The 144,179-nt window shown below is 38.0% G+C and overlaps 1 protein-coding gene across 2 annotated transcripts; it reads left to right on the forward strand.

The window, feature by feature from the left end:
- The first annotated feature begins 19,177 nt into the window (after nt 1-19,177).
- Nucleotides 19,178-90,474, forward strand: CCDC50 (coiled-coil domain containing 50). Of its 2 annotated transcripts, XM_044252003.1 has the most exons (12): nt 19,178-19,535; nt 47,259-47,321; nt 48,853-48,979; nt 53,818-53,908; nt 62,438-62,555; nt 66,843-67,370; nt 74,264-74,379; nt 74,804-74,848; nt 74,945-75,049; nt 76,870-76,949; nt 82,374-82,480; nt 84,081-90,474. In XM_044252003.1, the coding sequence occupies exons 1-12, from the start codon at nt 19,487-19,489 to the stop codon at nt 84,098-84,100; spliced, it is 1,449 nt and encodes a 482-aa protein (XP_044107938.1). In that variant the 5' UTR covers nt 19,178-19,486; the 3' UTR covers nt 84,101-90,474. The 2 variants fall into 2 exon arrangements, with proteins under 2 accessions (XP_044107938.1, XP_044107939.1); XM_044252004.1 differs by lacking the exon at nt 66,843-67,370.
- The last annotated feature ends 53,705 nt before the right edge of the window (nt 90,475-144,179 follow it).

The following is a 144,179-nucleotide window of genomic DNA, read 5'->3' on the forward strand; positions in this document are numbered from 1 at the left end:
TATGTTGCATGTGGTAGGGAGCTGGCACTACAGTATGGGCCCAACTGTGGAACCCCCTCTTGCACAGGACTATACTAGAAATGTGCAGCCTCAAAGTCACTTCATGAAAGGGTCTCCTAGTATTACCAGTGCCCTTAAATGTTACCTCTAAAATTCAGAACTAAAATCCACATACACAATATCCTTCTTTCTTGCATAGAATTTGCAAAGGGCAACATCATAATTATTACTTTAAAACAGAGTTTCTCAATCTTGGTATCATTGAGATTTGCGGTTAGATCATTTTTTAGTGAGAGGGGTTTTCCTGCACATTGTAGGACATTTGGTAGTTTCTCCGGCTTCTACCCGTTTTTGTTGTTACCCTGACTTCAACCCCCGGTTTACTGTCCACTCGATGCTATACCCTCTCACTGATTTTTGAACACCAAAATGTCTCCAGACATTGCCTAATGTCTTCTGAAGGGAAAATCATCCCCAGTTACTAACCATTGCTTTTAGGCATGACTAAGTTTGCCCCAGATCACTAGACCCTAAGAACATTACCCCTTAAATTTTAGTGGGTTTTATTTCCACTTTCTGACACACGTCTTACAAGAGTACTAAGGATATTTGTCACCTCTTGCTTATGCAACCAATCAGAATGATACCGTCTACAGAATTGACCAGCAGGATATTGTGCAGAATGTGAGAATGATCATCATGGTGAGGATACCTGAGGATTGAGGTACATCCTGGGGATGATATTGCAAAAATAGGACAGTGACATAGCCATGAAAAGGCAAGCTGTATTCGATCCTCCATGCTAAAGGGATCACTTATTTGATAATAGCATACCAAATGTCAGAGGTTGGTGAATGTGCTTCAATAAAGATAATGCATCTGCTATTGGGAGTCAATTCTCAGTGGGCACCCCACATTTTGCATATCCCGTGAGCAGAGGTACTGACTTTCTTTGTTCTAGACTATTTTTTTTAAAGAATGTTTTATAACAAACGGCTTTGAAGGATAGGAACAGCATATCCCTTCAGAACAAATGGTAGGTTTATTTACATTCTAATATAAGAAAAATAATATCTCCCATCAAGGCAAAGGATAAGCAGGCTTACTTCCCATTACAAAAGATTCAGGATCCCAAAGATTGAGATTCCTCTCTTATAAAGTGCCCCACTGAGTGTGAAGAAACACCTGGCCCTCTTTGCATCACCTTGTGTGGGTTGGGCCTGATGTTCTGCCTATTGCTATTTCTGTGAGTAATAAACTTCATTTGTCTCCAACCCAGGAATCTCAAGTTTTCTGCCAGTATCCATGAAGCTGTGGCTAGCTAACTTCTTAGCTTGCCAGTGGAGTCAAATCTCAGAGCTTTCCCAGTTCTTTTTTTTTTTTTTTTTTTTTAAAAGATTTTATTTATTTATTTGACAGACAGAGATCATAAGTAGGCAGAGAGGCAGGCAGAGAGAGAGAGGGAAGCAGGCTCCCCACTGAGCAGAGAGCCCGATGTGGGACTCGATCCCAGGACCCTGAGATCACGACCCGAGCCGAAGGCAGCGGCCCAACCCACTGAGCCACCCAGGCGCTCCAGAGCTTTCCCAGTTCTTGACATCCAGCAAGACAGCAGTGATCAGAGTTATATTTTGGCTAAGGCTATAGCAGTCTCCATCATCCAGTATGATCCAAGTGGTTTTTCAGAGACCAGAGATGAAATGATGAAGAACATTCTGGTATTTCACTTTCCTGCACTGGGCCCACTGAGAGACAGACTTGGATCAAAACTATACTTAACAACTGTCCTCTATAAAATCCTTCTTTTGAGACACCTGGGTGGCTCAGTTGGTTAAGTGTCTGCCTTTGGCTTCGGCCATGATCCTGGGGCCCTGGGATCAGGCTCATTGCTCAGAGGGGAGTCTGATTCTCCCTCTCCCTCTCCCTCCCAGCTTATGCTTGCTCTCTCTCTCTCTATCTCCCTCTTGCTCTTGCTCACTAGCTCTGAAATAAATAAATAAAATCTTAAAAAACAATCCCTCTCCCATCATGGTCTAATATGGCATTTCAGGTTCCCTATGAGTCAGTTCAAATTGCATATAAGTCTTTAAAAAATCATGTAGGACAAGCTATCTTGTCCAATAGCTGCAAGTCCCTAAGGAAAAGGTCAGAAGACATTTACTATACAGGCCCTCAGGTCTCCAGCCTCTCTTTCAATCAGTTGGACCTAGCTCTGTGATTAGACTTAGATATAGAAAGTGAAAGACTGTGACTTTCCAATGTGGCATTCAATGTCAGACATTCCCCACCTACCTTCCTTCCTTCTTTTCTTCCTTTTTTCTTCCTCCCTCCCTCTCTCTTTCTTTCTTTCTTCCTTCCTTCTCTCTCTCTCTCTCTTTCTCCTATATGTATGTTTGTATGTGTGTGTGTGTGTATATATATATACATATATATATATGTATATATATATAAAACAAATGTGATCTTTGTTACCCTTCAGGAAAACAATAATCTATTATCTATTAGCCATCAGCATAGTTCTCTGGCAGTTAAACTCCTCTCACCACCAATCCAGAATTTCTAAATATTAACTTTGTACTTGGCCATTCCAGAATCCCATTTTCTTCATGTGTATTTAATTAGCCCAGTTTCATAGCATCTTCTCCCACTGATGAAGGAAGTGACCCCTGAGCTTTTTAAAGATGTCAATGCCTTTCTCACCTGTGCATTCATTATTGCCTCGGTAAAGGTAGTATTCTTCCAGCCTTAGGCAGTAATTCTCAGGTGTTGTCTTTCCAACCTCTCTACTTCCCTGAGATTTCTGACAAATTCCTCAATAACAAAGCATGGACACTTGGGCATCTTGACTTCATTTACCGAAGGCAGTTAACATTATCAGGTTTTAAGAAACAACACCCGCAAATTCCTAGGCTCATACTTCCCTACTCAGGTTGAACTAAAATCTGATTATTGGTATCACCCCTGAAGACCATGAGGAATGGTAACAGTGAATCCTGAGGATGCCAGTAGTAATATGGTAAGTCACTATTTTGAGTAGTTATTGCATGGTCTTTTTTTTTTTTTCCAATTTATTTATTTTCAGAAAAACAGTATTCATTATTTTTTCACCACACCCAGTGCTCCATGCAAGCCGTGCCCTCTATAATACCCACCACCTGGTACCCCAACCTCCCACCTCCCCTCCACTTCAAACCCCTCAGATTGTTTTTCAGAGTCCATAGTCTCTCATGATTCACCTCCCCTTCCAATTTACCCCAACTACCTTCTCCTCTCTAACACCCCTTGTCCTCCATGATATTTGTTATGCTCCACAAATAAGTGAAACCATATGATAATTGACTCTCTCTGCTTGACTTATTTCACTCAGCATAATCTCTTCCAGTCCCATCCATGTTGCTACAAAAGTTGGGTATTCATCCTTTCTGATGGAGGCATAATACTCCATAGTGTATATGGACCACATCTTCCTTATCCATTCGTTGAAGGGCATCTTGGTTCTTTCCATAGTTTGATGACCATGGCCATTGCTGCTATAAACATTGGGGTATACAGATGGCCCTTCTTTTCACGACATCTGTATCTTTGGGGTAAATACCCAGGAGTGCAATTGCAGGGTCATAGGGAAGCTCTATTTTTAATTTCTTGAGGAATCTCCACACTGTTCTCCAAAGAGGCTGCACCAACTTGCATTCCCACCAACAGTGTAAGAGGGTTCCCCTTTCTCCACATCCTCTCCAACACATGTTGTTTCCTGTTTTGTTAATTTTGGCCATTCTAACTGGTGTAAGGTGATATCTCAATGTGGTTTTAATTTGAATCTCCCTGAGGGCTAAGGATGATGAACAAGTTATGCTCTTTTCCTCCGGCAAGTAGGAAGGGCTGATTCTGCTGGCCCTGAAAGATCAGAGAATTTAGGAGGCTCACATTCCTAAATATCCTCATTTCTGACTTTAGAGACCCCAATTTCTTTCATTTGTCTTAAGAGACCCATCAAGTCTGCACTTCCTTCTTTTTTGTAGCTCTTGCAACTTTGTAATTACAAATGGCTCTATCCTAATCAAGCATAATAGCCACTTGATCTCTCTCTCTCTCTCTTTTTTTTTAAGATTTATTTATTTATTTTAGAGAGACAGCAAGCTCAAGTGGAGGAGTGGGGCAAATGGGCCAATGGAGAGGGAGAGAGAGAATCCCAAGCAGGCTCCATGCCCAGGAAGGAGCCTAATGTGGGGCTGGACCTTATGGCCCCAAGATCATGACCTGAACTGAAATCAAAAGGCAGCCACTCAACCAACTGAGCCTCCCAGGTGTCCCACCACTTGACCTCATATGCCCTTCCTTATTTTTCACTTCATCCAACTTAACTAATGGTGAAAACTTGGATAGTTGTAATTCCATCCCAGGCCAGGAAGTTTTGCTGTTCCATTTAACAATAGCAATGGAGTGAGTTGCTTTGCTCCAGAACATGACCTCATCTTGAGGATGGGCTTTTGAGGGCCATTTTTTCTATCAGTTATGTTTGCCTCAAGCCATCAGAAAACAGAACGTTTGACAAAACTTATTATATGTTAACCCTTTTGATGAGGTAGGAGGACAGCAGGAGTATAGAGTAAAGGAAAACGAAGCAGAACTACAGTAAAACAAATACAAAGTGGTGTTTTCTTTGCAGCTCACATTTTAACGGAAAGTGAAGGGTCATAATTTACACATGTATTTAACATTAAAAACTTAGTATTCTAAAAGTGTTGGAAGACTTCATACTCACAGTACTAATGTATGAGTTCCAGTTCTAGTTGTTGAAAAGCTGGAACCATTTTGTCATTTTTATGAAAAAAATCAATTAAATGCATACATTTGCTTCTTTCCGGATTATCTATTTCACTGAAGTATTTCCTTATGTCAATACTACATTGGCTTGATTATTGTAGTTTTATAGTTAGATTTCAAAACAAATAGGATAAGTTCACCAATGTTGATCAGCTTCAAAACTGTTAGACTAGGGCACCTGGGTGTCTCAGTGGGTTAAAGCCTCTGCTTTCAGCTTGGGTCATTGTCCCGGGGTCCTGGGATCAAGCCCCGCATCGGGCTCTCTGCTCGGCGGGGAGCCTGCTTCCCTCTCTCTATGCCTGCCTCTCTGCCTGCTTGTGATCTCTGTCAAATAAATAAAATCTTTAAAAAAAACTGTTAAACTATTCTAACCATTGCATTTCTATATTAGATTTAGAAACAGATTGTTAATTTTTACAAAAAAAATCTGTTGGAATTTTAGACAGAATTGAATTATGTCAATACATTGATTTTGAGACAACTGGCCTCTTAAAATATTAATTCTTCCAACTCATGAACACAGGATGATTCTCTACTCTAGATCATCTTTAATTTCTATGAGACAATAGTTCATAGTATTCAGACTGGAAGTCTTGCATATATTTGTTAAAGTTATTTCTAAGATTTTAGTATCTTGATGCTATAGTAAATAGATTTTTTAAATGTGTATTTCCTAACCATTATTAGTACATAGAAATACAATTGATTTTTATATATCAAACTTTTACTCTGTCCCTTTGCTAAACTTATTAGTTCAAGCAGTTCCTTTGCACATTTCTTAGAGTTTTCTATTTAAACAATCATATAATACACAAAATTACTTCTTTCCCAATGTAAGTGTAGTTTACTTTCTTTCCTTCTTATTGTACTGTGGAATATTGCACAGTAGGATCTTGAATAAAGTAAAGAGACCTCCTATCCTATTATTGTTCCCAATCGTGGAAGTAAACAGTGCAATAATTCACCAGCTTGTGTGTTCTTCATACATCTTGTGATATTGAGGAAGCTTCCTTCTATTTCTGGTCTTCTGAGAGTTTTTTTTAAAGATTTTTTTTTTTAATTTAACATAGAGAGAAAAAGAGAAAGAGAGAGAGAGAGAGCACAAGCGGGGTAACAGCAGGCAGAGCAGGTAGAGGGAGAAGCAGGCTTCCTGCCCAGTGAGGAGTCCGATGCAGGACTCAGTCGTAGGACCCCAGGATCATGACCAAAGCTGAAGGCAGCCGCTCAACAGACTGAGCCACCCAGGCATCCCAAGAGGTTTTTTGTTGTTGTTGTTTTAGTTTTTTTAATAAATTTAAAAACTTTTAATAAATTTTTATTTTTTTAATAAATTATTTTTAAAATAAATTTAATGCATTTTACCAAAATTGTTTTTGATAATATCTATTTAGGTGATTAAGATGTTGAATCCCATTGGCAGATTCTTGAATCAGTTTTGCATTCATATTCCTGGGAGTAACTTCAGTTGGTGCTCATGTGTTATTCCTTTTGTATACTTCTATAATTGATTTACTAATATTTTGTGGAGAATTTTTGCATCTATCTTCATAAGGGATATTGGTCTATATTGTTCTTTTCATATCTCTGTTAATTTTTGTATTGGGTGCTATGTTGGACACATAAATAAATTGGTTCATGTCTCTCAATTTATCTGGGTCTTTAATATCTCAATAGCACAGCATTTTAATTTCATTTATCCACCCATGACTTTGCATTTCTGTGGTCATAATTTTACCTTTACATACTTTACAAACACTAACTTACAATTTTATTGATTTACCTTTCTGCTTTAAAAAATAAATGATCTTGGGCACCTGGGTGGCTCAGTGGGTTAAGCCGCTGCCTTTGGCTCAGGTCAGGTCAGGGTCCTGGGATCGAATCCAGCATCAGGCTCTCTGCTTGGCAGGGAGCCTACTTCCCTCTCTTTTTCTGCCTGCCTCTCTGTCTACTTGTTATCTCTCTCTGTCAAATAAATAAATAAAATCTTTAAAAATAATAATAATAAAAAATAAATGATCTTTTAGGAAAATAAAGTGAAAAGATATAAAAAAACAGATTTTTGAAAACTTATCCTCGTATTTAGACTTTTCTTTCTTTAGATCTGAAATTCTATTTGCTATCCTTTCTTTCAGTCTCTTGAACTTCTTTTTGTAATGCTTATAGTTTAGGTATGGTGGTTACCACTTTTCTGAGTTTTCATTTATTAGAAAATAACTTTATTTTATTTTTTTATTTTTGAAGGACTTTTTTGTTACATATTGAATACAGATTTGATAGGCATTTTTTATTGTTGTCACTTTAAAGCTGTAATTTTATTACTTTCTGACCTGTATTGTTTCTGATTAGAAGACAGTCATCATTTATATGTGTTTTCTTATATATCCCATTTTTCTTGGATGCTTTGAAGATTATCTTTTCACCTGAGGTTGTCAGCCCTTTGACTAGAATGGCCTAGTTGTTTTTCTTTGTATTTCTCCTTTTTCAGATTTCCTGAGCTGGTTGGATCCATAGGTTGATGTTTTCAGATAAAATCTGGGAAACCATCAACTATTATTTGCATAATTATTTCTGCCTCATTCTCTCTCCTCTCCTGGATCTCTAAGTACATGTATTATAAACAGAATGATATTATATCAAAGGTACCTGAGGCTTCTCTTCAAAAGATCAATTTTCTGTTTTTTCAGGTTAAATAATTTCTATTAATCTGTTCAAGTTCACAGTCTTTATTGTACCATCTCCATTCTACTATCAAGCCCATTCAGTGATTTTTTTTCTTTACTTCAGATATTATATTTTTTTGCTTTCAGAAATTCCATTTATGTTCAGATTTCATCAGAGAATTTTCTAGGTCTGTTCACTGATTTTTGTATAGTTTCTATTGTCCACTGAAATTCCCCAGCTATTCATTCCTTACGAACATATATTTTGCTTTAAGTCCTTGAAAATACGTATAATAATTGATAACAAAAGCTTGTTTTGTGTCCTTGCCTTCTAATTCCAACATCTAGGTCGTCTTGGTGTCTGTGATCTTTGGTGCCTTTTTGTCTTAATTATTCACCACATTTCCTGAACTCCTTTGCAAGTCTAGTAATTTTTGGTAGATGATTTTTTTTTCTGAACATTTTGAAGATGCATTTTTAATCTAATTTGGAATAGATTGCATTTTTGTTTCTGTTTTTTTTTTTAAATAAATCTATTGTTGACTTTTGTCCTGGCAGATCATTATTTACTAGAAGCTCCCTTTCCTTCTGTGAAGGCTCGGTTATAGACTTTATTTGATTAGCTAAAGAGTAACCTTTGCAAGTAAGCTATCCATATAACTTATGATCTCTTTGGTAACTTCTCTGAATACTGGATGTATTAATGAGTTCTCTCCATTCTGAGTGGGTCTTTAATCTGACATTTCTATCATCTAGTGACCTCTTGAATTACCATCCCATTCTCTATTCCAAGGATACTGCTCTCTGTTAGGCCTCACAGAGTTTCGTTTTGCATATATATAAGCTTTGTCAAGTACTTAAGAAATCCTATATGCAGCAAACTCTTCAGTACCCTACCTCACATGTTCCAATTGTGTCAGCAGCTCTGCACCCAATTCTGTGCCTCCCCAGAGAAGCTCTGCTTGGATTATACCCCCCTTAATTAATTAATTACTTAATTAACTTATTTATTTATTTTTATATAGAAAGAGTATGCACATGAATGGGGGCAGGGAGCCAGAGAGAGAGGGAGAGAGAATTTCAAGCAGGTTCCATGCCCAGCATAGAGACCCATGTGTGGCTCTGTCCCACAACACTGAGATCATGGCCTGAGCAGAAATCAAGAGTTGGATACTTAACCAACTGAGCCACCCAGGAGCCTACACCCTCTCTATAAAACATTAGAAAATTGTACCAAGCTATAGAACTGTCAAGAGTCTGGGAGGCTCTTTCCATGTATCTTTCTTTCCTCAAGAATCATACAACATATTGCTCAGTACTTGAAAACAGTTACAATGTGTTTTCTCTAGCTGTATAGTTGCTCATGGAGGGAGGATGTGTTTAGAACTATTTACTCTATTTTAACCATAAATGCAAGCCTAAATATGCTTTCAAATTTTGAGTTATGGAATGCATATTTCCTATGTGAAGAAAAAAATGGAAAATAATATAGTCACCAATGTGCCACACCCAGATTCAAGGTCAACATTTTTCCAGATTTGTCTCAAATATGTGTCCCTTTCCCAAAGAATTGAATCTCCACAGATACAGTTAAAGTGTCCTCTTTTGGTTATCTGTGGATACATGATATACCACTCTATAGCTTATAGCTTTAAACAATAACATTCATTTGTTTGTTTAACATTCTACAAACTGAGCAAGATCAGTGAGGACATGGTCCAACATGCTTCTACCTAGAATGTCTCAACTGGGTTTTGAAGAGAATGCTTGGCAATCATCTTGGCGTTAGTTGTCAATTGAGCGCTCCACTAGAGATGTTGGCTGGGCTTCTTTCGTCCCTTTCACCTAGCCTCTCCATGTAACTTGTTGAGTTTCTCATAACATAGAGATATTAGGACAGTCAGATTTCTTACAAGTCCACTGACCTCTTTCAGAGCATGAAAGCAGAAGTTGCCTAGTCTTCTTAGTGCCAGGACTTACAAGTCTCAAATGCCACTTCTGTTGCATTTCATTGATCAGTGTCATCACAGGTCCAGCCCAGATTCAACAGGAGGAGAATTCAACTCCACACTTTGATGGAGGCTACAAAGCTGTTTTGAAGGAGGGCATATGTGATAGGAAATGATGCTGTGGTCACTCTTGCAGATACAACTTTTGGCATATTTACCTCACATCTCCTACTTCTTTCCCTCAGACATAGGCACTGTAACTGATATGTCTTCTTCTTATTTATATTTTTATACTGTTAGTATAACTCTAACACTGATTCCCTTTTACACATCAAGCACTGTCCACATAGAGCCAAACAAAACACTGAGGAAATTTCACAAATGTGTGATAGAACAGGGATTTCCTTGATGTCTTTAGCCAAAAATCTGCTAAGGCCATCACATTGCTGATGACTTAAGTTTCACAGATTCATCCTTTTTCTTTCCTCTCAACTTGAACTTATAACCCTGCCCTTCTAGTTACAAATATGATGGGGAAAATCACATGTAGAAAAAGTTTCCTAAATTATAGGTCTCCTACAGAAAAAGAGACAGTGTGGTTCATCCTTTCAAGGTAGATTCCAGTCTCTTCCAGTTTGAAGCTCTGCTCTTAATTAAGACCTTTCTCCATACATTATTGTAACTCCAGCACACTAAGCCCTGAGGTTAGGCACATTTTACCATACCTCATACTACTGAAATTTGCTTTCTCGGTGTTAGTTCATGTCTCTCCTTATGTTATGCTCCTTGCGCTAATCAGTACTTGTGCCGGTATGCTTAACATCCCTGTATGTGAAAGTGGTTGACGTTCTACCCTAGGCCCTGCCAAGTCTTTTGGATGAGTATCTCCTTCCTCACTGTTTCTTGCCTGTACTCTGGTGGCAGCCATGGAAACACCTCCTAAATGACAATGGTGTCATAATTGTTTTCCACATTAGAAATGTATTTATCTGCAATAAATGAAAGGACTTTAAACAAAAAATGGGCTTCAGGATACAATGGTATATAAGCTAAGGATTTCTCCTGCAAAGTAGATTTCTGTCTTTTAAACCCAGTTGTTTCTCTAAAAAATTTTAGTTACGTCTACTGTCTATTAAGAACTTGTTTTTTCCTTAAAACTCATTTCCAAAAAACACATTTTTCTTTCTTTCTTTTTTTATATATTTTTTAAAGATTTTTATTTATTTATTTATTTGACAGACAGAGATCACAAGTAGGCAGAGAGGCAGGCAGAGAGAGACAGAGAAGCAGGCTCCCTGCTGAGCAGAGAGCCCGATGTGGGACTCGATCCCAGGACCCTGGGATCATGACCTGAACCAAAGGCAGAGGCTTTAACCCACTGAGCCACCCAGGCGTCCCCAAAAAAACATTTTTCTTAAAAAACTTACAACTTACTTTTTAGGGGCGCCTGGGTGGCTCAGTTGATTAAACATCTGCCTTCAGCTCCGGTCATGATCTCGGGGTCCTGGGATCAAGCCCCCTGTCGGATTCCCTCCCACCCTCCTCTTGTATGTGTGTGCATGCTCTATGTCTCTCTCTCTCTCTCTCTCTCTCTCTCTCCAATAAACAAAATCTTTTCTTAAACTTACTTTTTAAAAGATATTGTTTGATTAGCATAGTCAGGATGTGCTTTAATAATCCTTTACTAAATGCTTTATCTGTTTATTCAACACATATGTTACAAGCAGATACTGTGTGCCAACGCTATTCTGAGGCTATAGTAGTGATTCATATAGACAAAGTTCCACTTTGATAGATTGGATGGACACAACAGATATTTAAACATACAAGATCTGCAGAGATAACTGATTTGGAGAGAAAAGAGAGTGGGTAAGATATGGAATGACAGAGATTAAGTTATTATTTTAGATAAAGTCCGGGAGGTCTCTCTGAGAAAATGGCATTTGAGCAGCTACCTGAATAAAAATGGAGAAGCACATCCTGTAGTTTTTTGGCAGGGGGTGGGGCAAGGGTAAGGAGCTTATCAACCAGGAGATCAAAGAAGAACTGAAACAATTCATGGAAACCAATGAGAATGAAGACACTTCGGTCCAAAACCTATGGGATACAGCAAAGGCGGTCCTAAGGGGAAAATATATAGCCATCCAAGCCTTGCTCAAAAAAATTGAAAAATCCAGAACACACCAGCTGTCTCTACACCTTAAAGAACTGGAGGATCAACAACAAATCAAACCAACTCCACACATAAGAAGGGAAATCATCAAGATTAGAGCTGAGATCAATGAGGGAGAAACCAGAGATACAGTAGAACGTATCAATGAAACTAGAAGCTGGTTTTTTGAAAGAATCAATAAGATCGATAAGCCACTGGCTACACTAATCCAAAAGAAAAGAGAGAAATCCCAAATTCATAAAATTATGAATGAAAGGGGAGAGATCACAACTAACACCAAGGAGGTAGAAACAATCATCAGAAGTTACTACGAACAGTTATATGCCAATAAGCTTAGCAACCTAGATGAAATGGATGCATTCCTGGAAAAATATAAACTACCAAAATTGAACCAGGAAGAAATCGACAACCTGAATAGACCTAATAACGAGATTGAAGCAGTGATCAAAAATCTCCCAAAAAACAAGAGCCCAGGACCTGACGGATTCCCTGGGGAATTCTACCAAACCTTCCAAGAAGAAATAACACCTATTCTCCTGAAGCTGTTTCAAAAAATTGAAGCAGAAGGAAAACTTCCAGACTCTTTCTATGAAGCCAGCATTACCCTGATCCCCAAACCAGGCAAGGACCATACCAAAAAGGAGAATTTCAGACCAATATCACTGATGAATATGGATGCTAAGATTCTCAACAAGATCCTAGCCAACAGGATCCAACAACACATTAAAAAGATTATCCACCATGATCAGGTGGGATTCATCCCTGGGCTACAAGGATGGTTCAACATTCGTAAATCAATCAATGTGATACAACAAATTAATATGAGAAGAGAGAAGAACCACATGGTCCTCTCAATTGATGCAGAAAAAGCATTTGACAAAATCCAACATCCGTTCCTGATTAAAACGCTTCAAAGTATAGGGATAGAGGGAACATTCCTGAACCTCATCAAATCTATCTATGAAAGACCCACAGCAAATATCATCCTCAATGGGAAAAAGCTTGCAGCCTTCCCGTTGAGATCAGGAACAAGACAAGGATGCCCACTTTCACCACTCTTGTTCAACATAGTATTAGAAGTCCTAGCAACAGCAATCAGACAACAGAGAGAAATAAAAGGTATCCAAATTGGTAATGAAGAAGTCAAACTCTCTCTCTTCGCAGATGACATGATTCTTTATATGGAAAACCCAAAAGACTCCACCCCCAAACTACTAGAACTCATACAACAATTCAGCAGCGTGGCAGGATACAAAGTCAATGTGCAGAAATCAGTGGCTTTCTTATACACTAACAAGGAAAATACAGAAAGGGAAATTAGAGAATCGATTCCATTTACTATAGCACCAAGAACCATAAGATACCTGGGAATAAACCTAACTAAAGAGGTAAAGGATCTATACTTGAGGAACTATAGAACACTCATGAAAGAAATTGAAGAAGACACAAAAAGATGGAAGACCATTCCATGCTCTTGGATCGGAAGAATAAACATTGTTAAAATGTCTATACTGCCTAGAGCAATCTATACTTTTAATGCCATCCCGATCAAAATTCCACCGGCATTCTTCAAAGAGCTGGAGCAAATAATCCAAAAATTTGTATGGAATCAGAAGAGACCCCGAATCGCTAAGGAAACGTTGAAAAACAAAAATAAAGCTGGCGGCATCACCTTACCTGATTTCAAGCTTTATTACAAAGCTGTGATCACCAAGACAGCATGGTACTGGCATAAAAACAGACACATAGACCAGTGGAACAGAGTAGAGAGCCCTGATATGGACCCTCAACTCTATGGTCAATTAATCTTCGACAAAACAGGAAAAAATATACAGTGGAAAAAAGACAGTCTCTTCAATAAATGGTGCTGGGAAAGCTGGACAGCTATATGTAGAAGAATGAAACTCGACCATTCTCTTACACCGTACACAAAGATCAACTCAAAATGGATAAAAGACCTCAACGTGAGACAGGAATCTATCAGAATCTTAGAGGAGAACATAGGCAGTAATCTCTTCGATATCAGCCACAGCAACTTCTTTCAAGATACGTCTCCAAAGGCAAAGGAAACAAAAGCGAAAATAGACTTCTGGGACTTCATCAAAATCAAAAGCTTCTGCACAGCAAAGGAAACAGTCAAAAAAACAAAGAGGCAACCCACGGAATGGGAGAAGATATTTGCAAATGACAGTACAGACAAAAGGTTGATATCCAGGATCTATAATGAACTCCTCAAACTCAACCCACACGAAACAGACAAACACATCAAAAAATGGGCAGAAGATATGAACAGACACTTCTCCAATCAAGAAATACAAATGGCTATCAAACACATGAAAAAATGCTCATCATCATTAGCCCTCAGGGAGATTCAAATTAAAACCACATTGAGATATCACCTTACACCAGTTAGAATGGCCAAAATTAACAAAACAGGAAACAACATGTGTTGGAGAGGATGTGGAGAAAGGGGAACCCTCTTACACTGTTGGTGGGAATGCAAGTTGGTGCAGCCTCTTTGGAGAACAGTGTGGAGATTCCTCAAGAAATTAAAAATAGAGCTTCCCTATGACCCTGCAATTGCACTCCTGGGTATTTACCCCAAAGATACAGATGTCGTGAAAAGAAGGGCCATCTGTACCCCAATGTTTATAGCAGCAATGGCCATAGTCGCCAAACTATGGAAAGAACCAAGATGCCCTTCAACGGATGAATGGATAAGGAAGATGTGGTCCATATACACTATGGAGTATTATGCCTCCATCAGAAAGGACGAATATCCAACTTTTGTAGCAACATGGACGGGACTGGAAGAGATTATGCTGAGTGAAATCAGTCAAGCAGAGAGAGTCAATTATCATATGGTTTCACTCATTTGTGGAGCATAACCAATAGCATGGAGGACAAGGGGCGTTAGAGAGTAGTAGGGAATTTGGGTAAATTGGAAGGGGAGGTGAACCATGAGAGACTATGGACTCTGAAAAACAGTCTGAGGGGTTTGAAGTGGCGGGGGGGTGGGAGGTTGGGGTACCAGGTGGTGGGTATTATAGAGGGCACAGCTTGCATGGAGCACTGGGTGTGGTGAAAAAATAATGAATACTGTTTTTCTGAAAATAAATAAATTGGGGAAAAAAAAAAAAAAATCCCTGCCCTTATGGAGTTCACCATATGGTACCACTTGGCTGTAATGTTCTAGTTTTCCAATTTGACTTCTTGTGGCTAAGCTCTCCCTATTCCAATCCACGTGTTCCTTATTCCCAAATTAACCCTCTTCATGTAGAAAATGTATTATATCAATTTCCTTTACAATAATCTATTCAATTACCTTATAAATAAGGTATTTTATTACCTTCTAAATAAATCTTTATTTCTACCTGTGGCTTTTGAGTTGCAATTTAGCCCTGAATTGCATGTTTGAGATATGCTTAAAATTAGGGATTTGTACCTCCTCTGGGAAGCCCATCTTTTGCTACTTTTTACTGTAAAATTGACAATTCAGGACATTAAAATACATAAACTCTTTATAGGAATTCAATATACATTCATTTCATTTCATTTATTTTATCTAATTTTTTATTAACATGTATTATTAGTTTCAGGGGTACAGATCTGTGATTCATCGGTCTTATACAATCCACAGCGCTCACCCTAGCACATAGCCTCACCAGTGTCCATCACGCAGCTACTCCATCCCTCCCATACACCTCCATTCCAAATTCCTCAGTCTGTTTCCTGAGATTGAGTCTCTTATGGTTTGTCTCCCTCTCTGATTTTGTATAGTTTCTTTCCTCTCTTCCTCTATGATCCTCTGCCTTGCTTCTCAAATTCCATGTATCAGTGAGATCATATGATAATTGTCTTTTTCTCTGATTGGCTTATTTTGCTTAGCATAATACCCTCTAGTTCTATCCACATCATTGCAAATGGCAAGATTTCATTTTCTAATGGCTGCATAATATTCCATTGTATATATATACTACATCTTTTTAATCCATTCATCTGTCGATAGACATCTAGTCTCTTTCCATAGTTTGGTTATTGTGGACATTGCTTCTATAAACATTTGGGTGCATGTGCCCCTTCGAATTGCTTACATTTGCATCTTTGGGGTAAATATCCAGTATTGTGTTTGCTGGGCTGTAGGGTAGCTCCATTTTCAACTTTTTGAGGAACCTCCATACTGTTTCCAGAGTGGCTGCACCAGCTTGCATTCCCACCAACAGTGTAGGAGGGTTCCCCCTTCTCTGTATTCTTGCTAACATCTGTCGTTTTCTGACTTGTTAAGTTTAGCCATTCTGACTGGTGATAGGTGGTATCTCACTGTGGTTTTCATTTGTATTTCCCTGATGCCAAGTGTTGTTGAGCACTTTTTCATGTGTCTGTTGGCCATTTGGATGTCTTCTTTACACAAATATCTGTTCATGGCTTCTGCCCATTTCCTGATTGGATTATTTGTTCTTTGGGTGTTGAGTTTGATAAGTTCTTTATAGATTTTGGATACTAGCCCTTTATCTGATATGTCATTTGCAAATATCTTCTCCCATTCTGTCCATTGTCTTTTGGTTTTACTGTTTCCTTTGCTGTACAAAAGCTTTTATCTTGAAGAAGTCCCAATAGTTCATTTTTGCCCTTGTTTCCCTTGCCTTTGGCAATGTGTCTAGGAAGAATTTGCCGCAGCTGAAGTCTAAGGGGTGTTCTCCTCTAGGATTTTTGATGGATTCCTGTCTCACATTTAGGTCTTTCATCCATTTTGAGTCTATTTTTGCGTGTGGTATAAAGAAATGGTCCAGTCTCATTCTTCTGTACATGGTTGTCCAATTTTCCCAACACCATTAGTTGAAGCTATCACAAAGCTATAATCATCAAGACAGTATGGTACTGGCACAAATACAGACACATAGATCAATGGAACAGAATAGAGAACCCAGAAATGGACCCTCTCTCAACTCTATGGTGAACTAATCTTCAACAAAGCAGGAAAGAACGTCTAATGGAAAAAAAACAGTCCATTCATTTCCTTTTAAATCATCAGAAGATATTTAGTCATTTCACTCCTGTGCTAGAAGGTGCTGACCCCATAACGTGAGCTCTAATTGCTCAGGTTGAGGGTAGATACAGAGTGAGGGTGGAGGTGGGGAAGGATAGCCTGACTTTTGGGGGGATTTTAGGGTCATTTGGTCCAGCAACAGAAAGGGGCTTCTGGTCACTTTTCATTACTTTTCCTGCCGAAGGCAGCTGATTCCTGAAACATAAACATGACTTCGTATATATTTGTTTTTCTCTAGAACAGATACGTGGATGTTTTTGAGGAAAACAAATCAGTGACCCTTGGCCATATCTTATTTATCCTATTAGTCAGAATCTAGGCAGAAAACCAGGCACATTCAAAATGGTTTAATTGAAAAGAATATAATGAAGGACTATTACAGAGGTGTGGGTGTGGTTCAAGGAACTAATAATAGTAGTAAGCCTTTACAACCCTAGGCCTGAAGGGGCACTGGAAGAAAATGGTATTATTAGAGACCCATGAGAGCTGTAGCCATGGAAAAGAGGCTTTGGTAGAGGCGGTATAATCTGAAGGCCAGGGTATGGCCCAAACTTTGGCCTAGTTCAAGCGGGAGAGGAGTGTAATTCATAGGCTGGTATTTCTTTCCTCCCTTCTTTTGATCTTATGACAGTGCTTCCCATTGGTCCAACTCAACAGGAAGCACAAGGCAAGGAGGTCCTGGTGATGTACTCATAAATGTCAGCTCCTAGGGCAGAGCATGGCAAGAGAAGTGGAGAGAATGGATTTGTAGAGGGAAACCAAAAATATCTATTACAAACATTCTCTATGATCATAAATTTAGAAAAAGTCAGTAGAAGGCAAGGAACTTAAAAATCACCATAAAACTACCTTTCTAATATTATCACCTTCCTATTCCAACATTCAACTTATTGAGTGTTCTTTCCGCTTAGTACTACTGGTTAGCAAACTTTTTTGGAAAGGGTCTAATAGTAAATATTTTAGATTTTGAAACATAAGAGGCAAAACTGAATGTGTTACACTATATTGACATAACCACTTAAAATGTAATCATTTAAGCATATAAAATGCAGTCATTAAAATCCAGTGGGCTTGGGGCTCCTGGGTGGCTCAGTCAGTTGAGGGGCAGGATTCTTGATTTTGGCTCAGATCATGATATCAGGGTGGAGGGATCCAATCCCACTTCAGGATCCATGCTGGGAACCTGCTTGGGATTCCCTCTGCCTCTCCCCACTTCTCTCCTCTCCCTCTCTTAAAAAAGAAAAAAAAAAAAAAAAATCCCGTGGCCATAGTTGTTCACCCTTTGGCCTAGAAAGTCCTAGAAATTCTTCTCCTAAATTTTTGTTAGCCTACATTTTGTTACCCTATTTTTTTAAATGTCCTGTCCATATAAAACCTCTTCCATGTGGCCTGTCAGACTGAGACTCTTTGAGTTATGAATGGAGGAAAATCCATTTTTACACGCTTGAGAGAGTAAAATTACCAGCTTAAATTTGAGAGGATGTTGGCGGTAGATCCCAGAATCCAGGAGCGGTAGGCATCTCAGCTATTCCAGGGACCTGGTTTGCTCTCTTATCAGAACATGCCCTCTTTATCTCTCTTTCTCTTATCTTTGCTCCCTCTGCAGTTTGGTTTCATTGTTTACTAGTGAGCACAAATCCTCCCCATAGAAAACAGAAAGTACCTGTCCCTCTTTAGGCAAGAATCCCAGGGAAGTATACTGCTTGACCTGTATTGGTCACACACCCAGCCTTAGAGGAACAGGTGTGGGTGGTGGTAGGCGTGGTGGCTATAGCGAGGTTCTACGATTGCACACTTAGGAGAGGAGCCCACTGCTGAGGACGGAGTCCCGAAGAGAGGGAGAATTCTGTTGCCAGAAGATGCAGACAGGATATCTATTTTTGGGAGAAGAAAATGTCACAATTATAGTCCAATATGTGATAATGTCTGGAACGTCTGAAACACCCCCAGTACCTAACATCGCATTTGGTAGACAGTCATGCGTTTTTTGATGAATGAATGACTCAGTTCCTCCAGCTGGTTGTGAACGCTCTCTTCTCTAAACTGGCCCAGATATCAGCTGTTGTCTAGTTCTGTAGGTTGTATTAGAGGTTTTCCGAGTCCATATATAATCTTTCCACTAATCTCGGGAGGCAAAGAACGCCCGAGAGAGCCAGGCAGCAGGGAATCTCAGCCCGGAACCAGGGCACAGAATGCTGTAGACTCTGGTGACAATACGGGTCATGTTCTGGGTAACCCATGTGGCCCTTTTGTTGAGGCCTTCAGGACACAAAGGCCCCGCCGACAGACGCGACCCTCCGAGGATAGGGAGGCAGGGCCCGGGGGCGGGGGCACAGGGAGGCCTCAGCCTCGGGGGCGTCGCGCGGCACAAAGGAGACAGCAGGGAGGCGGCCGCGGGCGCCGATCTTCGCTCGCCAGCCACTCGCAGTTGCGGTTACAGACCTGCAGCTCCCCTCCCCCTCCCCACCCAGGCCCGCCCGCCTGCCCGCCTGCCCGCCCGCCTTTCTGTCTCCTCTCTCCCTCCGTACTGGACGGCCCGGGTCCATTTCCGGGCTCCGGAGATTTGGTACCGATCGGGGCCGGGGGCGCGGGAGCAGGTGGCTGCGGCGGGGTGGCTGGGCTGCCAGCCTGGGGCGCCGGGCCGGGTCTCCGGTCGCCTTTGTCGCCAGCCCTTCCGCGGAGGCCGCTCCTCCCCCCGGTCGGCGCGCTGCCGGCCGGACTTTGCGCCGCGTCGGGCGCTGCTGCTGCGCGCGGGGCCGCGCTTGTGGCCAGCGGCGGCAAGGTAGCGGGCGGGGAAGAGGGCGGCGAGGGCCGGCCGGGACCCCGGCCCAACATGGCTGAAGTCACCATCGACCAGTCCAAGCTGCCGGGAGTCAAGGAAGGTAGGGGCCGGGGCGCGAGGCGCGCGGGGCCCCTCCCCTCTCCCAGCCTGGCTCTCTCCGGGCGGGGACGTCGTCCTTTTGGCCCCCGAGGCCCTCGCGCGGGCGCCTCCGGTGCCCTGGCCCTGGCGCCTTGGTCGGGGACAGAATTGACTTGAGGCTCTACTGTGGTACCTTGGGCGAGTCACTACTTAATGAGCCCGATTTCTTCCCCCGAGGAAGTGGGGGGAGAGAGGACAGCACCACCCTCAGCAAGTGGTTGTACAGAATGTTTTACCGAAGAGCAAAGCGTTGGTGAACGCTCGAGAGCTGGGTAAATCTAACTTATTTGTGTCCTTAAAAATCAAGGCCCAGCCTAGCTGGCTTGAAGGCTAGAAAGTGGGGAGGGGTTGACATTCAGTTCCTTGTGGAGTCTTTGTTTTGAAACTTGACTCCCTCCTTCTCTCCACTTTTCCTAGCCCAGCGGCTGGCTGGCTGACTTTCCCACCTCCCTCAAGGTTTAAAAGTTTAGTTTTGGCACTGCCCAGTGCGGGCAGGCTGATGGGAAGTTACTATAAGCGTTTTTTCTTAGGAAAAGCAGGGGCAAGGGGGAACAGGGGACTGACTGGTGACCTTGATTTTTAAGGGCTCTTTATTCTGATGTCCTGGGAAATTATGGTTGATTAGTACTGGTCTGATTTAACCACTGGCAAGTAGCCTTTTGACTTTCCTCCTCTGCTCTTGATTGTCTGCTCCAGGATCTAGCATTTTTTGTTGAAATTGTGGGTGCTGGATCACCTTAACCTTTAGTTATCTTTGGCTCTTCTTTGGCCCCGGAAGTGTGGAAATCACAGAGTGCTATCCAGGCTTGCAAAGGTTGTCTTTGTTGTGAATGTCAATTGTTTCAGCTGAACAGTGTGGCCTGGGGTGTCCTGGAAATGTGGAATTGAAAATAAGAATTTTTGCTTTCTTGGAACTGCATGTTTCAGTGACAGCTTGATTTGACTCTGATGGTCTTGTGGGTGTTCAGGCCCACCCCAAAATACCAAGTAGGCTTCACTGCTTTCTTTCCCAGAGTTCAGAACACTAGGAGATAGAGTCACTGGTTTTACGTAGAATTTTTAATGGGGCCAGGCTTGCCCTATTGTTCCTGAAGGGTCTGAGAGTTTAGGCCTGAGATCTTTCAACCTTTCAATTTCCAGCAGGGCTTTGGTGGCTATTCAGGTATTCTCATGTAGATGTAGTTTTCAGAGCAGTGTCAAGTCTGTTGCTTGAGTGGGAGGAAAGGCAGATTAGATTCTGAAAGTACTAGTCTCTGAGATTGGTGGTATTTAGCCTTTTGGGTTGGAGTTTTATGGACAGATATCAGTGTGTTGGCTATCTCTAAAGAAAAAGTGACCCTATGTAATGTGTTGTGCTTTTTTGGGGGTGGATGAGGGGTAGAGTGAACACAGGAATTCAAACACAACCTTAACAGGTTAAGTATTAATCATGTAGTGCTGTGATTTTACCCAGCCCCCTGTACCTGTTTGTGACCTGGAACAAACTTGAAACTCACTTTTTGAATATGCATTTGTATGACTGTTAGGTCTTCTGGTTTCTAACCAAAACATGAATGATGAATGATTTATTCTAGTACTTTCTTTCTCAAGGGATTCTAAAAAACACTTTCCATCTAAAAATGCAAGATGTTTCTATTCCTAAACTCTGGAATTTTAGCACATTCAAATTGGCTTTCACTTTGCATAATGTGGTGTTTGACGATCCAGTTTGCATGATAGGGTAAAGTGGGAAGGAAATTTGGTGTGGCTCTTTCATTAAGTTAGAATTAAATACTGATTGATTTCGAAGGTGGTCAGAAATTGTAGAGATCATTGTCTTTGTAAGCATCTGACTTTTCTGGTTCTAGGATCCTCAAAGGAAATACTGTATTAGGCTAGGAACCTCCTAATGGGTATAGTTTTTGACCTGGGACGCATTCAAGTCTAATAAAGGGTATCTTTCTGTAATGTAACTCTTAATTATGGCCCAGTAATTACCTAACAATGTCTTTGAACCCTAATTTAAAGAGAATAAAGCTGGTGCCCATGTTTCGGTAAAATACACACATTGAGACTGTTCTCAATACTGAAACTCCAACTCAGTTTGTAAAGGAAGTTTAGTGGTAAATTGCTTAATATCCTGGCATAGATTTTTAAGCTGTTTTTAAAGTCCGTCTCCTCCACTTCTCTTTTCAGTCTAAACTTTGGTAGATTCATATACAATTACGATTTGGGGTCATAGGGTGGATTCCAATAGAGATTAAGAATAATGCAATGGATGTCTGTGGCTTCACACTGCCTTTTCTTTGGAAGGGGTTGGGGAGCCCTGTGACCTTTGTTGTGAACATCTCAACAGAGGTCATGGGTAACAGCTGACATCAGGGAATATTTTAAAATTTTCTGTTCTATGTTAAAATCCAGTGCTTGCTTACTTACTTTTAAGGTGGTTGAAGATTTCATCATTTGGACAGACCTTTAAAAAAAAAAGAAAATTACAGTAGTATTTTTACCTTAGGAAATCTCTTAAAGTAGGAGACAAAGGGACACATTTGAATTCATACGTAGATGAAAGGAATTAAGTCTAGCTAAATGTCAACACACATCATTATTTCTGGTTTAAAAGCCTATTTGGAACACACATACTTTTTGTAATGCAATTACTGTTGCCAATGTTTAGGAATAGTCCTTTATTTCTCCTGAAACATTTGAGCTTCTACCCAACAAGATTTGAAATAATTCCAGCCATTGTTTTCTTAAATCAGTAGATGTATAATTCAAATGCATCATGCAATTTGCAAATGTTAGACAAAGGTATAGTCAGGTTCCAACAGTATTCTCCAAGTTTCTTAGTTTAGATTGGAACTGGGAGTATTTTTTTCTAAAAAATGAATGCTTGTCTTCAGTTGACAGACTTAGGTTTTTGGTCAGTTTTGGCTTCTTTCCCGAATTTTCTTTCTGACACAATAGTCCAGACCCCTTACTTTCCTATTTGCCCCCTCCACTTAAATTCCCATATCGCTACTTAATTGGAGTGGCTCACTTATCATCATAATCTTGTTCCTTCTGTCTAACAGAGTTTTAACTCTTAAAATGTTGCTCTAAAAACTAATATTAGCCTGTCCATCAAAGCCATTTCTAGACTCTTAAACTTTTACCAACTCCTTTGTAATTATATAGGCATTTGAGTTTTTCCATTTATAGCCATTTAGCACAATACATCAGTTGCTACTGCCAGGCTTCTTATTTCTTCTCTTAGAGTAGTAAGAAATGCATTATGTATTATGTGTTTGTACTACTCTTCAGATGGAAAGTTCCACCATCTCCAGAGTTCGTTAACTCTGTGTGTGTGCGTGTGTGTCTGAAATCAATATACCTAGTGACTTATTTCTTGAAGTAAAAGCAGCTAGCTATTCTGAAAGAAAATCTTTTTCTTTTGTGAAAGATAAAGTTTAATACATTTTCAGAAATATGTCTTGGAAGCACTGATTCATTTTAGGTTCAGAACACCCTAGTGGTATAATGAGGTAAATTAAATTAATGGCACACATCCAGAATTTTAAGGGGAAAGATACAAAATTAGGGCTGGTGCAGTAAATTAAGCAAGTTTTCCCAGAGATCTAAAGCGTATCACGTGCATGCTAGGCATGTAATGTGAAGGAAGTATCCGTCAGACATACAGAATCTGGCTCCAGGGCAAACTCATTTTCTCTCTTCTTCAGAATTATACAGCAGGTTTTTGTTGTTGTTGTTGTTGCTGTTTTTTAAGGAGACAATGGCTGGATCTACCTGAGTTGGGAGATCTGTATCTTATTTATCTTTTTTACCCTCATCTGGCTTCAGGTCTTTCACATAGCCAGAAAATATTCAGCAAATATTTGCATATGTGAATGAATGAATGAATGAATGTATTATTAAATGTTCCCTGTTGGTTCAGGAATCATACCTCTGGTGTAGTATATTATTATTATATATTAAAAATAATATCTTCTATTCCTTTTCAGAGTCTAGGCTCTTAAAGAGCAGGGATAATGCCTTTTATCCATAGGGATTACAGATCACAGTGCCAGAATTAAATTTATTAAAGAAATACTTTTTTTTTGTATAAAAACTTCTAATCTTTTTTCCCTAATGTTTATTTTCTCATAGGTGAATCTTAAAAATAGATTTTATCCTATGTAGATAGGTATAACAAAAAGTGAAAAGAAAAAGAAAAAAGAATTCCATGCTTTTCTTCTGTCCTTGGAGGTAGTCATTTTTAAGAATAAAATTTTAGTGAAAACACCTAACAAATGCTCTTTTGTGGTTTTGATTTTTCTTTGAGTAATAGGTTTAAAGCACTTATCTCACAATTTGGAAGTTGGAAAGAATCTTAGATACATATTTTTTTAAAAAGTGTTTATCTACTGTGTGCCACCTGTTATGCAAGGGTAGTTTCACAATAAAGCATGCCCTGTGGCGCATGGACATGATCTTCATTCACTGTAGTGGAGAGGCAGTTGTGTAGAGTTCAAGGAGTTGCTGTAAAGAACCCTCTAAATTTATACTGCACCCCAAGTGCCTCTAACATAAAGGAAAAAGGAAAACTCTTCCAGTTTGTTGCTATGTGCAAGGATGCAATGCTTTCTTGTTTGAATTAATTTTTAAAAATGGATATAACTATCATTTGTAAATTATGATTTTTTAATAAACTATTTTTAAGTCATTGAATTTTTTTAAACTAATAGATACCTAAAGAACAACTTCTTCCATGTGTCAAACTGTAAAATTAATTGATATTTAATCAAAGGATCTCAGAGTAGAAAGCATTAAAAACCACTGATCCCAACCAACCTCCTTATTTTCCAGAGGAAAGTCTTAGGGATAGAACGGGGAAGTGAGTGTACTGAACTGCTGAGGTTAAGTAGCTAGGAATTAGCACACTGGGGCTAGAATTAGAAACATTTAAAGCTGCAAATATTCTCTCCTATCTTACCTTCTCCCTCCTCCCCACTTTTCTCTCTTTTCTCCTACCTTTTCCCTTCCTTTTTCTTTCTTTTCCTCCTTCCCCTTGTCATCTCTTTCTTTTAAATTACTCTATAGATACATCAGATTAATTTTTAATGTTTTTCATTAATACTATCTTATGTTTAGAACACTTGAATGAAAATAATGAGAACAATTTCAGTGCTATTTTGGCATTACTTTAGGGATAATTTTTGATATGAATGAGATAATATAGGCTTTATTTTTTAATTAAAACCTTTTTTTAGGTTTTATTTTTGATTCATCAAATGAATTATTGAGTGAAGTGTGGGAAGTCGCACTCTTTCCTCAATGCTGTATTTAAAAAACAAACAAACAAACTGCATATGTTCTCTGCTGTATTCTACCTGATGGGGCTAAACTTTAAAGGCTTGGACACTTTGAACATGTAGGGAAATAAACTCAAAGAAAGCTATAGGCCATGGTTTTTCCACAGTCCTTGCCAGGGATATAGGAGTTTTTATTGCAATAAATGAATTTGCCTTAGTGATAAAAAGCTATGTGATATTCTGCTAATAAAGAAAACATTTATAGATACCACAAAACTTTAGGGAACTCTGCTTGAAATCCTAGTTTTCTAAGTACAACAAGCATATTTTTAAAATGAATCACTCTGAGTCATGGGGGAAAAACAAACCTATCCTAGCTGTATTTGCAGTTTCAGAAGTAGCTATGGAAGGTCTGTTGAATTAATATTTTTAACTGATGACCCACTTAAAGGTGACCTGTGCTTCAAAAGGTAAAATTAGGATACCCTAGATCTTGAATAAGACCTACAAAGGATAATTGGCTTATATATGCAGAAAGATCTTGGGGGTTATTTAGACCATTTATCCCCAGATGTTTGAATTTAGAAACCAGTGCAAAAGAGTTCCCAGATATTACCATTAGAAGTCATGACAAATGTGCACATACATACACACACCCATTTCTTTTTACAGCATTTCATTTACAAAAAATCCTCCACATACATTAAAGTATGTATGTATGCATATGATAGTTGGTAACCATATACACTAACATTAAAACAGAAAAGTTTCTCATAAACCAGAACAAGGTGTAATCAGTTTTGTTTATATATCAGTATTTTTTTCCTTTTTAGTCAGATTTACTGAGGTATAATTTATTTACAGTAAAAACTCATCCTTAATTTACAGTTCTGAATTTTAACAAATGCATAGTCTTGTAATTATTGGGACAGTCAAGAGCAGTACAGTTACATAACCCCCAAACTTCTCTACCCTTTGTCCCTGTCTCCCATTAGCCATTGATTTGTTTTCTGCCACTATAATTTTTTCCTTTGCAAAAATGTCATATCATTTGGCTCATACAGTAAGTACTTTTTTGAGTTTAGCTTCTTTCAGTTAGCATAATGTATCTGATAGTATGTTGTATGTATTAGTAATTCTGGTTGTTCTCATTGTTGAGTTCCAGTGTTTGGCTCTACCACAGTTAGCTTATCCATTCACTTGTTGAAGAACATTTGGGTTGTTTTCACTTTTGGTGGTTATAAAGTCCCTGTAAACATTTGCATAGAGAGGTTTTTTTGGTGAAAGAAAATTTTCATTTCTTTTGGGTAAGCACTTATGGTGGATTGCTGGGTCATATGGTGATTGTACAGCTTTATAAGAAACTGCCAGACTGTTTTTCGAAGTGACTGTACCATTTTGCATTCCCACCATCCCACTAGCTCTACTTGCTCTGCATCCTTGTCCACAGTTTACATTTTGCATTGTCAAGGGTTTTTTGTTGTTGTTTTTGTTTTTTACTTTTAGCTATTTTAATAGGTATATAATAATACATGTGGCTTTAGTTTGCATTTCTCTAATAACTAATGATGTTAAGCCTCTTATCTTATGCTTATTTGCCAGTCTTACATATTTGTTGAAGTGTGTGTTCTAAGCTTTTGGCCCCTCTTAAAAAAATTATGCTGTTTTCTTTTTATTGAGTTTTGAGGGTTCTTTATACATTGTAGAGTCAGGTCTTATATCAGATACATATTTTGCAAATGTCAATGGTTTTAAAACTTTGGTGCAACATTAGACTGTTCATGATGGGAGCTTCACTATAAACACATTGCTGGCCGTACTAGATACCAGCTAAATCTCTTGGATGTGGTCCCAGGAGTCTGTAGTTTTTATACCCAGATTATACATTTGGATTTTCCCAGTGGACATTTGCAGTATACTGACGAGAATACCGTGGTCACCCTAGTGCAGGAATCCTTTGTACTCTATAATTTCTCAAGTTTTTGTAGTGGCAACTCATTTCTCTGTCAGTGTTCAAGAATATTGAGCAGACTTCTTTTTTTTATCCCCCTCTCTAGTAATTGGAATTTGTTCCTCTAGGGTAGGGGTCTGTAAACTATGGACCATGGACAAATGCAGCCTACCCACTTCTTTGTTTTCACACAGCAGGTGAGCTGAGAATGGGTTTTATATTTTTTAATGATTGAAAAAAAAGAGAAAGATTGATGACGTATGAAAATGCTTTGAAATTCATATTTCAGTTTCTATAAGTAAAGTTTTATTGGAACAAAACCATGTTCATTGTTTACATATTGCCTGTGTCTGCTTTCACGCTATGAAGGCTGAGATGAGTAATTGCGGCAGGGACCATATGACCAGCAAAGCTTAAACTTTTTATTATCTGGTACTTTATAGGAACAAATAGTAGGTTTTGGGGGACCATTTTTGATGAAACTTTAAAAAACATCCTTATTTAACTTTTTTTTTTTTTTTGATATTCATTTGTCACTATGAGCATCCATTACAACTTTTCTTTAATATGTCGGTGTCGTTGACTATTGCTGACTGTATTCCTATAGTGTGTTTTAGATTGATAGTGACTTTTAAAAATATAGAAAAATCCGGGTTTTTGTTTTTTTTTTTGGAAGAATAGAGTTACACTCCATATATATTTCTAGGTACTTCAAAATTGATTCTCTAGATAGAAGCCATGTGTAAAGAGTATTTCGTATGTCAGCTCTGAGTAAAGGTCTGTGGGCTTTCATGAATGAATTGGATGAGTAAACAGATTCAGTTTTTTAAATAATTTGATTTTTAGCTTACTGCTTATCACTGGCTCTCTTCAAAATGTGTTACTGACATTTGCATGAAGGAAGTGTTACTTAGTCTTCTTAGAAACGTCTATCAGAAGTACCTAGGTTGACCATTAGGCTTCGAAAGTTTAGTGTGTGATGAGTGTTTCCAGTCTCAACACCGCTCCTCAGTGACCAAATATCAGGGGAGTCTCCACTGGACTTTTTTGGCTTTTATTTTTCTAATGAGTCATAAAAGCTGAGTCACTTAATCCATTAACTTTACTCCGGAATTTTTAACTGCAAATAGAAAAAGTGTGAGTGGCTTATAAGGGTATCTTTTCTTCTTCACTGTTCCTCAATCAACAACATATTTTTTCCTGTTTTTTTTTTTTAATTGACTGTATAGAGGAGTCCGTAGTTTATTGCATTAATTATGTTAATATTTTAGGAGCACTTTCCTATCAAATGCTTTAAAATATTGTTTTTTTTTTTCCTTTAATATTATGAGGGTCTGTAAAATATAGAATGTTAGGGTTTGGCAAATACTTTCAAAAAGTCTTTATTGTCTAGATGGGAAACCTGAAGTAGAGAAAGAGAAAGACTTGATTAAGATTGTTATCGCCACATCTGTACTACTTGAGCTTGCTCTAACATCTGGGCCAACAGCTATTTGGAAAGAACTGCCCATTCTCAATATCTGTATTTACAGATCACTTTCTGGCTTTGCCTACAAAAGGTCCCTTATCTTATCCCTGATGGCTGGATTTTAACTGGATTTGTCTGCTTCTCTTGTTTTCCTAGGTTTCCATGGTCAGACCTTATTTCAAATAGGGCTTTAGTGGACCCACAAAGCATTTCTTCGTATCTTTTTATAGTTATCTCATTAGAGCTTCACAGAGCCGATCTTCTAAAGGTCATCTTGGCTATGTGTGTATGTTGGAGAGGAGAGATTGGAGGTTTAGAAATGATTAGGGAGTTATGGATAGACCCCAGTTTACTGTGCTTTTAACATCCCTGAAGTCCAGGAACTTTGTGTCAGTGATTCTCAAGCTTCCCATACTAGGAAAACTACTAGGCTTAAGACAGGGTCGCCACAGAATTTATAGGCCAAACCCAGACACTTTGTGAGTAAAAAGGAGGATTCTAATAACTTCATCAGAGTAGATGGATACTGGTAATCACGCAGCTAAGGAGACATTGCTGAAATACCATGGGCAGTTGGATGTGACTACTGAGTGAAGGCCTTACTACAAAGCCTCTTCTGGATATGTGAAGTTTTCATTGGCACTTAAAACCTGGAGGGTAGGGGCGCCTGGGTGGCTCAGTTGGCTCAGGTCATGATCCTGGACTTCCTGGATCGGGTCCCCGCATCGGGCTCCCAGCTCCTTGGGGAGTCTGCTTCTCCCTCTGACCATCTCCTCTCTCATGTTCTCTCTCACTCTCTCTCCAATAAATAAATAAAATCTTTAAAAAAAAACAAAACAAAACAAAAAAAAAACAAACCTGGAGGATACCTGTCTACCACAGATTGTCTCCAGATTCTAAATTTGTTTTCTGTTTCATAATTGATTACTGTGTAAAACATGAAAACTTGCTCTCTAGATTGTAGAACAGAAATCACTAGGGTGTTGTTCAGCTATTCATATTTGGGTTAATCAACATTTTTTTTTAAGTTTACTTTCTCTTCCCTATTTTTTAAAAATATTTTATTTATTTATGTGACAGAGATCACAAGTAGGCAGAGAGGCAGGCAGAGAGAGAGGAGGAAGCAGGCTCCATGCTGAGCAGAGAGCCCAATGTGGGGCTTGATCCCAGGACCCTGGGACCATGACCTGAGCTGAAGGCAGAGGCTTTAACCAACTGAGCCACCCCAACTTTCTCTTCCCTATTTATGGGTTCTCTCCCTATGTTCCCCACAAAATGTGGGGAACAGATGTTGAAAAGATTTATGCCAATTGAAGGGAGGTAAGAAATGCAGATGTTTCTAATCCCTGTTTACTTGGCAATATGTGATATGCCTCTCATTTTCTTTTTCATTTTAAATATAGAAGGAGGCTACATTTTTACTCTATACACCTCTGCCAAGCATCTTTTTAGTAATTGAGCTCCTCCTATACTTATTTTGCAGTATTTGCTCTAGTTTACTGAAACATTAAATAATTCTTCCTCATTGAAATCAGACTTACAGGGGCGCCTGGGTGGCTCAGTGGGTTAAGCCGCTGCCTTCGGCTCAGGTCATGATCTCGGGGTCCTGGGATCGAGTCCCGCATCGGGCTCTCTGCTCAGCAGGGAGCCTGCTTCCTCCTCCTTCTCTCTCTACCCGCCTCTCTGCCTACTTGTAATCTCTCTCTGTCAAATAAATAAATAAAATCTTTAAAAAAAAAAAAAAAAGAAATCAGACTTACAGTATAAAATTTAACTTCAGCAGATTGACTTCTTTCTAAAAGGAAATACCCTCAACCTAGACTTGTAAGACCTGGTTTCACATCTCCTTTTTACCACCTATTAGGTTTAAGAACGCAGAGATAATACTCCGTATCTCTAAGCTTTGGTTTTATTATCAGCTTATTGGAGATAATATATACTGTGCCTAATACATGGGCTTGTGATGACAGTTAACTGAAGAAATGGATATGAAAACTTTCTGTAAAATGTAGTGGTATGCAACCAAGCTTGACATTACTATTCAAGTCGCCTTGTAATACTTTGACTTTTTCACTTCTTCCAGACTATTGTTCCTGTGAGCGCTGTTGCCCTGCCTGGAGTTTCCTTCTACACTATCCAAATCTGCCTATTTCAGCACCCCACCAGGCCTTACTCAAGTGCTCATTTTCTGTTAAGTCTGTCCTGCTTCTTTTTGTAATTTCTTCAAGCCTCTTTGAACTACTTATTTCTGTAAGCAACGTGTATCATTCTCTGTATTAATTTACTCCCTTTCTCTTAACATGAGACTGGTTGCTGACGAATTTCAATTTCTTTTTTGGATCCTTACATATAAGAGATACTTCAGAAAACTTAATCAGACTGTCTGACACTTGTGCTCAGTGGGCAGACTGACCTGAGCTAACAAAACTAATGTCACTAGATTAAGACCTATTATCATTTGCGTGAATTCACTGGGGTAGGAATAGAGGACAAGGAACAAGTCGCTTTTACTTTTTATTGTCTTTTTTTCCATTTTTCAAATTTCCATAAGATGTTGATTGGTATCAAAGTTAAATCAAGGCCTAAACACATAGTAATTTCCTATGCAGACAGTGAGCTTACTTGTTTATGGATTGACTTTAGTTATGTAAGATAATGCTGATATTTGCATATATTCCAGGAATGTTATATAGTATCATTTTGTCACTGTTACTAGAGTGTCCAGTTAAATAGATGATGTTAGGTTCCATTCAGAATTTTTGTTTGCTATTTTCTCTCAGATTTATTTTGACATAAAGGGAGCAAGGTTCTTATAAATCTTTAACTAAACAGATAAGCATAATATGTATTCTTAAAGTTTTTGAATATAAGGGGAGCTAACTGAAGAATCTGAAAGTTTTGGGCTGGAGACTAAAGAGATGGATGTACAGATTGCAAACTCGGAGTGGTTTATGATCAAAAGAAGGTGGGAAGGCACGAGCAAGAAAGAGCTCAAAGAGTTTTTGCTTTGTCATGGATATGTCCAATTGTGCTTAATTTGGAATGGTTGTCTAACTTAAGGTACACTGTTTAGCCTCTTTCAACTTCATATGATATATTAGGAGGTAACACTGCTTTCAAAACAGGCAGTGCTGTAAAAAACACATTTATGCTTATAGGCAGCTATTATTTCAATTAAAAAAAACAAACAAAATAATTTTGACTCCTTAAAAAAACCATGAAGCAAGTAAATCCTGTAGAGCAGAAAGGATTTGGAGAAGCTGTCTTTCTGTTCACAAATGCAGGCAGCCCCTGATTTTCTTTCACTTCCTCTGCAGGGGAATGACATGATAACCAAGTACACTGTAGAATGTACTGAAACTAGTTTCAATAGCATTGCAGAGAGAAATCCAAGACATTTTAAGAACACATTCCACTTGAACTTGAAACATTTGGTGATCTTTCAGAAGCATGATGAATATGGAGGGTGCTCACTTTCCCTGGCTGTACTGTGATCATCTGGCCCCCATAAACCTTTTAGTTAATGGCACAGTTCACATTCATATTCGTTGGACAATAAATGACTGATAACATGGTCTAATTTTACGCTGATACTGAACATTTTGTGAGAATTGCTAGTTGAAATAGGAAAAGAGTACCTTTTTTTTTTTATTTAAATAAGGCACCAGGTTAAATGAAAGGTTGTTTTAAGATTTATTGGTCATTGAAGCTTCTATATGGAGGAATAAAAGCAGATGTTTGCCATTTTGTATTGCGGAAATAGTTGAACCATCAGCAACAATGAAGAAAGCAGTATTTGGTGCAGGAGAAAGCACAGCAGTTATTCTGTAGGGTAGTCTTTTTACAGGCTGTGATGATCACATTTTAGATGATACGCTTGTGTCCAAGAGACAAGTGTATATAACTTACTCTGAATCAAGTACATTTCATGCGAGCCTGTGTCTAAGTTGGATGAATCCTCTTTTTTAAAAGATATTTATGTGAGAGAGAGGGAATGTGTGCCAGTGCGAGAGAGAGTTGGTGGAGGGAAGGGCAGAGGGAAGAAGCAGGTTCTCCCTGCTTCACTGAGCAGGGAGTCGGACATGGGGCCTGATCCCAGGACCCTAGGATCATGACCTGAGCTGAAGGCAGAGGCTTAACAGACTGAGCCATCAGGAGCTCCAAAGTTGGATAAATTCTTAATTTGGACTGTTTCCTTATAGCTAAGGACATTGAGGTTCTGATTTGGAAAGTGACTTGTCAGAGGTCACTTGGTGAGCTATTGATGGAAGCAGAACTAAAATTCTGTCAGGTGTCTAGGATTAAAAACTGGGCTCTTTGTATTGGTGTGTTTCTTATATGGTACAGTAAAGACATACTTCTATACATTGGGCAAGAAATATCCATATTTTTTACGGTAAAGATGTCAAAATGGCATGTGGATTTGGCAGAAAGTCTTCATAGAGCAACTTAAAGAATAGAAGTTAAGAAAATCCATCTAGTTTTAGGCATGCACTGTTTTTAATTTGTATGTTAGTGTGTTTATATTTTGACCAACTATACCTCTACTTAACAGTCTACCCTCCTGTCATTCTTGATGTTGATTAAACTCTTAATTACATGACTTTCTTATATAATTCTACTTTGCTTTCTAACTCTGGACATTCAATTGAAAAAAAAAGTTTGAAGTGATGGAGACTTTTAAACATTTTATACATACTGATTTTCCTTTGACTCAGGCCCACAATATGTGTAGGAAACATCCTCCTTCAGTTGGACATAGTTTAGAAAGAGCTATAGAAATGTACTAAGTTGTTGATTATAGTTCAGTTCTTTGCCAGGAAACATTTCTACACATCATAAGGTGAAGCAATGATTGCATATTCTATAATGGATTGTATGCTAGACAAGTGACTAGATCTGTGTTAATCAGTGACTTAGTTAAGGGACCTGATTGGAAGAAAAATACTTAATGGAAAATAACTATGGGACATAAGAATTCCTTAATTCTGATGCTGCCAATAATAATAGGTTCCATGTATTGAGTTTCCTTTTATTGAGTGACAGGTGTGGTGTATTCCTTGGCCCCTCATGTATCTAATTTAGTTCGCAAGACATTTATTCTCATTTTACAAAGAAGGAACCTTAGGCTCAAAGAGATTAAATAACTTGCCCAGAGTTTTATAGCCATTTAAGTAAGCCATATTTGAATCCTGATCTCTAGCTCCAAAGTTGAGTTTTTTTTTCCCCCCTCTGAAATACTCTTCACACAGTAGGAAAAGTCCAAAATGGAATAATGTTGCCACTTTATATATTCTTTATTTTTGTGTTAAGGAAGAAATCTCAGCTTTCTGCTTATTGGAATTTACCTTTATGCTTCAGGTTTTGCTTTCTTCCCATAGTAGTGGCTGTGTTTCCAGCTTTTTTTAGTGAACTTTCAAAAGTTCACATCTAACTTTTTTTTTTTAAGATTTTATTTATTTATTTGACAGAGAGAAATCACAAGTAGATGGAGAGGCAGGCAGAGAGAGAGAGAGAGAGGGAAGCAGGCTCCCTGCCGAGCAGAGAGCCCGATGCGGGACTCGATCCCAGGACCCTGAGATCATGACCTGAGCCGAAGGCAGCGGCTTAACCCACTGAGCCACCCAGGCGCCCCTCACATCTAACTTTTAAATACCACTAAAGTGAATACAGGTTTTTCTCAATATAATGATAATAATAATAATAAAATGATGATAATGGTGGGGGCTCCTAGGTGGTACTGTTGGTTAAGTGTCCGACTCTTGGTTTTGGCTCAGGTTGCGATCTCAGGGTCTTGAGATCAAGCCCTACACCAGGCTCTGTGCTCGGGCAGTCTGCTTGAGATTCTCTCGCCTTCTCCCTCTGCCACTCGTGCCAAAGTGGTTGACAGAATTACTTTTTAAACTCTTGGCACAACTCCCTGTTATCAGGATAGGGATTTTCTAGGAGTGCTTTGAAACATAGCCTAACTTCTTTCAGTTTACTCTTGGGTTGCTTCCTTCTGTATAGACAGTATTTCTAGGAAATCTGATTTAAATGTAAGCCTACTTGTATTATTATTAGGAAGATAAATCTCTTGATCTTCTGGGGAGGCATTCCCCTAAATACTAAAAAGGTACCCATGATCTCAAGATAACTTGTAGAAAAACACATGTCTGGTTAGTAAAGGCGACCAATATTGAGCATATGGCAGCATATCAGAGTAAAATTCCAAAAATCTCAAGATTTACCTCTTTGTTTTTTGTTCATATTTTTGGATTTATATGGTCTAAGATTACTGGAATCGTGTGTAGAGTTCTGACAAATGGTTACCAGAGTGGAACTGTAAGTAGTACAGTTTGCTTTAAGGGAACAAGATTTAGGAGAATCTTTTCACCATGCCTGCTTACCCCATGGCTGTTAATTGAAACAGAATTTTGTAGGGGGGGATTTTGAGTATTACTCTTGATTTTGTTTTAAATTTTATTTTTTTAGCGAGATGGAGTGAGAAGGGTAGAGGGAGAAGGAGAGAATCTGAAGCAGACTCCATGCTGAGCAGAGCCCTCTCGGGGCTTGATCTCATGATCTGAAATCAGGAGTCGGAGGGTTAACCAACTGAGTCACCAAGGCGCCCCTTACTCTTCATTTTTTGAAATTGAAATGTGTTTGCTAATCCTAATAGGAAAGAAAGTGCCAGCTAAAGTATCTCCTTGCAGAAGAGAAGTTGAAAGTGGAAATATCTGACTCAGGGTAAATAGAATTTGCAGTAGCTAGTACTTAAGGAAACTCTCTTGTCATATGAAGCCAATAAACCAAAATGGTTTTCTTTCCTTGGTGTAAACTTGTACTTAAGTTGGTTTGGATATGATCTTTTGGGTTTTTAATGGGCATGACTGGGTTTATCCTACTAGGGTTTAAGGAGATGGGTGGCTTTTCTTTCTAGGCTAAGGCAAACAGAGAAACCAAAACCATTTGAGGGCTGCCAAACCATTTGAGGGCTTGTTTAAGTGCCAGGAAGAGTGCCATTCAAGTAGTGGAACAACAGAAGGTTGAAGTTTCTTTAGGGATACATGCAATCAAAATAAAAGCAATAAATTCTTACAATCTGGATATTCTTAGTGGAAAATTGCTTTGAAAAATTCTGTCTGCTGCTAGCTAATCTAAGAGTATTTAAGTATTTTGGGTATTGTGAGGACTCCTTGTGGTTATCAAAGGTCTGTTGTTTTCTACATAGAAATTCTGACTAATAACTTGTGAATACTTTTTTTTTAATGTATAAATTTCCTGTAGTACTGAAGTACTTATAGTGGTTGTTGTCACTCCCATATTTCAGGTAGGCAAATGGAAGTTATATTAATTTGTTCAAGATTATTCATCTAGTGAGTGTTAGCGCCAAGACTGTAATCAGAGTGAGAGTACTTAGTTATACTGTACTGCATTTTTATGACGTGAGTATTCACTGAATGCAAGTCCTCTATGTAGTATATTGCAGAAAACACTTCATTTTCTAAATACAATTTTTTTAAAGATTTTATTTATTTGGGGGTTTGCTGGGGAAGAGCAGAGTGGGAGGGAGAGGGGCAAGCTGACTCTGTTGAACAGAGAGCCCGATGCACTGCTGAATCCAGGACACTGAGATCATGACCTGAGCCAAAACCAAGACTCCAAAGCTTAGTGGACTGAGCCACCCAGGTACCCTTTTAAGTGTAATTTGGTAGTCATCTTTTTATGTTCAATTAGGAAACTTTAAATCCATTTAAAAAATAAACTGAATCATTTTAAAGCAGGAATTATTTCTTTTAAATATTTAGCTGCTGTGTAAATTCATGTATTTCTGAATTTTTCTGAAGTGGAATGTCCACTTAAAATCTGAGGGGTTTGAAGTGGCGGGGGGGTGGGAGGTTGGGGTACCAGGTGGTGGGTATTATAGAAGGCACAGCTTGCATGGAGCACTGGGTGTGGTGAAAAAATAATGAATACTGTTTTTCTGAAAATAAATAAATTGGAAAAAAATGTAATTGTTCTTTAAGGAGTGCACTAAAGACAGTAAACTTAGGAGAATCTTCACCACCTTTCATCAGTTTAATTTTACAAGTTCATTTGAAAGTCACAAATGTACATTTGCTTATCAGAATGTGAAGTTCTTCAGTGTTTGGTAAGTATATATTAGTGATCTGGTGGGTTTATTCAGTAGCAGGTTTATTTCCCAGAATTGAATTCCTTTAAATGTATTATCCTTTCTGAGTGGAGATTTGCTTACTTTGTTTCTATGACATATTGTCTACAGAGTAGTTGTTTGATAAATGTAGAACAACTTTTGATTTTTTTCACTTTGCTGAAGTTAGCAAAACCACTGTTACTTCATAGTTGACGAAAAAGAGAAATACTGTACAAGGATTTTGAAGATAAATCAGTGGCTAACACAAAACCAATAATATATTCAAAATCCTTGGTTGCCCATACTGATAAAGTAAGCTCCATCTGTTGTTTTAAATATAAGTGCCTATGCACGTGTGTGTACATATACCATGAATGATTAAAATGGCCTTGAATGCTACTGAATGATCCGGTTGTCTAAGTTAGCAATAACTTATCTATCACACTGTGATTATTGTTTAGTGCTGTCCAATAGACTTTCTGTGATGGTGGAAATGTTCTATATTCCACATTGTCCAAAGTGGTAGGCACAAGCCCCATATAGTTATTTAGCTCTGAAAATGCGGCTGGCGAGACTAAGGAACTAAATTTTTTAAATTTAATTTTAGTTAATTTGAAAAAATAGCTACATATGAGTAGTGGCTACCATATACAGTGTAGGGAAAAGATTGTAACCCTAGTGGGTAGAATAATGATGGATCAGTAGAACATACAGATTTGGTCTAGTTTGAGGAAATACTTTCTAACATGGATTCCAACATTGGATGATGTAGATGTATAACATATGGGGTTTTGAAGAGAACCTGACTTATGATCACTTGGTGGGAATGCAAAGACAGAACCCAAACACCAGTTTGTTGGGAAGGCAGACCAAGTGACCTCTGGGTTGAGCTCATTTTGAGATTATGGGATGCTTCTTAAGAAGAAAGGAAGCTCAGTTTCAGTGATTTGCATTAGTATTTAGATCTTCTTTTTCTGAAAATAGACAAGGTCTGAGTTGTAACTTTTCTTGAGTAGCTTCTTTTGTTACTTCCAACACAAAAGTTTGACTTCAGAGTACCAATCCATAAAGCTGATGCCTGCAAACATAGGAAACTTGTGAGGTTGCCTGTTTGTGGATATTTTTATCCTTTACGATAACTCGAGTCAGATATTCCTTATGGGAAGTCTTACCTGACAGTTCTATAAGGATGGGTAAATATTGCTCTGTTTCTACCCTGCTACCTTCCCTCCTCCCACTTTCTCACTATTCCTCTCATTCTCAGTCTTTTGCTCTGTCAGATGGAAATTTCTGACTCAGCCATTTTCACTTTTCCAATAAGTTACCCAGTTACTCTGTGGTCTCTGATAATGATGTAGATGGTTTGTGATATTAAAGTAGTACTTCTCGTTTGAGGACTTCTATTATCTCAGCGTTTTCAAAACCCACTTGCCTGCAATCTAGTGTGTCTGTGGTTAACTATAATATAACTGCTTGCCAAACAAGTGGTTTGGATTACTAGGGTTTTCATTTAACTTTGAATTTGGGGGATTAGGAAAAAGAAAAAAAAAAAGTCAGGAACCGATTTTAATAAGTTGCATCAGAGTGAAATGTTGGGATTAAACAAGTTGTTTTGCTTTTTAAAATGTCTCTTTACTATGCTCAGTCCTGTGCTTTTGTTGAAGATGGGTGTGTGTGTGTTTGTAGGCACATGTTTAAAAACTCATGCTTGAATTATTGATGATGTCCATTATATAATTTAGTGCTTCCTATTTAAGTTCTAGCATTACAACACTTTAGTTTCATGTTTGCTGCCAGGAAAACTTTTCTATTTGGTGAAGAACTCGTGTTCTTTCTTTTTTAGACGATGAAAACTGAGCAACTTTCATAGTTCTCTGCTTGCTTTGGTTCTCAGGAAGAACAGATACAAATTGGGGGTCTATGTAGAGTTTATATTTGCTAACATACATTTTTCCTTAATAGTAACAAAAAAAAATTTGATTCTATAACCATAAGGAAACAGTATAATTAAACTGAATCAAGAAAACATTGCTAGTGCGGCTCATTTTTTTCCTAGTAAATATTTGTTTCAATGTTTAGAGCTGAAAGCTAGATTAAAAACATATATTTTATTATAAAATACTTTTAAAAGGATTATAAATAATAAGACTTCCCTTCATGGTAGGTAAATTGGAGAATATAGAAATGCTTAAAAAATAAAATGAATGATATTGTAATTCTGTAGTACATAATCAGTACTGGGATTTTGATGTTTACCCTTCCTAATATTTTATGAAGTTGAAAAGACAGGTATGTCACCTATAGTCAGAAAGGCTCACAGGATTAGCCCATATAATGGAGAGTATCTTTACTTGTGCCTAGTTCCTATGATAAGCTGCATGAGTAGTCATCTGTCTATAGGGTGTGTAAAACAACAATTTTCAAAGTGCCATTGTTTATACAAATCACACCCATCTACCCAAAGCTGGAAATAGGATCAGTGGATAAACTCTATAGATTGGCAGGCTTTATCCATCTGAAGACTATTTTACTTATAGTTATTTACAGGGGGACTGCATTGAAAGGGAATGGGGGACTTTGTTGAATGGAAGTGGGCTGAAATATTTAAGAGGATGGTTATTTGGGCAGGATAAGGCTGGACTCAACAACTGCTAAAGCCCTTTCTGATAATCAGTTTCTATAATTTTAAGAAAGTGATGAATCAGCACATTTTTTGAATGGTGTTTGAAGTTTAGAAATATTTGAAGAAGTTGGGGAACCTGGCCTGTCATCCAGGACCTTTATTATATTTAGAGATATTCATATGAAATTAAGATTCTTGATACTGTAAGACAGTTTGATGCTGTCACCGAAGCGGTGGCTTTAGCAGACAAGGTATTTGGTAGAACTTTGCAAAAGATCTTGAGTTACTCTATTCTGGTTCTTGTAGAGGTTTTTATGGGAAGGGTGGCTCTCTTTCTTTCAGTAATGTTTGTGGCAGGATAATTCACCTGAAAGACGTTTTCCTTTTACAAAGATCCCTCATGTTTCCTCCCCATCTTCTTCTTCTTCTTTTTTTTTTTTTTTGCTTCTTCCGATGTTGATATGTTTTTCATTTATCTTAATTTACTAACATTTTCTAATTTTCAGGACTGTTTGGCAGTCTGCTACTATAGAGGATTTCTGAAGACATGAGGAAGTTTTTCTCAAATACTTGACTCAGGACACTAGCTCTAAGATCAGAATCAACACCTTAGTACAGATTGCATTCTCTGCTTCAAAATGCCGTGTACATCCTATGCATTCTACTGGGTTATTTAGCCTAACACATATCCTGTATGGACACATTTTTCATAGTCTGGGGGTCTAGTCTTAGAAATAACACTTATTTGTGTGATCCTTGGCATTGTTATTCCAGCTCTCATCATTTCTCCATTAATTGAATTATGTGTTTAATTGTGGTCTAAAGGGACCAACAGTTGACCGTTTGTCTGAGTGTACTACCTACTTAGATAGTGTAGGATTTCTAGATATTCTAGGTTTCTACCAGCTTCTGTCCATTATAATGCATACAATGTATCTGAAATTTGGGTGATGGAAGCAGAAACCCTTTACTGTTATTTCACTTTATTTTTAAGATTTATTTATTTATTTTAGAGAGTAAGCAAGAGAAGGGCAGGGGGAGAGGAGCAGACTCCCCGCTGAGTGGGGAGACCGGCACAGGCCCGATCTCAGAATCTCTGAGATCATGACATGAGCCGAAATCAAGAGTCCGACACTTTACTGACTGAACCATCATGCACCCCCCTCCGCCTTTACTGTCATTTTAAGTAATGTGGGTAGACATGCTCCTACTCAGCCTTTTTTCAGGTGAGCTGGAAGGTGAGGATGGCTCACACCTGCAAAAAATACAGTATTTTATTGTACATCATTATTTATATTAGTCATCATTTTTCTTCGAGCCCTCATTTCCACAGGTATTTATTTGAAAATAATCATCTCAGGCATCGTGATAAATGTTGGAGAGAAAATGATTCATAATATTTTTCCTGCCTTGCAGGATCTTGAGTGTATACTGGGGAAACAGATGGGTAAGATAATTATGATAAGTGCCATAGTACTGTATTTACTGTATGCTGTGAAATCACTGCAGGGGAGGGGAGAAGCCTAGGTGGATCTACTGGGTGTGTGAGAGTCAGTTGTGATGGTTTTGGTTTTATTCTGTATGATTGGATAAATAGAGAAATGACTTTTGAATGAGGGTTTTGAAAGTTGATTATGAATTTTTTAGACAGTGGAGAGGTGCCTCAGGCAGACACACACACAATCTGTGTTACGACTAAGCTTCCCTTCAGACTTGCAAAACTTTCCCATTCTCGGTGTTCCATACCCACACCAACCAACGAAAACATAAACCCAAACTAATAACCATAAAAATCCCCAAACAGTTGAAAGGTTGGTTAATAGTACTTGATTCTATCATTTGTACAAAATGTGGATAAAAGTCTTTGTCTTTCATAAAGCAATTACAGAAATCTATGTGCACTCTGCAGGTTAGTAAGAGGGGCAGTTATAAGGATATATATTACAGAAAAGTGTACCTGACTTAGTTATATCATGGGTCTCCTCTCAGAAAGATCCTCTGTCTTCCAGACAGATGGAATTACCATAGTATATGGGATAGGACAGGAGATTTGGAGACTTGGTAGGAAAAGTAGTTCTGCCATAGGCTACTTTGACTAGGAACAAAGTAAATGAGGACAGAACACCAGTGTCATTTACCAGTTTTTCAGTAGCCAAAATTAGGTGCCACTTACCTCCTTCTGTTATATCCTACTTAGATTTTGTTAATTTCAATAGGTTGGACATCTAGGGACACTAAAAATCAGAAAGAACAAAGGTTTCAGTTACCCTCTATTCGCTAGTAAATTAATTGCTTAAACATCACCGAGATTTTATTCTCATTGTTTCAACCTTCTGCCTGAAATGGAAGTTTCAGTTGTCAGAGTGGTCAGTGACTCAAAGCTATGTTTGTTATTTTGGGACTCATTATTGGGGCAGATGGTTAAAAAAGTGTCCAGTCCACAGCTGGGCATCCCTAAGAAGCTTCCAGGCTGACGGTGGTGGTGCTGGGGGTAGGGGTTCATTTTGGTGTTGGTATTAGTGGTGGTGATATTGGTATACTCTTAGTTCCTATGTATGTAAATTTTGTTGGGGGTGAAAATGTTGAGGACTTGTCATTATGATGATAACTGTTCACAGTTTTTCCCGAATCCCATTTCTTTCTTGCTCAGGCAATTTTATTAGAACTTTAAATAAAGAAAAGAGACTCTTCTTTAATACATTAGGAAGACTTTTTTTTTTTTTTTTTTTAGGGCAACAAACAAAGGCATAAGGGTTTACATATGTTATTTCTTCATTCAAATTGCCTTCAGCATCTCATGGACACATTAGGCTGAAATTCATTAATACTGTCTTTGCAAAGGGAGAGAAACTCACTAATGTTGGATGGAAGCTGGAGGAGATGGGGGGAGATGGTTAGATCCCAAAGAGAGATTTTCCTCAGAATTTCTCACCATACTCACAGCTGAGGGATTTTCTTGTCGATCACCCATGAAACACTGAATGAAAAGAACTTGTACTGCCCTTGTTTTTCAGAAGTGAACACAAACGGATTGCTAGAGACTTATTTTGGGGAGATAGTGAGACACAGTTAAGTGATGTCCCATTTTTATTGCTCTATTTTGGGACTGAGAATCAACCTTCTGAGCACATGTACCAGCCTTACCTAAATTATTTTGTATCTGCAATTTCAGAGAACCGAATGCAGATTTGTCTTATTTACTATTTAATAATATCACTTTTTTCTGACATAATGAAATATAGACTCATTATTTCTCCATAGGAGTTCTTTGAGCAGAAATATTTGGGGTCAGAGGAACTTGGTCTGGTTTCCAGTTCTTTTGTTTATTTGTTGGGCTATCTGAGTCAAGTTGCTTTATTTCTCTGAGCCTTAAGTTTCCTCATAAATGAAATGAGAACACTGATAAAGCCTTTACCTTCAAGTGGTTAGGAGGAATAAATGTGAAAGTACATTGTCATGAACAGAGTGCTCCATCAGCATCAACTGTGGCTGCTTGTTGTTACCAAACTTTTCAAGACAAAATGTGTGTCTGGGATATCGTCATTCATAGAAGCTGTTTTCATGTGTACAGAACAAAGGAAAGCAAGTATCCTCCCTGCTCTCAGTGTAATGAGTATGTATTCCATCTGTTGCTAATAGCATTTACGCAAAAATAACTCACAAGCTGTACCAGAATATAAAAGGCAATCCAGACACAGTTGAAAGAAGTAGTTTCTAGTGAATGTATTATTAACCCAGGCATTCCTGTGTGGGTGGGAGCTTGTAAAGATTGACTCACTGGAATTGTATTTTCAGAAAGTTTTGGGATGTGGGTAAAAGGACAGAAGGGAAATGACTTCTTCACTCTTTCTCTGGTTTGTAAGAGTTAATTGGCCTCTTCACTGAGAAGAGGCAACCTTTTGCTTTTTGAATTTTAATCTTCCTTTGAAATATGTTTTATATTTTAGCTACTTTAAGGTACCTTGATACTTCTGCCTGAGTCACTGTCATTCCTTATACTTACCTCCTATTCATAATAAGCATAACTCCTCCATATTTATGGCCTCAAAGAATATTCAATAGTTCTTTATAACATTTATTAAATTATATTATGTTTATGTACCTTTTTGTCATCTCCACCTTCTTGATAGCTTGAAGATGATTTATTTATCCTAAAAGAGAACTCAGCAAATGTTTGTTGAATGAGTATGTTTACCTGATACATGCTATGTCATTTATTTATTTAGGGAGATTCATGAATGAATGAAAATCCCTTCAAGGAAAATGGATGAGGGGGAGTGTGTGTGTGTGTGTGTGAGTGTGTGTGTGTGTGTGTGTGTGTAATTATATATGTAAAAATCTCACATATTTCTGAGATTTGCTTGGCTTAATGTAAACTAATTCGTTGTATACTTACATGTATGTATCTGGATTAAAAGAATCACTAAGGCTATTTTTTTAATGGGAATGGGAAAGATTTCTAGTTTTTATTTGAAAATTTGGAATTTGAAAATTTTACAAGTCTCTGTGATGCTCTCACAACAAGCTGTTGTGTTTTTTTACTTTGTTGACCAGTGTTTCTTCATATTTTTTTCCTGTTAATATCTCTTGAAGTGTTACTGCATGCTACATCCAGTGCTAATTTTGTGGAAGGTGCAAAGATTAGTTCCACAAGGTCCCTCCCCTGAAGAGTTTGCAGCTGGTCAGGGAGGCAGCTGTGTATTTGAGTTGACGGATAAATGTGTTTCTTTCTGTTGGTCCACTTCAGAAGCAAGGAGGCAGAGTTACATGGTTATTAGTTTTCAAACGAGACTTAGTTACCATGCCCTAATTGTGGGGAAAATGTTTGGGGTTAGAGGGAAGAGGCCGGAGGACCATTGAAGTATGAGTAGGAGTGAAGGGGAGTGATGGTGTTGCTTTACTGGCAAGATCAGCGTGAAATTTGGATGAGTGAAAGTGAACATAGGAGGGAGGAAGTTTGAGAAATGGAAGGGTAAGAGTTCAGGGCCCAGTCGTACATCTTAAATATGCCTGCAGGGGGAAGGTAGTGTGGAGAATTTATGCTGTTTAGCCTCAGTACATTTATACTATTTACTTCAAAGTAGATTAAGGAAGGAGCAAAGATCTAGGCTCTGAACTTGTCCTGGCTGTGAAATTTTTCTGTAATTGCCCATCTGATTACTGATTTACAAAGGTGGCTGGATGTGTGGTTGTTTTCCAGCTTGTAGTAGAATTATGGTGCAGAGAATACAGAGGCACATCTTGGAAGGAAGCAGAGTGGATGCAGAAGAAACTGTACTGAATACACAATACTTGGTATAAATGAGATTGTATATTTGGAAGTTTTAGCAAACTCTGAAGTGCTAAGTCATTGTATTGACAGGACAATTCTGTGTATGTGTGTGTGCACTTCCTTGTAGTCTTTGAAGATCTAGATTCTCTTCTAACTCAAGCCATAACCCATATATACTGTAAGAAGATTTAGGATCAAATCATAATGACTGAATAGACTTTGTACTTTTTGTTTAAATATCAAGAAATCATTGAGAAGAGTCATTGTTACAGAAACCAGTAATTCATGAACCCCTTGTACCTGTTATGTCAGTGTGTCTCCATGTTTATGATTTAGCAGTATATGCTGTTGATGGAATTAAAGATACAGATTTTTTTTAAAGTTTGTATTTAATTATAGAATTTAAAATGTAATACATAAAAAATTACAAAAAGCAAAAGAAATACAGAAACCAACAACCTATTGGTCAAATTGAATGGATGTTAATATTTGCCTTATTTGCTTTAGTCTTCTCTGTTTTGTTCATAAAGCAATAGAACTCCATCTGATATAGCAGAGACACTTCTGCCTTTGCCTCTCTCTGTAGGTGACCATGATTCTAAATTTAGTATGTGGAAAATGTATATTTTTATTACAGGTGTTTATATCCATAAACATTATGTTTATACTGTTGCACTGACTAAAAGAAAAAATACGAAATTACTTCAGTTCTTCACGTGGTTATCCCCATGGAAAACTGTAATAATTTTATAATTTTTAAATTTTATTTATCATGACATTAAAAATATATAAAATATATTGTTTGATATAACTTTCTGCCCTGATCACATAAATTAAAGTGGCTTTTAAGTTTTGTTGACTGTAACCTACAGAATGACACATGTTTTACATTATGACTTAATGCATATCATGTCTATATAATGTATCTATGTGTGTGTATGTGTGTATTATGTGTGTAAAACTGAAAAAGTTTCTCTATACCATAGTTTCCCTTACTCTGTATGCTATATTCTCTATTTTCTAGCGTATTCATTTTTAAATGCTTGTTTTAGACTTAGTAAATTGTTTTATGACCTAATAATAAGTTGCCATTTTTGATATGAAAGATAATAAACTTAATAATTAATCTAATCTTAATCTAAAATTAATTCTGATTCTATATACTAAAATTAATTTAGTATATAGACATAAACTTTCATAGTATAATAAAAGCACTTCAGATAATAAGGCAGCATATTAAAATAGCATTCTTTTGCACAGGATTTGATTACATTCATTTGGCTGATTCTGAATATTTGTTTTCTGTGAACTAAATCATGCATGTTTTGGGCAGTTAATCAATTAATATTAATTAGCTAAGCATTTTAGGGAATGCGTGTTAGTCAGTGTTGAATATCTTCTTTGGTCTGTTCCAGCCTCCCAGTTTGTCTGAAGTCCAGGAGGGCTGTCATAGTGTCAGGAAAGGAAAGAGCTCTTGCTGGCACAGTCACTGACTTCTCGCCTATCACCAACAAATTGCATATAGCCTTAATAAGTCCTTTGTTCCCTCTGACCCTCATTTTCCTCACCTATTAATTGAAAGGGTTAGCTAGCTCATTTTGAAAGCACTTTCATTCTGTGAAACACAGACTAGGATCTGGGCCACAGTTAGAATTTGCTGAGACTATATCTGATGTAAAAGAACAGGACTTTCTACTGGAAATTAATAGTTTGGCAGTTGAGTTTGAACAAGGGGTAAGCAGCTCATATGTAGCTTAAATGGTTCTTAGATAGAAATGATTTGTAAAACCATTTTGGAGTAACCTTAATGTCCAGGATCTACCTCCTTTTTTATTGCATTATTTCTCAGGGACAGAGCTACATGAATGTGTATGTCAGCATATGTAAGTGCTAAGAATGGCAAAGACGTATTACTTTATTTTTTGTCCTCATAGGCAAATCCAAAGCTTCAGAAAGAAATCTATACTTCTGGTATTCCTCTGGTAGTTTTCTGAGTCCTACATATTGTAGTAGTTTATGGCTTTGAGGAATTTTCCTTTTTCATGTGAGTTGTGTGTTTGGAATAGAGTAAGAAGGTATCACCTAAACTACTGCCCTTCAGACAGACAAATAAAAAGCACATTTCATGATAAGAGTCCTTCATAAGTATTGTTTTATGTATATGCTTATGTTAGGAAACAGGAGTTTGAATTGCAGTTTGGGGTGGAATGGACCTTGGAGACAGACCATCTCTTCCCGTTTGCTTCTAAAAAGATAGGCCAGTGAGTGCTCCCGCCTGGATCTCCAAATCAAGACAACATTAGGGGTAGATTTCTGTATCCCCTAAAGTTCCCATTTTCTTTTGGTGTACAGATCCATTCTAGGAAGCTCTACATTTACAGAGATCTAGGGAGCCAGTTCTAACTCATGTCTGAGGGTGTGGACCCATTAAAGAATGTGATTATCCTTGACTTAGAGATCTGTTCCTACCTGAGGGACTAATACAGGTATGTTTTTTCCTTTGGGAACCAGGATGTCAGTCTTTGGGAGAGAATCCCCTCAACCCCAGATGACTATTGCAAAGGCTAGATTGCTCTTAACTTCTCTGACCATGCGAGAACTCAGTTTTCTCTCAGCTGCAGTATGCAGAACGTTCTTGACTCTTGTATTGTGGTAACAGTTCTTGCCCTCTCTTAATAGATGTGGATTTAAGAATATCTGGACCTCTGGGTTCTGATTCTGTGTTAGTATAGTTAGGCCAGGGACCAGAGCTAACCATTATTTTGTGACACCCTGTGCTTGACACTGAACAGGTATTATGTGGATTTTTGATACTAACTAGTCACTCTTTTGCATTGCATGATATAAACTTGATCATCCTAAAATATTTGAATTAATTTTTGAAGTAAACACGGTTCTTTTTTTAAGATATATTAAAATATTACCAACGTGTCTTGTTTGCTTTTCTTCCTTCATCCTCTGCAGTGTGCCGAGACTTTGCTGTCTTAGAGGACCACACCCTGGCCCACAGCCTGCAGGAACAAGAAAGTGAGTAATGGCCTCATTCTGTTCTTCTGTCTGCTTTTTTAGTGGTAGCTTGAGGCAGGTTTCTTAGGGTGAGGCAGGAGAGAACAGAGTCACCAGGCCGCACTGCCCTTCCATCCTGAGGAATTTATCTAGGCAAATGTCACTGGGTGGAGAGTGAAGTTCTGGGTATTTTGAAGCGTAACATCTACCAGGTAGGAGAAGACTGTTGGTTATGTGGGAGTAGAGGGACTTGAACCTTTTCTTTTACCCTAATGTTACTGGAGAGAGACACTATCTGGCATCTGTTCCTTCCCCTAGAATAGGGACCTAAGCATCTTTCCAGGCACTGGCGGTATCTAGATTGTAGATTTTTCTTAATATTTATGTAGTGGAGAGAGTCAATTATCCTGTGGTTTCACTTACTTGTGGAACATAGGGAATTACACAGAGGAAATTAGGAGAAGGAGAGGAGAAGTGAGTTGGGGGAAATTGGAGGGGGAGACAAACCATGAGAGACTGTGGACTCTGAGAAACAGACTGAGGGTTTTGGAGGGGAGGGGAGTGGGGGGTTATGTGAGCCTGGTGGTGGGTATTAAAGAGGTCATGTATTGGGGGGGGCACCTGGGTGGCTCAGTGGGTTAAGCCTCTGCCTTCGGCTCAGGTCATGATCCCAGGGTCCTGGGATCGAGCCTGGCATCGGGCTCTCTGCTGAGCACGGAGCCTGCTTCCCCCACTCTCTCTGCCTCCCTCTCTACCTACTTGTGATCTCTGTCAAATAAACAAATATAATCTCGAAAAAAAAAAAAAAAAAAAAGGAGGGCATGTATTGCATGGAGCATTGGGTGAGGTGCGTAAACAATGGATTTTGGAACACACACAAAAAATAAAATTAAATTAAAAAAATTATGTATGTATAGAAGCTAGATCTAAGTTATGTGTGTTATACAACAGTATGTAATTTGAGAAACATTTACATGTCAATATAAAAATTAAGTATTGAAAAATGTAGTTTATAAAGAGAGTATCAACTGGTGGAGCAGAAGGAGCCTTGGCCTTAGAGTATGTGTGGAAGTCCTGGTACTACGACTGTTTTCACCATTTGACCAAAGGCAAATTACTTAACCTTTGTGGTCCTCACTTTATACTTAATGGAAAGATGAGAAGAGGAATTCTTCTTTCCCTGTTATAGCATTATTGAGAACATACAGTGAAGTTGTGGATGTGAAGCTCTTTTTTTTTTTTTTAAATAAAGTTTGTTTTTTAGATTTTATTTATTTATTTTGCAGAGAGATAGAGAGCACAAATAGGCAGAGCAGCAAGCAGAGGGAGAAGCAGCCTCTCCCCTGAGCAGGGAGCCTGATTCGGGACTTGATCCCAGGACCCTGGGATCATGACCTGCGCTGAAGGCAGCCACTTAACTGACTGAGCCACCCAGATGCCCTGTGAAGCTCTTTTTAAAGGAAAAGCTCTTCTTAAGTTATTCTGAGGCATAGTATTAATAAGCCAAAAAATAAATGACATTGTCATTCCTCTCTTCAATCTTTCTGTCCAGTCGAGCATCATTTGGCATCGAATATTCAGCGGAACCGCTTGGTCCAACATGATCTCCAGGTGGCTAAGCAGCTTCAGGAGGAAGATCTGAAAGCTCAGGCTCAGCTCCAGAAGCGTTACAAAGACCTGTGAGGATTTGGGGGATGGGAGGGAGTCATGCTGGGACTGGTTTTCTCTGTGGAGTCAGCAACCTGCACAGGGAAGAAGACTGGGTCTATCCCTTTTATGCCTTTCACTGTTAGATTATAAATCCTGTAGTGGCTATCCCATAGTTTTCTTTGATTTGAAAATTTTTGTTCATTGTTGGAACTCTTTCTTGGTTTTGGGACATGTGACTTCTGGTATGAACTCTTACCACTTATAACTGTATGACTTCAAGGCATTTGGCCCATCTCTCTGAGTGTATATCCCTTCCCTATAGCATGTGGAACATAATCTCTGTCCCTTTTGCCTCACAGGTTGTTTGGGGGAGTCCAGTGAAATACTGGCTATCGAAGAACTTCAGGAATTATTTGGATTCCTTTACTCTTTCCTGGTGATGTTTGCTGCTCTTATTTTCCTTAAACCTCGTCCTTTTCAGGGAGAGGGAGAATCTTCTGGAAAGCTCTGAATTATACCCTTAGTTCTTTTTATAACTTCTGCATCTAACAAAAGTTCTTTCTCAGTCTCCTCCTTTAAGAGTTAGATAAATATAAAGATCACATCTAGAATCTCTTCCAGCACAAGCTCACAGAGTGCATTTCTTGTCAGTGGCCCCTAACCCTAAATCTCAAATGGTGGGTTTTACTGCATGGTTTTGTTCTGAGGAGGAAAGGTTAAGGAAGAAGTGAAGGGACCTTTAATTTACTGTAGTTCATGTTCAAAGAAACAGGAAAACCTATCATTTTTGCCATTTTGAGGAATGGTTTATCGTTTTGTTCTATTACTCGTAGAAAAAATTTTAGTCATCATTTTGTTAGCTTACTTATTTTCGAAATAAACACTCTTATTAACTCTTGCTATACCTGTCACCATGAAAGGCACTGAAGACCACAGATAGAATAAAATGTAGACACTGCCCTTAAGGGCCTCAGAATAAAACTCTGAGTATTGTAAATCTACAGATAACCTGCACAAGCCCCAGGGGATTGGAGAATACATTTCATGCCTTTGAAGAGGGGAGAGACTGGGAAAACCATCCCAATTGCAGATGATACAATTAATCTGAACCTTGATGGTTAATTAGAAGTCTGTAGTCATAGCTGGGGAAAACGATTCTAGCCAGAGGAAGTAAAAAGGAAGACAGGAGGTAAAAGAACCTGGAATCTCATGGTAGCTACATGATGTTCAGTCCTGCTGGAATGCAGAGTGTGAGGAAGGGCCTGGGTAGGGGATGAGGCCAGAAAAGTAGTCAAAAGTTGGACCAAAAGGTTACTTAAGTTGTATTTTTAGGAATTTAGATTTTATATTATAAACAACAGAGAACCTGTTGGGGTTTTTATTTTGGGGCCTTCTCTGGGTGCTGCTAGGTAGGTGAAGAACTGTGGAGGCAACTGTCAAGCAGTGGTCAAATGAAGAGATGACAAGGCTTGATTTGAGGCATTGGAATTAGATTTGACAGGCGCTTGGGTGGCTCAGTCAGTTAAGCGACCAACTCTTGATTTCAGCTAAGGCCCTGATCCTAGGGGCAGGAGATTGAGCCCTGCATTGAGCTCTGTGCTTAGGGCAGAGTCTGGGACTTTCTCTTCCTCTGCCCATCCCCCCTGCTCTCTCACTCACTCTCTAAAATAAATAAATCTTAAAAAAAAAAAAAGAGAGAGAGAGAGACTTGAGATGTGTGGAGGTTCAGGGTCACAACCAGAGGGAAGATCAGACCCAGAGCTAGAAGAATATTCTAGAGTTCTCAGTTATTGCCCTTTACAGGATTCACAGTGCTTTACTCTGAAGGGCAGTTCTGAGGCTGATGCAGAGGTTTAAGATCCTAAGTTAGGGTAATGATAGTGAGTATAAAGAGATTATTCAGAGATTACCAAGATAAAACACTAAATATAAATGAGGATTCGGACAGTGATGGATTATAGGTCTTAAATTAGAGGAGAGCCAGGTGTTATATTTCTGCCTGGGACTTCGGGATTTTGGAGGTATTCCTAACTGAAATAAGTAAGTTAGAAAGGACGTTTTTCTGATTTTCACACCCTGGTAATTTTGACATTGCACATCAGTGGATGGATGAAATGCTGTAAATATTAATGAATTGGAACATCTCACTCCATCTGCATCCCGGGGTCCCCTGTCCAATGTCAGGTTTGGTGGTTGTTGACTACTCCTTTCCCACTTGATTTTTCTTCTCGGGATTCTGTATAATTGGCTGGATCTGGTCCTTTATGGAAGTAGGATTTGAAGTTACTAGGCTCAGCTTAAGCCTCATTTCTTTATATATTTTTAAGTTATTTTTAAAAAATTATTTAAATTCACTTTAGTTAACATATAGTGTATATTAGTTTCAGTGGCAGAATTTAGTGAATCATCAATTATATATATATTATTATATATATATCAATTATATATAACCCAGGGCTCATCACATCAGGTGCCTTCCTTAATGTCCATCACCTAGTTACCTCATTCCCCCCAACCAGCTCCCCTCTAGCAACCTTCAATTTGTTTCATATAGTTAAAAGTCCCTTATGGTTTGCCTTCCTTTTTGTTTTTGTCTTATTTTTTCTTCTCTTCCCCTATATTCATCTGTTTTGTTTCTTAAGTTCGATATATGAGTGAATTCCTGTGGTATTTGTCTTTCTCTGATTGACTTATTTAGCTTAGCATAATACCTTCTAGTTCCATCCAAGTCATTGCAAATGGCAAGATTTCATTCTTTTTAATGACTGAGTAGTCTTCCTGTGCCTGTGTGTGTGTGTGTGTGTGTGTGTGTATGTGTGTGAGTGTGTTATGTGTACACCACATCTTCTTTATCCATTCTTCTGACAGTGGACATCTGGGCTCTTTCCATATTTTGGCTGTTGTCCATATTAGGAGGTACATCTGTGTCACTTGGTACCTTTAACATTTGATTTGGCCTTGTCTTCTTTGCTGAGCTTCTGCTTTCTTCCCATCTGTTATCATCTGCATATAATTAATAGTTGCTAACTTCTGTACAGATTTTACATGAGTTGGGAGATCCTAGTAGAGAAATCTTTGAAAACTAAGACCATGATTTTATATATGATCCTTAATTATTAGAAGTGAGTAAATGAAAAGATGATATATAAATAAAAATTGTTCTGAATAGGTTTTTATTTCTTTTCAGTTCTTTGGTTTGAGTGGTTAAGAATCCTAAAATATTAGACCTATAAGATGAAGTCATTAAGTCCAAATACTTTCATAGCTGATAAATTGCCATGAGAAGATATGTTTCTCTTCCCTCTGTTTCTGTCTTGTGTGTGCACACCACATGTGTACAAACCTGCATCTGTGCACACATCTTCCACCTACAACTATTTCCAGGCATGTTGAAAGTGACCCATTTCCATATAGAATAGTTAGAATAATTTTTATCCTCTCAGTTTCGTCAGAATAGAGTATATGGATTTTAATTCCTCAATGGCAGCAGGATTATTGCCCTCTGTAACACTTTTGAATTAGAAAATGCTATTTGTTAAACACGGAGTATACCACCAAGACTGAGACTCATTGAGTATGGTTTTTTTTTTTTTTTTTTTTTTTTTTTAAAGTAGACTCCATACCCAGCATGGACTCCAATGCAGGGCTTGGACTCAGGACCCTGAGATCAAGACCTGAGTTGAGATCAGGAGTCAGACACTTAACCAACTGAGCCACCAAGGCTCCCCTACTGAATATTTTAAGTTTACTTGGCAGGGGACAATGAAAGGATATATTTGTTTAGGAAACAAACTGTACCCATAAGTCACAAATGTAAGTTTATTATAGCATCTTTTTAAATAGTAAACTCTATGCATGTTTCTGGTCTTTATTCCTTGCAACAGTTTTGTGTAAAGGTTGGTGTCCAGAGCCATCACATTCAGGAGTTTTGAGCTGTCCATTTACTTTTCTTGAAACCTAAAGCCAGATGACATGTACACTTGTACCCACCTCTGAGAGATTGAAGCCTTATTTTGTGTTTGAACTGCTAGTTTACAGGTGCTGTTTTAAAGGATCTGTTTCTCCCACCAAAGTCATTCTCTTGTTTCTTTTACCACAAAGTATTGTGACTCTCTGAGTGCAGAGTAAAGATTTCCTCATGTTTGTATCCGCAGTGTTGAGCATAGGGCCTGGACCATAGCAGGTGTTACTTAAATCTTTGTTGAATGCATGAATACCCAAATAAAAAAATCCGTGCTGGCCATGATATTACATTTTATTTTCTTAGGGGCCTGAGTATTAAGGAAACTGGCATCAGCCAAAGAGGTGTCTATTGGGAACTGAAACAGGGGAGGAATTCCAAGTATTAGTGAAACTGAAAAATACATCTAATTTAAAAATTTATAGAAATCATTTTAAAGTCATATCAGTACCTCTAGGTGATTACAGTGACATTTAGTGAGCTATCTCCCAAGTTTTTTCTATGTGTTCCATACCTGTATTTGGATATTTGTGGACATTAATCTTAGTCTTTGTCTCCTTTACATGTTCTTGAGAAAACCTGCTTTTCTGTTGGGTGGCCCCAGTATGGTGAGGTGATTTAGGAATGTAGAAAAAGCATGGGACTTTCCATTGTAGTGTCTGGGCACTGGATTCTGGCTCTGCCACTTATTTTCTCTGATCTTAGAGAAATGGTTTCACTACTCTGGGCCCCGCCTTTTTTGTCTGTAAAATGTGGTGATATCAGCCTCTTTCATCACTCTTGTGAGGTTTAAGTAAAATAAAAAGTGTGCATGGGCTCAAAGTGAGTATTAATAAATTATGTTATTTTTAGGAAAAATCATGCCTTAGTTTCTTTATTCATACTGTTTTCACCTTTGTTTTTTAGTGAACAACAAGACTGTGAAATTGCTCAGGAAATCCAGGAGAAGCTGGCTATCGAGGCAGAGAGACGACGTATTCAGGAGAAGAAGGATGAGGTACAACTTAGATAACGCCCCTCCACCCCAGTGCAGAGGAAGGGCTGCTTTCAGTATTCACAGGCCCAGGGTAGGGTTGCTGGATGGGCAGCAGAGCTCTCGTCTTTGGGGTGCATAGTCCAGGTATTCCCTTCCATGGACCACTGTTTATTACCCCTTGATAACCCAAGTGAAATCTTAAAAAATGATGATAATTCAACCTAAGGTATGGATTAGTTTCTTAGGACTGCTTTAACAAATTACCAAAAACTTAATGGCTTGAGGCAGCAGGTATATTTTCTCTCACAGTTCTAGAGGCCAGAAATCCGAAATCAGGGTTTTGGTGGGGCCCTGCTACCTTCTGGGAAAGATGCGTCTTTGCCTCTTCCTAGCTTCCGGTGGCTCCTGACCATCACTGACATTCCTTGACGTGTCGCTGCATCCTTTTAGTCTCTGCCTCTATTGTCACATACCCTTCCTTATATCTTTGTGTCCTCTTGTTTTCTTATAAGGGGACCAGTCGTTGGATTGAGGACCTGCCCTAGTCTAGTATGATCTTCTCTTAACTAATTACATCTGTGAAGACCATTTTTCTGAATAAGGTCCTATTCTGAGGTTCTTGGTAAAAGTGAATTTGTGGGCACATTATTCAACCCAGTACAGGCTGTCTATCTATGGGATATTCCTATAGTCTTGAGAGAGAGAGAGAGAAAGAGAGAAAGCAGATCCGAGTGCAGGCTGAACATGAGTCAGGGGTGTCATTGTGAGAATCTGGGAGCCACTGTTACTGTCACTCTACGTCATTCGTGGCTTCACCCTCCTATGAGTGCTGCCTCAAACAACCAACCCATCCGTTTGAGTCTGTAGGTATTTTTAAATTGTATTGTTTTTCCAGCTGAAAAATGACTAAAAGTAGCAATAGCGTTTTGTTGGTGAGTAAGAAGACTTAAATTTGCAGTTGATGGTTACTTGACTTTGTGTTGGACTTTTAGCATTTCTTACAGACAATTCCTTTTCAGTGTGTATTGATTCTGTGTCTGCCTTGTTTGAAACCAATTGTGCTGTTCTTGGCCACAGATTAAGATTATGTTAAGGAAGAAAATGATTTATAATTTTAAGAGTAGAATGGCCATATGATTTATTATACTCAACTACTTCTCTGGGCTAAAAGGGGGCACTATTAATAATTACATAAACGGGGCCTGTCCTGGGTACCAGCACATGTGATCACCCTGTTAAATAGGTGGGATATGGGCCGTCAGTAAACCAGCCTGCATATACTGCTGCTCCCACAGAGCCATCTTTGTTCCTGTAAGACCCCTTGTTCTGTGCCAGGTGAGCATGAGACACCTGGTATGTGTGTATTTAGCTGTTTCTTTAAAAAACAAACCATGATTTTACGATAATCAGAACTGCAAGTAAGATTTAAGGATTGCTTTTTATCCTTCCTGTTATCAACACAGGAACTCTTTCTTATTACAGGATGTGTTACTTCTCTATAGTCAAGACTTTGCTTTGGGGATGAAACTGGGAACTGAAAGAAGTGATTATATTTTCTAAACAGGAAAACTTCTATTTGAAAAATAAGAGTAATGGAGTTGGCTTCTTATAAATGCTACTGGTGTCCTGTGGTCCACCCCCCCAACCCCCTGCCCATTCAGGAAAAATAGGAAAGAAAGAGAAACCAAAACATTTTATTTAGGCGTGTAGAATCTAAACAGCAATCACAATAAATAGTCCTGTGGTAATACTAGATAAAGTAAGCAGTTTAGTAATTAACTCTTTTTCAGATGAAGAAACAGACTTGAAGAAATCAGTGAGTTGTCCCCAGCTGTAGTAAGATGCCAGAGAAATGTCTGTATAGTTCAGGTTCCCTGACTGACCACTTCTGACACAGATATCCTGTGACACAACAGAAAACATGTAAACTTTGGAGTTAGAGTGCTTCGGGTCTGAATCTTAGCTCTTTAACTTTTAGCCGTCACTTTCAGAATCTCACTTCACGATGTGGAACCTCAGGTTTCAAATTGGAAAAGCCGTGATAATGGTACACACTCTGGAGGGCTGTTGTGAGCTTTAAGTGAGATCTTGTATGTAAGGCCTCTGGGACATAGTAAGTTAATAATTTCTCTTTCTTTTTTACTTTCTTGCTGGTCGTTTCCACACCACTTGGCCCTTTATAACAAAAATTTCTCTTATAAAAAGAGATGTGTGTTAAATTAGAAAGGGGGAGAGTAAACAGGCTTAAGTGTATTCCAGTCTGGTGTGATCTGAGCAATCTTCAAGCATCTCTTTGCCTTAATAGGTCTCCCAGCTAGCTTGCCTTCCAGTGCCGTTTTACCTGCTCTTATGCCCCCATTCCCCAGTGCAGTGGAGAGATTAAAGGAGAAATCCAGTTACTCCTAACTGGATTAACTTTCTTAAGACTAGCCTTAAATACTCCATTCAACTTCTTTGATTTTCCAGCTGATGCCGTAGATTAGAAGATGCCTACCATGCCGAGATTTTCTCTTATCAAAAAATAGGACTGTCAGCTGACTGGCATGTTATTAATATTAAGTGAATAAAATGTGCAGTAGTAAAGCTTGCCATTGAAGGATGTATGATAGTGCATATTTGTTTATTTTCATCCCTGTGCCTCGCAGAGGAGACTGAGATGGGATAATAGTGGAAGGTTTTCTGCCCAACTCTTAAAAAAACATTGCCTGTTACTCATGAACTGTCCTAATTCTTTTTTAATTTTTTTCTCTGTCTGTGCTCTTCTATTTCCTTGTGGAGTCTGCTTAGCTAGTAAGTTCTTACTAAATGTAAGCAGGGCTGTGGAAAATTCCTCTCTGATTTTCATCCAGATCTCATTTTCAGAGATTTTTGGGTTCAACTCTCTTCCGTAGTTTATAACCCCCCGAACAACCAGATGTAGAATCCAAGGCCTCTTTCCTCTTGGGGCAGAGGATTTTTCCTGAACAACACTGTACATGAGAAGTTACACAACTCCATGTGGGTGAATTACCATATCTGGCTTTGTTTTGGTATAATTTTATTGTGTTTTTTAACAGAGCACAGATGTAAGGAAAATAGCATTTCCATGCAGGAAGACAGATGTACAAAAGTTTAAAAAAAAAAAAAAAAGAAGGAATGAAAGAAAGAAAGAAAAAAAAAAGATCTTTAGTATTCTTACCAGTATTGTAGCCTCCCCTCTCCTGCTTCTCCCCTACTTACCCCCTTCTCTTTCTTTTTTGCTCTTGTCCTTCCTCCCTCCCGCCCTTCTTTCCTTTCCCCCTTTCTTCTTTTTTCATTTTTAAACAGTGTCACTATAGTAGTTGCATTTCTCCTTAGGCCCCTGTTGAAGCAGGGTTGTAGCCTTCGGGAATACTGGACCGCACGAGTTTGTAACTAAGAAAAGTGAGCTAATTCCATTGGGATCATTCTTTTTGGTTACAACATAAGCATTTGTCATTTCATAAAGCTAAGGAATGTGTGTTTGGTTGATTGAAGTTATTTTTAAATAAAACTCTTAAGCATATGTGTGTGTTTGTGTGTGTGTATCTATAGATATACATATGTGTCTTTTGAACCTAGGTCCAAATATATGTTAATGTGCAATATTTTAGGGCAAAACTTTTTTTTTTATTTGTTTGCTAAAGTAAACATTAGCATGACCATGTTATGAAAATGAAAAGTCTGTGGCACTAGTTCAACAGTTTGAAACCATTTATAATATAAACTGTACAGAGACAGACTAAGTAACCAATGTACATTAAAAATTAATCTAGTGTGAACCATGGTACTTTTTCGTAACATTATTAAAGTGATTAGAATTTCATGTTCTAAAAGAGTATTTATGTAGGTTGCTAATATTTAGAGCATAGCTCACATAACAGTACATTTTAGCTACTTAAAAAAAAAGCCCTATGTTTTGGTACTTTAAAAATAAGATTATACAGGGTGCCTGGGTGGCTCAGTGGGTTACGCTGCTGCCTTCGGCTCAGGTCATGATCTCGGGGTCCTGGGATCGAGTCCCGCGTCGGGCTCTCTGTTCAGCAGGGAGCCTGCTTCCCTCTCTCTCTCTCTCTCTCTCTGCCTGCCTCTCTGTCTACTTGTGATCTCTCTCTGTGAGATAAATAAATAAAATCTTAAAAAAAATAAAAATAAGATTATACATATATGCCCAGAAAGGGGGGAGTGAGTGGAACGTTTTTAGTTGAGAAAATTCTTCTCTCTTATCTTGGTCATAAGGGTGTTTTTACTTCATAGAATTGGTATGTTGTTTTCCAGTCTTACACCTTCTGAAGATTATATGTATTATGAGTTCCCTACTGAATTAGATGATAATTGCTAGTTGATAAAGAAGTATAGCAATATAATGGAATGGTTTTCTTTCTTCTTTTTTTTCTTTCCACTGATCATTTGACAATCACATTTTTAGATTTCCTCAGTTGATTTTGTGCCCAAGATTTCCTCAGTTTGAAACCTACTACCATTGAGGAATGGAAGTGGAAGCTTTCAGGGAGAAGTGATGCCAATATAAAGTCATATAAACCAAAAAAATAGCCTAAGGAATCCAACATAATAGTTTAGTAATTTAAGAACATATATATATTTATTTGAGAGAGAGAGACAGAATACGAACAGAGGGGAGGAGCAGAAGGAAGGGAGAGGGAGAACCCCAAGCAGACTCCCCACTGAGCGTGGAGCCTGCAGGGCTCAATCTCAGGACCTGGAGATCATTATATGAGCCAAAATCAAGAGTTGAACACTCAGCTCACTGAGCCACCCAAGTGCCCCAGTGATTTAGTAATTTGTCATCTACTTGGGAAAGATGTGTTAGGCTCCCCTGGGCTCCACTGCACCTTGTTTGTGATAATGCTTCTCTTAGGGCACTCACCTTTGCATGTTTTAAATTATGCTAATAATTTTGCTTCTAAAACTTAATAGGTAAGAACTTTGAGAATATTGGCCATATATGCTGTTTTTCTACAGGTCTGTAGGAGAATATTTAGCCCATCGAAGGCAGTCAATAAAACTGTGTTTTTAGTCTTCATAAGCTTTTTACCAGGTGTATGTTGAACACCTTTGTTCATGGTTAAGGCAGAATCAGAGGCCATGCATACTGACAACTGATTTGTCTGTTTTCCTCTGTCTTTTTCCATGACTATAGCCACTGCCTTGTCTTGATTTATAAACAAAACCTGGAAAGCCTACAAAAATAAGTGTTTTGTGGTTTATCTAGGAATAATACAAAAAATATTGCTGTTATTTTTGGTGAGGAAAATCTATTTTGTATAGTTTATTTCAACTTAAATAAAATGTGAATTTTGTTATTAAAAAAAAACTATGCTTTTATTAAAATGACTTTTTTCCTAGCATCTAGAGATCCTTAATTGTGTTTTATCTTACTCACAGTTTCACATTTTCAAGATTTGGATACAGTGGAGAATTTTTATTCCAGTAAATGTATTTACCAGGAAATCTTCTAATTATGGAGTGGTTATTTTTTGATACATTAATGCAAATTAAGCCTACCTGATTAATATGATTAATTAAAAAATAATTGAAACTGACTTCGGAAGGGCTTATAAGTTCTTTTAGGTTTGTTTTATCAAGTTATATTTTGTGAAACAGTAAATCCATAAGGTTTATGCTTTTTATTAAGTTAAAGGCTTCTTTCTCAAAATAAGTTTGAGTATATTTGGTTATATTTGAGTATATTTGAGTATATTTGGGTTGTTATAGGAAGATAACAGGCTTCTTTTACCAAAGTTTTAAAGTAGGTGAAGGTGCATTTTGAAGAGTTAGATGTAATATATGCTTTCTACTCAGTGCCTTTTGTTCTCTGGAGAACCTTTAGAGACTGGTGTTCTCAGAAACAGAGCTTTGGAAATGCTCTTCTAGACCAGCCTTTAACAGGAAGGAAGCTGAGGAGGACCAAGGAGGTTGTTTATGTCACGGGTGACTAAACTGCACACAGCATTGTGACTAATTGTCATCTTCAGTTTGTTTCAGGGGAAGTTCTTTCTCCTGAAATCACCTTCCTGAAGGCAGGGCACAGTAATGCTGGAATGTGGGGAGGGACACGCACTTGGCAAAGCTGTAGCTCTTCACACAGCAGTCACTTGTCAGTGGGGCCCTGATCCTTTCCCTCATCAAGCATGGGCAGCCTTTCCTCTCACCCAGTTGAAGCTTACTCAAAAAAGAGCTGAGAGCTTAGAAGAACAACAGGTTTGGGTGCTAAGGCCCATAACTGTTATTTTCCTTGATGAAAAGCACTTTCTTTGACTAGATAATGCAAGGCAAAAAGTGGCATCGTCCTCATTTTTTTCCTGCTTCTTTACACTGAGAACATGGCTTAGTACTGTGTATCCATTAGGACAAAATTCAGTAGTGGGAGGGCAAGTATAAGGTCTCTAAAGCATAGCTTAACTTAATCATTTCTGCTGGACCTGGTAATTTTCCCTTACATTTTTACTCCATTACAGCAAGGGAAATTTCTTGTTTTCTGTAAAGCAAACCATTTATAGTGTTAGGTGCTTAGTAAACATGATAACTCAGGGAAATTTTGCATTTTCTTCCTATTTTGCAATAAGTATAGAGATTTGGGAAACTCTACTATAATAATACTAGCTTTGGGAGAGCTAGATATCTGTCCTACTTCTCTCTCTCTTGAACTGATTGATATATTACTTTATAAAACACCAAATACAATGAACCTGGCATAGGGGCTATGTCTGGTAACGGATTTATTAAAATGATGCATTAGGGAATCAAGCAAGACATTTGACTTTAAGACTGACTGGTAACATGTGTAATGTGTATATAAATAGACATCTATATGTATATATAGACTATGTAGATATAAATATGTATGCATATCTATAGATATGTATGTATGTGTTTGTGGATACATGACCATATATATATAGAGAGACAATCAAGTAGTTGATTGGTAGAAAGGTGTGTATATCTTGCACAAAATTTATGAGACACTTCCAGCATAGAAATCCATTAAAGACAGTATGTTAATTAGTATATTCATGAGTTTGAATTTAGGTATTCATTTAACATATGGTCAGATTTGTAAGGCCATTTTGATGAACATTAAAAGCTGAGTATGCGGATAATCACTGCTGATTTACCTAGCTGCCACATCCTTAATGTTCTACACTGACCTGAAAGTAATTCATTTATTCAGATGAATTTTTTTTGAAGTTTGCCTTCCAGTCTTAGTATATTCTTCATTTTGACTTATTTAAAAAATTGCAAAAGGCAGAGTAGTAATGAATTCTTGGTTCAAAATTTATATCAACATCTAAGCACTTCTTATATTCCCTATTATAAATATAAAGTAGGCACCTCAAACTACTTGGGATTGTTATTTTTCACAAGTGAATGCTGTTGCATATTTGGTCTGTAAGAATCTGGCAACCCGTAGGGAACTTCTGTCCAAAAAAGTGTACATGGAACAAAGTTTATGTGCTGTTTTGTGGGTCTTTCATAGAAATAAGCTTCAGATTCAGAACACTGTAACTTTCTAGCTCAAACGTTTAGTAAGCCTTCATCCCATGCAGTGTGGACTCCAGAGTCCACACACACTGAGATTGTGTGTAAGGAGACCTGTGATCCAGTCTCAGACTGTTTTTCTAACCTTACCTTTCTCTTTAACACCCCACCTCCTGTGTTCTAAATGGACTGTTGGTTGTTCCCAATACAACATTCATATTTTTTCTGAGGTGGTTCTCCCTCCTTTGCCTATTGGAATCCAGTTCTTTATTCAAAACCTAACACAAATACAAAGACTTGCACTAATTAACTTAAGCAGAAATAAGACTTGCCTCTTATATACTCACATTGATATTTTTACCCTCTTATTGAGGCATTTATGATTTAATTGTATTATAATTATTTACACATACCTTTGTTTTCAGATGATGATGCTAGTCTTTTAGGGGCAGGGTCAGAATGTTATTTATCACTCAGTAACCGCTAAAAACTTCCCTGGAGATGAAGCAAGGGGGAGACAGAAAGAATACCATTTTCTCTTCTTCAGTTATGACAGTAGTACTCTTAATGCAAAGCTAAATCAGAATCAACTGAAGAATTCTTTTATAAAATTTTAAAATTAAATATACATATAGTTTATAAAGTTTCATAGATTACTACACTCTTCTCCATTCAGACTTACTGAATCATCAGCTTGGAAAAAGGGCCCACAAATAAGTATTTCAAAAATTATATTGTATAGCCAGCTTTAGGAAAGCTAGGTTTGTATGTCTTCAGATTGAATTGGATTTAAATTTAGTTAAAAAAAAAAAAAGATAAGTCTTTCTTGTTTATCTGGATCATGCACCACTCCTGTTGGACTATTATGGATGGCATTTGAATAGCATGAGCTTAATACATGAAAGTCTGGAAAGCTATGGACAGAGCCCACAAAAGCTTGGCAATGGAATATCAAACCACTGACTTGTAGGGCTACTGGGTGGAATCTGTTCCACTGTAAAAGGTTTGTTCATTCTCTCGTCATATTGATTCGCATTCTCTCTGTACTTGTAGGACATAGCTCGCCTTTTGCAAGAAAAGGAGTTACAGGAAGAGAAAAAGCGGAAGAAACACTTTCCAGAATCCTCTGGATCCAGTGTTTATGGAGATAGTTACTATTACGAAAATGGAGGTAACAATGTGATTTACTCTGTCCTTAGACCCAACCATAAGACACCCCTTTAAATTTGTCTGTAAAGTGACCTCAGGGGCTGTGTGGATTTGTGGCCAGATCCTCTCTGAATCTAATGAATTCAACTGTTCTTAGTTGAATGATCAGAGCTATTTTTATGGCTGTTAAAACAACTGTGGTTTTGTAAGATTTGACATGCATTCTGTTGTGCTGTAGCCATTTGGAATGCTGTACTACATTTTAAGCATATAAACTGGGGTGTAGAAAATGGGGTGAATCTCTGGGCTTGGCCTTTCTCAAGGAGTGTGGGCAAAATGTCCAAAGTAGCAGAGAGCCATGGATAATGAAGATGGTACATCATGCATCAGTTGGTAACAAAGCTTCTTTCTCTGCCTCTTGCCTATTCAAACGTTGACCAATGAGTATGTGTGCTGATGACAAAATTAAATTCTAAAACACTCTGTTCATTATTTGTCCTTGATGCTTCCTTGCTGTTTGACTGCTGTATAGAAAAATTCCTGAGGACGAGAAGTCCCTTCTGAATTTCTCTTCTCTAGTGCCTGCTTTTGCAGTGTAGTGGTGGCAATGGCATTGTGGTGGCAATTGTGGTGCCGGTGATTCTTTACCTTAAAAGTGTGTTGGGAAAGGAGTATTTGCAAGTATTGTTCCATCTTCTTTAAAGATCTGTCAAAGGAAAGACATTTCTTATAATTCTAGTATCAGTATTTTTTGTAGTTCAACTTGGAGACCAGACTTAGGTTAACAAGTAAGTAAAACCTAAAGCATCTCCTAAAGAGTAAAGATATTAAAGTCAATGATCCCCAATGCCCTTGTCAGCTAATTATCAGTACTTAGCTATAATTTCATTGGAAAGGAGAAGCAGGTATTTATTTGTCTTTGATGGGTTGAATGAAAGGAATGCATATGTAGAAGCTAGGATTATTAAAGTTGAGTACAATCTTACCCAGTCATGCTCTAAATTTATTGTTATCAGTAGAGCTTGGCTCTACTGCAGTTAATAAGCAGGTTGATTATTTATTGTTTGTGCTCTTCTTCCATATGTAAAATGCTCAGCTCTTTTTTGATAGTCATTTTCCTTATGCTGGTTTTTTTAATGAAATCATGTAGTACATCATTTAAGAAGAAAAAAAAAATATTGCCATATATTTCTGTAGCTAGAGACCAGAAGGCAAAGAGTTTATTCTTCAGCTTTAATTAAAAGCTTAGAAATGTGCTATGGCGTTTTTCATTTGTTTTTTATTTCTGCTCTGCAATCATGTTCACTGCAAATAAAAACAACCATTTGAAACTATTAAGTATATAAAAACATTAGGATGGCAAGTAACTAAGTACACTAAAGTATTAATTTTGGCCTTCCTCTGTTAAAACCTTTGGCTAATTTCAGTCGGGACTCAAATCTGGTTGATTTAACCAGAGTGCTGTCATCCTCTAGGGCAGGAGACTATGTTAAGAATTCAGTGGTTTTTCTTAAAGTTAAAAAAAAAAAAATCATGAAGTTGTGACCTCCTGAGCATATGCATATAAATATTAAGAGTTCCTCTTCAATTGTGTTGTTTCTGCGAGTTTATAGTTTGTGGAACATGTGTGATCCTCATTCATTTGCCTTTGAGTTGGACCAAGTTGAGTTCCACAGAAACCACATTATAATTCAGCTCACATGCACAAAGTATAAAGTGTAGTCCTTATTCCTTTGCAGTGGTCTTTTCCCAACACATAGGGATATTATTTAATCGTACTTCTCTATCTTTATGTATACTATGATTTTTGCCTTAATTATATAATAATTAAAGTAGACATTATAGAAGTGGTTTTCTTTTTAGCTTTTATTTTCTTAAGCTTAAATCTTAAAAATGATCATTTGTAGATTTTCTGCAAATTTCAAATTATTTAAAATGTATGTCAGATTGATATCAGCTGAAATGCTATGTCTTGTTCATTTGTGAATCCATGTTTTTCTTTCAAAGCCATACCTGTATCATAGGCATATGGATCATTTTTTTTTTTAATCAGGCTTTTGGAGTCACAAGACCTTAGTTCAAGTTTCATCCCTTCTATAGAACAATTGTAGTGTTGGGAAGTTATCTACTGTAATCACAGTAAGCCTTTTTCTTATTGATAAAATGGAGATTTTAAAAATAAATCCTTCACATGGATTTTGAGAAGATCAAATAATGTAATTTTGGTGAGGACTTAAACTCTTAAGTACTATTGTTTATGCATATATCAGTATTATGTGTATACAACAATATCTTGTGTATCCTTACAAAAATCATCTTATTTTGAAAGACAAACATGGAAGCACACAAATGTTTATATATATATGTATGTATGCATATAAATATATATGCATTGGCTATAAGTAAGTTAATTATATTTGCCAAATAACCTAGTCTCAAGAAATATACAAGTCTAAGTCCTTAAACTGGATATGGTTTCAAAAGATTCAAGCAGATTCCCCCACCTCAGTCTTTTTTCTTTCTGAGGTTTAAAGTTATCACAAGTGAACTAGACAACATATATTTTTCCTGTCAACTCTGTGAAAATATAGTGACAGCTCTGTTCTAATTCTTGGAGCACACTTACCTAAAGTAAAAGTACTAATATTAGTTAACTTTTTAGAAAGAGTTAAAAACAACAAAACAATCATAGTCTCACATATCCATGTCAGAAACAAAGCCCTTCTTGTTTTGGTGGGCTGGAAGGCAGACTTCATTCATGCAGCTCTCTGTGGGAACACTGGTATTAACACTAAACCATTGTTCCCTGGATGTGGTCATCATTTAAGTAGCGAGTCAATATTATATTAATAATTCACAGCAGTAGTCAATTGATTCTCAATTGTCTAGATATACTTAAAATAATAGTTTGGTAAAAGAATAGATACCTCTATCTTAGAGAATAATTGTTCTCTTTCACTTTTATGTAAAAAATAAATTTAATCCAAAGTTCTGTAGATAATTTTGTAAACTTTTTGGAAGACAGCTTTTAATCTAGATGTCATCTATGAAGCAGATTTTCTTTTCTTCTGGAAAACTTAAGAGGAAATGATTAAGGTTTTGAGAACCCTGATGACATCAGTGATACATTTAGTGTGTATCTCCCCTTCCTTTCTGTTCCTTTATTTGATTAGCACTAACAAACTTAAAAAAAAAAAAAAAGAAACAAAACCCCCCAAAATTAAGAAAATATATATATAGTTCATTATTTCCTCTATGTCCCATCAAATTGGGGTAGCTGTTTCAAATGCAATTCAGCAAGTGGGTAATTTCAATAGGAAAGGTATTTTAGCTAATCTAGCAGTTTTCTGTGGAATTAGGATGTCTTTTTATTCTAGAATGTATTGAGTCTTAGAAAACGTTAAATATGCCTTGCAAAGTGCACAGTAATATCTTTCCTTCATTTTCATAGTATCTTCCTGCCTCAGTGAGATCTAACAAAAGCACCCTTCTATGTGCTATTTTGTGTTACATTTAGGGACTTGTATAGTTAGCACACACTGTATTTTTATACAAAGAATACAGTATCGACTCATTTTTTGAAATGAATACAGGGGTGGAAGTGACTCCTTTTCCTGTATTCTGTTATGGCATCCCTTTTTAATTTTTTCCTCTGGCAAAGTTAAGGAAGTTTGGGAGCAGAGTTGTCTAAAGATAACAGGGTCATTTACTCACTTAAAATTGTCTATTCCATCCTCTTCCACATTGAACTGCATGGCTGGGAGAGAGTAGGGAAATACTAAAATCTGGGTCATGTCTCCAAATGAAATGGAAACTAGCAACATTCTGATAGAGATTTATTGTCATTTCCAATAAGAATATTTGAAAGTCTCTTCCTGGAATGCTTAGTTATCACCAGGCTTAGTTGTTTTCTGTTTTATAAGACTCTCTCAATCCCTATTTTCTCCCCATAGTAGTTCCAAATTGGTTTTATAAGTAGACTTTAACATTTAATGACTGTGGTTTTTGTTATTGGCAAATATCAAAGTACTATACTAACTCTCTATTCATAATCAAGCTCTTCTTTCAGATTTATTTAACATAATTTTATTTTAGTCTTTTACGTTTTTGACTGAATACCCAGAATCCTTCATGTATACATGGACCATTCCAATAAATGCCTGTCCCTATTTTCAGTTAAGTTGAAAAAGTAGTCTTCTCCATTTTAAAATACATTAAACTTGGGCCCCGTCTTTCCTGCATAGTGAGTTCATACTCTCATTAAGTTAACCTGCATTTCTATTTTTCACATCCCTCCACTTCCACTCAGACCAGCCACAGTCAAGGAGGGCAAGGGAATTGGGTTCTGGAGTCTCAAGGTCATGTAGACTCCAAAGTGATGGAAACACTGTGAAGCAAAGGAACAAGAAATCCAAACATCCAGCGGAGAAGTTGGAAGAACTAGAAGATCATTGTTCATCAGGGAAATGTCTGTCATCCTATAGCTTGGGCAAAGTGAGGGCCAGTTCCCAAATTGACACTGAGCAGTGTGAAAGGAAACGGTCTGATCATGAGAGACTTCGGAGACCTCCACTTCCCAAGATCAGTGGTGAGGTGTTTCTGAGTACTGGATTTGATGATGGGGAGGCTAACAGTATCCATCGAACTTGGAATTGGGAAAAGCAGTCCAGACACCAAGACCAGCTTTCACCCAAGTCTTCGCAGAAAGCAGGGCTTCATTGCAAGGAAGCTGTTTATGGGAGGGACCATGGGAAAGGTGAGCACAGACAAAGGAAACACAGGCCCAGGACTCCTCCCTTCTCAGAGAGTGAGGAACAGCTCCAGCTCCATGACACAGGTAATAAAGGACAGTCACTTTGAAAGTCCTGGTATCATGTATATGTATACAAGCGAATGTATTTAATAAGCATCTTAAGCAACCTATTCTTTATCTTTAGTTTATACTCATGGCTTAAAAATAAATCCTGGAGCCAAATATTATAAAAGGTATCTATTTATAATCAAGTTTATAGTAAGAGGAAAAATATTTGTACCTTTCTCCTACTGCTTTCTAAGAAAATACACCAGTTCCTTACAAAGGTCTTTTAGCCCCGATTGCAGTGGAGGTGCCCGTCCTGGATACAGTTCTTCATTTGCCAAGACCGTATACCAGAGATCAGATACCAAATCAAAGCTCCTGAATTTCTGGTTGTAAGTAAGAGGTATTGACACTGTCTTCATAGTATTTGCCAAACTAGATAACCAATGAGTCTGGAAGTACCAGCTTCTCTTGATCTCATCTTTCCCATTTGTAAAGGGAGAGATTGAATAGGCATCTGTTAAAACAGCTTATTTCTAATTGTGTGCCTTGGGCTATTTTTGTCAGAATCAGCTGGGCTGTTTCCTAAAGAGGCAGCTTTCTGGATCTCATATGATCATTTCTGTACTTTCTCCTGGTGGGGTGGATTTGTTTTCGACCTGTACTTAAAGTTGGAAGGCCATTGCCTTAAGTTTCTTTCTAAGCTGTAACCATGTAGACTCTAAGACTGCAGTTGGTGTTCTGAAATGTCAGTATTGGGTACGTTCTGTTCTTGGGGTTTGTTTGGAATGAGGTGAATGTTAGACTTGAGCCTCAAATTTTCTGGCATCTTTGAGGCTCTGACATCCTTCATTGACACAGTAATGGTTTTCTCTGTTCTTATCTGGAAACTGCTGTGGTGATGTTTTCCTTGTGGCTGTACCACTATCAGTCATAATTAGGCCATACTCCTCTCCCTCATTCTATTTTACTCTTCCTGAAGTTTTACAGAGACACGAGGGTTACTGGGGGAGTTCCATGGAGGTATCTGTTCTTATTTTCTTCCTTCTCACTGCCCAGCCAACCACTTTTTCTGGGTCTGGAACTGGTTTCTACATTGCAGATTCAGGTTGATTTCGTAGGTTTCTTCTACATGTTATCTCTTCCTATGATATTAGTCATTTAAGCTATTAAAAGACTTGGTTGTAAAGAAAATGAAACTTCAGTTCAGCAACCACATTGAGTATCTGCTGAAAATATTCTGCCTCAGGCTTTATGTTCTGGGATATATGCTTGGATCTGAGCCCCAGAGGTATAAGTCAAGCTAGAAAGTAGAATAAATGTAAACAATTACAAATTAGATGTACTTTGAACGAAGAGCTATGTGGGAGTAGAGGAGGCAGTGATATGATCTCTCTATAACAAGTTATACTATCTATATCCAAATGTAGAAAGGTATGTTGGAGTCATAACATGGTGAAGGATTGCTCCTATCTCTACATTTCTGATTCTGTGATTCTGCTTTTTAAGTATGCTTTGAGAGCCGGTTAATCTTTATGGCTTTTTCTTTATGGTTTCTTAAGCAGGCTTGAGAAAGGTAAAACTAATATGAAATAAAACACTGATTCACAACCCTCCTACTGGAATTGTGGGTAAACTCCCTCTTCCAGGGTACCCCCCCTCCCCCCAGTAGTTTAAAAAAACAATGTGGCTAGGCAGCTACTAAAATGGCTACAGTGTAGCTGCTGATCTGTCATTCTGTACTCATCTTTACAAATTTTACCTTCCTAGAGATTCGAGGTATTTGATTTTGTGACCCTCTAGAATAGAAGATTACATTAAAATGCAATTATTAAATACTGGTGTCTATTCTTGTTTTTATAAAGCACAGTTCTTAAAATTGTTAGCATAAGCCAAAGTTTTGTTTAAGTTAGTAATGAAGAAACTACCAGGATGACAAAGAGCTAGTTCTAACAGAATTTGCATAGTCAGTTGAAAAAGGAATGCAAAATACAATTGCTAAATTAAATATAGGATCAGTTAACTTTCTAAAGGACTTTAAAACCCTATCTCCTTTGAGGGTAAGTTCTCTAATGAACTTTAAAGTTCTAACAGCTTATTACTTCCTGCTGGTTAACTTCCAGCCTCTTAGGACCATAAGACATTTATATCTTTCTGCTGTGACATTCCCTAAGCTTCAGATTGGCTTATTAAAAAATATTCCTGCATGATATTCAAGAATCTATCAGTCCTCATCTTACCTTATCCCAAATTTGGGATAAATGTGTCTTCAGTATTAATACTTCTAATAATTTTAGCTTATTGTGCGAGAATTTAAAGATAAGCTTTATTTGTGTTTGTTCAGGAAGGTTCTTGTGTCCTAAACTGGAGAATGATGAACAAAAGACAAGCAAGAATTAGATTAAGAATTGAATGTGCAGGGGCATTTGGGTGGCTCAGTCAGTTAAGTGTCCAACTCTTGATTTTGACTGCAGTCATGATCTTTGGATCATGAGATTGAGTCTCCTTTCAGGCTCTGCACTGAGTATGGGGCCTGCTCGGAGTTCTCTCTTCTCTCCTCCCTCTCTCAATCTCTCTCTGTCAATAAATAAATAAACAAATAAATAAATAAAAGAATGTGCAGCTATTAAGTATGGCTCACCTGATCTTTTTTTTTTTTTTTTTAAAGAGTTTATTTATTTATTTGAGAGTTAAGAGAGAGTAGGGTAGGGGGACAGAGGGAGAAGCCAACTCCCCACTGAGCAAGGAGCTCAGTGGGGAGTTGATCCCAGCACCCTGGGATCATGACCTGAACCTGAAGGCAGATGCTTAACTGACTGAGTCACCCAGGCAGCCCTCAGCTGATCTTTTGGAAGCTAGTTTTTGGATTGTTAAGTCTACTGACATAAGAGCAGCCATTCTGTTAATTTCCTTCAATTAACTCCGCTTTTAACATTTTTAAAGTATCTCTGTTTTCTATAACGAAATGTGTAGACTTCCAATGTAGTGTCTGAAGTTTGTCTTATATACTTAAGAATGCTCTTTTTACTTCTGGTACTGAGCATACTGCATTCAGTCACCAGTCCTGCCAGAAATCTAATAATTGAGATTTTTTTTGCTTGTGAGACATGTAAATTTCAATGACATATCAATAGTTCAAATAAACTGTTTCCCCACTAGATATTTGAGACTTAGAGAGATATTACCTCAAATACTTACTCATTAACTATTCTGTTCATTCATTCGTGTATTCATTTATATTGAGGTATAATTAACATACTATTTTAGTTTCAGGTGTACAGTGAAATGATTCGATATTTGTGTATATTGTAAAATGTTTATAAATCTGGTTAATATTCATCACCATATACAGGCACAAATGTTTTTCGTGTAATGAGAACTTTTAAGATGTACTCTCTAACAAAAAAAATATGTATTCTCAAACACCTTTCAAATATGCAGTACAGTATTATTACCAATAGCTAAACCATATTTACTTATTTTATAACTGGAAGTTTGTACCTTTTGACCCCCTTCAACCATTTTGCCCACTCCTTACCCTCTGCCTCTGGCAACTCCCAATCTGTTCTATGTATCTGAGTGCTTTTCTTTTTTTCTTTTATTTTTTTTATAATTCTCTATAAAGTGAGGTCATAAAGTATTTGTTTCTTTCTGGCTAACTTAGTTGACTTAGCATAATGCTGTCAGAATCCTTCCATGTTGTTGCAAATGGCTAGATGTTCTTTCTCATAACTGAATAATATTCCATTGTATATATACCGTATTTTTTTTCATCTGTTCATATGTTGATGGACCCTTAGGTTGTTCCCATTCTTAGCTTTTGTAAATAATGCTACAGTGAACATGGGGGTACATATATCTTTTTGAGTTAGTGTTTTGGCTTCTTTCAGAAAAATATCCAAAAATGGAATTTACTGGATCACATGGTAGTCCTATTTTTAATTTTTTGAGGAACCTCCATACTGTTTTCCATAGTGGCTGTTCCAGTTTACATTCTCACCAACAGTGCACAAAGTGTTCCCTTTTCTCCACATCCTCACCAACACTCATTATTTCTTGTCTTTTTGATAATAGCCATTCTAACAGGTGCGAAGTGAAATTTTATTGTGGTTTTGATTTGTATTTCCCTGATGATTAATGATGTGGAGCACCTTTTCATGTACCTGTTGGCCATCTATATGTCTTTGGAAAAATATTTATTCAGAACATCTGCCCATTTTTAAGGCAGATTGTTTTTTGCTATTGAGTTGGATGAGTTCTTCATAGATTTTGGATAGTAATTTCTTACTAAATTTGTAAATATTTTCTCCCATTCCATAGGTTGTCTTCTCATTTTGTTAATGGTTTCCTTTGCTGTGTAGAAGCATTTCAGTTTGACATAGTACCAGTTGTTTAGTTTTGGTCTTGTTGCTTTTACTTTTAGTGTCAAATAAAAAAATCATTTCTGAGAGCTTATGTTTCCTTCTTAGAGTTTTATGGTTTCAGGTCTTATGTTCAGGTCTGTAATCCACTTGAGTTATTTTTTTTTAAAGATTTTATTTACTTATTTGACAAAGAGAGATCACAAGTAGGCAGAGAGGCAGGCAGAGAAAGAGAGAGGAAGCAGGCTTCCGGCTGAGCAGAGAGCCCGATGCAGAGCTTAATGAGGGGCTTGATCCCATGACCCTGGGATCATGACCCAAGCCAAGGGCAGAGGTTTTAACCCATTGAGCCACCCAGCCACCCCGACTTGAGTTATTTTTTTGTAGTATAAGTCTGGTTTCACTCTTTTGCATGGAGCTGTCCAGTTCTACCCATACCACTTATTGAAGAGACTGTATTTCCCCCATTGTATATTCTTGGCTTCCTTGTCATAGATCAATCGGACATATATGCATGGATTTATTTCTGGGCTCTCTATTCTGTTCCATTGACCTGTGTATCATTTTCTTTTAAACTGCCTGGAAGTGACAGTCTTACCACCCTGTCAAACCGATTAAGTTTGTTCATTTGACTATTTCACTTGAATGTCTTCTAAGTGTCTTTGAAAGATTCTAAGACAAAATGTTTTCTTAGTGAATTCTGTGGTGTAGAGTAAGAGTGGAGAGGGTTTAGTGTGTTAAAATCTGAACACATCCCACTCTGTTGTTTTTTTCACTGGTGGCAAAATGGAAGGAACAAGGCCTAACTGTAATCTTTGCTGTGAGACTCAGCTGCTTAGAGAAGTATCAGTTTCCTATAGATAGGAGAATAACATCACAACCTCTTTTCCACTAACTTTGTTCAATTCCAGCTCCCTATATAATTTCATTTATTTTCCCTGAAATACTGTTTTCCAGTTATGACCAAACTAATGATAACTCAGGGAGGTTTATATTTCATTTAAATATGATTCACTCTTGGGAATATCTCTGTTTCCTGACTGTCCCAAACCACTCAGAAATCTGTTTTAAAGCCAGCCCAGCCCAGCCTAGCCCAGAATATAAGATTCAGTAGCTCTAAAGATGATGAGAAACTGAAGTGAATTCTGTATTCTGAATAAACAGGTGCTGATAGGCCTGAAGTTAAGAAATCCAGGTTTAATAGTCTGTATTTGTGGGGGAAGACAGATGAATACATAGCTTGTGGATTTACCACAAAACTAGGTGTAAAGCTCTACAAAGAGAGACTTCTCCAAATAATTTAAATTTCTTCATGTGCCCAGAATTTAATTGTATTTTTTCCTTTACTTTTTGTCAAGTGCAGTGAGGCATTTTGATAAAAATTATTTTAATGTATGGTTATTTTGATGGATATAATATAGTCAACTAATAGTTTCAATGCCATTTTCAAGCAAGCATCAACTATTAGGATTAAAACAACCAGATCTCATCCAGGCTACCTAAGTTAGAATCCTTGAGGTTTGAGTTGAAGATTTTTATGTTTATTTAAAGCATCCCAAGTGAGTTTAATATATAGCTAGAGTTGACAACCACTGATACAAAGAAATAGGCAGTTAGTAGTAAATTTTCTTTCTCCCTTCAGTAGTCCCTTTACTGGAAGTTACTATTCCAGATGGTTAATCATGTTCGTGGCACTAAAAATTGTTATTACTTCTGTATACAATACATTTACAATGTTGAATAATTGTAATTAATACAAGATACAAAGAGGGAAATATCTGCAATTTTGAAATAAACATTAGCAGCTACCACTTGATTAAAAGTTATAAAAGGATTACATGTTGTTTATAACATTTCAAAGTAAAATCCCACAATTCCCCATTAGTCCCCCATGTTCCTTTTCCCTCAGACGAGTAGAAATCATAGTCATTCATTTTGTTCTCTGGTATTTCCCTTATGTTATATCTTCCCTAAAATTTAGCAACAACACTGAACTAATCAAAGCTACAGGAAGGATCTAAAGCAAGTGGTTTTTTTGACCATCAGAGCGGAAACTATGGTAGGGCCGCTTGTGGGCTCACAGGTACTGTCACATAGCTCCCCATGATACTGTTTCTGTTCCCCCTGAAGTAAAGTATGCAAGGCTGATTTAAATAGAAGGAAGACCCTCATTTCCTCCAGTCTTGACTCCTCAGCCTCTTTAAAACTCCTGACTCTCTAACTCTCCTTACTCTTTTTTTTTTTTTTAATTTCAGTGACTTCACCTTTTTTTCACTAGCTATTTTTGCAAAAGCCTCACTTACAGTTCATTGTGCGATTTTCTGCTGTTGAAGAAACTATATGAAAGGGGAGTTTTGCCTGGTGGTTTTGTGTGGGTAACTTTGTTTCAATGTGTGGATAATCTGCATTGCCACTTCTGTACCTAAGGGAAAAACTTATTTCACGTGCACCCTACACGGAATTCTGTAGTGGTGGCTGTGTTGTCAGTGTTAGATACTAAAGAAGAACTTTAACTTTTGCACCTTTTCAGAAAACAAATGCAGTTGCCTTATTACATTGAGTTTTTTCTAGGAATGAAGCCAAGAGGGATGAAAGAAGCTGTCTCTACTCCCTCACGAGTGGCGCACAGAGATCAGGAATGGTATGATGCTGAAATTGCCAGAAAACTGCAAGAAGAAGAAATTTTGGTGAGTAAATTTTCACGTAGAACTTTAGGTGATAATCACTAGGTTTTCTTGAATTGAATCATTCTTGAGATTATGTAATAGGCGTAATGAACCTCTGTGAGTTGAGAAGCTGGTACCTTTTTATGGGTGGAAAAATCAAGACAATGGGAATAGATTGTTCAGTTTTACTTACTGAGTAAACATTAGCAACAAAATTCCATATCCCTTTCTCTCTTTCATTGAGTCCTGATAATCCTTTAGTAATCTGGTGTGGAATTTGATAAAAATAGCCCCTGCTCTGGCTGATGAAAGTATACTAACTAAACTTCAGGGATGTTGATTACAGCTGGTTTGAAATACCAGTTTACTTTTATGGAAGATTTTTTAAAATGGATAACACAGATTCTAGTTAAATGACTCAATTTTGTGTATTTCTATACTGTAGGCTACCCAGGTGGACATGAGAGCAGCTCAAGTAGCCCAGGATGAGGTGAGTTCATATTCATGTGGCCAGTACTCTTTAGAAATATCCAGTAGTTTTTGCCCACAACTCTGCAATCAATGGTATTGACTGGATTTTGTTTAGGAAATCGCTAGACTTCTCATGGCTGAAGAAAAGAAAGCTTATAAGAAGGCCAAGGAGCGGGAGAAATCATCTTTGGACAAAAGGAAGCAAGACCCTGATTGGAAGGTAAGTTCTGTTTATTGTTTCTCTGATTTTTGTAACGGAGACTCTACTTTTAGGGTAAATTTTGCAACTGTATTTAGGGTTTACAAATTATCTGTATTGCATATATGGATGTGATTTGTAAAAGTGACTTCATTACAAAGAAACTTAATTCTTCAAAGTAACTGTGAAAAGATTACTGCTAAGATTGAAAACTCATTCCATTGATTTTAAGATCAGTTGAGATGCAGGTGCCTCTGGTCATAAGCAACCTTAGTTTTACTAATATTTACCTTACAGGAGAATGTAGTATTTTCTCATGCTTTCCTATTTCACCAGTGGCCCTTTCTTTTTCTCTCTCTGCTTTTTCTGTGTGCTTATATTGTCCATCCATGATCATGTGCCCATAATTTTTCTTTCCTCTGACATAACTTGATCTGTGGCAAACCGACAGATACCACTAGCAACCATGGCTTAGGTCAGAGTGTAGGAACCGTCTAGCATGAGCTTGAGCTATCATCTTCCCCTCATCAGTCAGAAACGCTAGACAGAGTAGTGGCTGCCATCTCTTCTGCTGTAAAGTAATGCCATTGTTGTTCATGGTAGTTGCAGGTCCAGGTTCACAAACATTACTCAGTAGTTACTGTGTGCAGTGCACCGCTCTGCACTTAACAGGGAAGGGCAAACATACAGTTTCCTCATAATACTGTAAAATGTAGGAGGGTAAAGAGGGCAATGTAGACCGCGAACCGATACAAGGTCAAGCTGGCTGAAGAAAGCAGAGTAGAAGAACAGCAGAGTTGCAGGGAGGAAGAATTCCCAAGGTAAAGGTTTTTCAGAGAGGGAGTTTGTACTAGGCCTGAGAGGATTCAGCTCAGGTGTGTATCCAAGCCATAGTGATGTTTAGCACTGTCCTTTCTCTCTCGAACAAATTCCTCCCTTGGGTCTCTGGTTTCAGCACCGATTAGGAGGAAAAAGAAGACAGAAACCGTGATAACAGCATTGCTCTACTGTTTCCTGTTGCTCAGTTATTCAGTTGTCAGTCTGAAATCAAATGAAAGCATTATTAATTATGTATAAGTCTCTCTTTCTTTTACCCTTTTAGTAATTCAGGATTTTCCTAACAAATGTATTTCATTTTAGTAGAAGGGCTCCTAAATGCTTCTGCTCTATAAGTTAAGCTACAAATATAATTGCCCAGGAGTTACTCGGATTCTTTGTTAGCTCAACTGTGAAGAAGTGAGTCTTTTTAAAAATCACAAATCAGGCAATAAAAGGGGAAGGCCACACTTCTAGCAAGTATCAAGACTTCTTTAGTTCCTAGATTCTGTAATTGGTGCTGGCATCGTTCTTCTGTTAGAAAGGTTGAATTGAATGTTCCTTAGTTTCCTGGCTTGAAAATCACCATCCCCAAGTCACATGTTCAGAAATAAGTTTAAGAGCACAGACCTACATTCCACAGACTCGGGAAGTTCTTGTCAGCTGTTGTGCAGCTTTATGTTAATGATGGGTGACCAGGCACACTGCTGTCAGGGAGCGTGTTGATGTGTAGTTAGCCCACTCATCTGGCTGCACTGACTACTTCCAGCATAGGGTTGTGACTCTAATTTTTTTAATCTGAGTGACCATATGTAAAAAATATCTTACTGTTGTTGTTCATGTGAACATAAGTTGAAATTGCTATATTTTGATATGATTTAGATATTTTCTAAACCTAACAATCTTACCATTTGCTGTTTTCTATATGTATGTTTTTTCTTTTTCTTTTCTTTTCCTTTCTTTTTCTTTTCTTTTCTCTTTTTTTTCTTCTTCTTTTTTTTTTTTTTCTTTTTTCCTATCCTTAGCCAAAAACAACTAAATCAGCACACTCAAAGTCGAAAGAGAGTGATGACCCTCACCGTTTTAAGAATGACAGGCCAGCACGGTAAGATGCCACCTGGAAAGGGGAGTGAGGAACTTGACCTTGGGGTGAGTAAGGAGATGTGGATAGTCTGAGAAGAGTGTTCTTTGGAGAGGAGATCCAGAAATTGGCAGTTGTGAGGTGGTATCAAGTCTTGCTGGATTATTCTCAAACTTTGTTTCTTAAACTGGGTCGATCAAGTCAAATCAGGAAGATCATAATTTTACAGAAACTAGGGCATATAAAGAATGATGTGTTTTTTGTTAGGACAAGTTCTTGTCTTTGGATTCACAGCCCTCAGCTAAGAAGGGATGAACTTAAACAATTTCCCGGTAAAATCTCAGCTTTTGAAGTTTTACTGAGTTTCATGGTCATACTGGTGTGTGCTTGATATTTACACATGCTTAAGTTCATTTCTGCATGAATCTCAAAGTCTTGGCACCTACTTGAGACATGGCAGACTATTCTAAATCCAACTAGATCAAATAGCTGTGGCTATTGTAGATGTACTTTTGGACTTCTCTCAAACAGCCTTGGGTCATAGTTCAAGGAGTATATGCAATCTTTCTACCTCCTACCTCAAGTTAGCAATATTTAAGTCTCTGAGGAAGCAAACTTTTTTTGTTCTTTTTGTCCTGTATTGCTTCCTGTGGCTTTTAAAAAAAAAAAAAACCTGATTGGAATAGAAAGAATATTATATACAGAAAGACAGAATTAACACTAAATTTCACATTTTGAAAATTCTTTTAAAACTTTGAATATTGGTCCTAATTATTAATATATGTATTAGCTTCATCACATTGAAAAATATACACTGCTGTTGCTACTCACTGCCCACACTTAAGCTGCTAGACTTTTTGACTTAAAGAGAATATGTTTAGTGTCCTTAGAAGGCCAGATTGTTTTGGGATGTCTGGGTCTCTCAGTCAGTTAAACATCTGACTATTGATCTCAGCTCAGGTCTTCATCTCAGGGTCATGAGTTCAAGCCCCATGTTGGCTCTACACCTACCTAATTTAAAAAAAAAAAAAAAAAAAGCTGTATTCTATTTTTAAAACCCCATGGGCTCTTGGAAGATAATATCCTTCAGAAAACTACATCAGGTTTATAAGGCTCTTGGGGCAACAGTAATATATTTTATCAATTGTTTAAAGTTAATTCTTCTTATATATTTTAAGTAAGCACATGCCAAAGGTTTTTTTTTTTTAATATCAGTGTCTTTTCTTTATTATTAAGCATGTAGTATTTTTTTGCATTATATACTGTATTCTTTTTTCTTCCAATTTATTTATTTTCAGAAAAACATTATTCATTATTTTTTCACCACACCCAGGGCTCCATGCAAGCTGTGCCCTCTATAATACCCACCACCTGGTACCCCACCCTCCCACCCCCCCGCCACTTCAAACCCCTCAGATTGTTTTTCAGAGTCCATAGTCTCTCATGGTTCACCTCCCCTTCCAATTTACCCAAATTCCCTACTCCTCTCTAACGCCCCTTGTCCTCCATGCTATTTGTTATGCTCCACAAAATTTTTTTTTAATTTTTTTTTATTAACATAAAATGTATTATTTGCCCCAGGGGTACAGGTCTGTGAATCGTCAGGCTTACACACTTCACAGCACTCACCATAGCACAGACCCTCCGCAGTGCCCGTTACCCAACCATCTTCTCCATACTCCCCTCTCCCCGGCAGCCAAAGGTTTTTTTAAGGCAGACTTTATTTTCATCCCTGCAATATCCAAGTAAAATAAGAAGTAATTAATGTCTTCTCAGTTGGTAAATAAGTGTAGTTTATTATGTTTTCTTTAGTCAACTGAATTAAAACATCTTTTGGGTTTTTCTGTAGTCTCCTAAATTTTGGGGCACTTTAAACACTAATAATTTTGACATCAGATATGATAGAGCAGTCTGGAATGTCTATTTAAAAAGATGTATTAAAGTTGAAAACAAGTTTCTGAAATGTAAGTTACTTTAAAAATATTTGGTATATTGAAGATGAATAAACAAATGATCCGGTATTAAAAATAGCTATTTTAAATGAGTGAAAGTGACCTGTGACTCATAGAACTGAAGTCTTTTATTGACTTGAAGGGAACATTTGTATTTATAGTTATAGAAATACAGTTATAGTTATAGAAATATACAGTTATAGAAAGATCATATGTATAGATACAGATCTAGATATAGGTGACAAAATAAAAATGAGAATTTTATGAAATTTGTATTTCATAGTTAAAAAGTAAGCATATTACCACAGATCTTGTACAACTAATATTAGAATATATACTTTCTGGTTAGTCTGTGGTTTCCTCTTTCACATTTTCTATTTCCTCCTTCATGTTTAAGTATGGTGGATTTACTTACCTGTTTGTACAGAAAGAAATGGATTTAAGGATCACGGAACATCCTAGGTCTAGAAGTTTACTTCAGTATAATGATAATAGTAGTAGAGGGAAAACAAATTATCATGAGAGCTTGTGACATTCATGGTCCAAAATCAGTTTCTTTGTCCATTACAAGATTTTCTACCCTCTCTAAGGAAATGCAAAGTCAGTTGGCGATCTGACTTAATTTAGACACTTTATAACTGAGAAAAGTTTCAACCAAGTTCCAAAATCTTTTAAAGTGTAGGATTTTATACTCATCATACTCCTGGTATTTTATTTGCATTCTTCCCTTAGAAAAACATAAGCATTTAAAAAATCTCATTTAGTTCTTACAGCATTCTTATGAGTATGAAATATATTTATCTCTACTTAGTCATTCATTAGATATTTGTTGAGTGTCCTAATAATTGCCCATAGTTAGAGTAAGCAGCAGTTAACAAGAAAGAACTGTTTTTTGTTCTGATGAAATGTATCATCTGAACAATAGTATAAATAACTATTACCATGTTAAATGCTTTGGATGAAAAGTGCATGGTATTATGAGAGAATAAGGAGATTGCCTGGTCCGCATATCTTGGAGGGCCTCTTAAAGAAATGACTTACTTAATTTAATTTTATTTATTTGAAAGAGAGAGCATGAGTGGGGGTTTGGGTGGGGAGAGAGAGAGAGAGGGAGAAGCAGACTCCACTGAGCAGGGAGCCTTACTTGGGACTTGATCCCAGGACTCTGTCATCATAACCTGAGCCAAAACCAAGAGTTGGATGCTTACCAGGCTGAGCCACCCAGGCACCTGAAGAAATGATTTTTGAGTGAATTCTGAAAGGTATTTGGCTGTGTTGCTGACTTAAACATTTAAATTATTAAATAATAATTATTAAATTAAATATTATTAAAAACATTTAAAAATATTAAATAATAATAATTATTATTTGTTTGGTGTGTAATAAAAAACTGGGCAGACATAGGGTGGCTGGGCCGCTCAGTCAGTTAAGCCGTGGACTCTTGGTTCTGCATTGAGTGGGGAGTCTGTTTGAGACTCTGTCTCTCCCTCTCCTTCTGCCCTTCCCCTGCTTGTGTGCATGTGTTCTGTTCCTCTCTAAAATCTTAAACAACAACAACAACAAAAACCAGAAGACAAACTAAGCAGACAGGATACGAAGAAAACTGAGAGCATTGATTTGTTTAGCCCGTGGAGACCCTAGCCCATGGAAGTTCCGTGTGTGGTTTCACACGTTAGCATCCTTTTCCTTGATAGGTTGATGGTAAGGCAGTAATCATGGGTTTTTGTTTGTTGTGTTTTTTGTTTGGTTTTGTTTTGAGAGTTACACTTGGCTTTTGTTTTTCTGGGTTTCAATCACCTAATATGAGAGTTTAATGGAGGAGTGGAGATGAGGCTCTGCCGTCCTGATGACCAGTACTGTTTTCTTGGGCCTAAGCTACTTCTTGAACCACCTTCTTTTTGAAGTTTGAGTTTCTTAATTCTAGAGTCTGATTGTTTGTCTCAACTCTTCCTAACTCCTAACACTGCTTTTTAAGGTACATGTTATAACTGTTAGTCAATAATGAAAGAAAAATACTATGTTTAATTTCTAGCATTTGAAAACAAGTAGTTCAAAGTGAAAAATAAGAAAAATTAAAAATATTGTATCATTTTATGCTCACATTATATTATATATTAGTTATATATGTAGAACAAAAGCATGAAAATATAAAAATATAAGCCAAATACCATTTGAAAGTGTGAGAAACATACGTGTGTGTATAGTCTTGAATGCAGATACTGCTGCTGATAAAAATACACGTGTGTAGCACAGCGGAGTGTAGTGAAGAGCACACTGGTTTTGAAGAGGAGTCGAGTTTGAGCCCCGCCCCTGCCATTTAACAACTGTGTGAGCTTGGACAGATCACTTGCCTCATCTAACCCAGTGTAACTCTGAAGTATGTATGTGATAGCTGCCCTGCAGACTGGTCCTGAAAATTCACTGAGATCATCTGAGGAGAGCCCATAGCACAGTCCTCAAGCTTACATCCTGTGCTGACCTGTGGCAGACTCCAAATACCCAGAGACCTGCTGCTTAGAGACTGATGGAGAAATTTTAAATCACTTGTCTTTATTCTTACATGACAGAGCCGTTTGTATCAAATTCATCATACCTTTCTGAACTGCAGTATACTGGTGCCTTCCAGATTGCATATATGGTTACAAACAACGTTCTTCAGCGTGCTCATTTATTTGACATACTCTGTTACCTCTTCTGGTTCCATGCTCTAGTGCAGCATTTAATACACCTCTGATTAAAAAAAAAAAAAAAAAAATACACCTCTGATGAGAGATTTTGTTCCTTATCTTTATCAATGCCAAGAGTTTGCAAAAAAAACCAAAAAAACAACAAAAAGCAACAACAGAAAAACCACTATGTCACGTGATTTTAAAATAATTACAGTTTTGGAGTAATAATTCCCCAGTGTTTTTACATTTTGTCTCCTTTTGACATGAAAAGTTGCCAGTGTGTGACTGTGCTTTCCTTCTCTAAGCTCTGCTTTGCCACCTAGTGGACTGAGGAACTTTGCTCTAGATTTTACAAGCTGAGCCATATCCTCTCCCTCCTCTTTCCTTTTTTCCTGTTCTCCCTTCTGACCCGCCACCCTCACCCTCTGTTTTTCCTTATTCTTTGTTTACCTTTATTACTTCCTTTCTATCCTTTGCTTTTTTTCTTCTTTCTCTTCTTAAAATCTACCAAAACAAAGTCAATTTCTCAATGGCAGTGGTCATACATGTCATTAATGTTTTTTCTCTCGTCCTTAGCACAATGCTTCCTACATATTAGGAGCTCAGAAAATATTGATTTTTATTGAATTATGTATATCAAAGCAAAGGAACAGTAAGATAAAATAATTTATTCAAGGTTATGCAACAGGCAAGGAACTAAGACGAGAATTCTACTACATTGTGGCTTTGCATTTCTACTAAAATGTTTTTACCATGTATTCCAATGAAAGGTGGAGTTGTAGTCACCACTAATTAGAGTATCTCTTTAAATTCGGACTTCCCTTCAGGCCACCACCACCTCTCATGACGGATGCTGAAGATTTGGATTACACTCATTTTACAAACCAGCATAATTCCACGCGTCATTTCTCAAAATCAGAATCCACTCATAAAGGTAAGAAAAATATATATGTGATCGAGCTTAGGATTTTTTTTTTTTTAACAATCCTCATGGGATGGTGGAAAAATCAAATGATGTCTTATAGATCACTAGAGTGGCAGAATAAGTTATTGTTTCTTTTGGAACATCATTATAGTATTCTTCATTTGTTAAAAAATATAAAAGATAAAACAGAAAACAAAACACCCTAATTTGAATGCCAGATTGTCTATGTATGTACATTTTCCCGTAGGGAGAATTTGTAGCTTTTATCAGATTGTTAAAGGGTGACTGTAAACAAAACAAAGAGCAATGGGAAAAGAAAAAAAAAAGAGAGAGAGAAACCAAGAAAACAGACTCTTAACTGCAGAGGACAAAGTGATGGTTATCAGAAAGGAGGGCAAAGGGAGGGTGGGTGAATAGGGGAGGGTGGGTGAATAGGGGATTGGGGTTAAGGAGGCACTCGTGATGAGCACCAGGGGCTGTGTGGGAAGTGTTGAATCACTATATTGTGCACCTGAAACTAATATTACAATGTATGTTAACTAACTAGGATTTAATAAAAAGTTAAAAAAAAGGAAAGAAATTAAAATTAATAAAGTATACACATATATATACAATTCACACAAAACTTCTGTCACACAGAAGAAAATCTGGGCAAAGGAAATGAAAGAATATGAAGTCTAAGTTGGACCAGATCTTTATTTATTTATTTATTTATTTTTGTGCCAAATCTTTAAAAAGAAAAGAATGGTTGCATGTAGCTATTCCACCAAGCATACACATTCACTTATGTGCATGTAGCTGTTCTTCCAAGCATACACATTCACTCATAAAATGAAATAATGAAAAGGTGGTAATTCTTATATTAATTTTCTCATCTAAAAATGGAAGTGATTTTAATAGTGTCAGTGTTTTCAGGATCATATAAATAAAATACATGAAAGCACATTGCAATAGTCTTTATAAATATTAAGTCCTGTAAATTGATACCTGTTATTTGGTACAGCTTTTGAAGATTTCTTAGGTCATGTTTTTATTATCCTTTAACTAATCTAATGGTCATGCCTTCCCCAACTTCTTTAATTTTTTTTTCCCCCCGTGATCATCACAAAATACCAGTATATAGGTGCTGCTCCAGACAAATTAAATGAGAATTTCTGGGAGCAGGAGGTTGCCAAGCATTTACATCTTTTTAGAAAGGTCTCCTAACCCCAACCCTCTCCATTCGGACATTCATACAGGGTTGATCAGACAAAGGACATTATGTAAAAGGCAGAATTAGTTGGACATTACCAAAACAACCCTTACACTTTAATTTCCATCCATTGGCGGACTTTCCAACGTGGCTGGCTTAACTGGAAGTAGCTCATGATTTTTTTTCCCCCTCAAATTAATGCACTACTTTTTAGGGGAGGTCTTTCTATCTTTGACATACATTTGATATACAATACTAAGATAGCACATTGACTCTCTATGTAAATATTTTACAATCAAGAACAAAGAAGACATGCATAGAAATGAAGATAAGTGATTTTGCCTGAGCAGGGAGAAAGCAGAGCATTTCCAAAGTTTTGTCCTTAATGGTGTTTCTTCTTTTTTCCTCCTTTCCAAGGTTTCCATCATAAGCAGTAAAACCCTAGGAATCTGCCTTGAGAACGGACTCACTGTAGCAAACATTACTGGATGATACAGAATGCATTCCACACTCATTTTTTTCCTCCTGTGTTTGTATTCCTGGGATTTATTTTCAAGTGTTCTGACCATAAATAATTTTAATTCATTTAAAATGTTTGGTTATTCCTGATCACTTGGGCAGTACAGGAAAATCTGGCTTCTGAATATTGGCCACCTCTCTGCTACATATGCTTCCTGGGATATAATATTTAAAAGCTCTGTGAAATGTCATTTTTGTTAGGAATGGAGTACTGGTATCTAGAGACTAGGCTTTATTTAGCAGTTAGAATTTTGTGGAGATTATGATCAGAATAAAACATAATGTCTGGAAGCAATACAGAATAAAAGAATATAAGAAATAGCTTTTTTCATGCATTAGTGTATGGTATATTAAAGAACCTTTTGCTTTTTGTATTCTTCAGGAAAATTAAAAAAAAATTGCAACCATAAAGTATTAAAAAAAAAAAAAAAGTAGAAAACCTGGAACAGTTGGAACAGGTTATGTTGACCACCAGGACTGTAGCAGTTTTATCCTTATAAGCTGTCCTGGGAGAATTGGCCCAGATGTCATTCTCTGACACTTTCCCTCTGCTTCAGCTTAATAGCAAGTCTTTATGAGGCCTCTGGGCATTGGGCTATTTATTAGTATTTATTGGCAAAAATTTAATTCTATGAAATATTAACTCAGGTCTGTGCAAAGTCAGCTGAAAGTGAAAAAGTAAAAAAGGGTTGTATCCCTTCTCTTCTTGTACATTTACATATAGAGCCAAGGGAAGTAGAATTGGAAAGATGTTTATATAAGTGGTGATGCCATCATTCTCTGTGGACATAGATTGATAAGTTTTCCACTTGCTTAAAAAACGATGGTATTTGTTGGCAACCGCTCAAAGAGTATTTTATCTATCAGTCAGTAGTCAGATTAACTCAACATGAAGTTGAAGTGGATACAGTGATTCTTTATCCAGGTATTTAGCTCCACATATTCGGTAGTGATTCATGGCATTGGATTCCTTTGTACAGGACCTTTAAAGCCTTCTTTGAGAAACCTAGTCTTTGTCCAGTTTCTAACCTTGTGGAAATGCTTATTTTCCCATACTAGTTAGTTAATATAAATGGCAATCATGGTGTGTATATATATATAGATATATCTATATATATATATATAGATATAAAATTTCCCTTCAGCTTAACTTTCCATTATTTTTCATTATATGAATCTGACATTTTTGACATTCCAGTATAGTGTTTGTTCAGGAAAGAAATATGGAGGTGAGTAGAGGAAAAAGTGGTTAATCCATTCTTTTCCCACTGGAAACTGCCTATTTTTTGCCTTATCTTTCCGGATAGTCTTTGAAGTCAGGCAATATTCAGGAAGCTATTTAGAATTCTGAGTGGATTTAGGTCCTTTCATTATGAAAAAGATCTTTTAGTTCAAAAAGTTTTTGGATTGCGGAAGTGTGGGTGAAAGGTAGCTAAGAGTCAAGTTTAGGGAAATGATAATCTAGAAAGAAAGAAACACTAAAATATGAGTCAAGAAATGGGGAAAGAGAAAAACAAATAGGACTTTGAATGACCCTGATGAAATGAATGAAGCAGTTTTCAATTCAGTAGGCAAGGGCAGATGAAATGGGGGTCCTAGCCTTAGTCAAATTCTAGAGGATGCTTTCAGTATCCAAAACGTAGGCCTTGTTGACTTCTATTAATGCTGTATTTTTCTTTGTCTGCCCTGTGATTTTGTTTCATGTTTTAAATTTTTTTGTGTGTGGTAACTTTTAAGAAAAGAAAACACAATGTATTTTTATTTTGATAGGCAAATGGGCAACATCATTTGCCATATTTTTATTTCATAAATGTTTATTTTTCTATCTCATACAGTGATTAGATTTACTTTAGGAATTCTGCATTTGTCTTGTTTCTTATGTACTCTAGCCAATCATATTTATTACTGTAAAATGCTGTCTGGAGATATTTTCATTCAAAAAAATGTTAGTCCACGTAACACTTAACCCTTGGATATTAGTGTTTCAGCTGTCTTAGTGCCCAGAGGTGATAATTCCCTGTGACAACTAACTCAACATCTGTATTGAAAATTAGTTAACTTTTTTTTTTTTAGGTTTTTAAAAAATTAGAATTTTAAAATATTTTTATTTTTTGTAAAGCAAACACTTTTAAAGAATATCAGAGTAATTCTTTTCTTCTTATTAGTTAAATCCTCTTATTCTCATTCAAATATTATCTTTAAGATTATATTATCTTTAAGATTAATTACCTTTGACTATAGAAGTAACAACTATATTAAAAGGAACTAACAAACATTCTTCACTGTGTTCTCTGCTTTTCACTTTGTTATATTTATATAAATATGGAAACATTTTGTTCCTCTTTCTACCACTGGACCACAGGCAATTTAATTTTTAGGCCCACAGTGTATTATGCTCTAATGTGGTGATGTAAACTAATATGCTGGCCTTGGAAATCTGTTTCTGTACTTCTTTTCCCTGAAGGCCCCATTAACACTGGTATTGCTGAATGAGCACAGTATGTTATAGAGTCTTATCATAAGGCTACTGGATGTGTATACCCTCTTCCCCCAACCTAACTTTTTGTAATTCATTGCCTGGAAGCAAAGTCAGACAAGGGTCAGATTAAATGTTCCGAGTTGAAGAAATCTGTAGTGTGAAACTGTTGTTAGACATAATTATTTTACAGGAGACTGGACAGTTGCTACATATGCTTCAAAAGAACATTGAGATTTTTAGAAAGTGACTTTGCATACCTTTGAGTTACTTTTTCTCAAGTGACTTTATAGCAACCAGCAACAGACTAATGAACTGCAAAAAAAGATTTCACAGTTTTTGATCATAGAGAAACATCTAAATTAGAAAAGAAAGATATGGATAGATATTTCCCAGGAGGAAAACCTTTTCAGATTTTCAGTGGCCACTTGGATCTCAATCAACATAGTCCAAGGTGTGTGACCTTGGGCCTTGTGTTCCCCTGAACTCTAGAAAATTGTGAACTGGACCCATTTTCCCCTTTTCTTCTCTACTGTGATCTGCAGCTGAACTGGATGGTGACTAAATTCATTGCTGACTCTGTCCACACCTTTCCATCGATGTCAGGACTTTTCAGTATAAATATAGTTAACTTTTAATGGATAATTATTTTTCCTCAGTACTGTCAAATAATCTTTAATTTTTGTGTTGTGCCAAATTTTTCTTTGGAAACACCTGCTATATAATATGGTGCATTCAGTTTACCACATCTGTGGTTAACATTTTAGGGCCTTGATTTTTAAGGGGTGTTGCCTTTGTATAAAAATCACTTTGGGGAAAATCAGGATTATTCATTGATTCAGTGATGGTTATCTTGAAAGGTAACTGGTGACTGGATATAAGATCTTCCCTCTAAATAAAGGGAGTGAGACCCCAGTGTAATCAGCTTTCCAAGGGACTGAGAACAGAATAGAACTGGCACTGAAAGGCTTTTTTCCCTTTTGAGAAAACAGTATTTCTGTGAAAGAACAACATTCAGGTTGATTTCACCAGAGGTAGTGTGCCATATTCTCATCATGCTGGCTTTTTAGAAACAACCTTAAAATCACCAAAACCTGTTCTTTCGGCCAAAAGGGAAAAAAAAAAACAGATTTTTAAAGTACTTTGTCCCTTACCTACTGCTCATAACTAGAGAAGTGACTAGATAAAGTGGTGCCGTTTTGTCCTCACATCTGGTGGTGCCTGTGAGTCTTAAAGCTGAAACTGCTTATCTTCCTGTTGATAAAATCCCGTTTTTCTCCTTTAGCTTGTAACAGGGACTGTGGTCAGGGGGAGCAAACTGGAGACTGTTCTGATAATGCTGCATGGGGCACAGTGTCATCCAGATTCCTGGTCAAAGAATCTCCTTTACCCCTGAAGATACTAAGGCTTATTAAAGGGAAAGTCAAGGCTGTTGTTGCTCCTGCCATTTAATTGTTGGAAATGCTGAAATTTACTTCCAGAAAAGTAAAAAAAGAAGGGGTAAACTGGGAAATTTTTACTTCTTTCAGAGTCACTTTCTGATGAGGCTTGCCCTTTTTGCCAGCAATGTCTCAAGGAGCAGTATTGCCTTAAATTAGTTTGATTCTGACGAAGGTCAGAGTACTGTACTTCTGATATGTGAATGACCGTCAACTCGCCTTTGAGATCTGAAATTCACTGGTGATCCGCAAACATCCTTGCCATCAGAAACTCTGGATTTCCCCCCCAACTGAGCTATGCATGACCTGTGTACTGATGGATACATCATTTCATTAGGTTGCCTCTCAGTTTGTGAACGAGCAGCGGCATGACCAAAACAGGCTGGTGGTGGAGAGTGAGAGTTTTCCTCATCAGATTCTCTAAGTTATTCTGTGTAATTGATATTTGACGGTCTTTCTGTTATATGGTATGTGGAAGGTACTTCCAAAGGTTGTATTGTGTAGCGAAGTCAATTATTACTGTTTTGTGAGGATTTCACCAACACTCTTGTGTTTTTATATGCGTACCATTGACCAAAAGAAAAAAAAAAGAGAGAGAGAAAACCAAACAAAACAGAGACATTTACTTGAAATGGGAGCTCCTTTGACATGAAGAGTGTTTCTATTTTATTACTTTTGGGAGAAAATTAACCAGGAAAACTTTTGCTGGTAAGGAAGACACCAGAGTGTTTTTATAAGGTTGTGTTTGATGCCATAAATTGACAGAATCATCTAAGTAATTGTGTTGATTTGTTGGAAATATCTAGTGCTGGAAACCATCTTCTTCCCTTCTATATTTGTGAATACTGCCTAGAAACATGTTCCTAATGCATTTCATATGCTGTTGTTTATTCTCAGCAAACTAGAGGATGGTTTTTTCCTTTTGAATAACTCTTGATAGCATAGCAAGCCGGCATTGTGCTGGTTTCAGCATTTCAGATGAGGACAGAATTAATTGTGCATCTTAGTTAGTGCCCTATTATTCATTGCTGAGGTTCATATATAAAGAACAGGAGACTTGAAAGACAGGGTTTTTGAGGGACATGTCCTTCACAAAAGAGCAAGGACTAAGAACAGCTATATACAGCTAAGAGAATATACCATTGCACATTGCATACTTAGGCTGTATTTTTGTTGCACTGAATTTCAGACCATAATTCCTGAAATAGTTTCTAGCTATTAAATTTAGTGAGAGGGTTTTTGATGTCACAATTTTTTTTTTTAAATTTCTGATTGAATTAGCCCCTGAAATCATGGTAGGCTATAACTTAAGCTCTTGCTGTAAGCAGAAAGCCAAATGCCCTTTTTCAGAAGTAGTTCTATTTTTCACCTGCCTCTTAAAAGCAGTCCAATATTTGTTTCATGAAGTATTATAAATAATGAGGAGATACAGGGAGAAGATAGCATATAAAAATGGTGTTCCACAATGAGAATTCTCTATAAGGGGGTTTTCCTTAAAAAGAATCCATCCCAGAACAACATTATATTTTAAAAAGGTGCTGGATTATAGAGTTTCATGAGTACATATAAATCAAGTTGCTCAGGAAATGAGAGGTGATGCTGTCATTTGTCTTATAATTCAGAAAAGTGCTTTCCTGAGAGAGAAACTGCATAGTGCCCAGGCATTTTTGGATTCTTTGGTAAGGAGTCCTTTGACACCTGGAATGTGGATATGTTTAAAAAATGAGTGAGCTGTTAACCCAGGTGCCTATCAACTTGTCGCCAAGCCCCAGAAGGAAAGGCAGATTTGAAATAGCTACTTCATGGAACTGAACAGAACCTTAATGGAATCCAGTTGTCTGTCTGAGGACAGAAAACAAAAGAGGCCACCTCAAACCACATGCCTATTTAGAGATTAAATGAAACTGTGAGGGACACTCTGTGGATGCCTTAAAGGTGACTGGTGTTGAGTACTGGTGGGTATGTGTGCACCCATCTGGGCTAGGCTGACGGAAATCATCTATTTCCATTCACCTTCACACAGCGCAAGTCGTTCCTGTTCATGACCTCATTGAGGAACACGAGAAACATGGTGCTGGTGACTTCCGTGTGTCTTGGGAGGTTGAGGTGGTCTAGTCAGTCAGCACTCTCCAGTGCTCAGGCCTCCCTTAAATGCCACTTCTACATCTACATTGATTCATCTATGCAAACTTAAATTTTTATGGTTTGTTTTCTACACTTATGTCCCATTTGATTCTTTAAATATCAGGTTTAACATTAATATTATGAATAATTTTTAAACCAAAGTATGTATATGTCTGTGTGCTTGTTTTCCTGGATGGTTTGAGGCAAACACCAGTCTTGTCCTTATCTCTTAATAAAGTCATCCATTTGTTAAGTCCATGGTCTCATGTTTTCTTTTTTGCAATCAAGGACTTGGGAAGTTCTGAGAGGAGGAGTATTTTTTTTTTTTAATGACATAACCCTAATATATATTCATTTAAAAAATTAGAATTTTCTCTCATTCCAGCTCCATCTATGTTCTATAACCGTGTATAGCCCTGATGATAGTATCTAGTACATTGAAATTGTCAACAAATACTCCCAAATCTGTTGATACCTACTACATTGAAGTCCGCAATAAACACTCCTAAATCTAAAGTTGCCTAAAGAACTGTGTGTGGTGGTTGGTGACTTAGTTTGATGTATGTGGGAGAAAAACAGTTAAGTGGATATTCACAGAATAATCTGAATGATTGAAGACTCCATGAGTGCAACAATTCAAGTCTATCGTTGGTCCTCTGTGAATTTTGAGAAAATAGATAGAAACAACTACCACTTAACGTTTTATCTTTTTTTTTTTTTTTAAAGATTTTATTTATTTGTCAGAGAGTGAGCACAAGCTGAGGGAGCAGTAGGCAGAGGGAGAAGCAGGCTCCCTGCTGAGCTGGGTGGCGGGGGGGGGGGGCGCTCCATCCCAGGACCCTGGGATCATGATCTGAGCTGAAGTTGGTAGTTTAACCAAATTAAGCCACCCTGGTGTCCCTGACTTTTTATCTTAAAAGCTTGTTTCTTTTTCTTTTTCTTTCTTTCTTTTTTTGGTAGACAAGCCATGGTAATGGAAACCGATGGCTGCAGAAATTAGGAGGTATCTTGAAAACAAGATCTTATTTTTCATAACTACTAAACAATTTTTAAAGTGATAATTAGCACATTTTCTAGGCCTTAGTTTCATGAAACTAGCAAATGTAACATGAAATCTAAATGATCTCTGTTAACATATCTATACTGATACCCTACCAATGTATAGGCACACCGGGGATGCGCAATGTTGAAGAAAGTTGGTATGTCGATTTCAACCTTCCTTTTCTAAAGAGTTACTGGATGAAAGCTGACAGTGAAAGAAGTAGACATATCCACAGGCCAATTTTAAAAAATTGAATATGCAATTAAGGTAGCTCCTTTACTCTGTCGGAGGATGTACCTGGTATGATTGGGTGGATTTTGTATAATATAGCTGAGTTGGACGTTAAACTGTGGCCTTGTGCAGAGAGCTGTGGCACGCTAGAAAGCCCCTTCCTAAAAGGCAGCCAGGAGAACATTCACCTCCTACACCTTGGAAATCAGGTGACGTCTTTAAGAAGTTTTGGGATTACTACAAGTCATGGGGTAAGGGTAGGGATTTGAAGATTGTTTTTTTGGCTCCCCATTATACATGGGTTACATGCTTAAGGACATGAAGGCTGTGACATAGTGTACTAAATGCATTAACAGGAATAAGGAGACCTGGGTGCTAGTCCTGGCTTTGAACTTGCTTCAAGACCTTTGGGACACCACTTAACCATTGCTAACCCAGTTCTTTTACATAGAGTAATAAGCACATTGCAGCAGAGTTGGTGATCTCTAATACTCTGTAAGTCCAACATTCTGGAATTCCTGCTGTCAACGGCTGCTGGGTTCCTTCAAGGTGCCTCAGAAAGAGAGTACCCTCATACAGTACTGAGGGCCTAGAGAGTTATAAAGACTTCCTAAACACTTGGCTGAAAGGCCCCATTCCTGATCATTTTTTTAAATTTCTTTTTTATTTTTGACAAAACTTTATTGTGTACAGTGTGATGTTCTGATGTATACATTGTGAAATGACCACTATGAAACTAACACAACCACCACCTCTTTCATCAGCTTCCATGGGGGTGTGTGTGTGTGTGTGTGTGTGTGTGTATGTGGTGAGAGTTCTTGAGATCTACTCTTAGCAGATTTCAAGTATACAGTACTTGATGACTAACCATAGTCTCCAGGTTGTATATTCGATCCCCCAAACTTAAACTGAATGTCTATACCCTTTGCTGACCATGTGTTCTGGATTGCACTATCCTGGGGCTCCTAGTTCCATACTCAGAAGACTACCAAGAACCAATTTTGGTTTTGCTGATTCTATTGTCCTCCTGTTCTCTATTTCATTTATCTCCATTTGAATCTTTATGATTGTCTTCTTTCTAATAATCTTCAATATAGTGGTTTTTCTTTTTTTTTTTTCCTAGCTCCACAAGATATAAAGTTAGGTTATTGATTTGAGATATTTGTTTTTAATACATGCATTTACAGTTACAGTTTCCCTCTGAGTATTGCCTTTGTAGCATCCATAAGTTTTGATATGTTGTGGGTTTTTTTTTTCTTTTCTAAGTATACTCTAATTTCCCTTTTGATCTTTGTTTTGACCAATTGGTTGTCTAAAGATGCATGGCTTAATTTCCACATACTTGTAAATATTCTTTCTTCTCTTGATTTTCAGCTTTATTACTTTGTAGTCAGAGAAAATACTTTGTATGATTTCAATCTTTTAAAATTTCTGTAGACTTTCATGGTCCAACAGTTTCTCCTGGACAGCATTCCATGTGCACTTGAGAAGAATAGTAAATGTGGTTGTTGCATTGGGTGTTCTATATATTAGGTCTACAAAGATTTACAGTGTTGTACAAGTGCACTCTTTCCTTCTTGATCTTCTGTCTAGCTGTTGTACTCAGAGTGGTGTATTGAAGTCTCCAACTATATATTTCCCCTTCAATTCCGTTAATGCTTGCTGTGTTTATTTTGAGACTCCGTTTGGTGCACATGTGTTTGTTATGTTTTCTAGATGAAATTAGCCCTCCTATGTAATGTCCTTTGCCTTTTGTAGCAATTTTTGACTTGAAGACAATTTTTTCTGGTATTGGTATAGCCACTCAGTTCATTTTCTCCATCTTTTCACTTTCAGCATATTCATGCCATTATATTTATAGTGAGTCTCTTGTAGATGGCATATAATTTCTTGTGAGTTTGTATGTCCTGTGAAAACTGGACAGTTGAATACTATAATATGGTAACGCTGGAGGCAAGGTTCTTCCTTTTACCTGGAGTTTTTGTTTTTATTTTACATTTTGATTGCTGAAGGTTGTAGCAGTTAATTTATCTAGTGACTTTTCCAAGTTGTTTTTTGGGGGGTTTTTGGGTTGATGTTGACGTTTTGTTTTTTTTGTTTTGTTTTGTGTGTGTGTGTGTGTGTGTGTGTGTTTACAGAGATTGTATTCCTTTTATTAGTGGTCTCTGTAGTCTCTGTTTCTTAGCTTTTGTTCATCTTGTGTTTAATGGACATTTTCTAGAACACTAGAGGTAAGAAAATGAATCTCTTTTAGTCTTTGCAGATTGACTTTGTTCTGAAGGCTTCCTTTAACACTTAACTGGATTTTCAGAGGTCAAAGCTGAAGGTCTTCTGAAATCTTTTCTAAGTATTCATTTTGCCTTGAACTTGTGCATGGCTTTATAAATTCCCCCACAAATATGGTGGGTTTTTTTTATTGTTCCTGTTTCACAAATTTTCTCCAGGTTTCCTTCCTAAGACTTAAGCTGTCTATGTCTCAACTGTAATGTCTTGCCTCAGGTGTCTGCAAATTGTCCATCCACTTTTGCAATGTTTTCAAATAATACCCACTGCTTTTCTGTCCTCAGTGAGTTCCAAGTTAGAGAAAACAGAATGAGAACCTTGCACCTCACCTTCAACTAGTCCCCCAGTCAGGTTAGAATAGACGTATGCAATAATTTGCAAATAAATTCTGCTCTGCTTCCTCTGGCACCAGAAATAGGGTCCCCCGCTGGAAAGACAGGCTGCTGTCTTCAAGACTGCTGCCCAGCAAGAAAAACACTGAATGCTTTTCTATTTCCAAGTTAAATTTTCATGAATCCATGTTTACTTGGTTACTATAAGCCCTTGATTAATTTCCAGAGTTCTGACAATGTTGGTTCTGACAATTTCTGCTTGTGTTTTTGATATTTCTCTGGGGGAATGGGAGCTTGGGGCTATGTACTTGGTCACTTTGCTTACATCACTCTTGGCAATTTCTTAAAAAGCAAATTGTTGTTTTATAGATCAATGTTGGAAAATTTATTTCATTTCGTTTTCATAAATAACTAGGGACTAATGAATCGTGGAGTACTAGTTAGACAGCAAAAGAAGTGAGGGAAATCTCAGGCTGGTAGGCTGGTCTCCAGAGTATATATATATTTTTAATATTTTATTTATTTATTTGACAGAGAGAGATCACAGTAGGCAGAGAGGCAGGCAGAGAGAGGGGAAGGGAAGCAGACCCCCTGCTGAGCAGAGAGCCCGATGGCGGGACTCGATCCCAGGACCCTGAGATCATGACCTGAGCCAAAGGCAGTGGCTTAACCCAGTGAGCCACCCAGGCGCCCACCAGAGGTAAGAATATATTTTTAAATGAGAAAAGCAAGGTAGAGAAAGCATTAAAGTTTTCTACCATGTAGCTGGAAAAGGAGAGGAGGGGAAATGATGCTAATGTGTATGCATTTTTTATAACAAGTAAAATGGAATGTCAACATTTTTGAAGTTAGCTCTAAGGAGGGCAGAGAAATACATGTGTAGGGGAGATGTGAAACCTAGGCATAGTGGCATATACCTGATTTTGTAGATCTGATGTTAGAACCAGATACTTTAAATAATTTCAAAACAAAATTGTATACATTAAAAGGAAACTATAAAAGTCAAAGTAAAACGAAACAATGGACTTAACTATACCCAGGTGGTACATAATCATACAGAGGGAACTATTTCAAATGGTTTTATCTATATATGAAATTATATATTCTCTCTCTCTTTCTATACACACACACACATATACATATTATATATATTTATATATATTATATATATATATATTTTTTTTTTTTTTTTTTTGGAGAGGGAGGGATTGAGAGTTAGAGGGAGAGGGAGAAAGAGAATCTTAAGCAGGCTTCATGTTCAGTACAGAGCCTTACATGGTGCTTAATCTCACAACCCTAAGATAATGACCTAGGCCAAAATCAAGAGTCAGATACCTAACCAACCAAGCCACTCAGGTGTCCCTACATATACATATTTTTAACAATATTTTCCACCATTTTTGTTCACTGGAAAGGCCAAGAAACCTAAAAGAGTGGACATCCTAGTAGCAATAAACATTTTTTAATACTCAAATTGAATGAAATATAATTTGAAATATTATTATTTCATAATATGTTTAATATTAATGAAATATATTTCATAATATTTTTAATATTATGAAATAATATTTCAAATACTTGAAATATTTTCTACCAAAAGAAAACAGACTTTAATAGAGATATGGCTAGTTTAAGTATGAGCTTACATTTATAAGATAAAACTGGAATATCTTTATTACCAAAAAGCAAAGAAGTTATCAAAGACTACTAGGGTCATATCAAAAGGTCCAACTAAGCAGACATAGGAGGTTGTGCATCAATAAAGATAATAACTGAAATTAATAGAAGCATATCAAATATGTTTATATCCTTGTCTTTATAAGCATCTTTATCCTCTTAAAATAACCCTTACTGAGCCACCCAGGTGGGTTAAAGCCTCTGCCTTCAGCTCGGGTCATGGTCTCAGGGTCCTGGGATCGAGCCCCACATCCGGCTCTCTGCTCAGCAGGGAGCCTGCTTCCTCCTCTCTCTCTGCCCGCTTCTCTGCCTACTTGTGATCTCTTGTCTGTAAAATGAATAAATAAAATCTTTAAAAAAAAAAATAACCCTTACTGCTTACCTATGACAGATGTTATGGGCCAACTCATTATTTTTGAAAACTGGTGAATAAGGGTAATAACTGGGGATTTATCCTGCCTGGTATTTTTATATATAAGATGGTTAACTTATTGATGAATAAATGAATAGTTGATGATACTACGTTTCCCTTTATAGAACATTTTAACTGGTAGTCAAATTAAAAAAATGATAGATTGAGATTATGATCATTTTGCAACCCTCAATTAATAGCTCTAGGTAATGATCACCAACATTTGGTATCATAAAAGGAGAGAGAATTGGATATTATATACCTCTAAATAGAATTAATACTAACAACAAAATTGCCAAGTTTCTAGATTTATATACCAAACTATAGTAAGTAGAGGGCATTAAAGAACACTTTAAGTAGGAAATAAGGTTGCAATCTACGAAATCGGACTGTGAGAAACTTTATTAAACAAATAGCAGAAATTCTCCAAAATGAAATATATTTGTGAGGAAACGGGAGAGAAGGAGGAGTATAAGATGCAAGCAATATTTTAACTAACTGCAAATGAACTGAAAACAGAATTCATAAGGTGATGGGGGAGATGTGCACACTGGCTGGATATTTGATGATATTGAGGATTTAGTGTTGAGTTTTTAGGTGTGATGATGTTGGGGTCAGACTGTAAACAAAAAGAGCCCCTGTGTTTCAGGGATACACACTGACAAAATGATATGATGTCAGGGGTATGAAGCGAATGAGATATAGGTAAGAAAAGATCAGCCTTATATCAATCATTAGGAATGGGACAATCAGGTATATTATAATGTTCTCTCTACTCATATATGTTCAAATTGTCTATTAGTAAAGTTTTTTAAATGGCTGAGAAACTATGGAAAGTCATACTCTAACTATGTATGTGTTCTCCAGGCAAAAGGAAAATGATCATGGATGAAAGGTCAGAAATATAAAAAAGAATGACTATTAAGTAGGAAATATATATATTTGTAGTGACAAGGAACAAGGCAATGAGTATAGAGTGTATAGCTGGCTTGGCATTTGGGGATTGGCTGAGTGGATATACTGCATTTCGGACCAAGTGGAGCACCTAGAGGGCCGTGAAAGTTATCTACATTTTGGTTTGCTGACAAGGCACCCAGGGCACGTGCAGCACTATTTGGGGCCTAGAAAGTTATTTCAACAAGAGTCTTATTCAAAATCTAATGAATAAATTAATGAATGTTAGGAAGACTGTAGCATAAGGATTAAAGAGACCACTTGGTGAGTGTGCTTTTTGTTTGTTTATTAGTGTATTCAATTAGCCAACAATATAGTACATCATTAGTTTCTGATGTAGTATTCAATGATTCGTTAGTTGCTTTCAGCATAATACCCCACAATTCATCCATATCCATGCAAATCATAGGTATTCATCCTTTCTGATGGCTGAGTAATATTCCATTGTATACATGAACTACATCTTCTTTATCCATTCATCTGTTGAAGGACATCTCAGCTCCTTCCACAGTTTGGCGACTGTGGACATTGCTGCTATGAACACTGGGGTGCATGTGTCCCTTATTTTCACTACGTCTGTATCTTTGGGATAAATTCCCGGTAGTGCAATTGCTGAGTCATAGGGTAGCTCTATTTCTAACATCTTGAGGAAACTCAATACTATTTTCAAGAGTGACTGCACCAGCCTTCATTCCCCCCAACAGTGTAAAAGGGTCCCCTTTCGGGGCACCTGGGTGGATCAGTGGGTTAAGCCTCTGCCTTCAGGTCGGGTCATGATCTCGGGGTCTTGAGACTGAGCCCCACATTGGGCTCTCTGCTCAGCAGGGAGCCTGCTTCCCCCTCTCTCTCTGCCTGCTGCTCTGCCTACTTGTGATCTCTCTCTCTGTCAAATAAATAAATAAAATCTTTGTAAAAGGGGGGGCTCCCCTTTCTCCACATCCTTGCCAACATTTGTTGTTCCCTGTCTTGTTAATTTTTGTCATTCTAACTGGTGTAAGGTAATATCTCATTGTGGTTTTGATTTGTATTTCCCTGATTGTCATTGTGTTTTTGACTTATCAGTTGCTTATAACTGATGTTTGCAGAAATGAATATTTCAAATGAATGCCACACATCTCATGTTCAGAGATTTGTTAAAGAGATTTTTTTTTTCTTGCCGTTTTGTTAAGCTAGGAAGTGGGGGAGAGCGGACCCACTCAAAAGGGCAGAGAGTGTCACATGGCATATGTGCTCCCCTCTCCTTTCACCCCTTCACTGCCCTTTACTCATATGGCCTTCCCAGCAGTCACAAGCCCAACTCCAACTCCAACTCCCACTCACCCTCCAGAGCACCTCTTGGAGCAGCTGAAATCATGCACTGTGGCTGCACGTAGCCTGGCGAAACAGGCGTTCTCACCTCTGACAAAGTCTGAAAGCACAGCTGCTTCCCTAGTCCCAGACCACCTTCTGCTTCCTTGGGCCCCAGGGCCGACCTCTAGAGAAGCTCTCTCTCAAAATGCTTGAAATGGGGCACAGGTTCCCGGGAACCCCCAAGCTCCCCTCTCACAGACCAGGTTCCCGGTACTGAATACATCAATAACTCTACCCAAAATTGATTTAAAAAAAAAAAAAGAAAACAAACAAAAAACTCAGCAAACTCTTCTCCCATATCTACTTCCCAAGTCTTTTTATGCTCCCAATATATATGCATGATGATTTTGTAAGTCATGAACCATTTTTTAGCCACCTACTTGGGTGTTTATGCGTGGTACTTTAGCTGTGGAATGAAGCATCTATGGCGTGTTGTAAAGTAGAAATACTATACAAACCAAATACATAATTTTAAAATTTCTCATAACCATATATAAAAAAGTGAAAAATGAAGAGATGAAATTAATTTTTAAAAGATATTTGATTTAACCCAATACAACCAATATATTATCATTTTAACAAGTAATCACTATAATTATTAATTGGATGCCTTAAATTCTTTTTTCCTATTGTAACGCTTGAACTGTGGTGTGTATTTTACACTTACAAGACAGTCAATTCAAATGAGATATATTTAAAGCACTCACAATTCACCTGTGGCTAAAGGCTACTGTTTTAGACAGAACAGAATTATTATATACAGATCACATGGAGACAGGGAGAGCCCTATTTGTAATATATTAATTAGCATTATACAATAATGGAAGTGAAACCATAACCTGCAAAATGATTGATAAATGCGAAGTGGTGGTTTTCTTTTAACTCACTTTAACTGTCTTTCTGTTATATGCACTTTCGCCAGAGGAGGGCGCTCAGAGCTGGCAAGACAGCCTAAACTTTGCAGTACTCTGAGACTGGGCACTCTTCCAACTGGATTGGCTGTATATAAAAACCGATGCACTGGTTTAGTTAGGAAAAAAAAAAAAGTCATACTTTTACAGAAACAACACTTTATCTGTAAAAGTATTAGATGATAATTAAAGGAATTTTTAGAATATCAATAAGTAAAATCTAAACCAATTAATACATCATCCATGGACCCCACGGAAACACAATTACAAACCCTTTTCACCACATTCTGTTCCAAGCCCTTTTCTGTACAGAGGATTTAATTCCATGTAATTGTAGTCATATTAAAGAAAATGTGGAGTTCAGGGATCTTTGAGCACGTTTAAATGCTGATGGGAATGATGAACTAGAGAGAAGAGCTTAACCATGGAGAGAAATTGACCAATGATAGAATAAAGTTCCTGTTAAAGAGAGGAGCCAGGGACACATGGTCATACCCACGCTGAATGTGCAGCAGACCTACACAGAGGAGGGGCTGGCCAGGTAGATCACATTGGAGAATGACCTCTTCTACATGACCTATTCATGCATGACCACGTGTGATATGATGGCAGGAGGAAAGCTTGGGAGATGTCCTGCACCTGGGGATGGGAAGTGGATGAAGTTTTCATAATTTCTCTGTTTTGGGTCCTAGAAGGGGATTGATTCTCGGTGCTGAGAATGAGGAAGCAAGGTTGGGAGCTCAAGGCATGCGAAATAAAATGCAAGTTCTAATCTGCACGAGAGAGTGGCATTTAGATGCTTCCGGAAAATGTGATGGTCTGGAAGAATCCCGAGGGCCAGGGTGGAGGGCCTGGCCAGGAAGCACTGAGTACCATAGACTGAGTGGGCAGCTGTACCAGGTTCTACACATTTATGGCAGCATCAGTCTTCATGGCTACTTGGCTTGTGGTAGCGGCATGAGCAGCTTATGTGTGGAAGCAGAAGACAGGGCTGGTTGGAAGGGATCCATTGTTGATGTGTGGGTGTGCTTGTGCGGCAACATCGAAGGGCCAGAAGGAAAGAAAGAGGTTGAGGAGAGGCAGCATGAGCTCTTGGAATGAGGCCCTGGGGCAGGGTGACAGCTGAGAGAAGAGGGAAGAGTTCTCTGAGAGATCACTGGCATCAGAGTGCTGGGGTCAGGAAACGAGGGCATGTAAAAGATGAACTGGTTGGGTCCGAAGAAGGGTATCTTACATATAGAAAAGGGAGTTAAGCCCAAGGACCAAATGATTGCGGTGGAGTGCAAAGAAAGATGACTGTAGTTTGAGGTCAAGCACATGGGATTCCAGGTTGCCTAAAGGGTGATTTACATGGGTACTGAGTCTCAGAACCTGAAAGAAGGAGCTGTCGCGGAGGCATGCTTCAAGAGTAAAGAAAACAGATCCGGGAAGGACAATTTCGTGATGCTGATCTCCAAGGTAACCCTGGGGTCACCAGGAATTTGTGTCGATTTCTAGGCATAGAACTTGGCAGTGAAACCAAGGCTGCTAGAATAAAATGCGAATACTTTTGAGATAGTAAATTTGGACTGTTTTCAGGCCTGGGGTTCAAAAGCATGGGACAGATTTGGATTTGAAATCGGTTTTTGACACTCTTGCTAGCTGTGGCGCTTGGCCAAAATACATACCAGCTCTGAAGCTGAATTTCCCTATCTATAAAACAGGGGATGACAATATAATCTACTTCAAAATTTTATAGTGCCTTTTTCATAGAAAATATTCAATAAGTGACAGTTATCATAAGCAAAATTAAGAAAAACTAGGTCTGTTTACTGATAGAATCCAGAACATAATCAAATAAGATGGGTCCTCTGAGTTTATCATATATCAAGCTTCAATTGGGGGCCCAAGGAAACAGAGAAAGAAACCAGGAGCTGTTCAAGATCCTTTGGTAGGGTTATCAGGATCTCTAGCTCCTCGCTTGAATGAACCCAGAGCATTCTCTTTCCTTTTGTTAGCTATCTGGCCTAAGCCCTTTCTGGTGTGGGTGTTGCTTACTGAAGAACATTTACCTGGCTTCTCTTTAAATATTTCTCAATGCAGGGAAATCATCACGGCTTACCAAAAAACTGCTCTTTTTCTTTCCTCTTCTCTCTCTCTCTCTCTCTCTTTGTTTTAATTTTCTCTTGACTGCTTTAAAGAGTTAAGAGTTTTTCTTCTTTATAGCATAAATCTGTTTTTCTTTATTTCCAATCATTTGACTCTCTTATGCCCTCTGGCTATTCTAATTTCTCTTCCATGTGACAGCTCCTCAGACCTCTGAAGCCAGTGACTGTGTCCCCCCTGACTTTCCACTCCATGAAACCGAGATACCCCTAGGTCTTCAGTGTCCTCTCACAGCACAGCCAGGCCTTTGCACTTCTCAGTGCCTCTCTGCCTGTTTCCATCCATCTCTGCCGCTCCTCGCTCCTCACCTCCAGGCAGGGTCTGAATTCCACAGAACTGAGCAGGGCCCTCACCATCCTAAGTTTGGACACAGTTCATGCAATTAGAGCCCACATAGATCTTCTGTTAAGCTTTCCATCTGTTTCCTAGTGCACCACTCGTACAGACTTCTCCAGAAATGCAGATGAATTTTGCAACAGAGGGCAAGGCTGCCTCTTTTTCCAGGTTCCGTTTCATTTTGCAGATTTGCCTACTGTCTACCTTTGATGATATTGGGGGGGGGCTGATTCTGGAAAATTGGATGTACGTGTAGATTTGAAGAACACTGGCCAAGACTTGGGAGATTGGCAGCTGCTTCACTGAGAGACTTGGAAATTATCTTCACAGTTAAGGCCCCTGAGCCTTGCCTCTCCGGGCTCACATGGGAAGGCAGGAGGAAAGGGGCCCCACACAGCCTCTGGTAGTGTGCGCCTTCCTTGGAGAAGACCAGCTAGAGACAAAGCTTGCAAAGTGCGGTGTTTGTATGGACTCTGGCCCTTGACAGTGTTTTTCTCATCGGAAGCAAGCAGTTTTGTTCCTTTTTGAGAAGGATTACTTTTTACTTTTCCAATTATCCCCTTTCCAAAATTTTAGTGTTCTTTGGTTTACAAAATAGATATGCTAGTAAGTAGATTTTTTTTTTTTTAATTTGCTTACTCGGAAAACAAATTTTGGCAATCTGCTGATCTACCAAATTAAGAACCATTGTTTTCTAACTTATTCAGATACATTAAATAAATTGAATGAATAATAAATGTTTCACTCTGTAAGGAAGGAAAAAGTTATCCCTTACCTTCTTCAGGTCCTTCACTGGTTCCAAAAAGATAGATTTAGCAGAGAAAAGCATACATTTTTACTGAATCTTTACATGGACTTGGAAGCCTTCACAGGAGTATAAAGACCTGAAGAAACGATCAGAGCAGGAACCCTTTATGCCTTTTAGACAAATTATAAATCTGTGAAGAACCGACCAGACAGAGGAGTTAAGCTATTAAGGCATAGTGGATGGTGAAGGGGCAGCTAGAGAGATCAGGGTTAGTTCACCAAGGTTAGTTTGTACGGATCTCTCAATCCCCAAATCCCATCATGAGTGAGGAGAGCATCCCCTCCTTCCTTCTGGTCAGGGAGAGTACCTTTCTCATGGCAGCCTCCTGACCCTTCTCAGGGAGGAAAGACAGAGTGAATGTCCTAATTCTGCCATTTTCTCAGACTCCTGCAGCTAAAGATACTCAGTATGCCAAGATGGTTTATTTTGGGGGGCAGTGCTTCCTGAAACCCTCAGCTTCCTCTGAACACTAATTTCTACTTAAGAAATAGTCCAGGGAACCTGAGTGTCTCAGTTGTTAAGCGTCTGCCTTCAGATCAGGTCATGATCCCGGAATCCTTGGATCGAGCCCCCGGTGGCGTCTCATTGGGTTCCCTGCTCAGCAGGAAGCCTGCTCCTCCCTCTCCCACTCCCCCTGCTTGTGTTCCCTCTCTCCATCAAATAAATAAATAAAATCTTAAAAAAAAAAAAAAAAGTCCATAAATTGGAACTTACTGTTGTTAGGAAAAAAAGAGCTTTGCCAACACTAACAATCTTACTGCTGACACGAAATCCATGAAGGAGTTTTCATGCTGCAGGGGAGCAGCCTGTAAGTGGCAGGGCCAAGGAGGCATGGTAGGGTTAGCTTCTAACCCCCCACGTTGCCTGGTGATTGCCTCTCCAGGTCTTAGACTGGGTTCTTGAAATATGGCTGGTTGGCCACATGGCTGTGCAATGGAAGCAGGCGCTGCTAGAAAGTAAATTAGTAAGTAGAGCTTCTGTGCAGCCTTGGGCAAGCCCCTTCACCTCTCTGGGCCTTACTTCGCTCATCTGTGAGACTACGTAGTGAAGTCCTGTTCCAGCTCTAAAAAATTATGTTTTTAGCCATGTTGATGGAATATAATAGGAAAATATAAAGGACTGATAATAGGTGAATGAGAAGAAATGAGGCCACTTCCTTCACATCCGGGCGTGAGGCCTGAGGCTTCTCTTCTGATGGAAATATGCGGTAGCTCTAAGAACAAACTGTTTTTGCTACAGAGGGGAGTGGATAGAAATGGATGGAATAAGAATGGATAGAAATGGCTAGAAAAGAAAAAGTCATCAAGGAAGGTAAATAAGACAGACCCTGAAATCCCTTGCTGTGTTCCTGGTGTTGGTGGAGAAGTGACTGACCTGTCAACCAAGTAGGACCCTGAGGCATAAAGGAAGCCATCCACCCAGCAGGAAATAGATTATCTCCATAAATGCCAAGATCGCTCTGTCTTCCTCTGCTCTCTTCTACTCTTTTAATTGACATGTTCAGAGCTTTTTGATCTACAGCAATTAGAGGCAGTTTGTGTTGATGGAAGCCAGTCAGGACTTTGAATCTGACACTAGGACTGGAGGGACAGCTGCAGCTGCCCTGGGGATCTGGAGGGGCTCTGTCAGGAGGGCCTGCTCTTCTGGGGGGAGTGGGCCTCTGGCAAGACTAAGTGCTCTCACCCAGAGGCGGTCGTGCCAGTGAGATGAGAGCAGGGGCACCGAGTGAGCATACTCAGAGGAACGAGCTGGCAGAATGAATCACATCACATCTGCCTACAAGAGTGATCAAAAGCAACAGGACTCAGGCAGCTGGCAAAAGGTGACCCCAGATAATGCAGCTTCTCCAAAGGCACAGCTGATCCCGAAGACTGTGGAAGACAATGGATGAGGCTCTGGCAAATTAAATGACCTCTCTGTCATTTCTCTCTCTCTCTCTTCAAAAATCCATTTTTTCCAGTTTACCACCTGCAGATTATTAAGAAATAATGTTCTGTACACTGTCTATACATTTTGGAATTTGGGCCATTCCAATTGCATCCCACTTATTTCTTGGGGAGCAGCGCCACGGCTAATCTGAAAGCTTCTTCAAGCAAGAGATGTTTCTTTTGCCTTCCCTCATTTTCAGAGCCAGATGTTGAAATGAAATGAAAAACTGCTTCATTCCAAATTCAAAGAGTCTATTTTGCTAAAAGCCATGCCTGAGGCAGAAAAGCAGTGTATCCGTTTCTATATGGGAAGGGATATTTTAATCTCCTGAATCATGACTCTTTGGCCAGATTCTCTACTTACTGTCTCATTTGGCCTGTGACTTCATAAAGAGAAAGGGTCACTTTCTCAGTAAGGTAATTTTGCTTTCCATTTTCTTTCTAATCACATGGTAGCTATTTGGGATTGTGCTCTCAGCAGGAAAACATTTAACATTTTTAAGTAAATATGTTTACTGCAATTAAACCAACTCAAGCTTGTTTATTCTGAAGTTTTGAATTTTGCTAAATTTTTTAAAAGAGATTTTATTTATTTGTTTTTGAGAGAGAGAGCACGTGCCAGTGAGCACGAGTTGGGGCACGGGCAGAGGGAGAAGGAGAAGAAGATTTCCCACAGAGCAGGGACCCTGACAACATGGGGCATGATCCCAGGACCCTGGGATCCTGACCTGAGCCAAAGGCAGATGCTTAACCAGCTGAGCCACCCAGGTGTCCCCCACCTTTTTTTTTTTTTTCAAAGATTTTATTTATTTATTTGACAGAGAGAGATCACAAGTAGGCAGAGAGAGAGAGAGAGGAGGAAGCAGGCTCCCTGCTGAGCAGAGAGCCCGATGTGGGACTCGATACCAGGACCCTGAGATCATGACCCAAGCCGAAGGCAGCGGCTTAACCCACTGAGCCACCGAGGCGCCCCTGTCCCCCACCTTTCTAAAAGATTTTATGTATTTATTTTTGAGAGAGAGAGAGAGAGAAAGCGAGCATGAGTAGGGGGAGGGGAATTTTGCTAAATTTGTTCTAAAAAACATACCTCATGTCCTAAAAACTCACTCTTCTGTTGCAGATGTCAACATTGTGGAAACTGAGGCCTGAAATGATCACAGGAACTGCCTGGAGTCACCTGGTTTGTTGGTGGCAAACAAGTCTCAGCTTCCTGGTCTTGACTCCACCCCGGCATTCTTCCTAACTGGCAGTACCACCTCTATTTCCAAGTAAAAACCCAGTATCCAGTGATAGATGATTTCTACATACAGCTTATTCAGAATGTGGTCTGAGGATAGTGGGATGAGTCCCTCCCCACCCTCAGGGGTAGGGGAGGCAGAATTTTAAAATGCAGAATCTGAGACCCCCATCCCAAACCCAGGGAAGCAGAATCTGCATTTCAAATCGGTTCCCAGAAGATAGAAGTGCAAACTGAAATGTGTAGCACAGGAAGTTTTCAGGCAAGACTTTAAAATTTAATTGATGGATATATTTTGTTAAGGTAGGCTCTTTTGGCTCTATGGGATTACAACATCACATCTTGTGCATATGTTTTCACTTCCATTCAATAGACTGTTGATTATTCTTTAATTTAGCTTGTTAGATGACAAAAGTTTAGCATTGGAGATGACTAAAGAGATGGTTACTTGAAATCAAGTACAAATTGGGGAATGTTCTCTAACATTACACTGAGTTAAAGTGAAGACTTTTCAAGGCCTGTCTTATTTTGCTGTAGAGCAATAGGGGACTGTGGCAGTAGAAAAAGACTCTTAGAAATGAAATGGGAAGACGTGAGACAGGGCTCTCAACTTCTGAGAAATAAGATTCAGTTAAAACATACTTTGCAAACATCGGTTGAAAGCAGGGAACATTTCATGTTCTTTTTTTTTTTCTTTCTTTTAAGATTCTATTAATTTATTTGAAAGAGAAAGCACAGGAGCAGGGGGTTGGGGGAGATGTAGAGGGAGAAGCCGATTGTATGCTGAGCAGGGAGCTCAACATGGGGCACCATCTCTGGACCCCAGAATCATGACCTGAGCGGAAGGCAGATGCTTAATCAGCTGAGTTACCCAGGTGTCCCCTCGTGTCCTCTTTCTTTCATGAGTTTTCATGTAAGTGGTAAGAGGTCTGACATCACAAACCTAAACCTTTTTAGTCCTTCTGTGGAGCTTGGAGCAGGAGCTGGACTTGGATCTCTGTTATTTCCTCTCCTCCCCAACCCCAGTCTTCGCCTTATCCTCTCCCCTCTCATCATTCCAGGAATTTACTAAAGCACCTTCTTCAAAACCATTTTCTGTAATGCCAGGGAAATGTTTTTTTTTTTTTTTTTTTTTTTAAGATTTTATTTATTTGACAGAGAGAGATCACAAGTAGGTAGAGAGGCAAGCAGAGAGAGAGAGAGGAGGAAGCAGGCTCCCTGTCAAGCAGAGAGCCTGATGTGGGACTCGATCCTAGAACCCTGAGATCATGACCTGAGCTGAAGGCAGAGGCTTAACCCAGTGAGCCACCCAGGTGCCCAAGGAAATAATTTTTAAAACAAAACAAAATAAAATAAAATCTGAGAATCTTATACCCTGCTTAAAACCCACAATGTCTTCTATTTTTTTAGGGTTAGGTACGAACTTTTTAATTGACCTACATCTTTCTTTCTTTTTTCCCAAGAGAAACACTGACTTTAATTCAACAGAAGGGAAAGTCTAGGCAACTGTCTTCTTTCCACCTAAAAATGAGCACAACTGTTGAAACGAGGCAGATGTTTCCCCTATCCATGTTACATGGCTCCAGTTATCCCCCAAAAAACAAAACAAAACAAAATTATGAAAATGCTAAAACATAAAAATGGAAGTTTTTTTTTAAAAGTGTATTAAAAAACTCCCACAGGACCTATCAATGTTGTTCCTTGTTCTACAAAATAGCACCAGTAAGAAGAGCAAAAGGAATTGAAAATCGTTATGATAGCATTTCTGAAATGCAGCTTTCAGACCTCCCCGTTCACCCTAAAAATGAACAGAAAAGGACTTTAAAATTTCCAGAGAGAGAATCTGAACGTTCCCTGTGATTTGACTCTTAAACACAATTCACCACTGTAATGCGTGATCCTTGATTGGGTGCTGTAAAGAAAAAGAAAATTCCTATAAAGGACATTAATGGAACAATTAGAAAAATATGAGTGAAATGTGTAATCTGTATCAGGAGCAGCAGCCCATCAATGTTAATTTCCTGATTTTAATAATAGTAAGGTATCATAAGATAATGTCCTTTGTTTTAGAAAGTTGCAGTCAACTTAGAGGGAAAGGGAGCATTTTCCTATCTGCAGCTTACTTTTAAATATATTATACTTTTTTTTCAAAAAAGTATAATACACGCACACATAAACAGAGACAGGGTGAAAGACAAACTCAAACAGATAAATAGGTACAGTAAAATGTTAACATTTAGGGAATTTAGGTGAAAGGACTTTAGGATCTCTTTGTATTAGTACTGCAATCATTCTGTGAATCTAAATTTTCAAAAGAAATATAAAATTTTGGGGCGCCTGGGTGGCTCAGTGGGTTAAGTCGCTGCCTTCGGCTCAGGTCATGATCTCGGGGTCCTGGGATCAAGCCCCGCATTGGGCTCCCTGCTCAGGGAGCCTGCTTCCCTCTCTCTCTCTCTGCCTGCCTCTCCATCTACTTGTGATTTCTCTCTGTAAAATAAATAAATAAAATCTTAAAAAAAAAAATTGTAGAAATATAAAATTTTGTCAGCTTGTCAGGTAGATCATCCTGTTGCCTTTAAATTTATGCTATAAGAAAGTAATCCATGAAATATATGCATGACTCACTTTTGACTAAGATGAAGGCTCATCAAATAATAGGCACACTGTGATTCAAGTTATATAAGCCATGTGTACATGCATATTTTAGAATAAAAAATAGAATGGAACAATAACCTTATAAATGTTAAAGACAGTCATTCCTTAGCAGCAGGATTATGGGTGATTTTAATATATTTTCCTTTTGCTTGTATTTTTTCTTAATTTATTCAAATGATTATTATTTATTAACATGAGAAAACAAAAATTATTATACTTGTACATTTAAGTGGTTTTCCTTATATTTGGTTTCTCTTGGTTGTTAACAAGGGGAAAAAAATGGAAAAAAAACCCTCTTCTTTCTCAAACTTTAGCCAATAGTTGTCACCTACTTTGACACTGGAATCTAAACTGTAGTTACTAAAAATGGATAAACCAAGTGGTTTGAATAAAGTGTACATACAATTGCCTGAAACCCAGGATTCTAGAAAGTTCCAGAAAGAGCACAAGTCAGGCACAGGGAAACTCTAAGGAAACAAATGTTCTATATTCTGTCTCCATTTAAAGGACACGAGTAGTTACATATTTATTTAATGAAAATTAATCCCCAAATAAATTGAGCTTGCCCATAATAGGATAATCATTGTGCATGAGAAAGTATTTGCTAACTTGGAGTTTTCATCTAAAAACAAGAAGTGTAGAATTGTAAAAGGCAAGATGACTTTTTCCTTAGACTTTACCTGTATCTCTTCTATCATCAACCTTGAGAGAAAGACCCTGTATTTTTGAAGATTTTTGAAAGATTTATTTAAAAATTTTTTGATTAATTTTTTTAAAGATTTATTATTTAAAATACTTTTAAAATACTTTTTTTCAAAAGATTTATGTATTTGAGGGAGAGAGCACAAGCAGGAGAGGCAAGAAGGAGACAGAGAATCTCCAGCAGACTCCACACTCAGCATGGAGCCCAACATGCTGTTTGATCTCAGGAATCTTGAGATCAGGACCTGAGGCAAAACCAAGGGTTGGACGCTTAACTGACTGTGCCACACAGGCATCCGAACAATACTTTTTTTTTTTCCTTAATCTTTTCTAGTTAAAAGACACAAAAATGTAAATAAGTTAGAAAATACAGAAAAGAAAACAGAAGGGGAAATGTAATTCCAGAGCAAAAAATAACAACTCATCTACATTCTTCTCAAGCCAAACACACACCTAAATGCACGTATTTATTTTACTAAAATGTGATATTATTTTGTAACACATTCTTTACAATTAAATTGTGTGAATATCTTTCCATGTAAATGTTCCACTATATGGTTTTGCCATAAGCAATTTAAACTAGTTCATATTTATTTGATATTTATGTCATTTTGATTTTTTTTCTTTCCTAATTAGAGACAGCAACTTGGTGACTATCCCTGTAGCTATGTATCTGTATACATTATTAAATATTTTCTTAGGACAAATTTCTGAAAATATAATTACTGTGCATTTTAAAAGAATTTTGATAACTGTTTCTTCCTTCAGAATGGGGAAAATGCTGTATACTCCCACTTTGAGAGAGAACTTCATCCTGAGTACCCCAGACATGATTTTTTTTAAAAGATTTTATTTATTTATTTGACAGAGACATCGCCAGTAGGCAAAGAGGCAGGCAGAGAGAGAGAGAGGGGGGTAGCAGGCTCCTGGCTGAGCAGAGAGCCTGATGCGGGGCTCGATCCCAGGATCCTGAGATCATGACCTGAGCTGAAGGCAGAGACTTAACCCACTGAGCCACCCAGGTGCCTTGCTCTCTGTTTTCATCAGACTTTATTTTTAATCTTGTCAACTCGATTGCAGAAAAATACTACCTGTTCTTTTTTTTTCCTCCTTTTTAAAAATTTAAATTCAATTTAGTTAACATAAACTGTGTTATTAGTGTAAGGGGTAGAATTTAGTGATTCATCAGTTGCTCATTATATCACTAGTGTTCATTACGACACGTGCCCTCCTTAATGTCCATCACCCAGTAATCCATACCTTCTCAACCCACCTCCCCTCCAGCAACCCTCCATTTATTCCCTATCATTTAGAGTTTCTTAGGGTTTGCCTTGCTCTCTGTTTTCATCAGACTTTATTTTTAATTCCCTTTCCCTATGTTTCTGTTTTGTTTCTTAAATTCCACATGAGTGAAATCATATGTTATTTGTCTTTCTCTGATTGATTTATTTGTCTTAGCCTAATACCCTGTAGTTCCATCCACCTTGTTGCAAAGGGCAAGATTTCATTCCCTTTGATGGCTTAGTAATAATCCATTGTAAATATATATACCACATCTACTTTTTCCAATCATCTGTTGATGGACATTTGGGCTCTTTACATGGTTTGGCCTCTGTGAACATTGCTGCCATAATTATTGGGGTGCATGTGCCCCTTCAAGTCACTATGTTTGTATCCTTTGGAAAAATACCTAGTAGTGCAGTTGCTGAGTCATAGAGTAGTTCTATTTTTAACTTTTCTTTTTAAGATTTTATGTATTTATTTGTGTATGTGGGAGAGAGAGAGAGAGAGCGAGCGTACAAGAAGGGGAGGGTCAGAAGGAGAAGCAGATTCCCCGCTGAGCACAGAGCCCAGTGCAGGACTCAATCCCAGGACTCCAGGATCATGACCTGAGCCAAAGGCAGTCGCTTAACCAACTGAGCCACCCAGGCGCCCCTATTTTTAACTTTTTGAGGAACATCCATATTATTCTCCAGAGTGGTTGCACCAGCTTGCATTCCCACCAACACAGTATGAGAGGATTCCCCTTTCTCTACACCCTCGCCAAGTTAGGTCATTTCCCGGTTTGTTAATTTTAGCCATTCTGACTGGTGTGGGTTGTAGCTCGTTGTGGTTTTGATTTGTGTTCCCCTGATGCCCAGCGATGTGGAACATTTTTTCATGTGTCTGTTGGCCATTTGGATGTCTCCTTTAGAGAATGTCTGTTCATGTCTTCTGACCATTTCTTAACTGAATTTTTAATTTTGGGAGGTGTTTAGTTTGATAATGTTCTTTATAGGTTTTGGATTCTAGCCTTTTATCTGATATGTCATTTGCAAGTATCTTCTCCCATTCCACAGGCTGGCCTTTTAGTTTTGTTGATTATTTCCTTTGCTGTGCAAAAGCTTTTTATCTTGATGAAGTTCTAATCGTTCAGTTTTGCTTTGGTTTCCCTTGCCTCTGATGTGTCTACTAAGAAGTTGCTAAGGCTGAGGTTAAGGAGGTTGCTGCCTGTGTCTTCCAGGATTTTGTTGGATGCTTGTCTCACACTTAGATCTTTCATCCATTTTGAGTTTATTTTTGTGTATGGTGTAAGAAAGTGGTCTAGTTTCATTCTCTGCATGTGGCTGTCCAATTAAATACAATCTGTTCTAAGTCACAATTCATGATTACTAGAGAGACTAACCTTTTTTTCCTATGCTTATTGGCTATTTATAGTTCTGTGAATCATCTTTCATTTTCTAACTAAAATTAAAATATGAGAATGCCACAAATCAATGAGCTTTTCTTTCTCATTCTTTCTTTCTTTCTTTTTCTTTTTTAAACAGGGAACCTATTTTCAAATGCAGTTTTAGAAGCAAACTTAAGTAAAATAGATAAGGTGTAACTGTATAGGTTGGAGAAGGGCTGTAGGAGCTGGAGGAATAAAGTTAACTAAAGATTTTTGATCAGGAGAGTAGAAATTTGCAGAAAGAGTGGAAGGGAGAAAAAACTGTAAACAGAAGACCAGGTAGAAGACATACAATCATGCAAATGAGAGAGATAGGCCATATATATTTATCATGGACTAGGAAAATTATGAGACAACCTGATCATTGCTTTTTCTCCTTCCTTCTTATTAACTCTATAAAGGGTCTTAAACTGGGGCACCTGGGTGGCTCAGTGGGTTAAAGCCTCTGTCTTTGGCTCAGATCATGATCGCAGAGTCCTGGGATCAAGTCCCACAAGAGGCTCTCTGCTTAGTCGGGGGGTCTGCTTCCCCCCACTCTCTCTCTGCCTGCCTCTCTGCCTACTTGTGATCTCTGTTTGTCAAATAAATAAATAAAATCTTAAAAAACAAAACAAAACAAAAAAAGTCTTAAACCTTGGAGAATATTCCCAGATTCAATTCAGTTGGACATACAAAAAAACCAGGAAAACCAGGTTATAACTTAGTTATTGACTTCCAGAATGTTTGAGTTACAAGGATACAACAGAACACCTAGTTCTGTGCTTTTCCAGGTGGTATATGCAAATAAAACATCTAAGGGTCTGGTTAAAAATGCGTGTCTGGAGTGAAGACCTAGGTTCTGCCCTTCTCCTAATCTCCCAAGGGATCATCGCGCCACTGCTTTAGGGAGCGCCTTAAGAAGCGAAATCTAGCTGTTTTCCAGAGTGGTTGCACCAGCTTGCATTCCCACCAACAGTGTAGGAGGGTTCCCCTTTCTCTGCATCCTTGCCAGCATCTGTCATTTCCTGACTTGTTGATTTTAGCCATTCTGACTGGTGTGAGGTGATATCTCATTGTGGTTTTGATTTGTATTTCCCTGATGCCGAGTGATATGGAGCACTTTTTCATGTGTCTGTTGGCCATCTGGATGTCTTCTTTGCAGAAATGTCTGTTCATGTCCTCTGCCCATTTCTTGATTGGATTATTTGTTCTTTGGGTGTTGAGTTTGTTAAGTTCTTTATAGATTTTGGACACTAGTCCTTTATCTGATATGTCGTTTGCAAATATCTTCTCCCATTCTGTCAGTTGTCTTTTGATTTTGTTAACTGTTTCCTTTGCTGTGCAAAAGCTTTTGATCTTGATGAAATCCCAAAAGTTCATTTTTGCCTTTGCTTCCCTTGCCTTTGGCGATGTTCTTAGGAAGATGTTGCTGCGGCTGAGGTCGAAGAGGTTGCTGCCTGTGTTCTCCTCAATCTGGAAAACAGCATGGAGGTTCCTCAAAATGTTGAAAATAGAACTGCCCTATGACCCAGCAATTGCACTACTGGGAATTTACCCTAAAGATACAAACGTAGTGATCCAAAGGGGCACGTGCACCCGAATGTTTATAGCAGCAATGTCCACAATAGCCAAACTATAGAAAGAACCTAAATGTCCATCAACAGATGAATGGATAAAGAAGATTTGGTATATATACACAATGGAATACTATGCAGCCATCAAAAGAAACGAAATCTTGCCATTTGCGACAACATGGATGGAACTAGAGCATATCATGCTTAGCGAAATAAGTCAAGCGGAGAAAGACAACTATCATATGATCTCCCTGATATGAGGAAGTGGTGGTGCAACATGGGAGCTTAAGTGGGTAGGAGAAGAATCCATGAAACAAGATGGGATAGGGAGGGAGACAAATCATAAGTGACTCTTAATCTCACGAAACAAACTGTGGGTTCCTGGGGGGAGGGGGGTTGGGAGAAGGGGGTAGGGTTATGGACATTGGGGAGGGTATGTGCTTTTGGGTAAATTGGAAGGGGAGGTGAACCATGAGAGACTATGGACTCTGAAAAACAATCTGAGGGGTTTGAAGTGGCGGGGAGGTGGGAGGTTGGGGTACCAGGTGGTGGGTATTATAGAGGGCATAGCTTGCATGGAGCACTGGGTGTGGTGAAAAAATAATGAATACTCTTTTTCTGAAAATAAATAAATTGAAAAAAAATATAAACATTATCTGATTCAAATAAAGGAAAAAAATAAATAAAAAAAAGAAGCGAAATCTAGCTCAATTCCTGTATTTACTAGGGACTAAGAGATATGGGGACCTCTGTCCTAATTACCTGTATGGCCAAATAAATGACTAGAACTCTCCCCGCACAACATGCACGTGTGCACGCTCACGCACGTGCACATGCACGCACACGCAGAAGCACAGCTACACAGGATACTGGATGAAAGATAATTGATATTCTACTCAAAGCACAACTGAGATTTTAATAGGACATCACTTACGAGGTCAGAAATCTCCAGGAACACTAAGGAGAGAACTGAAAAGGAGGGTGTAAGTACGTGAACTGCCGTGGAACACACTGAGAACTACTCATCTTATTTTCTAAGTGAGTTCCAGAGAGGGTAAATAAGTGACTTGTTCAAAATTATATTCTTGTAAACCCAGCGTAAGTTCTTGCATGATTACCCAACAGAAACTAAAGACGATATTGACGAATAAAAATGGAGGAAGACCTGCATACCAGGACTATAATGTTATTATTATTTTAAAAAGAAACAACAGGAATAGACAAATATAATAGTAGATCAGGGTAGAGAGTAGCAGGAAACAGAATTGAATGTAAATGTAAATGTGAATTTTCTTAGTATCTGAGTAGGTTGTATTTTAGCTCAAGGGAAAAGGAAAAGGATGGATTATTTAATAAATGGTAATGGGATAACTGACTTTCCTTTGAAAGAAATCAAGTTAGGTGTACAAGATATAATGGCACATTGCAGTCTAAGTGAAAAAAATAAATTATGTGATAAATGTAAAATTTGACCGTGAAGGGAAGAGACAAGATGGTGGAGAAGTAGGAGGAGGCGCCTTTTCAACCTGTACCCTAAAGTGAGCTGATTACCTACCAAAGAACTCCGATCACCCATGAAATCAGCCTGAGATCAGAATTATACACGTCTGGATCTCTACAGGGGCAGAAGACACCAGTGGGCAGGTTAAGTGGAGTGGGAACATTGGAATGATATTGGAAGATAAACAAAAGGGGGAGGGAGCCACCAGAGATGACCAATTGGAAAGTAATAGCCCTAATACGAGAGTGCCCTGCATCTGGGGACCAGCATTAACTTGGAGACTGGAAAGCACTCAAAAAGAGCAAAGGATTATGGGGGGAAATTTGTGGGAATCGGGGCAGCTAGGGACAGGGGCTTAAGTCCCCGGACCCAGGACAGCCTCCCCTGGCGCTGAGCCAGAGAGAAACCAGGTCTTGGTCCCTGCCACCAGCGTGCCTGAGATTGTATGGGATCTGGCTCCTGTGAGGGTCTGGGAGCCATGCCAGTTGGCAGAAGGCCTAGCCCTGCTACAGAACCTGAGACTGCGCGCCCCTCACCCTCCCCTGAGAGAGGTGCGCAAAGGCCCATCCGGCACTCTTAGACCCGTGCCATTGTTTCAGACCCTGAGACATGAACCCCAAACTCTCCCCTGAGAGAGGTGTGCGAAGGCCCAGCCTGGTGCTTTCGGACCTGCGCCCTGCTCTCAGAGCCTGAGACGCGCCCACGACCCATAGCCTCCCCTGAGAGAGGTGTGCACAAGTTAGGCACTCTAAGACCCAGAAAGACCAGGCACTCCCAGCCTGGGCTAGCGGGAAAATCTCAGTGTGTGATCACTGCTTGGAACCTCTCTGGTGGTCTGGAGCTGCCCAGACAGCCACCGCTGCCGTGATTTTGGGTACAAGCAGAAGATCCTGCCTCCCCAGGGACCGGGACTCAGAACCTCCTCTGCCAACGGCCAAGGGGGAATTTATATGGGCTCTGCAACACCCACAGAAGAGCAGACTGAGCCTTCTGTCTGAGAGGGAGGTCAGGGTTCAGTTTGCTTTCCTCCAAACCTACAAAAACCATCAAAAGCGGTCAAGGTGAGAGGAAAAAAAAAAAAAAAAAAGTGAACAAACATAAAAACCTCCAGAGAATAAAAGCCTGAAAAAAATAGTTTCCTCAGAGCCCACCCCCTTGAGGGGTGAGGGAGGACTTAGCTCAGGGAACATCATTGCCAGAAAACCCACGTGGCAGGCCCCTCCCCGAGAAAACCAACCAGGAAAGAAAAAAAAAAAAAAAAAAGACTACAAGAGAACAACCACCACTACTTCATAGGACAACTTTATTTTTAATTTGTTCCCACTATTCTGGCTCATTTTTTTTTATAGCTAATTTTTTTAACTTATTTACCATCACAGTGAGCTGTCCAGTACATCAAATTCCATAATAACCTTCTAACCTGAACTTATTGATACATACACCTGTGTCTTTCTTTTGCATTTCTATTTTTTAAATTTTTTAAATTTTAGTTTAGTTTAGTCTAGTTTATTCCCTTTTTATTTTTATTGTTTAATATTCATATAGAGTTAAACTTCAAAGTAATCCCCTTTGCCCAATCAATACTACCCCTATAGGTAAACCAATTTTTAATCCCCCTTTATCTTAGGAAGGTTGAGTCCTTTAACAAAGATATCAAGATACATCCAGGAAGAATCAAAACAAACTTCCTCACCCACACTGAGAACTTATAACCACTCTCCCATCTTTTTCTTCCACCAGTGTTTCTGTGTTTTTGTGTTTGTCCTGATAGTATATAAATCTTACACTTAGGGTTCTTTTTGATGAGGTTCTTCCTTTATTTGCTTATATATATATATTTTTTTCTCTTGTCATATACTTTTATTAGTCTTTTTGTTTGTCTGTTTTTGTTTGTATACTTCATAAATCTTACCTCGGGGACCATTTGGGTGGAACCTTCTCTTTTATTTTCCCTTTCTTTCCTGTCTCTCTCTCTCTTTTTTTCTTTTTCTTTTCTTTTTTCTCTCGTTTGAATGGGGAATCCTGGTTTCTCAGAAGTGTTCCAGGGTGCACCTTGACTGCACCATGGTCGATACATCCAGCTACATCTGTTCAGTCATCTCTCACCAAAATGACTTGGAGGAGGAATGCCCAACAGAAGAAAAATACAGAGGATGGACCTTCTGCAACAGAGCTAATGGCTATCAACATAGACAATATGTCGGAAAGAGAATTCAGGCTAACAATTATCCAGGCAATAGCTAGGTTGGAGAAAGCCATGGGTGACCAAACAGAATTGATTAGGGCTGAACTGAAAGTAACCAGAGATGATGTTCACAGTGTTGGGCAAAGCTAAAAGCTACCAGGGATGAAGTTCACAATGCTCTCAATGAGTTCCAATTCAATGAGAATTTAGAGAGAATCTAAATTCTCTCAAAGCTACGGTAACTGAGACAGAAGATAGAATTAGTGATCTGGAGGACAAACAGATAGAGAGAAAGGATCAGGAGGAAGCCTGGAAAAAACAGCTTAGAAGCCATGAAAACAGAATCAGGGAAATAAATGATGCCATGAAACGTTCCAACGTCAGAAATATTGGAATCCCTGAAGGGGAGGAGAAAGAAAGAAGTCTAGAAGATAAAGTGGAACAAGTTCTTCATGACAATTTTCCCAATCTCACGAATGGAACCAGCGTTCATGTACTAGAGGCCGAACGGTCTTCACCCAAGATTATAGATTCCAAAAAAAAAATCAAGGCACTTGATAGTCAAATTGAGGAGTCATAATTGTAGATATAATCTCTTGAAAGCCTCTAGGACAAAGAGGCCCCTTACTTACAGAGGAAAGCCCATCAGAATAACGTCAGACCTGTCCACAGAGACCTGGCAAGCCAGGAAGTGCTGGCAAGATATATTCAGGGCACTAAATGAGAAGAACATGCAGCCAAGAATACTTTATCCAGCAAGACTGACATTCAAAATGGATGGAGAGATAAAGAGTTTCCAAGACCAGCAAGGCTTAAAAGACTATGCAACCACCAAGCCGACACTGCAGGAAATATTAAGGGGGGTTCTATAAAAGAGGAAAAATCCTAAGAATAGCATTGAACAGAAATATAGAGATAATCTACAGAAAGAAAGACTTCAAAGGTAAAACGATGTCAATAAAAACGTATCTATCAGTAATCACTCTCAATGTGAATGGCCTAAATTTGCCTACAAAATGGCACAGGGTTGCAGATTGGATAAAATGAAAGGACCCATCCATACGTTGTCTACAAGAGACCCATTTTGAACCTAAAGATAAACCCACACTGAAAGTGAAGGGATGGAGAAGTATCTTTCATGCCAATGGACCTCAAAAGAAGGACGGGGTAGCTATTCTCATATCAGACAAATTAGATTTTAAACTAAAGACTGTAGTCAGAGATACAGAAGGACACTGCATAATTCTTTAAGGGACTATCCACCAAGATTATCTAACAATTGTAAATATCTATGCCCCCAATATGGGAGCAACCAATTACATAAGAAAACTGTTAATCAAGATAGTCATATTGATATGAATACATTAATAGTAGGAGATCTTAACACACCTCTCTCAGAAATAGACATATCATCAAAGCAGAAAATCAATAAAGAAACAAGAGCATTGAATGACACATTGGACCAGATGGACCTCAAAGATATATACAGAACATTCCACCGAAAAACAACAGAATAATCATTCTTCTCAAGTGCACATGGAACCTTCTCAAGAATAGACTACATACTGGGTCACAAATCAGGACTCAACTGATACCAAAAGACTGAGATTATTCCCTGCATATTCTCAGATCACAATGCTTTGAAACAAGCTCAATCATAAGGAAAAGTTCAGAAGGAACTCAAACACATGGAAGCTAACCTTGCTTAAGAATGCTTGGATCAACCAGGAGATCAAAGAAGAACTGAAACAATTCATGGAAACCAGTGAGAATGAAGACACTTTGGTCCAAAACCTATGGGATACAGCAAAGGCGGTCCTAAGGGGGAAATACATAGCCATCCAAGCCTCCCTCAAAAAAATTGAAAAATCCAGTACACAGCAGCTGTCTCTACACCTTAAAGAACTGGAGAATCAAGAGCAAATCAAACCAACTCCACACATAAGAAGGGAAATAATCAAGATTAGAGCTAAGATCAATGAGCTAGAAACCAGAGATACAGTAGAACGTATCAATGAAACTAGAAGCTGCTTTTTTGAAAGAATCAATAAGATTGATAAACCATTGGCCACACTAATCCAAAAGAAAAGAGAGAAAGCCCAAATTCATAAAATAATGAATGAAAAGGGAGAGATCACAACGAACACCAAGGAAGTAGAAACAATCATCAGAAATTATTATCAACAGTTATATGCCAATAAGCTAAGCAACCTAGATGAAATGGATGCATTCTTGGAAAAATATAAACTCCCAAAATTGAACCAGGAAGAAATTGACAACCTGAATAGACCGATATCTAGTAACGAGATTGAAGCAGTGATCAAAGGGAACCTCCCAAAAAACAAGAGCCCAGGACCTGACGGAGTCCCTGGGGAATTCTACCAAACTTTCAAAGAAAAAATAACACGTATTCTCCTGAAGCTGTTTCAAAAAATTGAAACAGAAGGAAAACTTCCAGACTCTTTCTATGAAACCAGCATTACTCTGATCCCCAAACCAGGCAAAGACCCTATCAAAAGCAGAATTTCAGACCAATATCATGATGAATATGGATGCTAAGATTCTCAACAAGATCCTAGCAAACAGGATCCAACAGCACCTTAAAAAGATTATCCATCATGACCAGGTGGGATTCATTCCTGGGCTACAAAAATGGTTCAACATTTGAAAATCAATCAATGTGATAGAACAAATTAATATGAGAAGAGAGAAGAACTACATGGTCCTCTCAATTGATGCAGAAAAAGCATTTGACAAAATCCAGCATCCGTTCCTGATTAAAACACTTCAAAGTATAGGGATAGAGGGAATATTCCTGAACTTCATAAAATCTATCTACAAAAGACCCACAGCAAATATCATCCTCAATGGGAAAAAGCTTGTAGCCTTCCCGTTGAGATGAGGAACATGACAAGGATACCCACTCTCACCACTTCTGTTCAACATAGTATTGGAAGTCCTAGCAACAGCAATCAGACAACAAAGAGAAATAAAAGGTATCCAAATTGGCAATGAAGAAGTCAAACTCTCTCTCTTCACAGATGACATGATACTTTATATGGAAAACCCAAAAGACTCCACCCCCAAACTACTAGAACTCATACAAAAATTCAGTAACATGGCAGGATACAAAGTCAATGTACAGAAATCAGTGGCTTTCTTATTCACTAACAATGAAAATACAGAAAGGGAAATTAGAGAGTCAATTCCATTTACTATAACACCAAGAACCATAAGATACCTGGGAATAAACCTAACGAAAGAGGTAAAGGGTCTGTATTCGAGGAACTACAGAACACTCATGAAAGAAATTGAAGAAGACGTAAAAAGATGGAAGATCATTCCATGTTCTTGGATTGGAAGAATAAACATTGTTAAAATGTCTATACTGCCCGAGTAATCTATACTTTTAATGCCATTCTGATCAAAATTCCACCGGTATTTTTCAAAGAGCTAGAGCAAATAATCCTAAAATTTGTATGGAATCAGAAGAGACCCCAAATCGCTAAGGAAATGTTGAAAAACAAAAATAAAACTGGGGGCATCACGTTATCTGATTTCAAGCTTTACTTCAAAGCTGTGATCACCAAGACAGCATGGTACTGGCATAAAAACAGACACATAGACCAGTGGAACATAGTAGAGAGCCCAGATATGGACCCTCAACTCTATGGTCAATTAATCTTCAACAAAACAGGAAAAAATATACGGTGGAAAAAAGACAGCCTCTTCAATAAATGGTGCTGGGAAAACTGGACAGCTATATATAGAAGAATGAAACTCGACCATTCTCTTACACCGTACACAAAGATCAACTCAAAATGGATAAAAGACCTCAACGTGAGACAGGAATCCATCAGAATCCTATAGGAGAACATAGGCAGTAATCTCTTCGATATCAGCCACAGCAACTTCTTTCAAGATATGTCTCCAAAGGCAAAGGAAACAAAAGCCATAATAAACTTTTGGGACTTCATCAAAATCAAAAGCTTCTGCACAGCAAAGGAAACAGTCAAGAAAACATAGAGGCAACCCACAGAATGGGAGAAGATATTTGCAAATGACGTTACAGACAAAAGGTTGATATCCAGGATCTATAAAGAACTCCTGAAACTCAACACACACAAAACAGACAATCGTATCAAAAAATGGGCAGAAGATATGAACAGACACTTCTCCAATGAAGACATACAAATGGCTATCAGACACCTGATAAAATGTTTATCATCATTAGCCATCAGGGAGATTCAAATTAAAACCACATTGAGATATCACCTTACACCAGTTAGAATGGCCAAAATTAGCAAGACAGGAAACAGCATGTGTTGGAGGGGATGTGGAGAAAGGGGAACCCTCTTACACTGTTGGTGGGAATGCAAGTTGGTGCAGCCTCTTTGGAGAACAGTGTGGAGATTCCTCAAGAAATTAAAAATAGAGCTTCCCTATGACCCTGCAATTGCACTCCTGGGTATTTACCCCAAAGATGCAGATGTAGTGAAAAGAAGGGCTGTCTGTACCTCAATGTTTATAGCAGCAATGGCCACGGTCGCCAAACTGTGGAAAGAACCAAGATGCCCTTCAACAGATGAATGGATAAGGAAGATGTGGTCCATATACACTGTGGAGTATTATGCCTCCATCAGAAAGGATGAATACCCAACTTTTGTAGCAACATGGGTGAGACTGGAAGAGATTATGCTGAGTGAAATAAGTCAAGCAGAGAGTCAACTATCATATGGTTTCACTTATTTGTGGAGCATAACAAATAGCATGGAGGACAAGGGGAGTTAGAGAGGAGAAGGGAGTTGGGGGAAATTGAAAGGGGAGGTGAACCATGAAAGACTATGGACTCTGAAAAACAATCTGAGGCGTTTGAAGCCGTGGGGAGTGGGAGGTTGGGGGGAACAAGGTGGTGCGTATTAGAGAGGGACGGATTGCATGGAGCATTGGGTGTGGTACAAAAACAGTGAATACTGTTATACTGAAACAAAAAATTTGACCATGAGAAGAAAATAAAGGATTTTTTTTTTTTATAAATTAGGTACTATACCTAGTGTATAAAGTCTTCCAACAAAGTAATAAGAAAAACACAAACAACCCATAGAAAAAAGTGTAAAACATATAAGCAGATTGTTCAGAGAAGATGTGGAGATGGGAAACGTATTCGTAGTCAGGAAAATTCAAATTAATGCTGCAGTGCCCACTCTGCTTGACCAGTGACAACTGATCTTCGGTTTGATTGATAAACTCATGAGGGAAAGAATGGACTTTACTCAGCACCATTTCATTTCATTTAATGATGGGATAAATTAAAGGCAGCCACAAATCATGCATGACACCAATACAGTGGAGTCTTTTGATTATTAAGCACACCTTGTGAAGTCTCCTAGTCATTACACAGTCAGGACATGTGTGGTAACAATGAACAAAGCTGAGTTCTTGGTAGCCATCAGCCCTGGATTCTCCACAGTTCCACATACCTTGCTAGTTGTAGCTCTGGTGTAGCAGCTTCTCATCAATATCATTTACTTAATACTTGGAAAATCACTTTGATCATAATGTGCAGGTGCTTGGCCCAGCATATTATTTATTTATTAATAATGTTATTATTATTTATCTTGGATCTGCTATAGCTATAATTCCAGTTGTTAGTTTCACAAGGAAGATTTAACCAGCAATTAAATATATATATATATATTTAATTCATACTCTTTATACATATATACATTTAATTCACACTCTTTCCTATGTTAGATATTTGTCTATCATAGGAAAGAGTATGAATGCATGTATACCAGATTGTTTCAGAAAAACTGGAAGAAGGAAGAAACTTAATTTTATTTTATAAGCTCTTACAATTTTCTTTAAATTGTTAAAGCAAACATGTATCACTTTGGGGTTTTATTTTAAAAAGTGGTTGGTTTCAGGAACTTTGTTAAGGAAATACAGTGTCAGTTAATGCTAAGTCTGACCCAAAGGTTAATGATCTGTGAAAGTGACCACAGGATGGCTCAGCAGAGTCCCAGGTTTTCAGAGGATATTTGGGTCTTACTAAATGAAAGTCATTGGTACAATTATAGGGTTTCTCTGCCTTGCAAAATTATTTCTTCTATGGGTGTCCCACTTCAAACTGAATGAGATTTTGCAGTAACTGTCAGACTTCCCCTAGCCTCTAAACACTTGGATTAGCCTGAGATTTTTTTGGTAGTAAAAATCTCTAACTTCAGGCTCCTGAGACTGAGAGAGATAATCAGTTATATAATGTCTCTTCACATGAAGTCAAAATTCCCCCAAGAATATGGTCAAGTTCACCTCAAAGTCTTCTCTGGTACAGCAATATTAACTGTCCAAATGTAGAATAAGTTTCCAGGGGTCTCAGAATTGAGGTCCTCTGGCTGTGACCAGAATGTGATCTCTAACAGCAGATTTTAGCCCAGTTCTTGATGGCATCAACCTCACCAAAGTTGACTGGTCATTTTGCTCACTTTGAGACCTTCACAGTCAGCTCTGAAAAGCTTTCAACAGACTGCATCTAGAATACTCACTAATGACTGCTGGCTTTTGCTGAGGACAAATGACATCCCCAGCATGTTCCAGAAGATCTAAGAGAATCTTTATGCTCCTTATCTTGGTTGCAATGTTCTCAGTGGCCTTTAGGACCATGTTCTTCCTGGGGGTCTGCTTCATGAGAAAGTGAGGAAAAAGATTTCTGGGTGTTACCAGGGCATGGTGAGCTCAAGGAGCAACCTGGGCATCTTCGCTGGACCTGAAAATACTTTATGTGTCAGGATCTGCTTCCAGAGGACCATATACCACTGTGGGTTCAGGCAAGAACTTTAGACAGTTCTTGGTTAACCTGGCTTCCACAGAGGGATCTAGGATAATGATTGGGTGTTCTCATACCTACTGTGAGCTACAGAAACAGTCCTAGGCTCCCTCAGGATTTACATGTTATCTAGAATTCCATAATCTTGGAGCTTTTCAGAGATGGTCTGAGGAAGTTCCAAGTGGATACCCAGATTCTGGGACCTTTGGGGATACTACAGCCAAATTCTGCAGGCCTAAGTTCTTTTAAGGCCAGAGAGGTCGGTCTTAGGTTTAGAGCGCTATAAATGAAAGCAGAGTGTTTTTAAGAACTCACTGGAATCTTCTTAAGAGAAGGAGGCTACTTATCTCAGCCATTTGATCTCTTGGAAGCCATTAAGCCAGGAGATTCCTGGTCTAGAAAAAGTATCTGTGTTCCCCACCCCCACTGTGGTAAGAAAAAGATCATTTAAACTCAACCATATGGAATTAGGGTGACTAGTTGAAATTGTGTTCATGAGGTTCTGAAAAGCTAGCTTTGTAAAGCTAGACACTTCCTAGATTAGATCTGTTCTGGAAGCATTTAGGGGAAGACCCATGGGGAGGTTTGGAGGCCCTCCAGACACAGTGGGAAGAAAATAAGAAAATCCCCCATTTCCAGGGATGAGATTAGTACTAGAATGCCTGCCATTCCATTACTGGCTCTCAGTAAAGAGCAGCTTTTGCTGCTGGGCATTACTTTCTTTCTTTGGCAAATTTTCACAGGGTTTGACCTATTTAAAAGGACAATCCTAATACTTAGAAGATCCGTGGGTATTTAGGTAAATTATTTATGGCCTGAAATCTTGTATATTCACCCTTCAAAGGAGCAATGCAAAATGGATGAGGACTGAGTTCTGCCTCAATGCATAAACCATGCTCAGCATTCTTACAGAATGGTCTTCTCCGTGTGGAGTCTTTGGCAACCTCTGTGGTTTTTAAACTTTTATGACCCAAGCATTCTCAAGGTGAAGCAGGTGTCCATGGAATTTTATTTTGGTTGTAACTTCTTTGTGGAGTGGTTGTTTGGTTTTCTTATTAGCATATATCTGGGCTCATTTTTCAGCATAACACTGGCTATTATGATTATTTTAAATTCTAAAATAATACAACAAAGAGGTGTTATTTTCATTTTGTTAGAAAATACATTTAGGCTATGAAAAACTGAATCTTTCAGCCTAGATGACATAGTAGACAGCCAAATCTGTTTACAAGTTCAAATGTGACCTTAAATTGAATTCTTCTATTAGCTCTGATGTTCTGGAACTTTAGCATGTATCAGAATTACCTGGAGGATTTGTAAAAGGTAGATTTCTGGATGCCACCCCAAAAGTTTATGATTCAGTAAGGACCCCAAATTTTCTTTTCTAACAAGTTCTCAGATGATATTGATGTTCTTGGTCCAGGGATCATATTGTGAAAACTACTGCTTTAGACTATGCCAAGGTTTTGACAACTTTTGGAAGCTCATCTACTATAGTTATGTGTTAGAAGTTTATATTGCTTTTTAGCTTGTAGAGTGTCATCAACATTTTTTGTTTTGTTATATACATGTGAGTAATCTAAGGATAGGATTAGGTCATGTTAGACATTTTCATTTTTTAGATTCTTTCAAAACAGAGACTTTAGTTCCAAAGGAATGCAGGTAACTCAATAATTTGGTTTTGTTTTCCTGTGGATATAGGACAACATCTTGCTTGAGTATGGCCGAAATAATTTATCCTCTGAAATCTCTGAACAGATCTGAAATAAAACAACATTATTCTCTTCTTTGAAAAGAATGAAGTATGACCTCTGTGTTTGAGAATAGTGAGGACCATATTTCCCAGCTTTCTGATATTTCTGACTGCTTAGTCTGGACTCCTAGCTCAGTATCTGTGTGAGCAGGTCTAAGACCCTACCTCTGGAACATTTTTGTTTTTCATCTCTCAAGTTGGAGGGATGTTTCTGTGTGGATCAGATTAGATAAGATATGTGACAAGGATCCATACATTTTTCTGTAACTGTGAAATGGCATTATTGTATTTTTAGAAGACTGAAATGAGCAGGAGTAAAACTACTTTACTAGGATAAATAATCTTCCTCTCGAAACATCGATACAATGAACTACTAGTTGTATTGGAATACTCACAGATGAGTGGGAAAGCTGTGCTAACATTCTTAACCCCTGTGGGCTACATGTGTTCCCCCATTTCCGAGGTCTTGATGATACTTGATTGCTCTTAAGGGGTTATATGTTACTTCTGCTGGCAGCACTCAGTGGGATTTCAAAATGACTGTGCTTGTTAGAATCCTTAGAACAATTCTGTTAGGATTCACATATCAAAGGCTTCATTTGAGTGTGGCCATAAAATTAGGTCTCAGGTATACCTTACTGGGTGGCCTGTTAGTATTCTTTCTTTCTATGAGACATTTAAGCACCATGCTGTTTTTTGGAACTAAAATATTTAACATTTAAAATAACATTGCCTTTACCCTTAAGGTAACATTAAAATCACGGTGCTCAGTTTTCATTTAATTATTCACTAAATGAGAGTGTGAGTAGCTGAGAGAGATCAACATTTCTGGGGGGCCTTTTGAGAAGCATCAGAAATTGGCTGCTAATGGAGGAAACCCCTGAACTTAGAAACTCATTGTATATTCTGTATCTTTTTGCAGAAAATAATTAAATTACTCATAAAACTTTAATGAACAAGGCAATTTTTGAAGCTGAAAAGCATAAAATAATGTTGACGCTCTCTCAGCGAAGATAAAATTATTCCTCAACACTCCCTTTCCTTTTATTTATTTATTTTTTTGGCCCAGTTTCTAGTGGAAAGCTCTTCTAAAATTGCTGCCCTTTCACTTCCTCTTTTCTGAGTGACTGATGTGTAGAGAATTTTGTTTTTCCCTGATCACTTCTGAGAATATAGCTTTTGCTCACTGGATTGGGCACATGTTTGTGTCTGTACTATTTTCTTTCTCCAAAGGGCAGGACACTGTCATTGGATTTTTTTCACTTTCTCATCATACACATTCTGTGGTCATGTGGCAAAGTGTATACAGACTGACATTCAATTGGATATCCTTTATAGCCTCAGTCAGAATCCTGATGGGACATGGAAGCCATATTAGTCATTTAAAATAGAGTTGACTTGATTCGGGCTATCATTACATAGTCACTGAAGAGCTGAGAGAGCGTAAAGGGAGTACCGGTGACCTAGAATAGGAGTTAAGCAGGAGCCTGGGATAAAGAGGAAGCATAGAAGAAAAGGGACACAGTGTGTGTGGCTGGCTTGGGGAATGCAGTAGGAAGCTACCAGCTTGACGTGGTGTCATCACTGCTACAGCAGCTACTGGGGCTGGCTTGGAGGTGAGGCAGGAAGTTCACTCTCCACCTGCCACACTTCCAGTATCAATGAGTGCAGCCTATTGGCCAAATTTCTCAGTCAGCCAGCTGGCATGGCTGTCTGGGAAAGATAGTTTGCGTATTTTGAACCCCAGTGTTTCAGAACAGAGTATAGAATCAATTTGGAGGTAGAAGCAGATGGATAACTAGTCAGTATAATCACAATAAATTTTAATACAAAGAAAGTAATTTCTCAGTGTACTTACTCTTTACAGATGTACTACCATCACTGCAGGGGTCTGTAATTAAATATATAATAGAGTTTTTTCAAATGACATTTGAAATGACTAATTTTAAACTCTGTCTGTTTTTCATTCTATAATTCATGAGTCTGTCTGTCTCTCTGAGTCTTTGGTAGGCACTATTTTAAATTACCATAGTATGACAAATACTTACACATACATATAGGCACATATAGGGTAATTTGGAAGGTGGGATTTTCACCTTCTGTCCTGCTTTTAGAATTTAGTTAATCTCTGCATAAGGGAGAACTGCACATTCTCTAATAATCTAGGATGCAAATAAAAATATGGTTAGGCAATTTAAGTAGAACCAAATATATAAGAATTATTTTTCTCTAAAGAAAAATTTGAGAACATAAAATAGAAATTTTAGAGAAGGACTTCAGAGCTCATCTAACCAGTGAAAATTAAGTTTCTTAAGTTGTTTCTACAGAATAATCAATTTTTCTCTCAAAGATTTTCGTGCTGGACTCAACCATTAATGAAAAGGTTCAAATAAACTTACTCTTGACACACGTGACTTAGTTTACTCAGTTTTCTTGAACTGCATGCATTGGAATGGATGCATAAACGGTACTCAGAGAAGTGGGAATGGACGAAATCCACACATTAACTCAGCCCATTGAGAGATATAATTATATCTCTCCCAAGCTAAACAAAACCCAAATATACTTTGAGGTATACTCTACTTATATACTTAGGAGAAAGTACTGAGCTTCTTCAATGGAAGAAATGACCAAATTATTTATGACAGTGAGGCAGAAAGCATACCTAGTAGCACAAGTATTTATTGAGGATTTCTAAAATGGAATATAACTACAGCCTAGCCTTCATGTCAAAGAGCTGAGAGAAAGCCCAGAGCTGGAAAGCAGGTTTAAGACTTAAGTTTCTCCTTTGTAAAATAAACACAGGAAAACAAATGGTGTTTTCTAGCTCACATGTTCTGGTGTTGCTTTTCTTACTGAAGATAACAAACACTGCTTTCAAAAGGAGAAAATGTATTTGTTTTCAGCTCAGTGCCCCTTCATTTAGCACTCAGATCCTCCATGAACACTTAAGCACAATCTAAGATCTAGTTAGGTGGCAGCATCTGTACCTCCCAAACGTGTATGTGTGTGCGTGTGTGTGTGTGTTTGCTCCTACATTTCTCTCTCTCTCTTTTTTCATTTTTAATTTTTTATTAACATATAGTATATTATTTGCCCCAGGGATACAGGTTTGTGAATCATCAGGTTTACACACTTCCCAGCACTCACCATAACACAAACCCTTTGCAATGTCCATAACCCAACCATCCTCTTCATACCTCCCCCCGCCCCGGCAACCCTCAATTTGTTTTGTGAGATCAAGAATCTATTATGGTTTGTCTCTTTCCTGATCCCATCTTGTTTCATTTTTTCCTTCCCTACCCCCAAAACTCCCCATGTTGCCTCTCAAATTCCTCATATCAGGGAGATAATATGATAATTGTTTTTCTCAGATTGACTTATTTCACTCAGCAATATACCCTCTAGTTCCAACCATACTGTTGCAAATGGCAAGATTTCATTTTTTTGATGGCTGCATAGTATTTCATAGTATATATATATATATATATATATATATATATACACCACATCTTTATCCATTTATCTGTTAATGGACATCTAGGCTCTTTCCATACTTTGGCTATTGTGGACATTGCTGCTATAAGCATTTGGGTGCACATGCCCCTTCAGATCACACATTTGTATCTTTAGGGTAAATACCCAGTAGTGCAATTGCTGGGTCATAGGGTAGCTCTATTTTCAACTTTTTGAGGAAACTCCATGCTGTTTTCCAGCGTGGCTGCACCAGCTTGCATTCCTACCAAAAGTGTAGGAGGGCTCCCCTTTTTCCACATCCTCGCCAGCATCTGTCATTTCCTGACTTGTTAATTTTTAGCCATTCTGACTGGTGTGAGGTGGTATCTTATTGTGGTTTTGATTTGTATTTCCCTGATGCCGAGTGATATGGAGCACTTTTTCATGTGTCTGTTGGCCATCTGGATGTCTTTTTTGCAGAAATGTCTGTTCATGTTCTCTGCCCATTTCTTGACTGGATTCTTTGTTCTTTGGGGGTTGAGTTTGCTAAGTTCTTTATACATTTTTGATACTAGCCCTTTATCTGATATGTCGTTTGCAAATATCTTCTCCCATTTTGTCAGTTGTCTTTTGGTTTTGTTGAACATTTCCTTTGCTGTGCAAAAGCTTTTGATCTTGATAAAGTCCTAATAGTTCATTTTTGCCCTTGCTTCCCTTGCCTTTGGTGATGTTTCTAGGAAGAAGTTGCTGCAGCTGAGGTCGAAGAGGTTGCTGCCTGTGTTCTCCTCAAGGATTTTGATGGATTCCTGTCTCACTTTGAGGTCTTTCATCCATTTTGAATCTATTATTGTGTGTGGTGTAAGGAAATGGTCCAGTTCCATTCTCTGCATGTGGCTGTCTAATTTTCCTAATACAATTTGTTGAAGAGACTGTCTTTTTTCCATTGGACATTATTTCCTGCTTTGTCAAAGATTAGTTGACCATAGAGCTAAAGGTCTATTTCTGGGCTCTCTATTCTATTCCATCAATCCATGTGTCTGTTTTTCTGCCAGTACCATCTTGTCTTGATGATAATAGCTTTGTAATAGAGCTTGAAGTCTGGAATTGTGATGCCATGAACTTTGGCTTTCTTTTTCAATGGTCCTCTGGCTTTTTGGGGTCTTCTCTGGTTCCGTATAAATTTTAGGATTATTTGTTCCATTTCTTTGAAAAAAATTGATGATATTTTGATAGGGATTGCATTAAATGTGTAGATTGCCTTAGGTAGCATAGACATTTGCACAATATTTGTTCTTCCAATCCATGAGCATGGAACTGTTTTCTATTTCTTTGTGTCTTCTTCAGTTTCTTTCATGAGTACTTTATAGTTCTATTAGTACAGATTCTTTGCCTCTTTGGTTAGGTTTATTCCTAGATATCTTATGGTTTTGGGTGCAATTGTAAATGGGATTGACTCCTTTATTTCCCTTCCTTCTGTCTTGTTGTTGGTGTAGAGAAATGCAACTGATTTCTGTGCATTGATTTTTTTTCAATTTATTTATTTTCAGAAAAACATTATTGATTATTTTTTCACCACACCCATTGCTCCATGCAAACTGTGCCCTCTATAATACCCACCACCTGGTACCCCAGCCTCCCACCCCCCCGCCACTTCAAACCCCTCAGATTGTTTTTCAGAGTCCATAGTCTCTCATGGTTCACCTCCCCTTCCAATTTACCCAAATTCCCTTCTCCTCTCTAACGCCCCTTGTCCTCCATGCTACTTGTTATGCTCCACAAATAAGTGAAACCATATGATAATTGACTCTCTCTGCTTGACTTATTTCACTCAGCATATGCATTGATTTTCTATCCTGACACTTTACTGAATTCCTGTACAAGTTCCAGCAGATTTGAAGTGGAGTCTTTCGGATTTTCCACATAAAGTATCATATCATCTGCTAAGAGTGATATGATAGTTTGACTTCTTCTTTGCCAATTTAGATGAATTTAATTTCTTTTGTTGTCTCATTGCTGAGGCTAGGACTTCTAGTACTATGTTGAATAGCACTGGTGATAGTGGACGTCCCTGCTGTGTTCCTGATCTTAGCGGAAAAGCTCTCAGTTTTTCTCCATTGATAATGTTATTCACTGTGGGGTTTTCATAGATGGTTTTGAGGATATTGAGGTATGTATCTTCTATCCCTACACTTTGAAGAGTTTCTTCACGAAAGGATGCTGTACTTTGTCAAATGCTTTTTCAGCAACTATTGAGAGTATCATATGATTCTTATTCTTTCTTTTATTAATGTATTATATCACATTGTTTTGTGGTTGTTGAAGCAGACTTGCAGCCCTGAAATAAATCCCACTTGGTCGTGGTGAATAATCCTTTTAATGTACTGTTGGATCCTACTGGCTAGTATTTTGGTGAAAATTTTTGCATCTGTGTTCATGAAGGATATTGATCAGTAATTCTCTTTTTTGATAGGATCTTTGTCTTGTTTTAGGATCAAGGTAATGTTGGCCTCATAAAATGAGTTTGGAAATTTTCCTTCCATTTCTATTTTTTGGAACAGTTTCAGGAGAATAGGAATTAATTCTTCTTTAAATCTTTGGTAGAATTCCTCTGGGAAGCTGTCTGGCCCTGGGCTCTTGTTTGTTGTGAGATTTTTGATGACTGCTTCAATCTCCTTACTGGCTATGTGTCTGTTCAGGTTTTCTATTTCTTTCTGGTTCAGTTGGGGTAGTTTATATGTCTCTAGAAATGCATCCAGTTCTTCCAGATTGTCAAATTTGTTGGCGTGTAGTTGCTCATAATTTGTTTTTATAATTGTTTGTATTTCTTTGGTGTTGGTTGTGATCTTTCCTCTTTCATTCATGATTTTATTTATTTGGGTACTCTCTCTTTTCTTTTTGATAAGTCTGGCCAGGGGTTTATCAATCTTATTAATTCTTTCAAAGAACCAGCTCCTGGTTTCATTGATTTGTTCTGTTGTTTTTTTGGTTTCTATTTCATTGATTTCTTCTCTGATTTTTATTATTTCTCTTCTCCTGCTGGGTTTAGGTTTTCTTTGCTGTTCTTTCTCCAGTTCCTTCAGGTGTAGGGTTAGGTTGTGTATTTGAGACCTTTCTTGTTTCTTGAGAAAGGTTTGTACCGCTATATATTTTCCTCTCAGGACTGCCTTTGCTGTGTCCCGCAGATTTTAAACCATTGTGTTTTCATTATCATTTATTTCCATGAATTTTTTCAATTCTTCTTTAATTTCCTAGTTGACCCATTCATTTTTTAGTAGGATGCTCTTTAGACTCCATGTATTTGGGTTCTTTCCAAATTTCCTCTTGTGATTGAGTTTTAGCTTCAGAGCATTATGGTCTGAAAATATTAAGGGAATGATCCCAATCTTTTGGTACCTGTAGAGACATGATTTGTGACCCAGGTTGTAGTCTATTCTGGAGAATGTTCCATGTGCACTGGAGAAGAATGTGTATTCTGTTGCTCTGGGGTGGGAAGTTCTGAATATATCTGTGATGTCCATCTGGTCTAGTGTGTCATTTAAGGCCCTTATTTCCTTGTTATCTTTTGCTTGGATGATCTGTCCATTTCAGTGAGGAGGGTGTTAAAGTCCTCTACTATTATTGTATTATTATTGATGCGTTTCTTTGATTTTGTTATTAATTGGTTTATATAGTTGGCTGCTCCCATGTTAGGGGCATAGATATTTAAAATTTTTAGATGTTCTTGTTGGATAGATGCTTTGAGTGTGATATAGTGCCCTTTCTCATTTCTTATTACAGTCTTTGGCTTAAAATCTAATGTATCTCATGTAACATTTGCCACCCCAGCTTTCTTTTGATGTCCATTAGCATGGTAAATTGTTTTCCACCCTCTCACTTTAAATCTGGAAGTGTCTTTAGGTCTAAAATGAGTTCTTTACAGACAGCATATTGATTTTTTTTAAATTCATTCTGATATCCTGTTTCTTTTGGTTGGGGCATTTAGCCTATTTACATTCAGGGTAACTATTGAGAGATATGAATTTAGTGCCATTGGATTGCCTGGAGGGTGACTGTTGCTGTATATTGTCTCTGTTCCTTTCTGGTCTACTACTTTTAGGCTCTCTCTTTGTTTATAGGACCCCTTTCAATAGTTCCTATAAGGCTGGTTTGGTGTTTACATATTCTTTTAGTTTTTGTTTGTCCTGGAAGCTTTTTATCTCTCCTTCTGTTTTCAGTGATAGCCTACCTGGATATAGTATTCTTGGCTTCATGTTTTTCTCATTTAGTGCTCTGAATATATCATGCCAGTTCTTTCTGGCCTGTCAGGCCTCTGTGGATAAGTCTGCTGCCAGTCTAAGAGCTTTACAATCGTATGTTACAGACTTCTTGTCTCGGACTGCTTTAAGAATTTTCTCTTTGTCACTAAGACTTCTAAGTTTTACTATTAGATCATGGGCTGTGGACCTATTCTTATTGATTTTGACAGGGATTCTCTGCACCTCCTGGATTTTGATGCTTGTTCCCTTTGCCATATTAGGGAAATTCTCTACTATAATTTTCTCCAATATACATTCTACGCCCCTCTCTCTTTCTTCTTCTGAATCCCAATTATTCTAATATTGTTTTGTTTTATGGTATCACTTAGCTCTTGAATTCTCCTTTCATTGTCAGGTAGTTGTTTATCTCTCTTTTGTTCAGCTTCTTTATTCTCTGTCATTTGGTCTTCTATATCACTAATTCTCTATTCTGCTTCATTTATTCTAGCAGTAAGAGCCTCTTTTTTTTTATTGCACCTCATTAATAGCCTTTTTAATTTCAATTTGGTCAGATTTTAGTTCTTTTATTTTTCCAGAAAGGGCTTTTATTTCTCCAGACAGGGTTTCTCTAATATCTTCCATGCTAGTTCAGCTAGCACCTTGAGAATCATCATTATGAACTCTAAATCTGACATATTACCAATGTCTGTATTGATTAGGTCCCTGCCCTTTGGTATGGCCTCTTGTTCTTTCTTTTGTGGTCTGTTTTTCTGCCTTGTCATTTTATACAGATAAGAATATATGAATGAGAGAATAAAATACTAAAAAGGTGGCAAAGACCCCAGAGAAATGTGTGTTAAACAAATCATAAGAGACCCCAAATCATGGGGAAAAGAAAGGGGTTAAAAAGTTCAAGTAAAAAATTAAAATTAAAAAAAAGTTATATATATATATATATATATATATATATATATATATATACACACACACACGCACGTATTGGAATGGTGAATAGAACAGAGCCACCCACTTGATTTTGGTTGTATTTCTGTTTCTGAGAAAAAACTACCTCCCACAATTTTGAAAACTTATGCATATATAAGGGAAAACTTATGCAGAAATAAGGGTAAGCATGATGAAGGGATGGGATAGGACTATAAAGATGAAAATTTTTAAGAAATCTAAAAAAGGAGTTGATAAGATAAGTTGGTTGGGTAAGAAAGAAAAAGAAAGTGGAGAGAACTGCTCAGGCTGGAGACTAGAACAAAGCCCTGTTCTAGATTTGGGGTATATTTTGATCTATTAGAATAAGTTGTATCCCAAAATTTTTTAGAAGAAAAAACCCTATGTGTATACAAAAAATAAAGTTAGATACAATGAAAGATAAAATATGACTATAATAATGAAGGTTCAAAAAGATTTTTTAAAGAAAGGTATTATTAAGATAAACTATTTATAAAACTTTAACAGAGTAAAGTGTAAAAGTAAAAAAAAATTAATTAACTTTGCAAGTCTAAAGAATCATGGGTAGAAAGCCTTGAATTCCATGCTTTGCTTTCCCCTCCTCTGGAATTCTGCTGTTCTCCTTGATCAGTAAGCTTGGTCTTAGCTGAATGTTCTTGCTTTTCTTCTGGGGGAGAGGCCTGTTGTAATTATTATTAACTGTCTCTGCCCCAGGCGGAATTGCACCGCCCTTGCCAGAGGCCGGGCTAATAATCTGTTCAGGTTCACTCCCCGGAGCTCTGTTCCCTGAATGCTTTCTATAGAGCTCTGGAGGACAGGAATGAAAATGGCAGCCTCCCATCTTCAGCTGAGAGGAGCCAAGAGCTCAGGGCCCCACTCCTCAGTGCACCCTCAGAGAAAAGCTCTCAATCACTCCTGTCCCCCTGGCCTCCAGCTGCTCCAAGCTCACCCAGCCTATGATTGAGTGTTTCTGTCTCTGGTACACAGTCCCATCTGGAGTCTCCAAATCCAGCAGATTCCTGCTTCCAGAGAAGGAAGGTAAGTCTTCCCAGATCTGCCACTTGTGGGGTCCCTGCTCAGAGAGCAGTGGTCCAACTATGCCATGGATCACAGTTTAAGGTAACCCTGAGCTGAGAGCTCACTCCTCGGCTCTGTCTCTGTAGCCAGCTCTGTTAATGAGTGAGCTCTGTTACACTCAGACACCCCTGATCCTTCTGTGACCCCACGGGACCTGAGACCACTCTGTCCCGGTGAGGGCTCCACCCCTGCTTAGCCTCTGGAGCAATGTCCCTCAATGGAGCAGACTTTTAAAAGTTCTGATTTTGTGTTCCATTGCTCTGCCACTTGCTGGGAGCTGGCCCCTCCCCCTGCGGTCTATCTTCCCATTGCTACAGATTCACTTCTCTGCAGGTACTACCTTTCAGAAAGTAATCAATTTTCTGTTTCAAGAATTGCTGCTCTTCTTCTCTTTGATCTCCTGTTGGACTTGTAGGTGTTTGGAATGATTTGATAACTATCTAAATGAATTCCTGTGACCTGATGTCATCTTAGCCTGCTACTCCTCTACCATCTTGATTCCTCTCCTCCTACCTTTCTCTTAACAGGAAATGCCCTCTCCTCTCTTCCCTTCCCATCAAACAAAATTAAACCTATCTTTCAAGACCCAGTATAGATTTTGTGAGTTCCATAAACCCCTCCAAGATTTTTTTAAATTTATTCAGTTTTTTTAAATTTATTCAGTTGCTTTTTCTTATCCCTGAACATTTTGCCCTTCTATTTTTTGTCTCCTACACAAATAGTTTCTTATTCATTTGATGATTCTACAGTGGACTGCAGTAGATGAAAACCTTACATTCTTTTCCCCTGAAAATCATGCATATTTGCATACAAGGAATTTTACCTAGAATTTGCTAAGAGCTAAAAGTTATTAAAGATTGTTTTAGATATCTAGCACACCATTTCTTATCTTGAAAATGACATGCCTGATTTCCCCTCCCCCACTTTCCTTCTTTTCTTCTTTCTACCCTCCCTTTCTTCATCTCTTCAACTTATTTATCCTTTAATAGTGGTTTCTATTTTTTATTTAGGGAATTAAAAAATTTGGGGTACTCTTCTTGGAATGAAGCATATCTTTACAAGGCAGATAAAATTGAAACCCTAAACTGGAGGACCCTGGATGATGCAGTCATTTGAGCATCAAACTCTTGGTTTCAGCTCAGGTCTTGCTCTCAGGGTCTTGAGATGGAGCCCTGCATCCCTCCATCCAACCAGCTAAGACCTCAGTGAGGAGTCTTGTAAAGTTTCTGTTTCCCTCTCCCTCTGCCTCTCCACATGTGCTCTCTCTCTCACACACAGATAAATAATCTTTCGAAACCCTAAACTGATGGAGTTACTCTGAATAATTTTGTTGAAGAAAAAAAAGTACATTACTGTTTTTTTAATATTGTGTGTTTAACAACATTGCAGAATTAAGTAGTGGAAAGAACACTGGACTTGGTGCCCAAACTCACGGGATCAGTTTTAGGACCTCCTATTTAGTTTGTATGTGAATTTTCAAATTAATGTGATATTGCTTACTCTAATACAACTCTAAAATTTAAAAAAAATCTTAAAAAGCCCTATATGGAAATCAATGAAACATATATGGGAGCATTTTATGAACCATATATAGAATTAGTTAAACTGTAGAAGTTGTTTTTATTATCATGAATAAATAAGAATTCTTAGAACCTAAAATCATATTTAAACATGAATATCAGATATCTCTTGGAATATGAAACATTTCTGATAATTATAGAAGAACAGTTAGTGACCTAAGTCAGGGAACTTAATCTAATATATTTCACATATTGCTCATTGTATATTGTCTCATTTTTTATAAAGAGTGAGCTTCACAGGCATTGAATTGATAGGTATGAAAAGAAACTACAATGCAGTAAAGTGTAGTAGGGGTCAGTAGTCTTACTGTAGATACATTCATGTCATCTTCTTCCTGTCTCTTGGCCTAGCTTTTGTGTGTCAGATGGGTGGTGTCACCAGGTTGTTGGGAGTGAGCCCTCATAGTGTCAAGGTTAGACATGGAAGGGGAGCCTTTGCTTTCCTGGGTACTTTTTCTTGTGACCTGGTGGTTTAGTTCTCCTCAGAATGGTTAAGCCATTGCCGACATTACCTAACTGTAGATTTCTATTTTATTAAGGACCCCTGATGGTTTAATGGCACATAAGTTGTATTCCCTGGGATTCTACTTGACAGGAGTTTAAGGCTGGAAGCAGATGAAGTGTAAACTGCCCCTATGGTACCCATTACACTAACGTAAAAAAGTCTTATCATGAATGGGTACCACATAGAATCCCTATTCTTTTTATTTTGTCTTATAAGTCTAAGTGAGGCTTTAAAATTACAGAAAAAACCCTAGAGGCTACAATATATTAAGTTAAACTTATTTCCAATAAAGGAGTGAGATGTACTTAATTCTTAAAATTTTAGTATCTTATGACTTTTCCATTTACATGCAAGGTATTTTTCACAGAGTCCCAATATTTTAATATTCTTTGAAGCCTCAAAGATGCATTTGGTTAATAATGTCTTTAAAGACATATATGTAGAATACATTATACATTATACATTTACAGGAATATTATTTAAAAAGGAATTATGATCTCAAAAATGTTCGTTGAATACTGTTTACTTACATAAGAATTTTTTATCTGCATGTTCCACTTTCATGTACCTTATTATAATAACTGTCTTTCTGGTTCATAAAGCATTTTAATAATTTTGTCAGAGCTTCCAAAATAATATTTTGCATTTTTACAGAATAAGAAACTTTTCTGCATGTGTGTTTGTGTATGGGAACACATAAACTTATGGGCAAAAATGTTAATGTCTACAGTGGGAAGGACCAGACTACAAATTCCCAATTTAATTTTCATTTATACATCTATCAGTACATCCATAAGAAGTAAAATATTTGTACAGTTGGGTAAATCATATGTATTTATCACATGACTAATGACAAAGGAGTATAATAAGTAGAGCTTATATTCATTTTTTCACCATTGATGGAGTATACAGTATGTGTCAGTCATTGAGGAAAAAATGGGAATATGAAAAAGATAGGATCCATGTTATCAAGGTACACTGAATCCACTTGCCCAGAGAGTGCACTGGTAAATACATACATACACTCTCATGAAACAGTAAGATGATCTTACAGCTAAGATTAGTTCAATGAGCTATGAGAATATACAACAGGAGAATTTCCCCCGTCTCTTAGGAGAGGACAAAGCTTCCTGGGTGCTGCTGAAGCTGAGTCATGCGAGAAGGATGTGCAGAGGTGCAAATGTTTGAAAGAGCATGGTTTTTCAGGGATTCATTCAGAGCATTTATTTCAATATGATTGAAATGTCAGTATTTGGTATATATATATACATTTCAGTAGGATAAAATGTAGCCTGCAAGGCAAATGTGGTAAAAGACAAGAATTCAGAGATTGGCAGTGCCAGACTGTGGAGGGCCATGCCTAGGAGTTGATATTTTATTTTGTAGACTGTAGGAAGCCAATGATCTGTTTTAAGCACTAGTGGAAATGAGAAATAGCTTGATCAGCTCTGCATTTTAGAAAGATCATTCTGGTAGTGTTATGGTAGAAATAGTAAAGGTAAGTATAAACTGTGGGCAGGGAGAAGAGCTGGGAAGGGGATGTAAATGGCAAGGTTCTGAAGCTTCAGGAACTGTGCAGGGGAATAGCCTCTGAGAGAACTCTGAGACCTTTTGTGGAAAGACTCCACAGGACTTGGTGACCAATCATATGTGAGGAGTAGGGGAGTGGGAAGTATCGAGCACACTTCTTGTGATTTGATTTGGATTAGGTGAGGTGTTGGTTCCATTGGCTAAAAAGGGAGGTTTGGAGAGATGGTACAAAGTATTGAGTGATCCTGTGTGGCCTAACGTGGTCCCTGAATAAGTAGATAGAGAAGTTATGAAGGGCATTTGGTGGGGCTAGGTACCTTGGAGAGACATCTAGGTTAGCAGAATAGATCTGTGCTTTGTCAGGACAGTGGTAACTAAAATCGAAAGAGTAGATGTGGCCACCCAGGAGGATCAAATACTGTAAGAGGAAAAGAGGAACAAAGGCGGAACTCCGAGAAACACTGTCTTTTAAGGGGTAGCTGTGAGAAGTCAAATCCTGGCAGGAGGTTAAGAAGTGGCCACGGACGTAGATGGAAAAATAGGCAAGAATTGTATCATGGGAAACTTCCAGGAGACAATTTCAAGAGAAGTTTGGTCCAGACTTCTTTATACCTCAGAGAAATAAAGTAAGATCAAGGCTGAAATTGTGTTCCTTTTATTAGGAATGATGAGGTAACTGATCACCCCTGTGAGAAAAATTTTCCTGGAGAGATAGGGACAGGATCATATAGCAGTGGGGTAAGGGCAGAATGGGAAGGAGAAAATGTCAGCTACTTCTAATGAAGTTGGTTACAGAGAAAATCAGGGAGATTTAAAAAAAAAACAACCCTGAAAATTAGAACATTTGTTTTCCAATAATAAGAGAAAGACTTATACTTATTTATGTGTGAAGAGAAAGGAAGCAGTTCTGCTGTTAAGGATGCAGTAAAGAAAATGATGTGAGGTTTCTAAGGAAAGAGAGTAAGATTTAAGGCACAGTTTGAAGGATTATGTTTAGACTTGATATAAGATAAACTTTCCTGTGAGGCTGAAGAGAGATGATAAGAGTGAGTTGGAATCAGTTGTTTATAGATGGACAGGGATGGGCTCAAAGCAGGAAATTGGATCATGACCTATACCTTGCCAAGTAAGGACATTTATTTTGTGAATTTAAAAAAAATGATAAAATGCCAATATTTCTGGAGATTTTCAAACTGGTTTATTTTCCTGTGAATTCCAATGTGAATTTCTTCACAAAATTGAAATGGTATACTAAAGATATAAAATGATTTCTACGGAGATGCTGAGGTGGCTCAGTCAGTGAAGCATCTTGACTTCAGCTCAGGTCACGATGTCCGGGTCCTGTGATCAAGCCCCAACTATTGGCTCCCAGCTCAGCAGGGAGTCTGCTTCTCCCTCTCCTTCTGCTTCCCCCTCCACCCCACAATCAGGTTCTCTCCTCTCAAATAAATAAATACATAAATAAATGACATTAAATAAAGAAAGAAATATAATGATTTGTCCTATCAAAAGTTTTGTGGAACAAGATATGCAGCCCAGTGCAGTGGTGTGTGCCTGTAGTCCCAGCTACTCGGGAGGCTGAGGCAGGAAGATCACTTGAGCTCAGGAGTTCTGGGCTATAGTGCGCTATGTGATGGGGGGTCCGCACTAAGTTCAGCATCATTATGGTGACCTTCCCGGAGCGGGGGACCATTAGATTACCTAAGGAGTGGTGAATCGGCCCAGGTCAAAAACTGAACAGGTCATAACTCCCGTGCTGATCAGTAGTGGGATCGCGCCTATGAAGAGCCACTGCACTCCAGACTGGGCAACATAGCGAGACCCCATCTCTTAAAACAAACAAACAAACAAAAACTGATGCAAATATTCCAATGATTTTTTAATGCTGTGGATATTATTATGTCAATGTTTGGTACTTTGTTGTGGCAAATGTTTACATAGAAATTGACACCAGTTATATATAGTAAGTAGTTGAGAATAGTGTATTTTGGAGGTGAAGATGATAGGGGAATCAAAGATTGATGTATTTAATGACGTGAATGTATGTCTGGCAAGACTTTTGAGACACCGGCAATTCAAAAGTGACTGGAGAGTCCATGGTCCCTTGTAATGTTGGGCCTCCAAAACGTATTTTTGATGTCATCTCCAAGATATTGCATGTATAATTACTGAATTTTCTAGAGCATAAACATAATTAATTTGATAAATGCAAATCTTTACATAAATGAGTTTTGTAGCCCTATTTTGGCATTTTTAAGAAAATTCTGCAACTGAGAACCTAAAAAAAATAAAAATGGCCTGATTTTACTTGCTCACTGAGATACCCTGATATTTAGATAGTAAAATTGACTCTTAGAACCATAACTGAAGAAGCTTCCATTCTGGGATCACATTTTTGAATTTTTTAAATTATTATTTTGGGTGCATAGTAGAAACAGAAGAAAGGAGAATGTTTGTTGATGGAATTTATCCATTTATTTAAAAACATATCAGTTGAATTGTGAAACTAATGTGGTAAATCTGTATAAACATCTGATAGGGGCATTGTGTTAAATCAATGCTTAGACATTACTGCCTGTTGTATATTTCTGGGTTTGCTTATTGTTTACTATCAGCTGAATAAGGAATGATTTTTATCTGTAGAAAAACTCTGCTCATTCAGAATGCTGCTGTCTAGATGTCTTATGGAATACCCTACTGAGAGTTAGAAACAGACAAAAATATTCTTTCAAAACACCTTAAAATAGAATATACAACTGGTGTGAGGTGATATTTCACTGTGGTTTTTATTTGCATTTCCCTGATGATAAGTGATGTTGAACATATTTTCATGTGCCTGTTGGCCATCTGAATGTCTTCTTTGGATGTCTATTCAACATACTTTCAGCACTCGGGTTACAAGACAAGTTTATTTAAATATTCTGACACACTTGATGGAAAATTATTCAGCCAATAATGTATAGTTTGGTAACTTTGATAATCTCCGCTCTACTTTATTATTACTTTATTGTGTGGCTTTTGGCTATCCTTCCCCCCCATCTCATTTTTTGGCTTCAACATAAATAAAAGCATAATAACTAATGTACTATGATCACTTCCTATGGTCTTAAACATTCAATTTTTTTTGTTCTTTAGTCCATACGTTTCCCTCAAGTCTGTGTTTATTTTTGTCATACCAGCACTAAGTCATTTTATATAGTAATAGAAAAACAAAGTTCTTTGTAGAAAAAAAAATCATTCATCAAAAAATGCTGTTTTTCCAAGATGCAAACATCATCTTCAAAATACCAATTCATAGCCAAAGAAAATATGAAGGGAGCCATGTTCAAAGTGGCAATAAGACAATTGGAATATTTCATCAAAATAAGGAGGTTACACAATTAGTGAGACTTGAAACACTCATGGGACATTACAGAGAACATTCAAAAGGCAATGCTTCTGCAGATACCTGAAGTTCTGATGAATGCATGTACTGCTCCAGAAACAACTGAGTTAGTTTCTTAACAGCAACCTGGTCCCGCCGCAAGAACTGAACTTTTGTTTATTCTTACCTCTGAAAAGATTAAGAAACTCAGTAAAAGAAAATAATATAGATTCCAGATAGGCAAGTCTTTAAATAAGTCTTCTAAGAATTTCATATCTTAAGGAATTATGTAAGATATAAACAGGGTGAAATAAAACGAAGAGCAATGCCTTAAAAGAAGGGGGTGGGGAGTGGAGTTGGGGGTTAAAAGAAAAATAAATTTGTCCCTACTGAGTAGTTGGTACACAGTGCTAATAATAACAGTTTAGTCAAAGGCAAGACATGAAACTTGATTGGCTGCTGTTTAAAAAAAAAAAATCTCAAGGGACATTGAACAACTGGGGAAGTTTGAATATGCAATGGGTATTAGATAGCATTATGGAAGTATTGCTCTTTTTCTGAGATGTAGTTCATTTTCTGCAATGTAGTAATAGTGCCTCAAGTCTATAAAAGAATGCCTTATTCCTAAGACAGCATTCTGAAGTATTTAGGATAACAGGAGAGAATAAAACAAAATGGAACAGAACAGAACAACTGGATCACTCAATTTCATTATATCAGACACCATTGACTGTAAGATGCTGCATTATCATTTAATAACTATCAGAGAAAAATATTGCCCCCAAAATAATACACGTCTTCCTATCACTTTGCATTTTATTTTATACAATTATTGCTGGAGGTTTTTAAGCCTTTTATGACAGCTTATAAAATTGTATATCCCATTGTACATATCTAAGAAGTGAAAACATTAATAAGATAATTTGTTCAGTTTTCCTGAAGCATCTCTCCATTTGGAGTTTGTCTGGATCATGTTTGGACTCCGAGTCATCCACATCTATGATGTATGTTGCAATATCAGCCTCTGTACCTTTAGGAGATTGTTGTTGCATTTCTTTCTTTCTTTTTTTTTTTTATGATTTTATTTATTTATTTGACAGACAGAGATCACAAGCAGGCAGAGAGGCAGGCGGAAGCTGGCTCCCTGCTGAGCAGAGAGTCCAATGTGGGGCTCCATCCCAGGACACTGAGATCATGACCTGAACCGAAGGCAGAGGCTTAACCCACTGAGCCACCCAGGCACCCCTGTTGTTGCATTTCTTTGGAGCACTTCGCCCTTCACTCTAGGCCTTTCTTCAGAGCTGTAGACACCGTTCTGTGAAGGTTGAATATGGTTACTTTTGTTGCTCATACTTATGTTGTTTGGTGACAGCATTACAAGATACCATCAGTTAAGGACACATCCTAAGTTTAGAAATGTTGACTGTAGAAAAATACGTATGTCTTTGAATAAATGAAACTTAATGTCTTTAGTTCAGTTCAGACCTCTGTAGACACTAAAGCTCATTTACTAGATTTTATTTTCACCCTTAATTATGCTAAATATATTTACCTGGTTTATGAAGTCTTAGCTTATAAAAGGGTACAACTTTAGAACTGAAAAGAATAAAATAATTTGCATCTTGATTCATGATTAACCAATTTAATTTCCCAACAAACTAAATACTTCTCATTGGGTACTACTGGATACGATATAGTAGTTGGATTGCTGGGTACT

The sequence above is a fragment of the Neovison vison genome, chromosome 6, assembly GCF_020171115.1.
Source record: "Neovison vison isolate M4711 chromosome 6, ASM_NN_V1, whole genome shotgun sequence".
In the NCBI taxonomy this organism is placed as follows: domain Eukaryota; kingdom Metazoa; phylum Chordata; class Mammalia; order Carnivora; family Mustelidae; genus Neogale; species Neogale vison.

Excerpts from the sequence above, each read along its gene's own strand:
- CCDC50 (XM_044252003.1), top strand. The coding sequence starts at position 19,487 with ATGGCTGAAGTCACCATCGACCAGTCCAAGCTGCCGGGAGTCAAGGAA. Across the intron at positions 53,909-62,437 it reads TTCAGGAGAAGAAGGATGAG|GACATAGCTCGCCTTTTGCA; the intron begins GTACAACTTAGA and ends CTGTACTTGTAG. Across the intron at positions 67,371-74,263 it reads GCTCCAGCTCCATGACACAG|GAATGAAGCCAAGAGGGATG; the intron begins GTAATAAAGGAC and ends AGTTTTTTCTAG.